The sequence below is a fragment of the Ceratotherium simum genome, chromosome 1, assembly GCF_057802395.1.
Source record: "Ceratotherium simum simum isolate JZ-2026a chromosome 1, ASM5780239v1, whole genome shotgun sequence".
In the NCBI taxonomy this organism is placed as follows: Eukaryota; Metazoa; Chordata; class Mammalia; order Perissodactyla; family Rhinocerotidae; genus Ceratotherium; species Ceratotherium simum.
The window spans coordinates 38,259,237-38,403,415 of NC_141900.1; positions in this window are offsets into that span (position 1 = coordinate 38,259,237).

A 144,179-nucleotide genomic window follows, 5' to 3' on the forward strand; every position below is an offset into this window, starting at 1 on the left:
ACATGAGGCGAGCACACTTTCATTTCGTCATGCTGAAGTGATACTCAGATTGTCTAGCCAGCTCCTGCAGGCTCAATGCCAGAGTTCTACAGTAAGGAGGAGATAATGCAGAGTCAAACAGCAGATGTCGCTGATATTCTTGTACAAAGCTGAGGGCTCAGAGCAGTGTTATCTTTGTGGATTCAGTACCAGAACAGCTGAAGCGTATGAGAAAACCACCTGTTCAGGGATGCAGGTAAGAGAAGAGCATTTTACAACGCCTTCGCTGGGCGACAAGGATGGGAGCAGCATATAGATTTTCTCCAGGATGCTGCGAGCTGTTGGTCAGGGCGATGACCACAGCGACCTGAGACTGTGTTTTGAATGTGGAAGAAAGTGGCAATTTTGAGCTACATAAAGAATATCTCCTGGATACCCAGCTTTAAGTCAGAGAAAAAGGATTGAATAAGAGAAAAAATGAGAGAGAGAGAGAGAGAAACACAGACAGACAGACTTTAATATTGTAATATTACCAGGTTAGTAGCCAGGAAAAGACATAGTAAATAAATATTCTTCATTTCTCTCCTTTGAAATCATCAGGTCTTAAGTATTTCTATAGTGAAATCTCATAATTCTCTAGCAGAATTTGCTCATGGTATTTAATAGTACTTCAGTGGTTCTTTCCTGTTAGAGATACTATAGTGAGGTGGTTTAGAATGAATATTCTGGGGTCAGTCTACCTAGATTTGCCTCCTGACTCTCTGTGTGATCATCACCAACACATTTAAATTCTTAAGCCTCAGTTTCCTTAACTATAAAATAAAAATGATAATAGCACTGCCCTCACAGGCATTTTTAATGAAAATTAAATGAGATAATCATATAATGAATTTGGCGTATACCAGGCACTCAGTGCATACTTTTAATATATAATATTCACTTCTTTAGACCACTAGAGTTTTGCTTTTTAAAGTTTTTTTCACACCAAACAGAAGATTTTGTTAAGCTATCATGACAGTGATAACTCTTGGGTCTTTTTTTATTCTTTTTTCTACAAGTGGTTAAATTATTTCACAGTTTATCAGCTGTGATCCAATTCCACAGTTCATACTCAGGCAAAACTGCCTCCTCAAATAATGGGAGTTGGGTACAGAAACTACAAAATCAGGACAAAGGGTGTTAAATTGCTATTTCCAATGTGTCTTACTTTGAACTTGACATTACGGAATTTTCCTTTGTATTACAGTGCCCAATTCCTGGTTGGAATAATTCTACATTTCCTCACATTTTACAGAGCATTAACCTGACTGACAATTTGACAACCCGATAGTCTAGGCTGATGATGTTGTATCCATTTCTTAACTTGATCCCCCAATTAATGCAAGCAAACAATTCCTGCATTTCACTTAATAATTGTATATTAAAAAAAAAAACAAATAACAATTGTCACTTAGAACCAACTAACATCTGAGCTCTGCTTCCGCCTCCTTTCTTAAAAGCCCCAAAGACATATATATGCACAAAGAAGCGCAAAGAAGGCAAAGTGATATTTCATTGTTGGCTGGGGTTTTTGCTCTGGAACCTGATGTAAAGCTGTAGGTAGGTTGGACTTTGTGGAAAAAGCTCTTTTTCCCTATACGTGGTAGGCTACTTCCCCTACAGACTCTCATTGGGATCTAGGATCTTACTACTGATGGCAACACCTGTACTTGTGTTTGAGAAAAAGCAATCAGAGAGAACCACAATGAGAGACAGAGACAGACAGTGACAGACAGAGACAGATTGATTAGAGATTGATATTTGCCTCCATTGCCCAGAATGGAATGTGCTAAGCAGTTCACTCTAGATATTCTCCTGGTAGGACAAGAGTCCGGGTCTAGTTTCCAAGAAGGAGAGAGGGAGGAGAGAAAAAGAGATAGCTATTTTTTTTTTTTTTTCAAGGGAAAACAAGTTCTGGGCTTCTCTCAGACATGTGGATACAAAAGAAAAAAGTAGAAAGAATGGCCCTACTCTGTGGCAGTAGCCCCAGGCTTGTCACCATCTAGGCTTCATGGGAATTGTCTAAATGGGGCCACACCTCTCTGTGTCAGATTTAACCAGTGATTCCTCCCCCAGAAATTCGAGGTAGTACATGCGCTTTCTTGGTGGCAGAGTATTTTTCACCAGATTCTGAGTCATCCTGAGGCATCGTAAGGAGGAGAGGGCTTAGGGAAGAGTCTTAGTATCTTGCACTATAAGGCAAAATTGTCTTTGTATTCATTCTTCTGTGAATGCCATGGAGTTAAAGGTCAAGTCTATGATCAGCTAAGGGTGAGGCTGTCTCCCTTGAGGGAAGATGTCAGCAAACATCGGTAGGTCCTACCTGCATCACTGGGGTGACTTTCTTGAGCACTTTCAGCACTCTATTTTGTGCATCTGGGATTAACAATAGAGGCAGTTCAGCTCTTCCATACTCTACTGTTGTGAAACAAATTACCCCAAAGCTTAGTAGTTCAAAACAACAAACATTTATTATCTCACACAGTTTCTGAGAGTTAGAAATCTGGGAATGGCTAAGCTGGGTGGTTCTGGTTCAGAGTTTCTCATAAGGTTGCACTCAAGATATCAGGTGGCACTACAGTCATTTAAAGACTTGGCTGGAGGTGGAGAATCCATTTCCGTAATGGCTCGCTTACGTAGCTGTTGGCTGGAAGCCCCAGTCTCGCACCACATGAACCCTTCTATAGAGCTCCTTGAGTGCCCTTAAGACATGGCAGCTGTTTCCTCCAGAGTGCGTGATCCAAGAGGAGAGACCAAAGAGAAAGCCAAAGTGTCTTTTATGTCCTAATTTCATACGTCGCAAACCATCACTTCTGCCACAAACTATTCGTCACTAATTCCAGCCCACATTCCAGAGCAGGGAAATATAACTACGCCACTTGAAGGAAGGGCTATCAAAGAATTTGTGGATATATTTCAAAACCACCACACCCTCAAATCTTTTATCATCCCTCCAGGAGTTTCTGCAATCAGTCAAGATATAACATTAAGTTAACTCTAAGGCCACATCAAGTCAAGAATTTGCTGTCTCTTCTAGTTCCTATCTTGAATAATTCTCCTTGCTGTCCAATCACATTCCCCAGACAGAGTTATACATTGCGATATGGATACTATAGGCCAAATAATGCAAGCAAGCTCCTTTAATTATCAATAAAATGGCTATTTCCCCGGAGAAGGGCATATTAACTTTCTTATTTTTTTCTACTAAGGAGAAATTATTTCTTCAGAAATGGACCACTTTTTTCTCACAATGAAATGGTAATTCTAAGATTTACCTTTAGCATTTCTTCTTATTCTATTTGGCCCTACCTAAAAAAGTCTCACCCAGGTGAATGAGTATGTCTGTGTGTGTGTGTGTGTGTGTGTCTGTGTGTGTGTGTGTGTATGTTTAGCCCATGTCATTTTGCACAGAACTAATATGGATTCTTTGTTATCACTAAAGAGGGATTATTCCAACATGACTGTAGCATATTGTCATATTAATGGCCCCAATGAATCTTGTCCCTAACCATCCATGCCCTCACGTATTCCTTTCCATATTGACTCTGGGGTTGTCCTCGTGGCTTACTTTATCCCATTAACCATCAGCATATGTGGTGTAAGCAGAGGCTTGATAAGCATTTGTGCATTGGGCCATGACATCCTGAAATCCAGTTACTGTGAGGAAGTCTGAATTAGCCATATGAGGAGGCCATGTGGGAAAGAATTGAAGCACCTCTGCTGAAAGCCAACTGCTATACACGTGAGTGAGGCCATCCAGATCAGCCAGACCCTGGCCCACCTGCCGACTGACCACCGCCACGTGAAAGAGCAAAGCTGCCACCACATGGAATAGAAACAAGCTGATCCAAACAGCCCTGCCTAAAACGCCAAACCAGAGTCATGAGCAAAGAAAAGTTGTTTGGAGGTTGTTTGTGGTGCAGCAACAGTTAACTAATATGACCAGTTTCTCAGATATTCCAACTTTTTGAGGTTCCAGAATGTCAACACAACACAGGACTATAGCATTGGAATAGTACCTATGTGATTTAACTATAAACATCCCCAGAATCCAACAAGACCCCAAAAGCTAAAACTAGCAACTTTTCCTCTAAATACTGATTTTTTAAATATAATTGTAATTCCCAAGCAAAGTGATTTCCTCAAATCGGTACATATTAAAATCTAGGTCCAGAATGAAGTTAATGTCTAAAGAGCATCAGCATTATTTGAGGAAATAAAGTAGACAGGAGAAATGTAGGGAAAATATATAGAGTCTCTTGGTTTCAGCTTTTCTAGGCTGTCACTCAGTCTTCCAGATGTCAAGAGATATTTGAGAGAAGTCTCACAATAAGAGATTAATTGTGCTATTGTCTGCCTTTCATTACAATCTTTTGGAAACCTGAAGGAGCTTGTCAAGTCTCTGCTGCTAAAAGCTGTGCTCCCAGATGCTTCTCTCAGGAGACTGGTTCCTCAAGGCCGAATCAGAAGCAATCTACTCTCTGCCCAGGTCTCCTGTAATCCTACTCCTTCTCATCTCCTGAACTCATATCTTCTCATTTCCTGAACTCATCTCAACTCTCTTGGGCTATGAATGAACTTCACTACTTTAGCACATACTAGGTGCTCTATAAATATTTGTTGAATAAATGAGAAAAACATTTTTATTGTAACGCAATATTCTTTTTCTACTGCATCTTTTTATATAATTGGAATACAGCCTGAATTCCCACGCAGAAATATGAAAGTTCCACTGCTGATTTTTAAAAAAATCAAATAGGGAAAATCAAAACAAAATTAAGTCAGGTTAGCAAAATCCCCAACAGCAACCAATGCCCATGTCCCTGGTGTGGATTGAGGCTCCCTTGTTCCAGCCTTTGATACTCACTGAGGATTTAGCAAGAGCTGTGCTGACTCCTTGTGGGATTTGGAACATAAGAACAGCAACTTCTGCTTTGGTCTGAGACTTAAGAATAAGTCCCTGTATTCTCCTAAACAATTCTTGTTCTGGCCATGCCCAGATGCCTGTTCCCTTGAAGTGACTCTCATTCAGCAGGTTTTTAAATGGCCTTATACCTTAAAATCCCAGAATTTTCTGGATCCCCAATCCCATTAATATTTAAAAAGTACACTTTTATTTTGAGGTTTAAAAGGAAGAAGCCATTTCCGATACAGAACTCTGTCCACATTGTAACTTGTTCTCCAAATGTCCATTCCTAGGCATGTACTTGCTGGCTTACTAAAATAATGCCAGATGCATAATGTTTGGGCTGAATGCCAAACAGAGTATTTAGTCCAAACACCCCTAGTTCCCATTCAGCTCCCCAAAGGAATCCGTGTACAAAGGAGATGAAGTAGGTGATGCAATATTTTACATTAACTGGGGTTTTGCTTCAAAATCCAAGAATTCTAGGCTGGGCTGTGTGAAGGAGTCCTTTCTACTAACTCTATGGGTCCAAATAGCTTCAAGCCAATGCAGGCCATGAGACCTATTTTGGTCATTTCCTCCATCTTCCCGGAATTTGCCACTCCAATGTCCTGAAACACTACTCTGACTGCCCCAAAGAAAGACAAACCAGGAAAAATAGAATTTTACATTTTACTCTAATGCTTAATGTATTGACTTGCCTAAACTTCAAACAGGACTTCTTAGAGGCCACATGGAAGTGTCAGACAGTGACAAATGGCACATGAGTCATTAGTGGCAAATGGCACCTATATATTAATGCTTCCTGTCCACACAATGGATGTCTTTTCATGATACTAATTGACAGTATGCTTTATATAGTCTAAGAAAATGAGCAAAATTTCTATGATTAAAAAAAAAATTTTAACAAATAGCAAACTCAGATATTCTATCAAGCTTATATTACAAATATTTGCTAATGATTAAAGATAAAGGTTTGCAGTTGGGAGGTTTTTAATTCTAATTTTTGGTCTGGCATTCAAAGATTAATAATATAGACCTATAGTATTTGGAACCAAGTCACACATGACTTGAAATGTCTTTGTGAGAAATGATGTAGGGTCTCTTTTAAGACTAAAGTAATTAAGTTTGTTTTCAGTATCCAGTTAACTCTAAGACTCTCAATATTACTATTGACAAAATATAGCTTCAGCGATATTATAATTGCTAATGCCATCTTTAACTAAAAATTGCTTATTTTATGCTAAAATGAAAATAGTGCCACTGTAAGCATACACATACACATGCATTAGAATATATATTTAAAGTATAAATTCACACCAAATACATATTTTTCTTATCTAGATTAATTTTACTTAAGTCTTTGTTTCTAGAAACAGCACTTATGCATCTAAAATATTCCAATATTATTATAATAACAGGTAGCTTTCATTCAAATGTATAATAAAAATTTGGATGTGAGAGGATATAAGATAAATATCAAGTCACTTGTTGAATAAGTAAGTATTTAAAATGTGCTTTGGGTTGATTTGACTGAAATATACCCTGTTAAATATAAAAATTTTAATTACAAACCAACCGTATTTCTAACTGAGGTAGTCTACTAAAAGACTTTTTAAAAAATCCAGCAAAACGATCTCTTTGTTTCTGCATCTTGTTGAGTGATGAGGGTATATTCATACCCTGTCTATATATATATGCCTTCTTTTTTATACTTTCTTATTTTATGCCAAAGGGAACATAAGACTTTATGCAACAAGAGGATCCTGGTGTTTGCATAATTTTTTCAGTTGCTTAAAATTTTAAGGTGTATCAAAATGTATTTATTTGGAATGACTGGACATGTTCGTATTAAATTCAGTGTAGTTTGTATCATTGAATTTTCTTGTCGTTTGGTCTTTCTTTTCTCCACATTAAGCCTACTAGGAAGAAGAGACTCTCTTCTTTATTTAATATGGGTGCATTAAACCTTTGGGGACTCAAAGATCTCTCTTCAATATTCATGAACACTTCAAAAGCCTGAATAAGATAATGTGGTTCTAAAAAGTGATCCCTCTACTCCCTTTTTACTAGAATATAATCCATAGTCAGATAATGCATAACGCCAGGTAATGGACATATCAAATAAGCCATGCCACTAAATCCTTACACTGACCATACAAATAATATTTTTTCCCATAAAAAATATTTTAAATGAGGAAAAGTTTTCTTGTAATGCTGTTTTGTTGCCTTTTCTTTAGGAAGAGAAGAAAAACATTGTGTGTTGTGCATATTTTTTCTTTTGAAGGGCTTCAGGGGCCATAAAACTTTAATTTGTAATTAAAAAGAATATATATATATTTTGTGTGTGATTAAAACAGAGGAGCATGCCTGGGAACTTGTGGTTTAAGAATACAGTGGAACATTAGAAAAAGCAGAGGCAAATTCAAATGAAATAAATGCTAACCAATTTTAGACACTAGGAAAATGCTCCAAACATTTTTTTTTTTGTCATATCATGAAGATAGTACTAAGTATGTCTTGGTAGGCTTATAGAAGAGATCATTTCGTGTGGCTCTTGCCTCCATCAGCTGTCTGTGTAACACCCGTCCTATGTGACATTGATATTGATAGCACGATGTTGATAATAATGTCACAATATCAGGTTCATATTGGCATCTCACAGCCCTTAAGATGCCCCTTGTTGTTCCTCAGAGCAAAGGGCCCCTTGTTATTCCAGGCAAAGTGGCAATTGCCTCTTTCAGTCCTTATACATTTAGTGCATAGCTTCATCTCTGGAAGCAATAAAGGGAAGCTGCCTGGTGAATTCAAGTGCAGTACTGTAGAGTTCCCACAACATGGTGAGGTTCTGGATTTTGCCATCAAGCTTCAGAGATTGTTTAAAGGCATTTAGATAGACATGTCCTTGGGCCGAAAACAGATTCCTACTCCCTTGGCTTAGTAGGTTATCTCAGAGGAAAGAGTGCTTTTTTTTTTCCCCCTAGAGAATTCACCATCTCTAGGACAGAACCCCTTTTCTTGATTTTTTCCCATTTGGAACAAGAGTCTAGATAATATTTTGAGGTCTTCACAGCAGTGTTTCCCAACTTGAAGAATACAAGCTATAGATGGGTTGTGATATCTATTTAGTAGCTCTGGACAAGCAATTAAAATTAAAATTAAAATATAGCAGCTTAAAAATGACCCAATTCTGACACATTAGAGAATATGAGCTTTCACTGTATAGCAAGGGACTTTGTTTCAATTACTTGTATACGTAAGCATATGAATATGTTTACTGGGTCAGTGAAAAATATATTTTTTGCTGAGTTGTGGTGAAAGAAGTCTTGAAAAACAGTGATTTATGACAATATGATTCTATAAATATTATGCTTTACAAAGTTTCAGTGATTGAACTCAAGAAAATTGTCATCTTAACTGGATAGATACACACCTAAGTGGCAAGAGAGTAGTAAATATTAGTTTCCTGTGTGTAAAGAGTTTGATAGACCAAAGAGTGATATCAAAGTTAACAAAAAAGGAAGAAAATGAAATACGCCATTATCTCAGAATACACACATTCTCAGTCTTCTTCAGGCCTATTGAATATGGCATGGGTTGTTCAGGATCTCACAAAGAGAAATTCCTTTTTAGACAAAGCACATTCCCTTCTTGTAGGTGTCTAGAGAGTGACTGACAGTGTTGAAACATCAAACGAGAAATTGCGGTTACTTTATCAAACAAGAATTTAAACTGCCAAGTGTTTATGGAATGACCATTTTCATTTCTTGTTCATCTTTTCTTTGCAATCTCTTGACCTGTTTTTATCCAATGTAAAGCTTAAAAAATTCTATAGATTCTTTTTATTTTGAGTATACAAAAGAAAGCTTTGGGCGTTTACTCTTCTGAAATAAACCAAAATAATCTTACTTCTCATGGTCATCTTATTTTTTTTCATTTTGAAATTTGGATGGTTTCTTGGAATTACTAAGCATCCCATGCACTGTTTCACGGACAATAATGAGTCCTTTTAATCGTGGGTGACCCCTTTGCATAGTTGGAGACTTCACAAATTATCTATTGCTAACAATAAACCAAAATCAGTTTTCACATGAAACTCATCTCTATGTAAATCCTGTTACCTGATAGAGAAGTGATTACTGATGTGGGACATGAATCCGTTGGTGTATGCATTGCATACAAAATAAAATATTTTAACATAAATTCAAAGAGAACTAGAAATGGTGACCATTATTCTATGTTAGTAGTTATAAAACATTTTTCTACATTCAAATCAGTGAGGTATCTTAGATTCTTTCACTGTTTTCTTTTTGGCAAGAGAATGAGGTTTGTAATATCTGTTGCTATACTTTTTAATCTTACATTATATCAGCTTTACTGAGATGTTAAAAAAAATACACACATGACTTCATCGTTATTCCTACATCCTAACAATTTATCCTGGTGACCACCATCTTCAGATTGCACAGTCGTACAGTAGGCACAAATATAGATGAACTAATTTTTTGTGGCCTGTGTTCTTATTAGTTGTAGCATCCATTCTGATTGGTCAGAGCCCAGGCTGTGTTGCTTATCATATATTTTCAGTATCTCCCCTTTCTATACTCTCACTCTCACCAGAAACTTTTTGAAAAATAAGTTGACCCATGCAAGGAATATTTACAATATTTTCAACAAGAGCTCTAGAGCCAATTTTAGAAACACATCCCCAAATTATATTTCTAAACAATTCTGCTCTCAGGAAGGTTTTCAGGAAACACAAAGAAAAGAAATGACCTATCAATAGAATGTAAATAAAAGATGAATTTAATGACATATGAAAGCAAAATCTTTGAGGCTAATATCCAATCTGTGTACTTTCCTTACCTCCTCTTTCTATACCATATGTCATAAACTACGACACAGAATTATCATCCCTAACTGTGATGAATAATATTAAAAAATAATAGTGTGAAGACTAACCAGGGAAGAGCTGGGACTGACACGAACTCAGCTTCCTCAGACAGAATTTTCCTCTCAGTAGGAAACTTCTACTTGTACAAAACCTAATAACTCCGAGGTAAGTTCATGAAGTAGTCAGCTAAAAATTACCTGTTTTCTGCTTGGTCCTATTACTTTGTTTCCAAGATTTAATTGTGTTTTGATTAGAGGAGAATCTGTCCTGGACCTGCCAGATCTTTGGCTAATATTCCCACTTTCCCATATTAGAGAAATGTGCTATCTTTCACTGTATTTTGGTGATTATTTCTATGGTAATATGGAGGATGATAGTATCCATTTATTCACACAAAAACCCAATGCTGAACACGTTGGTGTAATTTGGTAACACTGATAATTACAGCTTATTTAAAGAAATGGTTCCCATATTTTTTTTCTTGGTTAAAAGTCAAGACTTCTTTGTGAAATTTAAAGTGATTGACAAACTTAGGAACTCTCTAAAAATGCACAAAATCATAGCCCAGTGTGTGGAAAACAAGAAATCATTTTCCCTCTGAGATTACAAATTCAAAAAGGTGACTGATACAAAATATAATTACTTTCATTTGAATTGAGCAAGATACTGTGTGGTTAGCAATGTCAATCTGATGGAAAGTGTAATAAAATCTCAGATGATCACAGAAGGTCTGGATCTTCACTTTACATTTCATTTGAAAGATACTCTACCTGTAGTGATGGAAATGAATGGGATTAGTAGAAGCTTAACACACTTATTTCCTTGATATACTACATTTTCAGATATCTAGCCTGGTGTGGGAAATGGAGAATTTCATTAACCAGATATATTGGTTAGCGGAAAGGTAGCAAATAACAGAGATGGTTTTCATCGTTATCTCGTCCTGCCCAAGTTCAATGGCTGAGAACTCCTCCTTTCCTTACTATCACCACCTCTACAGGTAGCATGATATACCGTTGGTTATAGAAAATGGGAATACTCGCAGAGAGCACAGAAGAGGCTCAACTGAGTTTCAGGCATTGCTGCTTCTGTAGGCAAAGTGAGGGCAGCTGTGTATTAAGACCCTACAAGTTAGTGGTATGAACAGGTAGCATGATGTACCGTTGGTTATGGAAAATGGGAATACTCGCAGAGAGCACAGAAGAGGCTCAACTGTGTTTCAGGCATTGCTTCTTCTGAAGGCAGAGTGAGGGCAGCTGTGTATTAAGACCCTACAAGTTAGTGGTATGAATAGATAATGTGGCTAATCATATGGGAAACATGCAGTAGTGCTAGGATGATAATAATCTATAGGTATTGGATCAGGCCTTCTCTGACTCATTGGTAAAGGTGACAGAGGGATAGGGAAACCTCCAGGTCTGATGTCTTTCCTTCAGGCCCTGTGACCTCCAAGTTTATACCTTATTATCCCTTTTCTCTAAGGACCGGCCCCTCAGGACTCTCATTGGTTGCCATTATCTCTCCAATCTATCATTGTGGCAAAAATTCTAGGCCCTGCTTTCTTCTGGGTTAGGCTTTGATTCTCAAGAGCTGTGGTCATTACCAGTTGGGTTCATCAATACCCAGTTATCCTCTGTTTCAGGTGAATGTTTCTCTTCTTCTTGGAAAATCACAGAGTTGCACATCTTGGCATCCTGTTTCCTTAAAGTTGGTTGAGGCCAGTAACTACTGCTGGACAACAAATTGTGAGCAGAAGTGGTGTATGTTAACCAGTAACTGATGGGAGTTGTTGTATAAATACTCTTCTCTCTCCAAGCTTGGGTAAGAAAACTCTGAGATGTGTTTTCCCAAGCTTCCCGGTGATGTTACACTTCAGTTACCTACAATGGTAATGCTTGGTAACATACCCTTTATTGGATCTTTTTCTTCTCTGTCTCTGTCTCCTTCTGTATTTCTTAGGATTGTCTTCCAACTAAGCTATTTGTATCCAAATCCTTTGGGAGTGGTTTTAAAATACCACGACAATCTTTAAACACTCCTTCTTCTAAAAGGTGGAGGCAAATTCCCTCACTTAATTCACCTGGACTTAGTGACTTGTTTCTAACCAATAGGATATGGTGGAAATGATGTTTTGTGTGTAGGGGTAAAAGATGTCATGGGTGACTCCTTGCTGCCTCTCTTGGATCACTTGCTCTGGAGGAAACTAGCTGCCATGTTACATGAAAGCTCAAGTAGCTCTATAGAGAAGTCCATGTGGCAAGGAGCTGAGGCCTCCTGCCAATAGCCATATGAATCAGCCATATGGAAACAGATCCCCTGGCCCCGGTCATGCCTTTAGATGACTCCAGCTCCAGCCAACATCTTGATGGCAACCCCATTAGAGACCATAATCCAGAATCACACAGTTAAGCCACTTCTGGATTCCTGACTTTCAGAAACTATGTAAGATAATAAATGCTTGTTTTAAGCTGCTAATATTTTAGAATAATTTGTTGCACAGCAATAGATAACTAATTCACCTTGTCTTAGAGATTACCTCTGGGACACATCAATGCTATGATAACTCTCTTGTTAGAGTGAAGTATACTGAGGACAGGTGCAAAATGGAGCCATGACTTCAGTCCATCTGACAGTGGGTTCAGTGGGTCCACGGATCAGCCTGTGGTTATTTATCTATTACCTATATGCTTAAAAGAATGGATAGATTTAGCAGCTGATGGAATTCTCATATTGATTCCTTTACCTTTGGAATAATATCCATTATAATGGGAAACACCATGGGAAAGCCCCTTAAACTGCATTCCACCATGCAAGGTAGTAAATCAGAAGTGTCCTAGGTAGAATGTCAGAGATTAGTGCCACTTTCAAAAACCAAAGAATGCAGATGTTACCCCTGCAAAAGCCAGATGGACCATGGTAGATAATGGTACACTTCTTAAAACTTAACTAAGTGGTAGCCCCAATTACAGCTTCTATGCCAGATGTGATATGTTTATTAGAATAGGTCAGTAGAGTCTGGCACATTGTATGCTACTGTTGACCTGATAGGAGTGTTTTTTTTCAATATCAATCAAGAAAGAGGATCACAAACATTTCACAGTCACTTGGGATGAACAAAAATAGACATTCATGGCCTTGCACCAGGGATATGTTTCCAAATTATATAATGTATGGAGTCTCTAGTGAGCCCCAATAGAAGAATTACATTGCAGACCCTAAGCATTGTGCAGTAAAGTTATGCTCTATATAGCAGGGAAATTTTTCCCATTCAAAATCAGTTCCTAATGTAGAGCATTGAAAGAGACCATCGTTCTCATCCACAACAACAAAAACACATCATATACACTGCTATAAAGTCATAGTCTTTCAGAAACTTTTCAGAGAGCTGACTGAGAATGTAAGGAAATCCAAATGAGCTAAATTCTGGAAAGAAATTAGCTTTTTTCGGAAAGATGTCTATAGCTGCTGTAATCCCTGGGGACTTGGTGGGAGAAGCTTTCAGTAGATGGAGGTAAGGAGAAAAAAATCAAGTTTTTAATGAATTTTTAATGGCTATATGTAGATGGCAATGAGAAATTAGATTTCTAAAAATCCCAGTCACAAAGCAAGTCCACATATAGCCACAAATTCTTTCCCATGGCACCGTCAGTGAAGCACAGTAACAGTGTATGAAAGCTAGGTATAGGGAAAGAAAGCTAAGACGTATATCCCAGAGGTGCATAGAACCCTCATCAAGTGCAAGGAGGCAAGCTTCTGGAGGCTGAGGGCAGAGTAGGGGAGCTCAGAGAGATGGTCCTGAGGTGGATGCAACCTTCACCAAGCATAAACCCATAGAAACTGGGGCCAGGGAAGAAGGGTAGAAAGTTAGAAAGCGAACAAACTCTCCAGCAATACATAGTGCTGGAAGTTGGGCTGTAAAGTAGAGAGAGATCTTCAGCATCCTCCTGTGCTCAGGAAAGATCTGATCTACCCATCAAAATATTTGAATACCGTAGTGAATTGGATCCAACTAAAACTGCAATAAAAGCCAAGACAGATCACGCAACCATAGATTATACTCACTCAGCAGCTCAACCTAGTGGCCTGTCTGAGGAGGGAGCATGTCATTTCCCAGGGTAATTTTATCTATCTAAGTCTCTCTTGTTCCTTTTAGACATAGTATGTGGCATTTAGTTAGAAACTGCAGGATGTATGAAGATGCATGACAGTGTCACGCACAGTTAAGTAAGTAGTTGAAGCAGACCCACAGATAACACAGATATTGGAATTAGCAGAAAAGGTCTTTAAAATATCTATGACAGATATATTAAATAATTTAGAGGTAAAGGTGGTGTGGTGATTTTAAAACACGGTCCCAAAATTCTTTGACACTCTTCATTGAGAAGTGATGTCTATTTTACTTCCCCTTGAAAATGAACAGTTTTTTTTTTTTTTTAATCTGCTTCAAAATAAAGTTTGAACAGAGTAAGGCAGGAGCGATCCTGTGTGACTCCTGAGGCTTTGTCAAAAAAAACCATGCAGCTTCCTTCTGTTCCTGTTGGGTTGCTTTCTTTGGGGGAAGCCAGATGCCAGGTAAGAAGTCTGACTACCTTCAGATTGCCATCCTGGAGAGGGCACATGTAGGTACTCAGGTCAATAGCATTAGCTGAGTTCCCAGGTAACATCCAGTATCAACTGTCTATTATGGGTTGAGACATCTTGATATCCAACCAAGTTGAGCCTTCAGATGACTGCAGTCCCAGCTGATATCTTACTAGAACCACATGGGAGACAGCAAAAGCTGAGCCTTTCCTGGATTACCATAAAATCATGAGCAAACTAAAATGGTTATTTTCAGCTGCTAAGTGTGTGAGTAATTTATTATGCAGCAATAATAACCAGGACAGGTAGAGAAGAGATGTGAACAGATGGAGAATTACAGCAGAGAAAATAGCAACTGTAAGAAAGAAACAGGTAGAAATTCTAGAAGTGAAAAATATCAGAAATCAACATTCATTTGATAGGTTTGGTAACTGACTGGACATGAGAAATGAGAGGATCAATTAATTTGAAAATGAGTAAATGGAAATTGTCCAAATGAAGCAAAACAATTTTATATATTTCTAAGGTATATGTTCTAGGCCTTTCTTAGACTCAGAGTTCCCCAGCAGGAGTAAGTTCCGGTAACCCAAAGTGGTAATTTGTCTCATAACGTACCTTTTATTGCTTCCTTGCCTTCTTTGCCTCATTTCCCTGCCTCCCTAAATTACTTGCACTTGAATCCTTGTCTCAGGATCTGCGTCTGAGGAAACTCAAACTATACTTGTGTTATCTTATATAAGGTGAACAAAACTCCTAGGAAGTCAATTCTATTATTAAACCCTCTTATAACTTTTTAAAGTTGAGAGAATGGAATATTAGAGAGGTTAAAGAACTTGGCCAAGGTCATACAGCTAGGAAGTATATGAAAAAGACACTAGAGCCTGCTCTTAACCATATTGTATAATAACTCCCATTGTGTAGCATTGTACATAACACTGAATAATTTACAGAGTGCTCCCAATACATTATCTCATTTGTCTTCAGAACAAATCAGTGAGATGGGCAAAACATATATTTTTGTCTGGAATTTTTTTTTTATCAGAAGAAGAAACCAATTTAAAAAGAAAGTGACTTATCTAAACTAACAGAGATATCTGGGGGCAGTACCAAGACCAGAGCTGGATCTTCTGACTTCTGGTTTAATTCCTTCTCTACTGTACCATTACAGGACTACAATTAAATGAAAAATACTAGTCTATACTTCAACAATCCCCTTGATCTTTTCTCAAACTCTTCTGAAGTTGAATTACAAATCCCAAAATTCTTTTTAAAATCTAGAGTATTGGAAATGTAACCTTTGATTTTTTTTTAGCTCCAGATTTTTAGAGAATTCTAAGATGGCATTGCTTATGTATATTTAGGTACTCTCAAGTATGACTAAGAGCTGTGGATGTATATGTTAGAAAGCGAGAACAGGTGGACAATGTTAATCATACATAAAGAGACAATATGGGCAATTGAGAAAGTTTAACTTCTCTCTGTCTTTCTCCTTATTTGCAAAATGGGATTAATAATAGTATCCATATCCTTGGGTTATTGTGAATGCTAGAAAAGTTAAAATATGTGAAAAGCAATTAGAATAGTACTTAATAATATTTTCTGTTTTGTATCCCATCTGGTTGAGTTTCCAGTTCCTCAGAAATGGAGTTAAGATGCCAAGAAAATGGCTTTTTTAATGACTAACTCTTGGATTTATATCTTGTCTGAACAATTTTGAGGAGATATTTTCTCCTGCCATATGATTTTTAAGGATGGCAAAAGAGTTATAGTGGAACTTGGTCAAAATCTAAATAGGATATTGAATGCAGGACCAGGGAAAACGGGACACCATTGGATGGGAAGATAGATGTTAACCAACAGTGAAGACCTGAGCTGGGTGAGCCTCATTAACGGGAATAGATTTCTTTAAGTAAAAACAAGATCAGAAAAAAGAGGTAATTAAAAAATGTACTCATGAACTTTGGGCAGAATGATACGAAGAGGTCTGATGAAAAATAACTTCCTTACATTCCTGCCATAGAGCCTGGAATGTTCACAATTCTATGACAACTACTTAAAATTAATGTGGACAAGGACTGGAGGATGGCGTAAATGAAAAAGTCAAGGATTGCTGGTGAGCGTGTGAAAGATTATTTTTCTTCTTTAGAGTTTTCTAAATGTGTGGTATATGTAATTCAAATAGTCAAGACCACAAAGTGCATTTAAAATGCACTAAGATTTAATGATAAGGTTAATTTATTTACTTTAAGGAAGGATACACATTAGAATTAATCTGATGTAAATGATCACAGAGTCACCAATCCCTCACCCTGCTTCCAAGTAAAAAAAATGAAATGTTCACAAAAACATATCAGGTACTGCTTATTTAAAAGAAATCTTTAATGTTACCCTAAGACCATGATCACTAAGCCTTACGGTAAGGGACGAGGCAGTAGTATGCATTTATACAAGTATTAATACAGAGTTCATGCACCAGAGAATCTATTAGGTCAGTTTTTAAAATAATTACTTTCAAGGATGCTCAGTATCTTTTTACATTTCCAAAAGTGCTTAAATAAATAAAACATTGCAAACTTGTTTTAAAAAGTAAGCAAATTTGTTTAAAATTATTGTAGAGATTCATTAATATTATATTTGGCAAAGTTAGAGAGGGCACCTCAAAAGATTATAAAGGAGCTTTAAAAAGATCCTCAAATGATTATGGTAAATGTATGCAGAGGTTTTGAAGTTTGAAAAAAAAATTTTTTTAATAAAATGACAAGTTAATTGTTTGGTCTTAATACTATATCATGGGGAACCACTGACTATATCTGTGAAGTTTAATAAGCAAGAATTGAAGAGATGAATATAAAATATTCATTTTGATAGGCACTGATTAGCAAAGTCAGGCCATGAAATACTATAGGAGAGCACAAGAAACACAAGGAGGGTAACCTACAATATTCATAACGTTATTCACGACATATATATTAGAAACTAATGCTGTGTTTGGTAGAGCTTATGCATAGCTCTTTAAGAGAGATCTTTTTTAAAACAAATAGTGTATTTTAAAATTACCATACTAGAAGGTAAAATTCAATACAGATTCTGAAAATGAATGTGAACAAGGACTGGAGGGTGGCATAAATGAAAAAGTCAAGGATTGCTGGTGAGATTGTGGAAGAGTGTTTTTCTTATTTAGAGTTTTCTAATGTGCTATATTGTGGTATGTGACTGGAAGCCAGACCCTCAGGCAGCAGCTTTTAAAGTAGACAAGTGTATACAGACCTGTGGGACTGCAAGTATATGCCCCTCTGGCCCCCAGCGTGATCTAGAGGTGTCCGCTGGTTGGCAGTGGCAGAAATCGTGGTTCCAGAGGGGTAAATATGCTCCTGCTGGGAGATACCGAGGAGCTAGGGCGAGGCAGCGTGAGAGCGCAAAGATGGCCTGCCTTGGCCTCTGTCCCCTGAGAGCACATCTTAGGGCCCTACAGAGGTGCCAAACCAGAAGCCTGCCCCTCATGCTAGAGCTCCAGGACGAGCAAATAGACCTCTGTCGCAGAAAGACGAGTGTGTTTCAGGCTGCTGTTTGTGCGGTGCCCTGGGGGTGGCAGGCTACCGAGAACTCTCTCTCCAATTGTTATAGTTCCATGCAACCCAGGAACACAAGCCCCCCTGGCCACCAGAGCCAGGCGATCGAGTGGCATCCCTTGGGCGACAGCCGCAAAGACCAGGACCCCAGATGCCTGTAAAAGTTCGCCTCCGGGAGATACTGGCGCTCTGGAGGGGGGCAGAGGGAAAGTGCGGAGATGCCGCCCACCAGTATCTGTCCCCAGAGGGCATCCCACCAGGCTCCCAAATGTGTGTCAAATCAGATGCCTGCCCCTCGGGCTGATACTCCAAGATAAGCAAATGGGCCACGAAAAGTCTGGGGGCCCCTGGATTGGCCACTTCCGCGCTGGGCCCTGGAGCTGGTGAGTCTGATCACAGGAGCCTTTTAAGAGCCCAGATCGCCATGGTCTTGGGGACGCGAGCCCCCTTGGTTTTCAAAGCAAGATGTTTGGGGGCTCCTTGCTCAGGTGCAGGTCTTAAAAGTTAGGGGGCCCAATGTGGGGTTCAAACCCTTTGCTCCTCAGGGAGAAGCTCCAGGTTTTGAGTTCCCTCTCCACTGTGGGTCCCCACAGGGAGGTAGGGGAGTGGGAGGGATGGTGGTGGTGGGATGCTCTACCAGATTGTGTCCCAGCCTCTCCCTCTGGCTTGATGTGGACCTTCTCTCATCCTGCGATGCTAGGAGTTGCTCAGCCAGTCTTCAGGTTTTTCTGAGAAAGTTGTTCCATAAGTAGCTGTAGATGCCGTGTGTTCCTGGGAGGACGTGAGTTCAGGATCCTGTTACATCGCCATCTTGAACTGGAAGTTGGTAAATCTCTTAATTGAAGCCTGTCTCTACCTGAAACTTAAGCATAGATATAAAAATTAAAATTTTAACTTTTGCTGCTTCTGAATCTATGACAGAAGGGTCTTCATTTCTGAAGCAAATACGAGAAGGGAAAGGCTGTGACAATCTGTGAGGAGAAGTTCATCATATTATGGGTTCCATGTCCTAAATTTCTTCATGGCCAGGATTTGTAATAAAATGATTGCATTATCAAAGGAGTCCATCACACCAACTCCATGAATCTTTACTCAGAGATATAAGTTTCATAGGGGAAATCAGTAAGCTGATGAGAGTATGTTTACATGCATAACATTTTCGTAATTTTTCAAAACTTCCATTTGTGGGAATTATTTATGATCTATTGTTATCTCTTAGTCTCCAACTTGAAGAGTCAAGAAAGTGAAGGGTAAATTTTACAAGAAGTAGAACCACCTTGAGACAATATTCCATTCAACACTTTATTACAACAAAGCCCAGCATCTGTCAAAATGGTTGTCATCTCTTGGCTTTAAGGAATCATGATTATAAACAGAACAATGAAAGTATTATGGTATATTTAGAGGCTGAAGGAAAAGTCCCTTGAGGTTGCACAGTATCAATTATAATCTTCTTTCAACAGCATGGCATACAAGATGGAAGTCAATTCCGAAAATTAGTATTTGACAAAAACATACAACATTTTTTCCTCAAAGGATTCCTCATAAAATTTGTCCCAACAGAACAACGTGTCCTTCAAGATTATAAGATAGTTTTTTTTTTATGCTTATTTGTTTGTTTCACTGGAAGTTGTACTTTAAATTTGCAGAATGACTCTAACAGAAAAGAGTTTTCTTATTATCAGGATAGGTTTGAGAAGGAGTTTCTTTAAACCAGTGAAATCCATGTCTAGTACAACTATACACGGCATGGATTTCCAGAGAACATTCAGAATGTTCATACCATGTGGTAGGCAAGGAGAGACGGGGGAGCATCATGGGGTAATTTTATCCAGATTTAGCTATGGCACCCATTCCCCTCAAGATCAAAACAATTTTCTTTTGCTCTAGAATCAAGCTTTTCAAAGTGAGTCTGTTTCCTTGGTGACATATGGCAGGATTTCAGGAGCACCCCAAGCTGCTTGATAAACAGTGTATATCTTCATATAATATCTGTTACTAAAATGTTTTGAAGTAAACATTTTAATAACAACACAAATAATACAAATATGAGTAAATAATAACTAGAACACAAAATTCTCATGCCTAAGGAGAGCCACATTGGCTGGGCCATCAGAACCAGCAAAGGGCGTATATATATATATATCTTCTCTACCATTTGTATTAATTCCATTGAAACGCTTTAGAAGTGATGTTCTAAGGAAAAACAGGAATTTGATGAAGAATTTGAGCTATTTCACCCCTATGATCACCAGGGCTAATATTTAAAAATTGTTGATATTTTAGATACTAAGTGTCAAAGAAGAAGAACCCGAATGAATAGCTATCTATTCACCCTCTAGTCATAATAGACTACTTAGTAACTGTCTCTACAACTTTATTCCTCCTGTCTATGGTACCATCATCACCTATGGGTCCATTCTCCATCTCTAGGTTCTGAGATCTGCCCCATCTTGTCAGGGAAGAGATTTCTGGAAATACAGACCTATGCCTGGCGCACGAAAGATCAAATCAATTTTATTGTCACTCCTGATTAGACCCTGGCTCCTTAGTTCTGGTACCTGGGCTTCTGCTTTGATCCTAGGTTTTAAACATCTATTTATAACAAGTTATTTTATTTCTAATTGCTTGAGTCCTTTATTTAAAGTCATCCCAGTTTCCCAGCTCCTAAAAGATAAGGTCCGTGAATTATTTTCCAATTGCCCTTCTCCAGGCTCTTTCTCTCTACTCTCTCGTCCCATCTTTCTTTGTTTCCAAGAAATTTTGTTCATTCCACTGTTACAGAACCTATCTCTATCTTCTGTCAGGAATATATTGTACTAATTGTATATTCCTGGTGCTGACACAGACCCTAGCATATATACAGCAGGTTTTCAATAAACTTTTTCAAAGGAATGTGTCACCCTAGGTTTATGCTCTCTTATTATAGAAGACAAGAGTGGTGAAATTCATCATAAGACCATCTCACTCTTAGCTAAGCACGTGCAAGGGATCCTGAAGAATGTCTAAGTAGTCTTCTACTTCAGCTTCGAATGTCGTATTCCAACACATGCAGAGTCCGCAGGGTGATGGATATTCAAAACTGGTTCCTTTCACACATTCAACTTGTCCCCATGCCTTTGTCTTCTGGCTTTAATTCTTAGTTCTATATTATCCTTCCCACCCTTTCTGCTTCCCACCCTTCCTCCTTCCCACCCCTAGAGCTGCTTTGTGCTTTTGAACTTTTTGGTTCCTCCTGAAAAGTGTATCTTCTAGCCTGGGTTGTTAGTCATCCTCAGTCACTTCTAATTCTGTCATTGGATTGGGGGTGGGAGAGAGGGTTTTCAGATCTTGAAAGTAGAGAGGGGAGGAGCAGAAGCCACCATGATGGCATTATCTCAAACTGGGGACTCTGAAGGACTAGTATACCTTTACTATTGCAAATAAGGATTGTCATTCATTTCTTTATTATGTTGATCAATAAAAGAGCTGGTGATACAGCATTAAAAAATATATCTTCCCTTAAGGAGCTGTTCTCTTTTGTCTTATTATGTTAAAAGAATATCTCCTAGTCCACCTTAGGTTACATTACAAAAGACCCCTTCTATAACTTCCTTTTATACCCTTGGTCTCTGTACTGTAGGTTTTCCTCTATCACTCCAGCCATTGTGGGTGCCAGGCTATAGAAAACAGTTGAGTAGGGGTGGGATAGGTGTTTGGACTTGTTTAGTCTTACTACTGATGTGGTAAGTGATCTGCCAACCTACATATTTTAGTTTGCTTGACTCTTGTCTTGCTAAACTTCTCAGATGGCAACTGCTTACCTGGACACAGCTTTTTACTTGTCACCACATTTTCCAAATCCTATGCTGTGCTTGGCTGGACTTCCCTTCCCTGCAACTAGGTTCCCATCCATTCCCATTCCTGCCATCAGTGCTAGCCCTGTCCTAGTGGTTGAATATATTTTTCTCAGCAAACGGTTCTTTAAGTGCTTTTACAACATTTAATCTTTTGGATCAAGATAAATTCTCAAGAGAATGAAAATATTAAAAAAACAAACAAACAAACCTTGATTTAGGACTCTAGTGCATGCAAATACAAAACCGAAACTTGTTTCCCTACAAACTAGGCTTGAACTTTTGATGATTGTAGCAGACAGCATGTGTCTGCAATCTCTTCTGTTGATGAAACTGTTTTCTCTTGTTCAAAACTCTTTTTGTGTGTTTAAGTGAGAATAGCTCTTCTCTTTCTGGCCATGGAGGGACAGGGAACATCGCATAGGCCAGGCAAGTCAGAGTAACCAATCTCCCTGGCCACTTTGATTGTTCAGTGATGAGCATCTGACCTATTCAGACTAGTCAGAGCCTCTCAGGGATTTTTCAGCCAGAGATGTTAGGGAAGGATCTCAAAAAAAAAAAAAAAAAAAAAAAAAAAAAAAAAAAAAGAGAGAGAAAGAAAAAAGCCCCTAGCCTATAAGTGTGGGATATATGGGCTAACTATTAATCATCTTGTTTATTCTGAAGAAGCCAAAGAGAAAGCTAGTAGAGACAGAAGATTCTAAGAGATGTCCAAACAGACAGTGTCTTCTGTCTAGCCGTGCTTGAAACCCTAGGACCTAGCTACATTTACAAATTTTCCAGTGGTATGAGTTAACACCTAAATTTCTTTCCTTGAGTGGGTCTTCTACTACTGGCAATCTGCTGAGTCAAATTTGACATTGTAAACACAAATAAAACCATTTATAATGTTTTATTTTATCTGAGACCAGGGAGTTGCCTTGCTTGCAATAAAGGAATCATATAGGAGACATGAATTAATATCTAAACTGGCTAAGACAAAGAAATCAACATAGCAACAAGATGAATAAAGAAATGCTTTTTCTAGAGACTTGAACCACAACCACAAAAAAACATATTTCTATGTGCATTGTCCTAGTGACTTCACTTACTACATAGCCAGGGAAATGGAAGAATTAACTTCATTTGGTGACTCTGACTGGAAGGGTCAGAATCATTCCAGAAGTAGATATTCAGACTTGAATGGACAGGAAGAGGGAATGTGGAACCAGTTGGATATTGGTAAGAAATTCCAGTCTACTAAATAGAAAAATAATGGTAATAACTATTTTTATTGGCTATTACAGCTTTCAACACCTTCTATGTGCTACGCACACCACATACTTTCCCTCTATTCTTTGCAACAAGTCTGCAAGTATTAATAACTCTATTTTACAAGAAGGAAACTGAGGCTTAGAAAGTTGGCGAAGGCCATAGAGCTAAGAGACAGGGATCGAGTTTGAACTCAGATCTTCTGAATTTCAAAACCCAGAGTGTTTTTTTTTCCCACTCACCAACTTATTCCCTTGAAACAGGGTTGCCAAAGAGTTCTGTGATTACAATCCATTGACTTCCTCTGGTTCTAGCAGAAGACCCCATGGTAAGCAGGAAAATCATTGAAATGGTAATCCTACTTTTGGATATTTCCTTAAATTAAAAGAATATGTCCACTGAAAGGTGATCAGCCTAGTTTCAGAGTTTAGGGAATGGACTGTAGAGCCAGGCTCCCTGCATTTACATTATGGCCCCAGTGCTTGCTAGTTGTACCAAGCGAGTCGGACGAGCTATTTAACCTCTTTGTGTTTCAGTTTCCCCATTTTTTAAATGGGACTATTAATAATATATACCTCCTAGGGTTGTTGTGAGAATAAAATATGTTAATGTTTATGAAGCTCTCAGAAGAGCACTGGACGCAGAGTAAGTACTATATAAGTGTTTCTTAAATAAAGTAAAAGCCAGAAGCTGTGTTGTGGTTTAACATTCGTTTTGTGTGTTTTTATCTTTGAATTGGTTCCTCTCAGTCAGGATTTCTCAAGTTTGACCCTATTTTCATTTTGGGCTGCTTTATGCTTTGTTGTGGGGGCTGTCCTACATATTGTAGGATGCTTAGCAGCATCCCTGGCTTCTACCCACTAGATGTCAGTAGCACCCCTCCCCCCACCGTGACAACTAAAATTGTCTCCAGACAGTGAAAAATTTCCCCGGGGGGTGGGGGGGCAAAATTGTTCCCATGAGAATCATTGCTCTAGATATAAGAATTAATAGCCTAGAAATCTTGGATTTATGTACAATTATTATTAGTTACAAAGTTATAAAGTGGAGCCAATTGCTACATGTCGCTACCACTACAGATGTTTCAAAGTCAAAACTCAGAAATCTGTTTGAAAAGTTCTTGAAGGAATGAGGTGTTGTCACCAGCTTGCTCTAAAGCTTACTCAATTTTATCACTCTTTTCTAAATATCATTATTTCTCTATTCAGTATAATCTGGTCTTTCCATTTCTTTGCGTATTTCCCCTCCCTGCCCTTCTCTGTGTAGCAACGCCGCAAGTCTACCAGCAGGTGGTATCCATGAATAATGTGATCTACATCTTTTCTTTTGCAGGCATCATCAGCTTACCTCTCCCACACTGCTTTGCCGAGGCTTAGATGCTGAGAGTTCTATAGGGATGTTCTATATCTTTCCCCTAACTTGGGGAAAAAAAATGTTTTGAAATAGAATTTTGCCTCTCCGTATTCTGAAGGCTGCTTGCTACACTTTCTATCTAGCAGCAGCTGTTTAATGTATAACCCTACTATATGAGTTGGATGGCATTACTTGTAAGCAGACTATTAAGAGTCATTTGCTTTTCTGGATATTCGGAATTTTGCTACTTGAGTACCCAGATTATGTTATTTCGGTCTTCTTAGCTGACCACCAATTACTGCATTCCACAATTCCATGTGTCATTATGGAGATTGGCTTAAAAAGATAATAAAAGAAACCTGAATAATATTTTTACCTATTGCATTTTAAATGCCCACAAAATCACACTGTCTCCTCTATTTGTATATCACAGTCATACTGTTGATGCATTTCAATTCTAGTAATGATTGTAATCATATGGAAATAAATCAACATTTTCATATGTCATGGGGTATTTAAAGGTATTCATTCATTATAAAAGCTTTCAAATTTCTGAAAGATGTATGGTAGAAAATAATATTATGGTTTATGTTATAAAATTTCAGTGTATTACAATCTTTTCCCTTCTCTTGCAACAGTCTGAGTCTACCAGATTTTCCTTCTCTGGATTTTAAATTCTGATTCTTAATTCAGCATAGGGGAAGCCACATTCCCATTTAATTATATTGTCAAAATAGATTGCACCGGCTCTTTGGAAAATGGGTATAGGAAACTTTCAGAAATAATGTAGTCATTTCTGAGCTGAAAAAGGTAGAGTTAAAAGCAAAACTTTTTCCAGCAAGTAAAGTAGAGGATTAATAACCAAAGAAAAGTTGAAGGGTAGGATTCTAAATTAATTTAACTCATCGGACACATTGGAAGGATTTTACTGTTTCACATCCCTTGGGCCACTTCTACACGGGCTATAGAATCAGGTTGAGCCAATCATTTTCTCCAGCTTCACAATCTATATCTAGCCTTGTATTCCAATCAATGTTGTAGTGATTGGTATTGATCTTGAAGAGAGTTGAAATGACTGGCTCAACTGTGCCTTGGTTTGATCAATTGTTAGGTATAGATCCAGTGTTAGAGTTCTGTTCCTCATGAAATTATGATCAAACAAATGACCCCTAATAGAACTTTGACAGCTTAGTAATAATAGATTATCCTCAATTAGTAAAATAAAGTCAGGCTTTATTAACTAATATGTGCCAGGTAATTTTAGACATATTTCCTTTTTAAAAATTATTAGCAGAAGTTTGGAAAATACATTTTTATAGTATTTCAAGATTTTGTACATTATGAAACATTTGATCGAGCTATCTATGTATCTATGTATCTATCTATGTATCTATCTATCTATCACCTTCATCATCATCATCATCATCCATCCTTCCCTTAAGTTTGTCAATCATAACATTTTGTCACATTTTTTTTTTTAATTTTTAAAAAGAAACTTGCTGGAAATCCTTACATGTACCATCCTGATCTCGTTCCTATTTATTCTTCTCCAACCAATCTCCAGATTTTAGTGTTTATCTTCCCGTGTAAGTTTTTACTACATATGTTGTTGTTCTGCCTGTTTTATAATAAATGATCTCATACTCAGTGTTTCCACTAACAACTTGTTTTTTCATTCAAAGGAAATTTTTTGAGATTCATCCATGTTGATTCAGCTCTTACATAGATGAATAGAGTGCAATTTATTTACCCATCCTTCAACTGAAGGACACTTAGGTTGGTTACAATTTGTCTCTATTACGAACAGTGCTGCACTGAGCATTTGTATACATTTCTCCTTGTGTACATGTGTGAGAGAGTCACTAACAGGAAATCTGCTAGATCATAGGAAATGCATCTTCAAATTCATCAGATATCCTTAAATTGTTCTTAAACTTATACTTTCTCCAGCCGTATATAAGGGAGTTATCATTATTCCACAATCTCATCAATACTTGGTATTATTACACTTTATTTTTATTTATTTTTTGTCAGTGTAAGGGTATGAAATTGTACCTTATTGTGGTTTTATTTTGCATTTATATGATCATCAGCATGTTGTCTTATGTTTATTTGCTATTGGATTTTGCTTTTCTGAAATTTTTTTTTCATATCCTTTGCTGTATTTTTCTCTTTGGTTGTTTGATTTTGTTCTTATTGATTTAGAGAATCTCTCTCCCACCTTAACCCCCGCCCCCATCTTCCCATCTTATTTTGTTATTTGTGATATCACAGTTACTTTTTTGTATGTTATTTTTGAACAAATGTATTTAAATTTTATTTTCCCCATGGTAAAAACAGTTACATCTTGTTCAGTATTAAATAAATAATATATCTCTATGTTAAAGTATTCAAATGATACAAACAAATATAAGTAAGTTAAGATCTTCTGAAATCTCGCTATTCCTAAAAAACTACCACTAACATTTTAACTCATCTTTTTTGTGCATTTGCCCACACGCCCAGACACATACTTTTACATATAATTGGATCACATAATTTTCCCTCTTCCTCCTCCTACTTCCTTATCACCTCCATTTCCATCTTCTGTCAATCCAGGTAAGGCATGTTAATAATCTAGATCTTCAAGCTAGCAATGACAAGTCAAATCTTTCTGACACTTTGAAAATCTGACTGTATCTTCTGTGACTAGTTGAAGAAAATTCTCTACTTTTTTTTTTTTAAATAGTCCATCCCTTTTTTTTTTTTTTTAATTTTTTGTTTATTGCAGTAACATTGGTTTATAACATTGTATAAATTTCAGGTGTACATCATTGTACTTCTATTTCTGCATAGATTACATCATGTTCACCACCAAAATACTAATTACAACCCATCACCACACACATGTACCAAATTATCCCTTTCACCCTCCTCCCTCCCCCCTTCCCCTCTGGTAACCACCAATCCAATCTCTGTCCCTATGTGTTTGTTTATTGTTGTTATTATCTACTACTTAATGAAGGAAATCATACGGTATTTGACCTTCTCCCTCTGACTTATTTCACTTTGCATTATACCCTCAATGTCCATCCATGTTGTCACAAATGGCTGGATTTCATCGTTTCTTATGGCTGAGTAGTATTCCATTGTGTATATATACCACAGCTTCTTTATCCATTCGTCCCTTGATGGGCACTTAGGTTGCTTCCAAGTCCTGGCTATTGTGAATAACGCTGCAATGAACACAGGGGTGCATGTACCTTTACAAATTGGTGTTTTGAAGTTCTTTGGATAAATACCCAACAGTGGAAGAGCTGGATCATATGGTAGATCTATCCTTGATTTTTTGAGGAATCTCCATACTGTTTTCCATAGTGGCTGCACCAGTTTGCACTCCCACCAGCAATGTATGAGAGTTCCCTTCTCTCCACATCCTCTCCAACACATGTTGTTTCCTGTCTTGTTAATTATAGCCATTCTGACTGGCATGAGGTGATATCTCTTTGTAGTTTTGATTTGCATTTCCCTGATAGTTAGTGATTTTGAACATCTTTTCATGTGTCTGTTGGCCATCTGTATATCTTCTTTGGAGAAATGTCTGTTCAGGTCTTTTGCCCATTTTTTAATTGGGTTGGTAGTTTTTTGTTGTTGAGATGCATGAGTTCTTTATATATTTTGGAGATTAAGCCCTTATCAGAAGTATGGTTTGCAAATATCTTCTCCCAATTGTTAGGTTGTCTTTTCGTTTTGTTGATGGTTTCCTTTGCTGTGCAGAAGCTTTTTAGTTTGATGTAGTCCCATTTGTTTATTTTTTCTATTGTTTCTCTTGCCCAGTCAGACGTGGTGTTTGAAAAGATGTTGCTAAGACCGATGTCGAAGAGTGTACTGCCTATGTTTTCTTCTAGAAGTTTCACAGTTTCAGGTCTTACATTCAAGTCTTTAATCCATTTGGAGTTAATTTTTGTGTATGGTGTAAGGTAAGGGTCCACTTTCATTTTTTTGCATGTGGCTATCCAGTTTTCCCAACACCATTTGTTGAAGAGACTTTCTTTTCCCCATTGTATGTTCTTGGCTCCTTTGTCAAAGATTAGCTGTTCATAGATGTGTGGGTTTATTTCTGGGCTTTCGATTCTATTCCATTGATCTGTGTGTCTGTTTTTGTGCCAGTACCATGCTGTTTTGGTTACTATAGCTTTGTAGTATATTTTGAAATCAGGGAGTGTGATACCTCCAGCTTTGTTCTTTTTTCTCAGGATTCCTTTAGCAATTCGGGTTCTTTTGTTGTTCCATATAAATTTTAGGATTCTTTGTTCTGTTTCTGTGAAAAATGTTGTTGGAACTTTGATAGGGATTGCATTGAATCTATAGATTGCTTTAGGAAGTATGGACATCTTAACAATGTTAATTCTTCCCATCCAAGAGCACGAGATATCTTTCCATTTCTTTGTGTCTTCTTCAATTTCTTTCAGCAATGTTTTATAGTTTTTGGTGTACAGATCTTTCACCTCTTTAGTTAAGTTTATTCCTAGGTATTTTATTCTTTTTGTTGCAATTGTAAATGGGATGGTATTCTTAATTTCTCTCTCTGCTACTTTGTTGTTAGTGTACAGAAATGCAACTGATTTTTGTATGTTGACTTTGTATCCTGTAACTTTACCATATTCGTTTATTACTTCTAAAAGTTTTCTGGTGGATTCTTTAGGGTTTTCTACATATAAAATCATGTCATCTGCAAATAGTGACAGTTTCACTTCTTCCTTTCCAATTTGGATCCCTTTTATTTCTTTCTCTTGCCTGATTGCTCTGGCTAGGACTTCCAGTAGTATGTTAAATAGGAGTGGTGACAGTGGACATCCTTGTCTGGTTCCTGTTCTTAGAGGGATAGCTTTCAGTTTTTCACCATTGAGGATGATATTAGCTGTGGGTTTGTCATATATGGTCTTTATTATGTTGAGGTACTTTCCTTCTATACCCATTTTATTCAGAGTTTTTATCATAAATGGATGCTGTATCTTGTCAAATGCTTTCTCTGCATCTATTGAGATGATCATGGGATTTTTATTCTTCATTTTATTAATGTGGTGTATTACATTGATTGATTTGCGAATGTTAAACCATCCCTGCATCCCTGGAATAAATCCCACTTGATCATGGTGTATAATCTTTTTAACGTATTGTTGTATGCGATTTGCTAGTATTTTGTTGAGGATTTTTGCATCGATGTTCATCAGTGATATTCGCCTGTAATTTTCTTTTTTTGTGCTGTCCTTGTCTGGTTTTGGTATCAGGGTAATGTCAGCTTCGTAGAATGAGTTAGGGAGCTTGCCCCCCTCCTCAATTTTTTGGAAGAGTTTGAGAAGGATAGGTATTAAGTCTTCTTTGAATGTCTGGTAGAATTCAGCAGGGAAGCCGTCTGGTCCTGGACTTTTATTTTTGGGGAGGTTTGTGATTACTGTTTCGATCTCCTTACTGGTGATTGGTCTATTCAAATTCTCTACTTCTTCTTGATCAGTTTTGGAAGGTTGTATGATTCTAAGAATTTATCCATTTCTTCCAGATTGTCGAATTGGTTGGCATATAGCTTTTCATAGTATTCTCTTATAATCTTTTTTATTTCTGAGGTGTCTGTTGTAACCTCTCCTCTTTCATTTCTGATTTTACTTATTTGTGCCTTCTCTCTTTTTTTCTTGGTGAGTCTAGCTAAAGGTTTGTCAATATTGTTGATCTTTTCAAAGAACCAGCTTTGGTTTCATTAATTTTTTCTATTTTTTTTTGGTCTCTATTTCATTTATTTCTGCTCTGATTTTTATTATTTCCCTTCTTCTACTGATTTGGGGCTTGGTTTGTTCTTCTTTTTCCAGTTCCTTTAGGTGCATTGTTAGATTGTTTATTTGAGATTTTTCTTGTTTGTTGAGATAGGCCTGTATTGCTATAAACTTCCCTCTTAGAACCGCTTTTGCTGTATCCCATAAATTCTGGCATGTCGTATTTTCATTTTCGTTTGTCTCCAGGAATTTTTTGATTTCTTCTTTGATTTCTTCATTAACCCAGTCGTTGTTCAGTAGCATTTTGTTTAATCTCCATGTATTTGTGGCTTTTCTGATTTTCTTCCTATAGTTGATTTCTAGTTTCATACCGTTGTGGTCAGAAAAGATGCTTGGTATTATTTCAATCTTCTTAAATTTATGGAGACTTGTTTTGTGGCCTAATATGTGATCAATCCTGGAGAATGTTCCATGTGCATTTGAAAAGAACGTGTATTCTTCGATTTTTGGATGGAATGCTCTGTATATATCTACTAGGTCCATCTGTTCTAGTGTGTCATTTAAGGCCGATGTTTCCGTATTGATCTTCTGTTTGGATGATCTATCCGTTGGTGTAAGTGGAGTGTTAAAGTCCCCTACTATTATTGTGTTACTATCTATTTCTGTTTTTATGTCTGTTAATAAATGCTTTATATATTTAGGTGCACCTACATTGGGTGCGTAGATATTTACAAGTGTTATATCCTCTTGTTGGATTGTTCCCTTGATCATTATGTAATGCCCTTCTTTGTCTCTTTTTACAGTTTTTGTTTTAAAGTCTATTTTGTCTGATATGAGTACTGCTACCCCAGCTTTCTTTTCATTGCCATTTGCGTGGAGTATCTTTTTCCATCCCTTCACTTTCAGTTTGTGAGTGTCTTTAGGTCTGAAGTGTGTCTCTTGTATGCGGCATATATGTGGGTCTTGTTTTTTTATCCAGTCAGCCACCCTATGCCTTTTAATTGGAGCATTTAGTCCATTGACGTTTAAAGTAGCTATTGATAAGTATGTACTTACTGCCATTTTTTAACTTTTTTTTTTTCTCAGTGTTTTAGTAGTCCTTCTCTGTTCCTTTCTTCTTCTATACAGAATTGATGGTCACTTTAGGTTGACCTCTGTCTGAAAGCTGTACTCTTTAACTACCCTCCTCCCTCCTTTTATGTTTTTGATATCATATCTAACCTCTTTTTTGTGCATTTGTATCCATTACGTTCTTATCATGGAAATAGATAATTTTTCCTATTTGTGGTCTTCTCTTTTCCCCTTAAATCTGTCCCTGTAACATTTCTTGTAGCACTGGTTTCTTGGTGACAAACTCCTTTAATTTTTGCTTATCTGGGAAAATTTTGATCTCTCCTTCCATTTTGAATGATAACCTTGCTGGGTAGAGTATTCTTGGCTATAAGTTCTTTCCTTTTAGTACTTTAAATATATCGTGCCATTCTCTTCTAGCCTGTAAGGTTTCTGCTGAGAAGTCAGCTGATAGCCTTATGGGATTTCCTTTGTATGTAACTTGACTTTCTCTTGCGGCTTTTAGGATTCTCTCTTTATCTTTAATTCTGGACATTTTGATTATGATGTGTCTTGGTGTGGGCCTCTTTGGGTTTATCTTGTTTGGGGCCCTCTGTGCTTCCTGTACCTGGATGTCTGTTTCCTTCCTTAGGTTAGGGAAGTTTTCATCTATTATTTCTTGAAATAGATTCTCTGCCCCTTTGTCTCGCTCTTCTCCTTCCGGGACACCTATAACACGGATGTTAGTGCGCTTGATGTTGTCCCAGAGGTCCCTTAGACTGTCCTCACTCTTTTTAATTCTTTTCTCTTTTACCTGTTCAGCTTGGGTAATTTCTTCTAGTCTTTCGTCCAGCTCACAGACCCGTTCTTCTGTATCCTCTACTCTGCTTTTGAGTCCTTCTAATGAATTTTTCATTTCCAGTATTGTATTCTTCATTTCTGATTGGTTCTTTTTTATATCTTCCATTTCTTTGTTGACATTCTCACTGAGTTCATCTATTCTTCTCCCCAGATCAGTGAGCATCCTTAACACTCTTAGTTTGAACTCTCTGTCGGGTAGGTTGCTCATTTCTGTTTCACTAAGTTCCTTTTCTGGGGTTTTGTCCTGTTCCCTTACTTGGAATGTATTCCTTTGCCTCCTCATTTTGCCTCTTTCCCTGTGCTTGTATCTACGTATTAGGTAGGTCAGCTACGTCTCCTGCTCTTGGATAGGTGACCTTATGTAAGTGATGCCCTGGGAGGCTTCCAGTGTGCTTCCCTCAGTTCTCAATGTTCCAGGGGTGACCCCTATGTGGGCTATGTGTGTCCTTCTGTTGTAGCCTGTTTGCTCTCCCTGTAGGCACCCAGGGAGGCCGAGTTATGGTCCTGGCCAGCTGTTGTAATGCTCAGTTGCTTGTAGTTGTTGTGGGCCCTTCAGTCTCTTTATCAGGTGTGGGGAACCCCAGCACAGTTGGCTCAAGTTCTAATACCACATTTGTGTTGCAGTATTTCTTTTAAGTGAGTAGGCCCCCGGCGTGGCAGGTTGTTAGGCTCAGGGCCTTACAATTGCTGTAAGCCTCTAGCCTATTAGGTCTCTTGTCAGCTCTCTGAGGATTGCAGCTGGGTGGGGCTGGCCTCAGGCACAGGAGCACCTAATTGTGTCAGGCTTTGGAAGGTGGGGCCAACCCCCTATGTGGGTCTTTGAGAAGGAAAATTCTCTACTTTTAAAGGCTCATATATTGTGGTCAGATTCACCTGGAGAATCTTCCTATCTTAAGGCTAACTCTGCCTATAACATAACCTAATTACTGGAGTAAGATCCATCATACTTAAGGTCCCAGGGATTATGCAGAGCAGGTACGTATACCAGGGTGGGTGGTAATTCTTTGGGGCTATCTTAGAATTCTGCCTACCACAGTCTGCCATCTACCCCCCACAGATTCAAGTCCCTGCCAAATGTACAACACATCCATTCTCTCCCAAGGATTCCACAAGTCTCACCCCATGACAGCATTGGCTCAAATCCCGAATCTCATCTAAAACTTACTAGCTCTAAAGTTCAAACTCTCAACATTAAGTTATCTAAATCACATGCAGATGAGGCTCCTGGGTATAATCCATTAAGTGTAACTCCTGGGGCACAATTACTCTCCATCTGTGGACCTGTGAAACTAAAGAGACAATTTATATGACCCAAACACTCCCTACATGCAATTGGGGGACAAGAATAGGCTACCAGTTATGGGCATTCCAATTCAAAACAGGCAAAAATGGAAGGTAATAAGGAATTTTTGGTCCAATGCAGTTCTGCAATTTAGCCGGCAAACTCCAGCCTGAGTTCCTTGGTTAGATTTCAAGACAGGGATAATCCTTCATGGCTCTCTGCTCTGCCCCCTGAGCTCTCATTTGTGCCCTGGAGAGTCTTGGCTATACCCTCTCTGCTCTTGGTTTCACCCTCTTAGTCATATTTCCTTTTTTATGAAAGGTAGTGTGTGTCTCCATCTGAATAATTTTATGAGCCTGCTTACTTCCAGTAGAATCTGGGTAGCTATTTGGGCCTGAAGTTTTCTTTGTAAGAAGATTTTCAAATATGGATTCCATTTCTTTAATAGGTACAGACCTATTCAGATTATGTATTTTTTCTTAAGTAAGCTTTGGTAATTTGTGTCTTTCAAGGGATTTGGTAATTTAATCTAAGTTTTCTAATTTATTGGTACAAAGTTATTCATAATATCTGTAAGATCTGTAGTGATTTCCTTTCTTTCATACTTGGTATAGATAATTTGTATTTTCTTTTTTTCCTGACCAGCCTTAATAGAAGTCTTCAATCTGTTTTAAAGAGTAAACATTGGTTTCGTTGCTTTTCTTTATTGGTTTTCTGTTTTCAGTTTTATTGGTTTCTGCCTTTGTATGTATTATTTCCTTTCTTCGGCTTGCTTTGGGTGTAATTGGCTGTTCTTTCTCTAGTTTCTAGTGGAGAAGATTAGATCATTGATTTGAGGCCGCCTTTTCTTATATGTGTTTAATGACTAAAATTTCCTTCTAAGTACTGCTTTAGCTGCATCCCAAAGATGTTCATATGTTGTGCTTTTGTTGTCAATGGTTAAAGATATTTTCTAATGTTCTTTATGATTTCTACTTTGACCCATGAGCTGCTTAGATGTAAGTTGTTTAATTTCCAGATATCTGGGGTTTTTCTAGATGTATTATTTTGGTGATTTGTAATTTAATTTCATTTTGGTCAGGGAATATATTGTGTAAAATTTCAATCTTTTCAAATATTTTTAACATTTGTTTTGTGGTCCATCATATGGTCTACCTTCATGTACATTTTACAAGTACTTGAAAAGAATATGCATCTTTAATTGTTGGGTTTAGAGCTGTAAAATTGGCAATAGGTTAATGTGGTTACTTTTTACAGCTTTATTGAGATATAATTGACAGATCACATTGTCTAAGTTTAAGATGCACAGTGTGATGATTTGATATAGGTCTATATTGCAAAATGATTACCATGATAATGTTAGTTAACACATCCATCACCTCACCTAGTTACCATTTAGGTTAACGTGGTTATTATTTGATCTTCTATATCTTTACTCATATATATATTCACATCTTTACCATTTTTGGTTTTTCACATTTGTTTCTGTAGATTCAAGTTGCCCTCCAGAGTATTTTTCTTTAGTATTTCTTGTAGTATAATTCTGTGAGGTATAAATTCTCTCAGTTTTTGTTAATATGAAAATTTATTCATTTCACTTTTATCTTTGGAGTTTATCTTCACTGGATACAGAATTCTTAGTTGACAAATTTTTCCAGTTTTATTGAGAAATAATTGACATACATCACTGCATAAGATTAAGACATACAATGTGATGGTTTGATTTGTATATATTGTAATATTATTGCTGGAATAGGAACAGAAAAAAAGAAAAAAAAAAAGAAAAAAGAAAAAATACTTTCTCTTTGTGATGAGAACTCTTACAATTTACTCTCTTAACAACTTTCCTATATACCATACAGCAGTGTTAGCTATAGTCATCATGTTGTACATTACATTCTAAAACGTGTTTGTCTTATAACTGGAAGTTTGTACCTTTTGACCACCTTCCTCCAATTTTTCCTCCCCCCACCTTCTACCTCTGGTAACCACAAGTCTGATCTTTTGTTCTATGAGTTCTTTTTTTTTTAATATTCCACATATAAGTGAGATCATACAGTATTTGTCTTTCTCTGTCTGACTTATTTCACTTAGCATAATGCCTTCAGTGTTCATCCATATTGTTGAAAATGGTAGGATTTTTTCATTTTTATGGCTAAATAATATTCCATTGTATTTATATACCACAACTTCTTTATCCATTCATCCATTGATGGACACTTAGGTTGTTTACATGTCTTGGATATTGTAAATAATGCTGGAACTTTTTCCTCAGCCCCATGGATACAGCCATACCTTAGAGATATAGCAGGTTTGTTTTCATACCACTGCAATACAGCGAATATTGCAATAAAGCAAGTCACACGAATATTTTGGTTTCCCAGTGCACATGCAAGTTATGTTTACATTATAGTGTAGTCTATTAGGTGTGTAATAGCATTATGTTTAAAAGCACAATGTACATACCTTAATTAAAAAATTCTTTATTGCTAAAAATTTTTAACCATCATCTGAGACTTCAGTAAGCTGTAATCTTTTTGCTGGTGGAGGGTCTTGTTAAAAACACAGTATCTGCAAAGCGCAATAAAGTGAAGTGCTATAAAATGGAGATATGCCTATATGTCATTTCAATGTCTTCTGGTTTGGAGAGTTTCTGATAAATCCATTGTTATCTAATCATTGTTATTCTTTATATAATGTGCCATTTTTCTCTGGCTGCTTTCAAGATTTTCTCTTTATCTTTGGCTTTCAGCAGTGTGATGAAGTCTAGATGAGTATGATGTGTCTAGAAGAGCACTTATTTTTATTTTTTAATCTTGCTTGGAGTTGGTTGCAGTTCTTAGATCTGGCACTCAGTCAAAAAAAATCATCAAACTCACAGATCTGGCTCAATATCACTCTATCTTTCAAGAGTCGATTTCTTTGTGGTCTCTGTGAGCCTTTCCTCTGTGTCCCTGGGAACTATCCCATCACACATAGTGTAGCTGTTAGCAGTGATTTAGGCAGTTTACACTCTGAGTTTGGTTTCTCCTTTTGTCAATTCTCTTCTTCACTGCCATGATTTCCTCTTTATATTTCTAGCTTCTTTCCCGGATCTGAACTCTGATTTCTGAAACGTTTACCTGATAAAGCTGATTTTCTTTTTCCCACTGCCATTTTCTTATTACTCTTCTTCTGGAAGTCCTACTAACTTATAATAGGTTTTGTCTTTACACATTCTATATTTCTTAATTTTTTAAATATTTTTTATACCTGACTAATTCAATATCTAGTTTCCAATTTAATAATTCTTAGATTTTCAGCTGTATCTGTGTTTTAACTTTTCATTATGTTTTTATTTTTTTTTTGTTCCCCTGTTTTAAATTCTTACTTTATATCTTTAATTTACTTTAGGTATTTATTTTCATAGTCTTGATTCAATAGGTACAATGTCTCATGACTTTGGAAGGGAGGGTCTCATCCCAGTGGTGTTGCGACAAGTGACTCATCTTTATGCAGGGCCTTCAGTTCCAACTTTCTTCTATGGAGGATGCAAAACCCTTGTCCCTTTTGAACTTTGAGCTATAAACCCCTTGGTGACAAAATCCAACATTGGTCCATTCTGCAAAAGAATATGAGTGCTCTTTAAAGAGATGCAATGTAGGACTTGTTTCCTTGTTTGATCCACATGTACAATTCCGGATAAATATATCATATAATACATGTTTTAAATTTATTATTGGTGGTGACAGATGATTTTGATCAAAACTAGATTAAATAGTCATACTTAAGTGGTTATTACTTTTAATCAGAGTTAAACAGAAGTAAATGACAATCTCATTTATAGGCAGAACAACAGAAAGGAAATTAACTCCTCATCTAAGACTTTAGGAAATGAAGCCAAGTAATTAGTGTAGGAATAGGAATGAAGTGTCAGTTCCTGTATTGTCCAATATTACTTCTCCTGCGTAATTATTCTGAACCTAGAATGCTCCATGAGCTATAAACACAAATCTTTCTTGGAGGAAACAAGCTTTAAGTCGTTTGTGGTTTATTTGGAGTTCCCATTTTTGGAAGGGAAAGTGTGTCAATTTTTATTTTCAAGTTTCCAATCAAACATATATATACAAATTACTATCAATATAGGTTTTAATTCTTTATAATTTGTCTTCTTTTCTATACAATTAACATTAAATTTGCCTTTAGCTTGGTCAATAAATCATGAATTAAATTTTACATACATCTATTAGAAAAGATGCACTGCAAAAAATCTTTTTAATGATTAAGGTATGTTCCTTCAGTTTAATGGGTTGGATAAAACAATGTACTTAGATTCACGAAATCAGGATGGTACTTTTGGTTATATTTCTTGGTAACTCTTGGCAATATTTTAACTTCCCTGATTTTCAGTTGCCGCATTGTAAACGAGAAGGACCAAAAAAGAAAATCATTAACGTCTCTACTAATTTTGACATTTTATATTAGGGATTCACACAAACATACTGAGTGTAAAACGCTTATGACTATTCTCAGTTCCACTCTAGCCTCCCACACATTTTCCAGTTCTTTCTCGGTGTCCCAGAGATCCAAACTATTCTTATTCCTTTTCTGAGCTATAGCCCACCTAGACCAGTAACTCTCAAATTATGTACTTCAAATGTCTGGGAGCCTGTAGAGTCATTGGAGTCTAAAAAAAATGTAAATCTTTAAGTGCATCAAATATTTTCTGTAGACTGAAAATGGCTCATATGTATGCTTTTTTTTTTTTTTGTGAGGAGGACCAGCCCTGAGCTAACATCCAATGCCAATCCTCCTCTTTTTTGCTGAGGAAGACTGGCCCTGGGCTAACATCCATGCCCATCTTCCTCTACTTTATATGGGACGCCGCCACAGCATGGCTTAACAAGCGGTGCGTCAGTGCGCACCCGGGATCCGAACCGGCGAACCCCGGGCCGCCGCAGCGGAACGTGCGCACTTAGCCGCCTGCGCCACCGGGCTGGCCCCTGTATGCATTTTAATTTTTCAAATATAAGTGATTAGTAAAATTAAAATAATTAATTTTAAATGTCCATTATATTAAAGGAAAATACTTTAATGATTAAAAAGATTTTTTGCAGTGCATTTTTTCTAACAGATATATGTAAAATTTAATTTGTGATTTATCGACCAAGCTGAAAGCAAAAGTTTTTGTCATTCTGAGTTTTCCAAACAATGCATAATTAAAGTAAAACTAATCTCATATAGGGATATTTGGAAATTTTGATTTTGATAATGTTAGGAATAACTGATCTTACACTATTTCTTTCTATTTCTTTTATTTCAATAAGGGTTGCCTCTGAAAATAAATCCAGATGTCAGTTTTTGGTAAGGTTTCCTGGAAAATTACTAGGAAAAAAAATGGTTACAATTTGATATCCACTCTATGCCCCATAGCACTGTATATATACCTTCATTGTTTCACTTTTGAAACTACATTTTAGTTGATTATGCCTGTCTTCCTTTCTGGATTATGGATTACCTGAGGGTAGGAATAGTTGCTTACTTACCATTGATTTCTCTCCCAGTGTCTGCCGGTCATGCTGCATAGATAGTAAATGCTTAATAAAAATTCTTTGGATTGAATTGAATGATTCTGTGATTCAACCAGCAGGTTGGGAAGCTGCCAATATATTGGAAAGAGTGAGAAGTCCCCTGTTACTGAGAAAGTGGAAGTGACCAAAGGACAAGACTCCTGATGAGGATATCACTCGGTAAAGGTGAGTATTCTGGGCTACCTCAAGGGCCGTCTTGATTCTCAGGGAAGTCAAAAGACCCTGGGTAGATTAATCTTACTCTCTGGACTTTGCATGGTTAGATGATCAGATAGGAGATGGGTTGAATCTGCCTAAGAACGTTTAGGCAACAAGAATTTGTTACATTTGTTTAATACTTTACAGTTTTCAAAATGCTTTAACTAATATATATTTTGGTTACATGTTGAATTTGTGTGAAGCCTATATTCTGTTTACATAATTCTTGGCTAGGTTGATATCTAAGAAATTAAGCGTAAGAGAGTTTCAGAAGATTACTTGGGTCTTTGATGATGCTAATGTCCTGGCAACAAGCCTAAATTTACTTCCAAGAAGAGCATATAAGGAATACTTATTGAATGATCGAGTGGTGGTTTAACGAAAATCAGGATGACTGAGTTAAAGTTTTGTCAGATATCCAAAATGTCTCTCGAATCCATCCTTTCTCTTCCAGAATATCTGCCTACTTCATGGTCTGTCTTATTTTACAGTTTTCTTAATGGTGTCTTACCTCTTGTGTATTTTCTCTTACCAAATACACCTCTCGCAATGTTGATAGTCATCCTTTTAAACACTTTCCTGGTCATATCTGTCACCTGTTTGGAAACCTCCAATGGTTCTCCCACCCTGGAGAATAAAGTATAATTCTTTTAGCATGGTGTGGGGAGATGCATTCAGGATTTCTCTGATGTGTAACCTTAGATGGTCTTCTGGGTTGCCCAACTAAGGGACTAAGGTCTCCTGTTCCCAGTGGGAGAGACTACTGATATCTCCAGGTTGTAGGTACTCGGCTTTTCTAGTTCTCTTCTGAGCAGCTGGCACTTAAGCTCAGACTTTTTGATGCCAAAGCAGTTTATTTCAACCCAAAATCTACAATGACTACCATGGCTTGCCCCATAGAAACAAAAAGTCAATGTGGGAGCAGGGCAGGGAGGGAGTGGTATGGTTCCTCTGCTAAAGCACAGCCACATGGTATGTCCTGCTGCATCCTGTCCTCCGAGAGTCTCTCCAAAGGATGCCATAGGATGCCGAGAGATGGAGAATCTTTGAAACCATTGCGCTTCTGCCCATGAGTTTCAGTCTAAAACAAACCCTTTGTAGTACTCAAGGAAAATGAGATTCTTCACCATCATATACTATATACCTTCAAATACACCTTTCTAGCCTCCCAATTTTCATGCTTTTTTTTTTCTGTTTTATCGCAAGCTGTTTGCTATTACTCTCATGTTCTGCATATCCATATCTTCATTACTTCTGTTGACAGTATCTTTTCTAGCCCCTTTCCTAGGCAATCCTACCATTCTTGGTCACCATAACAATTAAACAGAGCAGTTCCATATAGCTATTTGCTATCTACCACACTACAATCCCATTTAAATTCATTATCCTTCCAAGGAAGCAAACTCTGTTTTTTCCTCATCTCAAAAACTGTCTTTGTGAGTATACCAATTGGTTGATGGTTTAACCATGAAAATACGATTTACTTATACTGACGTGGGAAACTGGTCAGTGGGAGAAGAAACAGGTCTGCATTATCACAAAGTTCTGTATATGCATGTTTGAATTTTCATATTTATACAAAACTCCAAACCTCTCTTTGTTTGATATTTATTTTTTATTCTACCAGGTTTCTACTCAGTGCTTACTGGATTGTCTATACAAATGTCCCCCACAGTGGCTCCTAGAACTGCCTACTTATATACTCGAATTAGATTTATAATTCAGATCATTGACCTATCATGTCATAAAATAAGGAGTAGTATAATATTTGAGGCCATTTTATTTGGGCCCTATGCAGTTTTTCCTTGCTGATAATGCTTTTGCTAGATAATTATCATCCAATTGTGTGAAAATTATATTATACTTCTTTGATCAAAATAATACAAAGACTTACATATTTACTTTCCATTTTATCTTATATAGACACCAACAAAAAGCCATGGAGTATATTCAGTGTCAAGGATGGGATATGGTGTGATTACTTTGGCTGAAGCATGAATTAGCTGTAGGAGGGGACAAGAATAAATATAGAGACTATGGTAGGCAGAATTTTTAATATGGTCCACAAGATTTCTATTCTCTGGTATACACATACCTTCTCCCAGTTGGTCAATCAAATACTAATCTTGGTACTCCTGTGAAGATATTTTACAGATAAATTAAGGCCCCAAATCTGTTCACCTTAAGATAGGCAGATTATTTGTGTGGATCGGACCTGACCTTAAAATCATTAAAGGCAGAGAATTTTCTGTAGCAGATTGCAGAAGAGGAGCCAAAGATTCAACGCAGAAGGATTTGATGTGCCGTTGATGGCTTGAAGATGGAGAGAAAGGAATGAAGGAAGCCTCTAGGAGCTGAGAGCAGTCCCTGGATGACATGCAGCAGGGAAATGGGAACTTCAGTCCTACAACTCCAAGGAACTTAATTCTGCCAATAACAAGAATAAGCTTCAAAGCAGATTTTCCCGAGGCTACAGATAAGAACTCAGCCTACCTGACACCTTGGTTTCAGCCTTTTGATGCCCTGAGCAGAGAACCTAGCTACACCTGCTCCATGCTGGATTTTTGACCTACAAAACTGTGAGCTAATAAATTAGTGTTGTTATAAGACATTCAGTTTGTGATAACTTGTTACTCCATGAAAGAAAACAAATACAGAAGACATTGCAGTTACTGGAGTGAGAAATAATAGCAGTTTGGACTGTGGTCCTGGCAGTGGAGATAGAGGAAAAAATAGATAGAAGGAAGAAATATTCAGGAGCTAAAATTGATTTGAGTTTGAGACAGATTGGGGGATAGGGAATTTGGGTTAGTCAAAGCTGGTGTCTGGTTTGTCACCATTCATGGTTTGTCACACATTGGAAGACCACCATGCTAAGTGGATTGTGTGGTGGTTGTAGGAGGTGAAAAACACGAACTGGGCTTTAGATGTGTAGAGTTTGATGTGCCTTTGAAACAATTAATAGGAGATGCCAAGTAGGCAGTTGGATACGAGTAGTTGGTATAATGGTGATAAGGAAAGTCATGGGTGTGGATGCTAACTCTAAAGAAGTTTGTTGTGAAGAGGAGAAGATAAGGAAGTGGCTGGAGATGTTTGTTTATTTTTTTCTATAAGAGACACAACATATTTAAAAGCCAACCAGAAGAATCCAGTTGAAAGGAGTTGTTAAATATACAAAAGAGAAGGAGGAATAGATAACGTAGTTTCCTGAGAGGGGTGCGGAGATGATATGGAAGATAAGTTCCTTTAGCATAACAGGAATGAAGGGATATTGATAGGTTCTCGTATAGACAGGTTTGCATATTAGGAAAAATGAAATTAATAGAGTTCCAGACTGATGGCTTCTCTTTCCTCCAAAAACTATGAAGCATTGTCATCTGTTGAGAATGTGGGGAAGAAAGGAGGTATTATAAGTGTGAGGAGGGGTGGATAAAGTCTAAAATAGTCATTGTGGTAAATGGGGGAATTAAATGAACAAACTCATACAGGTAGTTTATGAGAAAGCTTAAATGTATAACATTCATGAAGATTTTCTTTTCATCTTTCCATCAACTGTCACTCTTTACCTTCTCTCACTCTGAGGTAAAACTATAGTATCTTCTTCTCTTGAAATACCACAGCACATTTTTCATACCATCACTGTATGATAACCATCTGTTAGCATGTCTTGTTCCTCTAATAGGCTGCACAACACTATTTCTGATGTCTTAATTTATCTTTCTACTCCAATAACTTAGAAAAGAATGAAAATACAATATTATTATTAGGACCTTGCGAAAAATAATAAAAATAATCATAGTAATTTTTAAGAATAAAAGTTAACATTTATTGAACACTAACGTGTCACTTCATTCACTTTGCTAAGTACACTTTCATTTTCTTATTTATAATTTAATTTTACCCTTACAACCACTCTAATTTGTCTATTTAATAGATTAGGAAAGTAAAGCTTAGAGAGGTTAAGTGTCTCCATGGTGATACTGCTACTAAGTGGAAAACTCTTTGGAGCCCAGGTCTACTTAATTCAGAACCCCATACAATCTTCTATTGTTTCTCTGTGGTACTTAGTAGATGTTTATTCACTAAGACTCTTGTATTTCAGGAGATTTTTTTAATGAATATTTAGAAAATTTTCTTCCTTAACCTACTGAAGAGAGAAAGACATTACAGAGCAAAAATAAATTCATTTATTTATTTTGTGCAGATGGACATTATATAGAGAGCTCTATCATAAAAGTACTGCAAAAGAATATTGATGTGGGAATATCTCAACTGTCTTAGTCTGCACAGGCTGCTGTAACAAAATACCACTGGGTATTTTGGACTGGGTGGCTTATAAATAACAGAAATTTCTCTCTCATATTTTTGGAGGCTGGAAGTTCAAGATCAGGATGCCAGCATGGACAGGGGCTGCAGACTGCTGACTTTTGGCTGTGTCCTCACACGGTGGAAGGGTTAGGGAGCTCTGTCAGACCTCTTTTGTAAGGGCACTAATCCCCTTCATGAGGGCTCTTTCTTCATGGTTTAGTCTCCTTGCAATGGACCCACCTCGTGATACTATCACCTGGTCGTTAGATTTTTAACATATGAATTTTGAGGGGACACAAACATTCAATCTATAGCAACAACTAACTGAATTAGAACTCAGGATCACCATTACTGTATCATACGAGAAAAATATAATGCAACTTAGTTTGGCCAGGCATGAGTATCTGCTTAGCCTATTCATTAATGAAAAGGGAACTGAACAAAACAAAACTATGATTCCAGGGCATAAAATGATCCTGCAGTTATTGAGATAAAAACTGAATCACCTCAGAAGCCAATTCTAAGATTAATTTGGAAAGTGATTTAACACATTGTAGAAATGTAAGCAGGTACTCAATCCAAATTAAAAGACAAAATGGCAGCCTTGTCACTATTCTCCATTGTGCTGTTTTTAAGGAAAACATACAGAGAAAGAAAGATGTAATAAAGAACACAATTTAGGCATAAATGGAAATTCCTTATATGTGAATCATTCCTGGGCTCATCATGCATTCTATGTTATGGGTCATTTTCTTTCTTTCTTTAAGCGGTTCATCAATAACAAAGAGCACCAAATGAAAGAATGACGAGGAGAGAGCTCCAGTCATCACTAACAATCAAAGAAGAAAAAAACCTAACTACAATCATGTTTAGTAACCTGTGAATGTGACTTTTTTCATAATACTCACCATTCTCTAATACCATAAATCAACATTCTCAAATTTAGAAAAGTTTACCCCAAATACCTATCTATCCATCATCTATCTAAATTCCTTTTTATCTATTGGAAACTTTTTAAAATTAATATTTTTGAATATTTTTATTAAGTCTAAAATATATTACATAATTTCAGATCAGAATGTCCTGAAATTCATGATACATCTGTATATGTATATATTTTTGAATTTAATATTTAATATTTACTTAAAGGCAAATTACACATATATCCCATTTGACAATTAAAGATTTTAGTTTAATTTAGTTTAAATTCCATTTTTTGGAGAAAGTGCATCATTAGCAACAAATAAATTAAGAAATGATGTATTATTTTTAGTTAGGAATTGAACATATATTAAAATAGAGATTAAAGTGTAATTGTAGTTGAAACTGAAAATATATGAAAACTATTTTTGTAATCTAATTGTTTGATATGCATGAGTTTTCTACATAAAATAATTGGCTGGATTATTTGTATATGTTTTCTACATTGTTTTTGATTGGTGAGATGTATCAGTAAAGATGCTTTGGGAAGCAAGTAACAGAAAATCAATTCAAATTGGTTTAAAAGTAGGGAGATTTATTTACTCACATAACTGGAAGAAAAGTGGTAAAATACAATTAAATATTGATCCAGTGGCTCTAGTTTTATTTTTCACAAATCTACTTCTGTGAGGTAATTGTATATGTCTTTGCATACAATAAAATACAACCATTTTAAAGGTTCTATCTGATGAGTTTTGACAAATGTATACAACCACAACCCTAATCAAGATAGAACATTTTCTTTACTCTCCAAAATTCTTTGGTGGCCTTTGCAGTCAACCCCTCTCCCCCATCTCCAACTGCAGGCAGCCACTGATCTTATTTCTAACATTACAGACTAGTTTGCCTAAATCTGTCCTATTTTAGTCATGTTTAGTGGTATCTCATTGTGATTTAATTTGCATTTCCATGATGAGTAAAGATACTGAGAATCTTTTCTAGGTGTTTTTTAGCCAACTACGTATCTTCTTTAATGAATGTTTGTTTAAATCTCTTTACCATTTCTATTGGTTTATTTGCCTTATTATTGAATTTTTAGAGTTATGTTCTGGATACAAGTTGTGTAGAAAAGGGTTAACTCATCAGGCCTGAGTTGCTCAAACCTTGCATATTTCCAAGAAGGGCCTGTTTTCATACTGGCCTTTGGCCAGCTCTTGGGAATTGAGCTCATGGAATGCTTTGACTGGTAAGAGTGTTTTGCACGCTTGTGGTCTTGAGCCATACTATAACAGTTGTCTATGGAGTTTACACAAATAATATGATTTATGTTGAACACCTGATTTTTTTTGGAATTAGATAGAAATAGTGGTTGCACTACATTGTGAATGTACTAAATGCCATTGAGTTATATAGTTTTAAATGATTAATTTTATGTTACATGAGTTTTACCTCAATAAAAAAGCCAACAGCAATTTTAAAAGTGGGCAGAGGATTTGAGCAGACATTTCTCCAAAGAAAACGCATAACTGGCTATTAAGCATACGAAAAAATTTACATCAGTAGCCATTAGGGGAATGCAAATCAAAACCACGGTGTGATACCACTTCATATTCACTAGGATAGCTATAATCAAAAAGACAGATACTGACAACTGTTGGCAAGGATGTAAAGAATTTGAAGTTCTCATACATTGCTAGTGGGAGTGTAAAATGGTGCGTTTCTTGTGGAAATCAGTTTAGCAGTCCCTCAAAAAGTGAAAAATAGAGTTACCATATAGCCCAGCAATTCTGCTCCTGGCTGTATACCTGGGAGAAATAGAAACCTATGTCCTCTTGTACATAATGTTCGTAGTAGCATAATTCATAATAGTCAAAAAGTGGAAACAACCCAAATATTCATCAACTGATGAGTGGGTAAATATAACATATATTTATTCAATGGAATATTATTTTACAATAAAAATAAATTAAGAGCTGGTAATTATTATGACATAGATGACTCTGTAAAGCAATATTCTCAGTAAAAAAAGTTAGCCACAGAAGACCATGGATTATATATTTACATTATATGAAATGTCCAGGATAGGGAAATTTATAGAGACATAAAGTAAATTAGTGGTTCCTCAGGTCTGATGGAGGTGGCGAGGAGGGTTGAAGAGGAATGGATATTTACCATTAATAGGCATGGGATTTCTTTTAGGGAGGACAAAATATTTTAAAATAGATTGAGATGATCTTTGCACAACCCTGTGAATATACTAAAAATGTTGAATTGTACACTTTAAGTAGGTGAATTTTATCATATGTGAATTATATCTCAATAAAGCTGTTTAAAAAGCAATCACTGTGGTGGCTGGTATCTTTCAGCTGAGTTATAAACCAAATGGTGACTAAGTCATGAATATATTCATTATATAAATGATGAATATCTATTCATACACACCCAACACAACTCACAAACTCTTTTAAAACAAAATCTAAATACTTATTACATATACTGAAAAAATAGAAATGGAAATACTGCATTAATTTGTTTAACACCATAAATACCTACAGAAAGTTTGTGAACCATTCTAGAAATAATCAAGAATTTTCTCTGTAGTCTCAGAAACTTTTCTCCTGAAAGACAACATTAAATTAAACATATAAAATAATTTCCGTATAATATAATTGATAAAATATTTAGCATTACTAGTGGGTGAGAGCTGAGAAGAGTAAATAATGCCCATTAGCTGTTTGATATAACTTCTCCAAGTCTTGCTTTCCTTATTTGTAGAATGTGTACACAATAATACTTACTTCAGAGAATTGTTGTGAAGATTAAGTATAAGGTAATGCATAGGTAAGTCTTCAGGTAAGTATTAGATATTATAACAACCATTATTATTATTGCTTTTTTGTTATGTTTTATATTATATATAATAATATAATATATATACTTATATTGTTATTTTGACAATCATGACTAGGATTGTCAATCCCTGACCCCATAGGACTATTTAGTACTCCAAACTTAGTGGAACACATTTCAAAGGATCAGATACTTTCCCTTCTACATTCAGGGTTGGTAGATTGGTCAAGAGATGGGGGAGATTTGGGACCAAATAACATAAATCATTCGATGTAATGCTCCTATGGTCTTTGTGGTCACATACTGTGAGAGTCACATTTTACCTCTGGAATCTTGGAGCCCTACTTTATTTTCAAAGTCTTGTTCTCCGTTTATGTATAAAAGAACTGGATATCGTGCCCCATCCTATGATGAGAAGATAAAACTCATAAATTCTGTGGCAACCAGTTCTGAAGACACACAAAAGACTTTACAGATTAAACAGTGACCTGGTATTGGGAAATTCTGAAGCTATGTCATTTTTCCCTAACACTCCCTGTAATTGTATATGTTGACCACAATACTGAGCAACTCAATTTTCTCTCACTACTGCAAAGTGAATTCCTCTCTAAATACAGAGGTAGGTTTCTATTGTGTGACATTCTTCCACCCAAGTTACTTCTCAGTTACTCTTCAGGAATACATTGTTCATAGAGTAAAAATGCTCAAAGGAACTTTCTCAACTTGACAAACTGTTTTCTGTTTTTAAATGAAACTATGTAAGAGATTGGATTGTCCTCCTGGTTGACTTCCAGTTACCTGGGAATGAGATAAAATGAGAAATGAGGGAAAAAGAGGTCGGAAATATTTTAGAGATTGACTCTGTCAGATGATCAAGCAATTCCTTTCTACTAGGCTGAAAAGAAAAGAAAATACTCCCTGGCTGAGAGCATATACTTATTAAACAGGAAAAAAGAGCTTTTCACATTGTTTGTGCCACTGTAAATTTTGGTTTGAAAGATCATCATCTTTTGTGCATTTGTTTGTAATTATCTCAGAAGACGGAAATGAAGTGGGTGGCTTTACTGCCGCTTCTGCTTAAGAGAGAGCACAAGAAAATGATTACCTCGTCAGCTTCTTTTGCTGGGTTCTCTATTTGGTGCTTTTCTCTTTGCTTCTGTTCTAACTGAGCTACCCAACTTTGACTTTCACCCACTCAGTCTTACTTTCTGATAGTATTTTTTTTGCATGGTTTAGCATTTTTTTGTTTTAGCGGATCCGTAACATTAGTTCTGGCTTCCTTATCACCCCCATAATTTTATTTTTCCATATCACAGCTCTTTTGGAGTCTTGTTTCTCATTTTCCTTTGCACGTGTCTAGCCAGTTAATTAGGAGATGGGACAAACAAAGGGAGATGGGAGATTCCAGAACAAGGAATGTTAGAGGTAAAAGAGACTTGGAGATCAGCTGCTATAGACTTTTTCCTTTATAGATGAGTAAACTGAGGTCCAAAGGATGAAGTATGTTTTCTAAGATCACACATTACCTAAGTGACATTAAGTCCTCTTTCCTAATCATTAGATATGTCTATGTCAGGCTATCTTTCTCTTTTTTTGTTGTCTATAGAGGACATTGATGGAGTTGTTCAAGTAAATGATAGCAACTGTGGATTCAGGCCTTTTTTCCACTGAGCAACTTTGTAGACATTTAACTTGCTATTGGGTTAAAAACATTGCTATACATCAGGCAGGTTTTTAAAGAATACGCTGGCCTTGGTGGGGCATGTGGCTACTCCTCTCTATTCATACTAGAATAGTAGAAACAAAGAACACTTTTTAGTTTGCTATTCCTGATATAGAAAGCTTCAGTTCTGAGTTTACTGGATGAATATCTAAGCCACAGTGGACCACATCACTCAATGCAGCTCCAGATATCTGTCTTAATGGCTCATCTCTGTGTGAGCCTCTACAGTAGACCTATTGAGTCCTGAATTTCAATTGGTTTAACAAAATAATGTTCTGATGTATCTCAAGACAGAGCAATGACATGTTATCTTAGAAAGGCATCAATTTTTAATAACATTATTTGTGATGTAAAATCTTAGTTAAATTAATAGAACTTGCTAATTTATTAATAAATACGTAGGAAAAAAGATATTGCCTTAGGCTGACTCATCTTTCAAAAGTATGGATACTTTTTTGAAACACTATTTGGTTGTCATCTCTAGATAAGAACATATGTCTATTTCATTTTATTTAATGAAAGATTTCTATTGGCAATTTATTGGTAATTTATTATGTTAAATGTACCAATTAAAGTTCCTGACAAATCCAATCAGAAATTGAAATATACCTAACAAATTCAAATAAGGAGGAAATACTGAGTAAAACAGAGAAATGAATGTTGTCATGCTCATGAGTGTGACTTTTAGCTTTATATTATCAATAAGAGTAGGGACAATGTGACTTCATTGTGCTACTAATTGCTGTCACCACATCTTGAATAAGCAAGACATGAAATAAAAGGATTTTCATAAATTGCTTATTTGTGTTCTAAGTTTTTTCTATTGCATTTGAAGTTTTTGAAAGTATATTACTGTAACATGTGTGCATTGGGTCATACTAACTGATTAATTTAAAAGAGAATGGTTATTGTGTGTATCAGCCAAGGTCCAAATAAGAAAACAGACACCTCTCCAGGTCTTTCAGAAAGGGGGGATTTAATGCAGAGAATGATTGCTGGAAACTGGTTATCTATTTTTTTAAATAGAGAGGATAGCTGAGACACCAAAAAGCAGAAGGTAAAGCAATCTGGAGGTTTGCAACAGCAGGACAGCACTACCACCCCAGAGCTGGAAGGACAAGATAAGGAGGTGGGATTACTAGAGCCCAGAAGCTAGATCTTTCTATGAGCGTTAGAATAATGAGGGCAGTTGGAAGGCTACATGATGGAGTTGGAGCCAACAGGGTATGTGACCCCTGCCAGAGATGCCACCAGAAGTAGAGATAGAACAAAAGAAATACACTGGATTTTGCCCTGTTCCTGCCCTCCAATCTTTTGCTGTTCCTCCTAATGGCCATGCCTTCTTGAAAGTCAGAGGGCAAGGGAAAGGCAAATAAATGTAGTTCCCTGGAATACTGAGAAGATCAGAAGTGGCAGGGGAGGAGAAAACTTGCACAATGAGTATTCGCTGTTATATAGAATAAGAACACTTGGGGTTATTGAGAAAGGCAACACATATCTTTGAAGCAAAGATACAAAGATGTCGTGGTATTTCCCCACAATTAATTTAACAAGCAACATCTCAAATTACAACAAGCAACATTTGTCACTTAGTCTTTTAGAAATACAAGGAAGTAGAATAAAACACCCTCAGCTTTAATTTTGTGTTAAAAGCTCTTTACCCAAATGACTTGGCTTTGCTTGCATTACAGCTCTAATGAATACCAAATATTTGTACAGATAATAACTGCCCCTCTATTCAGGTCAATGTTTAAGAGATTGGCTTTAATGGTTACCGTGGTATAACCTATGCAGGGTGTATCAGACAAGTGATAGTATTGGCAACAATTCAGTCTTCAAGTCAACAAAATTCCCATTATCTTAACCATAATTATTGTGACCGTTTCCTTTATTTACTTAGGCAAAGATCTAGCCCAGAGATTTGGACACAGTAACTTTATTTTTAATCAATCAGCAACCATTTCCCTACTTGTGTATGTGACTACAAATATGTTAAGTACTTTAGGAGGAGTAAAAGAAATGACAGCCCTGGTTTCTCGTCTTAAGAGACAGTGACAATAAAAAAACACTATATTAAAGTGCTTATTCATACTGACCAAAAGAAAGCTTGTGATTGACTGTAGTATGATGGCCTTGAGAGCACAGTCTTCACAGTCAGACAATTTTGGCTCTGCTTCTTTCTAGTTGTGTAATATTTTGCAAATTGCTTTTGAGCATAGTTTACTATAAAGGGATATGGATAATATCTGCTGTGGCTGTTATGAGAGGTGACTAAACTAGTAAAACAGCACAGGGTACGTCAAGTAAAATGCTCAATAAATGGCAGTTATTAGTATTAGTATTATCAACAATAATAAGAACGGCAGGAGTAGATGGACAAGACTTAAGGGAGATTAATGACCTTTAATTTGGATAGGTCAAGGAGGACAGTATTCTGGAAAGCACAAATAGCTTTGGGAAAGGCGTATAGAGAGGGAAAAACGTATTTAGGGAGAGATATATAGGGCTAGAGGATTGGGAGAAAGCTAAGCAAAGGAGGAATATCAGATCACTGAAGATGCAAAAGTAAGGCAATGATGGGGTTCAACCTCTCTTCTAAACACAGGATGCAAACAAGAAAAGTCTACTTTCAAGTTTTTTTTGTTTTTTAATTGAGGTATGGTTAACGTGGAATAAAATACACAGATCTTAATTGCCCAGTTTTAACAATTGTATATATATCTGTGTAAACACCAAAGAAAACAAGATACAGACCATTTCCAGCACACCAGAAATTTCGCTCACACATCTTCCTAATCGTTTGTCTCCCCCACCCCCCACACCTTCCATGACTTTCTAATATCTGTCACTGTTAATGAAGTTTATCTATTCTTGGAATTCATACAAATGGAATTATTGGGAAGTATTCTTCCATGCCTGATTTCTTTAATTAAACAAGATATTTTTGAAATCCATTCATTTGCTGGATGTTATATTGTATTTATCCTCATTTTATTTTATTGTTTACAATATGCCCTTATTATCATTTTGATGTTTTTATTCCTGTTGTTAATTCATAGTTCCTCTATTTTTTCTTGCTCATTCTACCTAGATTCATCTTTTCAGAAAACCAACTTTTCGCTTTCTTGATTTTCTTTATTTTTTGTTCATTTTCTATTTCAGTGGTTCCCATTCATTTTTAATTTTTTCTTCTACTTTACATATAATTTGCTCTGTCTTTTCTAGCTTCTTCAAGTAGAATCTTAGGTTATTGATTTTAGACTTTTCTTCTTTTTAAGAAACTGCATTTCAAGCTATAAATGTCCCTTTCATCATTGTTTTAACTACATCTCACATAATTTTATTTGCTGTGGTTTTATTATTTTTATTCCAATGTATACTCTAATTTACCTGTATAACTTCTTTGACTTACAGATAATTTGAGCATACTTTGTTTAATTTCTACATTTTCTACATATTTATAATATCTGTATTTTTATATTTACTTTATATATGTATTTATATACTTGTTTAAATATGCATTTACTTAAATACCTATTTATTATATTTTCTATGTATTAAAATTTCTATAATTTCTATATATTCTAAATATATTTCTAGATATATTTATTGACTTCTAATTTAATACTGTTGTAGTCTGAGAATATATTCTGTGTGATTACAATTATTTGATATTTATGGAAATTTGTTTAAGGCTCACTATACGGTCTTAGTGCAAGTCCCAGGTGCCCTTGAATGTATAGCTTGCATTTGGGAGTAGTATTCTATAATTGTCAATTGGGTCAGGCTGTTTGATAGTTTTTTTTTTTTTAAATCTGTATTTTTACTGACTTTTTATCTGGGACCACCATCATATATGTGGTGTATCATTGACTGAAATATAATTGTGCAGTGCATGACTGTAGTAATATTTTTGTCTTGAAGTCTTCTTTGTCTAAAATTAGTATAGTCATACAAGCTGTCTTATGCTTAGTGTTTGCTTAAGAATATTTTCCATTTTTATTTTCAACCTGTCTGTGTTTTTATACTTAAAGTTTATTTTTTATAAACAGCATCTAGTTGGGTCTAGTTTTCTTATTCAGAGTAGTAATCTCTGTCTTACTTGGAATGGTTATTCCATTTACATTTACTGTAATTATTAATATGGTTGGGTTAAGTATCCCATTTTGGCATTACTTGTTTATTCCATGTGTACTTTGTTTCTCTGTTTCTCATTTTTTGCCTTCTTTAGGTAAATAACATTTTTTCAATCTAATTTTGTCTCTTGTATTGACTTTTTAAGCTATTGCTATTTTATTTTTTTAGTGGCTGTTCCAGAAATCATTAAGTTAACACAGTCCACCTTTAAATAATAACAATATAGCACTTCAGGATCTGCATAAGAACCTTATAAAGGTTATAATAGTACAATTCCATTTATTTTCCCCACTCTTTCTTTGTGGCGTTATTATTAATTTACTTCTACCTATACTCTAATCTCTGAAAATTTTTGTTACTGTTTTTTAATAAAAATCAAGTCTTTTAAAAATGTACAAATACAATGTAGTACAAATAAAATAAATCTAATTTTAAAAGTATTTTATGTTTACTTAGCTATTTACTCTTTCTGATACTCTTCATTCCTTCATGAAGGTCTCAGGTTTCCTTTGGTATCCTTTTCAGCCCAAATAACTTATTTATTTGTTTTTTTTGCAGTGTGGATTTGCTGGAGAAAAATTCTCTTAGTCTTTGGCTATCTGGTAACATATTTATACTGCTTTCATAGTTGGAGGATATTTTCACTGGTGATAGAATTCTAGATTTGACAATTTTTATCTTTATTTTCTTTTAGCACTTTAACGATATCATTCCATTGTCATCTGGCCTTTATTATTTTTGGCAAAATGGTAGCCATCATTTATATTCTTTTCTTCTTCTATGTATTCAGTTTTTTCTTCTCTGGCTAGTTCCAAGAATTGTTCTTTATCTTTGATTTCCAGGAATTGATTATGCTGTACATAGGAATAGTTTTCTTTGTATTTATACTCTTTGCTTTGCTGAGAATTTTGGATCAATAGGTTGCTGTGTGTCACTAGTTTTTGAAAGTTTTCAGCCATTATTTCAAATGTTCATTCTGCCCCTTCCTTTCACTCTTTTGGGGACTACAATTACGCATAATTGTTTTGTTAAGTTCACTTAAAAAAAAAAACCTTTGAGTTTTAGTTGGGATTCTTTCTATTTAACCTATCTTCAGATTTTCTGATCTTCTCTTCTGCTGTTAAGTCCATTAAATAAATTTTTTATTTTGGACATGGTAATTTTCACAATGAGCATTTCCATTTAGTTTTGATTATAGCTTTCATCTCTCTGATGAATTTTCCCATCTCCTTACACATCTTATCTGCCATTTTTACTAGGTCCTCTAGGATTTTAATCACAATTATTTTAAAGTCCCTGTTAATTAATTTCACCATCTTATAAATCTATGGGTCTGCATTTATTAACTACTTTTTCTCTTGAGCAAGGGTCTCATTTTCTTCATTTTTCACGTCGTATACTTTTTTAATTAAATACTGATAATTTTGTATAAAATATAAGTAGAGACATAAATAAATAATATTTACCTTCAGAAAGGGTACATTGCTTCTTTCAGGCTACTAGAGATGTGGCTAAGTCATTTTTATCTGTAGATGAGTTGGTTCTGAGGTTTGTTGTGGTTTTGATTTATTTTACCACTGACTTGAAACATTTTGAGGCCGAGATCAGACATTCCCTTTAGTAAGATTTGAGATATGAGCACTGGTGACATTCTGGAAATATGCCTGTTTTAATTGAGCTACAGTTTTTGTCTATGTGGGAAGTCTTTTTCTGCTTTACATCCCAACTGTTAGGGTTTGAAGTAGCTGTGGAGTTTTTTGTTTTGTTTTGTTTTTTTCCTTCTAGTCCCACCTCTTTACTTCTTGGGCCTTGATAGATCTTTTTGAGCCCCAAGTTCTCACCAAGGCATTCCGAGATCAGCTGCTCTCCACTCTGTGAAGACCTTGATTGCCCTGGACATTTTTCTCTCAGTTCTCTTGGTGTGTCCCCAGTCTTTGATATTTGAAAGCCTGAGGTAGCACAGATAAATTTTTTTCATCTTTCTTTTCCTGACCTCCTACCTGCTAAGGTTATTACCTGGAACATGTAGGAAGCTGTGCACACCTTATGGAGGATTTCTCTGAGCTCCCCTTCCTTGGCCCCAGGTCTTGGTATACTATTGCTGAATATTTGGTGAAGATCTGAGGGAAATAATTAGCAGATGGTAACAGATTTAATCTGTAGCTGAGATGCCTTAGGATATTAATATGTCACACTAGCTTACATGCAGCTGTTAAAGTTCAGCTGTGTCTCGTACCTCTTCCATAGCATATTCTTTTTCCTCTCACTAGTATTATAAGAATAAGAATGTCTTGCCACATTCTGTACTTTAGTTCATGTATATTTCTTTGTGTCTTTAACTCAGTATTATTTTGAAACTTGTCCAGATTGTTTTGTTTTTGGTTTTAGGGTAAGCATGATGGTCTCTTGTGACTTGAAAAAAGAATCTGAATGAGAAGAAGGACCTAGAAAGCTCTATTTCAAATTAAATCTCACAATAAAGATGATGTGAATGAGTGAAACTCAACATGTAAAGATTCAGAAATATTTGTGCATATTAAAGAGATTTAAATGTACAAGGAAATCTAAATGAATTTTCTGACCTTTATGCAGTGATCCCAAAAGAGCATGCTGCTGGATAGAATTGATCAGAAGGGAAGTCTACTGTATAAGATGAGAAGTAAAATAGGCTTACTTGGTAGAGACAGAGTATAGTAAGTTATTGAAATCAAGGAGGCATTGGGAAAATTAAAGACAAGCTGGAGAAAGATATAGAATGCTATATTTTTAACAATTTTAAGAATAAGACAAGCCAAGAACAAGGTGGTGGTTCTATCAATAGAAGAAGAGAATTGACTTCTACTTCTGGCAAAATGTTGGGCCAAGTTATTCATATTAAACCTTTGCTTGAAAATGACTCAGAATACTGGATAAAATGTAAATACATATTTTCAAATGCCTTAAGTGGTAGTATTTAAAGGAAAAAATAATCTTGATGCATATAGTATTAAAAAAAGACAGCAGAAAGTTAAAGAACTAAGATCTTCCTCAAAAATGTCAGAAAAAGAACTAAAAATAAAAAGTAAGGAAATTAACTTAAGACAGGAAATTAATATTCTACTACTAGAAATATTTTCTGCCTTTTGAAAGATAGCTCAATATTTCAGTAACAGCATAAGTCATTTCCATGGGATCCTATGTGATTAGCAACATACTGTGTTTCATTGAAGATATCCTAATAGACACAGAGAAAATCATATACTTCTTTCTGTGGATTCACTAAATTATTAGCTAGTTGCTAAGGCAGTCCAGAGATATAGGGACTTGTCACTCCGTTCTCAACTAGGATAATGGAACATGCTGTCTTTCAGAAACATATCATTCAGTCCTTATATTATTCTAACTGCTCTGGGATCCAAGTGTTTTTCTCTCCCAATCCCTGTCTCATGATACTGTGATAATCAGGGAAATGCTAAAGTGATCATTCATGCAATGATAATTAATATCGATCATTTACACTTTCTTTTCAAAAATATTTTGTGGATAGTAAAGATAAATCATTTTTATTTATATGCTAAGTGGGGTAAACTCAGCTCCCATACAATTTGTAAAGTAAAATTCTGGCAGAAAAAAATTTATGTATTATATAAACTCTCCAAGAAAAGTTCTAAAAGTTTAGACTTTGAAACAAATTCTTTTTATTTTATCCTTTGTGCCCCCATTGCAGGCTATATTCCCCCTACAATTTCAGCTGTAGTAATTTATTGCGTTCACCTATGTCTCCATTTCTCTGACTTGAACATATTCAACTAAAGAGTATATTCTTCGTTGTATAAATAAACACCCAGCCTAGAGCCTAGCACTTATTGTGCAATCAGCATTAGTGAATAAGTGATTGGCTTACATACAAATGTCCTTTTTCCCCTAAAAAGCATTGTTAGGAAGGCTTTTCTATATTACCATGAGTTTAGTAAAAAATAAATCTGAAATAGAATATCTGTAAACTCATCTTTAATAGATGTGTTTAAAAAAAAGCTGATTTTCCTCTCTATGTGTAAAATTTTAGTTCATGGATTGCGTGGTCAAAGATTTCCACACAAGATGGTTAATGAAGACTTTGCTCCAGCCTGAATCTAAGTATTTGAATTTTCATATTCTGAGAATAAGGCCAATATGTTAAGACACAGATATTAGCTTTCTTTACTAGCTTCTATGTGTACCAACAAGTAAATCAAAAGTTTCATATTTTAGTCATAAAAATTTTGGGAAACCTATGTTTTAGTTCTTGTTTAGTACCTTGTTTTAGTTCTTCTACTAAGTATCTTCCAAGAAAATGACATTTTAGCTCTCTGTACTCTTCTATAAAATAGAAATAATAATGACAGTCTTGTCTCCCCAAAAAGATTGATTATGAGTATAAATAAAATGACAGTATATGGAAGAATTTTGAAAAGCATAAAATGCCAAGCAACTACAGGGAAGTGTTGGAGTACAAACAGATATAGGAATATGATGATGAAAATGTTGGGGTTGATTAATACCTGTTACCCTTGGCTTGGTCTCCAAGGCTCTTGAAAATGTAACGATTACATAGAGATTGGATTAGGCTGGGCACTGCTTCCTTCCAGGTCCTGAAGCACAACACTGTGACTTCTATCCTCCCTGGCTGATGCTTCCATAACTTTCTGAGCTCTTTCCACCTTGGACCCAGCCAGTCCATCAAACCAGGCCACTTTCTACTAGTGGGGAAAGTGCTTTCCCTATTCCCAATCTTTCCTTCCTGTGAATGGAACAGGCTTGGCTTAGTACCACTTGTCTCTCTCTGGGACCAAGCCTGCTTACAACAGCACAAGTTCTCTGCTTCCTCACACTGTGAGTGTTACTGGGCAGATCTCCACAATGCAGGGAGGCCTTTGCTGGTCCAGCACTGCTTACAACTAGGAGCCTAAGTCTATTTAATTCAGGGGCCTAGTATTGGCAATCTACTTCACTATTCCACCTAAAGGTCCTCCAACCTAGCCACTGGTTGATAAAAGTGATAATTTGCTCTCCTTAACTACCGTTTATTGTATTTCTCAACTTGTTCAGAACCTGGACAGTGAAGAGATGGATATTTATTGCTTTATTCCTTCCTCCACTCCAGAGTTCTGCACACATATATTGGCGGTGTCTAAAAGTTCTATCACAAGCAATGACCCTCTAGCTCAAGAATTTGTTCACATTCCCTCTTCTTCTCTCCATTTTAACCTAATGTTCCTCATTTCTATATTTCTGGTTCCCTGGCCCCCATTTTTGTCTATATCTTGGCACTCGATGCTCATTTCAAGCCCCCTTTCCCATTATAATCCATTTGGTAACCCAACTCCACGCATTTTAACTTTGGGGAAGAAAGCACCCACTGCAGGACCAGCCTTGTGGGATCCCAGATGGTGAGCACACTTGCCCTAATCAAACCTTCCTCCTGATAAGGGAGATTGACACATTCTATAGCAAATGAAGGCCAGCACCAGCTGCCCTGCCTTTCTCTTGTTAGCTTTTTCCATGTTTTTGCAGTCATTTCCCTGTTAGCCCAGAGAGAGTTTCTCAACAATGTTGGGAGCTACTTGGATGCTAGGCGAAATGTTTTGCTTTTCTCCAATCCCGCCAATAGACCACTCAACTTCCATACTGCTGGTACTCGTGCTGCTAATACTACGCATGAGATTGAAATTGCCTGTGAGAAGTTTCTAACTACCAAAAATTTCTATTTGGATTCTGAATGGAATGCAGTGCAGGAGATTATTCAGTGGTACTCTTCCTTTTTTTGATTTGTTGGTATTTAGATTAAATGTCTTGTTTCACGGTCTTGACAGTGTTGTGATATGATATTACTTTGCAATCAGCATGATGCCAGTATTTCAAAGGTCACTGAGACACTCAGCCTGTGTTTATATTCCATTTCCTACTTGGAACACTGTGTTTAAAGTCCTGATTTACTTCACCAAGTTTCTGATGCTTTAGAAGACCTCTTGGAAGGTAGAAATTTCAAAAAGAATTAAAAACTCTCAGATATTTGAAGTATAAAAGGTAGAAACAAACTTAGAGGTCCCTTAAACTCTCAGTTTAAAAAGATACTGATATGACACAAATTAAGTGATTTGCCCAATAGAAATTATACAAAATATAAATGTGAGGATTGTAACAAAGTCGACTTTATGCCTGATTCAGGGCTCTATGCCACTTCACATCACTGCCCTCTCATTACCAGAAAAGTGCTCTCATTACCAGAGATATGTAAAAATATTTCATCAAACACTTTCTAACTCAAACAATTTATTCATTTTTTTCCACATAATTGATCACTGGAACATTTCATCTTGCTTTGAGTACTTAGATACTCTCTACCTAGAACAAAAGCAGTCATTTAATTCTTTAAATTCTTACTCTGTGGAATAAATATCTAAGAGTAATTATTCTGTTGGTTAAAGACTCATAGAGATTAAAGTCTTCCTGAACCTTGGGGGGATATGCAGGATAAGTGATACTGTTCACTTTGACTTAAGATTATGAACATGTAACCCACAAAACCACTGTGGCCCCAATGGTGGTTGGCTCATGCTTTGGAAGCATCATCTACTTGTATAAAGGAGTGAGGAAGTTCACTCTGCCCACCTTGAATCCGTGGCAAGATTGTGGCCGCTTAATTCTATTGCAGGGAGATGAAGACTTGGGATCAATAAGGCCCATCCTCTCATCTGTACAATAAAGTTAGTATACTCATCTGATATGAAAACAACATAATTACAGAATTACATTTTGAAGGTCTTTTTAAGGGTCCAGATCTGGTATAAATTACTTTATCAGACGTGAAATCAGCAGGAAAAAGCAACATCATAAGTGGTTATTGAAAATAGTTTAATAAACCAGTTTTTTACACATATGTGACCAGGTTTAAAGAAAACCCGTGAAGAATGGCAAAATACCCAAGAGCTAGCAAAAGCCAAAAGCTGTTATTACCTGTAGGCTTGAAAAGGGAGCAAAAGTTTACTGGAATCTTTGGAGACCTCCAGCTATAGGAAAGACTCATTTGTAAGAAGCTGAAGTTTTGGTTAAGGAACACAGCGTTAGTCAACCCAAAGCAGAGCAGGGAGGAAATGCAGGGATACATACCTTGAATTCTCTCCTCTATCCTTAAACTTTCCGACAGTGCCTCATATTGGCCGAATAAGTCATACACCGACAAGGAAGCCCGGTTCATATGAGTCAGTCCTGAAGCACATAGTAGGGCAGACCAGGCAGAAAGTCTGTGTGGAGGGACAACCAAATATAGTCCAACCATGTGCATTATCTAAATCTGTTGAATAAATACATTATTTCCTTGCCTTAAAAAATACCTTCAAATTTGACCACTCTACTTGCTTCAGCAGAGACTTTCAGTGGCTTATAATTATTTATCAATGTCAATGCAGGTTCTCATACTCATTTTTAGTCATAAGAATTTTCTCTCTTCCATAGCAATCTCAACTCCAAAATTTAGCTCTAAAATTTTCCAGTTAAGAGAACCAATAAATTATCTTTTCTTTTTTTGTTTTGAAAAAAGCTTGTTTGAGTTTCTGTCACTAGTAGCTAAGAGTCCTAACTTGACCTTACTTTCTTGTTTTCTTCATTCACACTTGTATTCAGTTCTTAAACACGTTCCGATGAATGTTTCAGAAATCACTGCAGAACAAGAAGTGGCAGAAATTGAAAATGCCCTTCTCTAGGCACTTCATGAAAAATAAAAGAGACAAAATAAGCACAAAAGACAAGGTGACATGCTTGCTTGCACAGTTTCCTTAGTAGAAGGCCAAAAGATATCATAAAACAATGATTACTTTAACTATTTAAAACCCAGCATATTCAGAGTCCTTTCTGTTGTACCCAGAGTCTTGGGGAAAATGTCCAAACTTCTCAAGAGTAAAGGGGGATGGTACATGTAGTTATAAAGATTCATGATTTCAATAAATTTTATTGCAACCAAATCATAATTAGGATCTGAAGACCTGCCAGGTGGTAGCACATTTCAATCTCCTTCAGGACTCATTTCACTCATTTACCTAAAAAGGACTCTGAAACAATAATGATTTTGATGATGCTACTACTACAAATAATAATCAGAGCTACTATTTTTGAGGGTTTGATCCTGTCCCGGGTACTGTAATACGACATTTAAATATATTTTATCTCATCTTCACAGCAGTTCTACAAGGTAGATATCAATCCCATATTATATCCAAAAAACCAGATCTCAGAAATTAAATAACTTGCAGCAATCTCTCTTTTATTCTCTGATCATGAGTTTTTCTATTATTATACTCACTGCACTTATATCTTAATACATATTAGTATTTATATTAACAATGTAAAAATATTTTCTTAAGGAAGGAATTGTGTGGAAACTCCATAAGAGAGAGAAAGAAGTCTTAGTTGTGTGCTTGTTTAAAAGTCTTAAAGCTAATCAATTACATAATCTTTGTTCAAGCTAGGATTAATCAAGAAAGTAGAAAGAAAAAAATGCAAAAAAAAAAATACAATGATCTTTTTTCCACCTGACCAGCGAAATTAAGTGTGGAGGAATCAACCTATCAAGATTTGTAAGAATTGGGGTGGCAATAGAACTGATGATGCTAGTATAAAAATAGAGACCTCATATTCTCTCTCATGACATGTTGATGTTACGCTGACAGTTTTTTAGGGTATAGATAGCCAGAGTGAAATTGTACTAAGGATGAAAATAGTACTTGTGGCTTCTCATCTGAGGCCAAGGTGATTTTATTGTTGTTTCTCATCTAAAACTGATTACCTAAAAAAGGGTAAAGCCTGGTATTAATTCAGTTGAGGACTTGATGAGTCAAATACAAATCCAAATGTGAACCATACAGCATTTTCTTGTCATATTTCTTTTTAAAATACCATGAGGCCTATACAAATCACTTATTGAAGTGTATATGAAACTAAAATAGAATAAATATTAAATGAAGATGACAATTTAGTCTAAAGGGAAACGTAGATACTTTGCATTTACGTAGGCCCTTTCTTCCAGGTGTTCAAAACCTATTGGGAATAGTATTTCATCAGGCATTATGATGTTGCAAGCAAGAATGCTTTGCAATGTTTGTTCTGAATAACTTGCCTAATGGTGTCAGGTAAGCTGAGGATAGCATCCAGCCTCCTGTTTTTGCTTTAGCTACCTCCCAATATTGCCTCTTAAGACTGGAATTGATATGTAAGAAAGAAAATGACAAAAATTTAGATGTTCATAGCAACAGTCAATTTTAATTAAAGTTCAAAAATTTCCAAAACTATCAATGTCTAGTAAACTTTAGATATTAGTAGGTCTCCTAACTGAAAATGCTAAGTATATTCAGTATAAGCAACGGATTTTTCTAAGGGAATCATGAATGTGCATGTCATTTTGAGCTCTAAATATTAGATGACTTTGTCGACATTTTGTCACCCCAATCTTTGACAAATGTACTGCTTATAAAAATCACTAAGATTCTCTATCCTCGGCGGTGTGGAATAAACATTTTGGTTTCCAACAGTACATAGCAATTGTATTGATGCTTCCTACCAATAAACAAGAAATGATATTGAAATGAGAATAAGGTCAATGCCAAAGACTTGAACCATTTTGCGTAACTTGATCTCCATTGCAAGACTACTTAATTGCTGGAGGGAGGAGGTATATATAGCCTTAGCACTGTTGGTCTTATCAAAAGGAGGTTAAATCCATATCCTCATGGGCACTTGCTCAGTGAAAACCCAAGAGGCATTTTGTCTCCATTTGAAACACACACACACACATACACACACACACACACTCACTCTTCTTTTACTGACTCTGAGATGATTTTAATTTAGAAAACAATTTTCCTCACTGAGGACTAACTAAATGTAAAATTACAGCAAAATTCAATCTCACTAGAAATGAAACACTGGAAACTGTATGTTTCTCCACGGTTCTCAACTCTGACTTAGTAACTACCATCTTTATTTTTTAAGACCATGAATTGGGGGAGAAACATCTCTAGTTTTGTGAAAGTATGAACATTTTCTCAAGTGAAATTTTTAGACGATTTAGTGTCAATGAACCAGAATCACCCCAATTAAATTTTTTTTAAACTTTCATATACATTTTAAACAAAAATAGGGAAAAATTCTGAACTGTTCATTTTGGGAAACATTGATAAGAATGACCACTAGCCGGATTATCTATCTTTGATATGTCACCAAGGTCCAGGAATGTACTGATGACTAGGGAAGTGCATAGTGGTGGTATAGAATGTGCCTCCCAGAAACATAAGCTCTAAATCTATTTCATGAATTCCTTGGGCTCAATATACCTATGATAGGTCCCCCTATGAATAATGGTCCCCCAAATATCTCCACAGTCTAATCTCTGGTGTCTGTGAATATTACCTTATATAGCAAAAGGACTTTTGCAGGTTCAATTAGGAATTTTGAGATTATCATGGATTATCCAGGTGGGTCCATGCAGTCCTTATAAGGGGGTGTAGGAGGAACAGAATCAGAAAGAAGGTCCTGTGACATGGGAAGTAGAGGCTGGATTGATGAACTTTGAAAATAGACAAAGGAGACACAAGCCAAGGAATGTTTTTAGTAGTTGGAAAAGGCAAAGAAAAGAATTCTTCTCTAGAGCCTCCAGAAGAAACGCAGCCCTGTGGACACTTTCACTTTAGTGCAGCAAGACTGATTTTGTATTTCTGGCTCCAGAACTGTAAGAGAATAAATTGTGTTGTTTTAAGCCACCACGTTTGTGGTAATTTGTTACAGCAGTCATGGGCAACTAATACGATACTTTGCCTCTGCATTCATAAAGCATATGTATTTTTTCTATTTAACTTTTAAAATAAATGTTTCACCTCTTTAGTGGAAAATATGGGAAGAATATAAGAAAATGGTGCTAGGGAAAGATGAGTTTTAAAATGAACAGTATTCAGGACACCAGACTATATTAAACAACAAGACTGAAACAGTAGGAGTCAGAGAATAGTACCTACCACCTATAGAAACCATTATTAAGTCGGAAAAACATATTAAGCCCAAATGAAGAAATAATCTGAGTTTATCTGATATTAACTATAAACTGTCACCAAAACGATGTTTCTCAATTGTAGAGCATGAAGAGATCTTTTTCTAGTTATTTAAGTGATAGGATTTATCTCTCTCCAATATAAATGTTGTTTCTTATTGTCTCTTCTCTCAGATTATGGGACCTCTCTTAGAACAGAAACTGTCATTCTTATTTGTATATTGGAATCTAGGACTCGGTATTCAGCAAGCATTTCATAAATATGCTTGAATGGGTAAATTAAAATCCACAAATACAATAGCTGCTTTTCTTATTACCAATTCCACCCCACACTCCCACCCCGTGGTGCGGGCACCAAGAGGAGATTGCAGTCCCGGTTGCATATCTGAATGCAGAAGTGTTGTCTGAAAAGCCTCCGGAAGACATTGTAAAAGAATTAAACACAGAGTTCCTTCCTGTGGAGTCTGAAGGGAGAACGAGCCCTCACTAGCACTCAGCACCTAATCTGAGTTCCCAATAGCGAAGAAGTGCTGAATTCTCCGAGGAAAGAAGCTCATTGAGATAAATAGGATAAATGCTGGTGTAAAATACTTCAGTCTTTCTGCCATGCAAGTTGGCAATCATCAGATTCCTTGTGGAAGTTAGTGCTTTATGAAACTAGAAGCAATAACTCTGGCCTTAGTATGCATATCAAAGAATACAGACAAGAGCTATCAGAGGCCTAGACTTTTAGTGTTCAGATCTGAGCCCACCTGGAAATGATACATTTCAGAATGGAATTTGAGTGAAGGTAAGAGGCTCCTCACCTAACATCAGTTTTGACCTGGGCACACTGTGAGAAAGGGTTCTGAATAAAACCTGTGGGAAAGGAAAAAGCAAGGAAGGGCTTTCTGCCTTCATCATGCAGCTAAGAGCAGGAACTAAACCACTTACTCTGTTCCCATGGATCTATCACGCCTTCTGCTAATTCAGGGCCACTTGCTCTCTGGAAAACATGAGAGCCTTTCCAGTTGAAAATAATTAGGAACCAGTGAGAGATCAGATTCTCTGCAGCCTGTGAATTTAGATTTTGTATTCGGTTTCTGTGACAAACATCAATAACCCAACAGCAGTCAGGTAGGCAACTTTATTCACCATATGAAGTCTTACATAATGATTCGAAGTGTTTCAACTTAGTCTTCCACGAGTTATTTTTAAGTGAACAAAGGTAATCAGGCTAAATTCAGTGGATTCACCCAAGGGCGCATTAATGTGCCCTAGAGTAGGGATTAGAGTATACTGTTTTCAGTCCTTGCTTGCACATTCAACTCTGCTACCTTTCTGTTCAATCATTGCTAAAATCAATTGTTCTGCTGCTGGAGACATCCAGAAATTTAGCCCATGAGATGGTTAACTAAAGGGTTCCTGTGTGGGTAAACTTCAAAGCCAGAAATCATGAAAGAATTGGGCAGAGCCAACTTTTCCGTTAGGCACAATGCCTAGGGCCTCCCAAAATATTTTATTTATAATTTCTTTTAAAGTAATAAAAATATATTATAATAATGACTATATAATAATAAATTCATCCTGGATTATATTCATCTTTATATAACACAGCCATAAAAGATCATTTTTATTAATATTTTTTTAATGAGGGAAAGGGCCCATGACCCTTGACTAAGATGGATAGAAACGTTGCATCTGGGAATATGGAAAATAAAACCCAATATTTATTCAAAATATCCCACTCACATTTTGGAGACCATAACTTAAGATGATTTTATTCACAGAGTTTTATACAGAAATAAGTTGGGAGGAGTTGGCCACCATCTGAATGAAAAAGGAAGTATTTTATTTAGTAACAAGTTTATTGCTATACAAATTTAATTGCACATTTAATTGCAACTGAACATGGAAAGTATTTGAAGCTAGAAAGCCGGATGACTTTGAGGCAGACACACAAGCAGAGCCTCCCTGCCTCCTGGTATTCCTTGGCAAATGGCGTGCTGTGAATGGGTTAAAACCAGGTTGAGACAATGATCTGCTTAGGCTTTGCAGCGTCCAGAGAGGGGCACGGTGGATGAGAGTGGGATGTCCGGGCCTGCTGGAGCTCCCAGGGAAGCTTCTCCCTTGGTGCAATCTCATTCAATTACCTTAGTGTACTGCACAAATGTCAGTATTTTGTGTGTGTGTCATGATGTGGGAAAGGTGAAGAAATACTGTTTAGGCTAGGCTTGAGTTTCTTTATCTGTAAAATGTAGACATCAGACAAGATGAAGTCTAATTCAATTCAATTCAACAAATATATTGAGAGGTCACTCCACTAACTTCTGGGATTCAAAGATTAACAGAATGTGGTTTGTCCAAAGTCACATATTTCCAAGAGTTTATACCCTCACTGGAGAGACACCATGAAATTATCTTCCCATAATACAATCACAGTGTGATAAACTTGAAGATGAACTATTATCAAAGTGATATTAACACTCAGAAGGAATGAATAATTCTGATTGCGGAAAAAACCTGGAGGACTTCAGAAAGGAGATGACACTTAGCTTGGTATGAATGTCATATCTCTAGAAAAATTGATTGGGATTCAAGCTCCAAGGCAAGGGGAGTAGGGTCTAAGAGTTGTGGTCCTAATCTTGGAGACAACTCAGATAAAGAGATGTTAGATTACTACTCCCAAATCACAGTACATGTTCTTGGTAAAACTGAGAAACCAGCCACTTCTTCACAGGAACTCCCAATGTAGCAGCTGAGGAAATGGGATTAACTTTGAGTGTTCATAATTTCCTTATGAAAAAAACTTATAAACTAGTTTAACACATATTATAATTTCATAGAGAAGTATTAATCAATGGCTAAAATAAAAGTAAGAAGGAAACTTGGAAGCAACATGAAAAGCAGCCTCTTTCCTTCTATTCCCTCGGCACTGGCACTGAGCGTCCACTGCCCAAGCCCTCAGTAATCTCATAGTGTATTGAATAAGATTGTTGAAATGTGGAAATGCATGAAAATCAGGCATTTGGCTCATTTATAATTGAAGAGACAAATTAAATTGAAAATGGCTCTCTAGGCTTATTAAGAATGATAAATGACTGAGATAGGAAATATTAGGAAGTTTAGGTCAACCCAGTTACTGGTTAAAAATGAATGTGGGTGCTTAGGGGTGTGAATAGCATATGCTAATAGCACAGCAGTCAGACTGTATAAAAGAAGTTGCACAATAGATCAAAATATGAATCAGTAACTCTCTTTTTGTTTTTACTTTTTATTCTGAAAATTTTCAAACATACAGAAAAATAAAAGGAATAGTACAATATTACCTACCACCTAGCATCAACAATTATAAATATACTGTCAAATTTATTTCATCTAAATGTCCCACTCCAACCCCTTGTTGGCTTTAAAAAAATAGTTTTATTAAAGTATAATTTATATACCGTGAATTCACCCATTGTAACTGTGCAATTCAGTGATTTTTAGTAAACTTACAGAGTTGTACACTCATCACCATGATGCAATTTTAGAATATTTCCATCACTCCAAGAAGATTCCTCATGCCTGTTTGTAGTCAATCACTGTTCCTACCTCAGCTCCTGGTAACTGCTGATCTTTCTGTCTCTGTAGATTTGCCTTTTCCAGATGTTTCATATAAATAGAGCCATACAATATGTAGTATTTTGTGGACAACTTCTTTCACTTAGTGTAGTATTTTTGAGGTTCATCCATGTTGAGTATATATTAGTATTTGTTTATTTTTATTGATGAACAGTATTCTTTTGTAGGGATATGCATTTTGTTTATCCATTCACCAGTCAATGAATATTGAATTGTTTCCAGTTTGGAGCTATTTTGTAAAATGTTGTTATGGATATTTTTGTACAAGTCTTATGCGAACATATGCTTACATTTTTCCTGAGTAGATACCTAGGAATGGAATTGCTGAATAATAGATAAGTTTATTTTTAACTTTTATTTTTATTTTTTTATTTATTTATTTTTTTTGTGAGGAAGATCAGCCCTGAGCTAACATCCATGCTAATCCTCCTCTTTTTGCTGAGGAAGACCGGCTCTGAGCTAACATCTATTGCCAATTTTCCTCCTTTTTTTCCCCCCAAAGCCCCAGTAGATAGTTGTATGTCATAGCTGCACATCCTTCTAGTTGCTGTATGTAGAATGCGGCCTCAGCATGGCTGGAGAAGCGGTGCATCGGTGTGCGCCTGGGATCCAAACCCGGGCTGCCAGTAGCAGAGCGCGCACACTTAACCGCTAAGCCATGGGGCTGGCCCCTCTTTGTAACTTTTAAAGAAACTGCCAAAATGTTTTTCAAAGAGGCTGTACTATTTTACATTTCCGCTAGCAATAAATGAAGCTTTTATTTTGTCTTCATCCTTGCCGGATTTTCAACATAGATGATAATGTCATCTGTGAATAAATACCATATTGCTTTTTATTTTTTAGTCTGGATCTCCTTTATTTCTACTTCCCGGTTATTGCGCTGGCTAGAATCTCTAGCACAGTGTTGAATAAAGTGGCAAGAGCTAGCATCCTTGTCTTATTCCTCATCTTGGGGCAAAAGCATCAAATATGACTTGAGCTGTAAGGTTTTCTTATATGCCCCTTATTAGATTGAATAAGTTCCCTTCTATTCCTAGCTTGCTGGAGGTTTTTATTATGACTATTAGGTGGATATTTTCCATTGAAATGATCTATGATTTTTCTAAGTTACTTGCTATGATGGATTACATTGACTGATTTTTGAATGTTAAACCAACCCTACATTCCACAGATAAATGACACTTGGTTTGACATATTGTCATTTTCATATATTATACAACTCATTACTAATTTTTTGTTTAGATTTTGCATCTGTATTTCATCCAGGTTGTTACTTTGTAGTTTTCTTTCTTGTATAGTCTTTGCCTGCTTTTGGTTGTCAGCGTAAATCTGGCCTCTTAGAATGAGGAGGAAAATATTCCTCCTTTTTGAATGTATCAAAGAGTTTGAATAGATATTATTTATTTCTTAAATATTTGTTAGACTTTACCAGCAAAGTCATTTGGGCCTGGAGTTTCCTTTATAGGAAGATTTTAAAGCACAAATTCAATTTCTTTTATAGGTACGGGGCTATTTTAGTTATCTATTGCTTTGTAAGTGAGCTTTGGTAGTTTGTATTTTTCAAGGCATTTGTCCATTTCATGTAATTTGGTGAATTTATTGACGTAAAGTTGTTTTTAGTATTTCCTTACTTTTTTAATCTGTAGAATCTATGTTAATATTAGCTACTCATTAATTGTCTTCTCTATTTTTTTCCTGATTAGTCTTTCTAGGTGTTTGTAAACTTGATATTCTTAAAGAACCAGATTTTGCTTCCATCTATAATTTATATTATTTTTATATTTTCCATGTTATTGATTTCCATTTTTATCTTTATTATTTTCTTTCTTCTGCTAACTGTATTTTATTTGCTCATCTTTTTCTAATTTCCTATAGCGTAAGTTGTGGTCATTGTTTTGAAACTTTTCAATATATTCCTTAAGTACTGCTTTAGTGGCGTCCCATAAATTGTGATGTGTTGTGTTTTCATTTTTACTGAGTTTGAAAATACTTTCTAATTTTGATGTCTCTTGATCCATGAGACATTTTAAAGTGTATTATTTTGTTTCCAAGTACTTGGGGATTTTTCAGTGTTCTTTCTAGTACTGATTTTCAGTTTAATTTCACTGTTGCTCTGGAACATACATGAATCCTTTAAAAATTCTGGAACACGTTTTATGGTCTAGAACATGGTCTATTGGTAAATATTCCACATGCACTTGAGAATAATGTGTGTTAAGCTGTTGTTGGGTGTAGTGTTTTATGTCAGTTAAATCAAGTTTTTCAAGCCTTTTATATTCTAACGATTTGTCACCTTGTTCTATTAATTATTAGGAGAGGGGTATTGACATCTATAATTATAATTGTGGATTTGTCTATTTCTCCTTGTGGTTCTGTTAATTTTTGCTTCATTTATTTTAATGTATTGTTATAAGGTGCATAAATGTTTAGGATTGTTATATCTTATTGAATTGACTCCTTTATCATCATGAAATGACCTCGTCTTCTACTCCTGGTACTATTCCTTGATCTGTAATTTACTTTGCCTCATACTAATATAGCCAACCCTGCTTTCTTTTGATTAATGTTAGTGTAGTATATCTTTTTCCATTATTTTACTTTACTTTCCCCGTTGAGTATGATGTTGGCTGTGGGTTTGTCATATATGGCCTTTATTATGTTGAGGTATTTTCCTTCTATTCCCATTTTATTGAGTGTTTTTATCATAAATGGATGTTGTATCTTGTCAAATGCCTTCTCTGCATCTATTGAGATGATCATGTGGTTTTTATTCTTTGTTTTGTTGATGTGATGTATCACGTTGATTGATCTGCGGATGTTGAACCATCCCTGCGTCCCTGGTATAAATCCCACTTGATCATGGTGTATGATGTTTTTAATGTATTGTTGTATTCGGTTTGCCAATATTTTGTTGAGGATTTTTGCGTCAATGTTCATCAGCGATATTGGCCTGTAATTTTCTTTCTTTGTATTGTCTTTGTCTGGTTTTGGTATCAGGGTGACGTTGGCCTCGTAGAATGATTTAGGAAGTGTTCCATCTTCCTCTATTTTTTGGAATAGTTTGAGAAGGATGGGTATCAATACATTTTTTTTTTTTTTACATGAACAATACGCTTCCTTTACTTTATCCTCCAAAGAATAAGTTGTGACACAGCTTATCTCTGGGCCAACTCCTGACTCGTGGATCTTTAAAGAGTTTCTAAATTCTGGGAAAAGTCATGGTTTAATCAGAAATGACCTGGGATAGGAGAAGTTTACAGTTTACAACACGTGGTCATCAGGGAAGCAGGAAGATAGATTACTTCAGAAGTGATGACTAATGATTGATAAATACGCTCTGTGAGTTACTATGTTAAGTATTGGACATAAAGAGTTACGAGACATAGTATTTTCTTAGCCACATTAAATTAAAGCAATTTTTAGAGCAAATTAGTGGTTCATTACCATAGCACTTTTAGCCTGAAGTAAATGGTCTTCTTCAGTAGCAGATCCATTGGGGTGATAGGAGTGAATCTTTTCTCTCCCGTTATCCGTCTCAATATTTTTATTTCAAATTAATGATCTTCCTCACGACACTATTTACAGAAATATTGACTAGATTTTTGTTATAAACCTTGCCACAAAAGTAATGTTCTTAAGGCAGATAGTGTATCGACTACATCTGGAAGGTAGATAGATGTCATCTCATAACTCTGGTCAGTTGATATTTGGGTCCAACAGAAAAAAAACATCATGATCAGTGGGACATCTGTGCCGTGGATGCAGAAAAGGAAATGAAGGCAGTTATTCCACATATTTGTCAATTTCACTTAAATACTATTAGATATATACATTTTAAATACTAACACCTTCCTGAGATACTATGGCAAGAGTTTGTGTGTCCTATGTGGGACATACTTCAGTATCCACAATTTTGAGCAATTGACTAAGGATGAAGGTGAGATGGAGATCAATTTTTAATTAAATACTACTATAGAACATTTGAATTTTCAAGTAGATCATGGAATTTTCAAATAGATTAGGACACAAACTATTCAGAGAAGAGAAGAGAGAGGGGAGTCAAGATGGCGGCGTAGGCAGACTCTGAGCTCACCTCCTCCCGTGGACACAGCCAATTTACAACTACTCGTGGAAAAATTACCCCTGAGACAGAACTGAAAACTGGATAAGAGGAGCTCCTGCAACAGCGGACAATCCTAACTGGGGTGGAAGAGGCAGAGACTCCCTTCTGGAGAGGAAAAACGCCGCCTTCACAAGCCGCCAGCTTCACGGCCGCCGGGAGCAGCTCACAGGTACGCAGCCTCCCTGGAGGCGCGGGGCCCTGAGTCGGGGAGCGCCCCCGCTGTGGGCATTTTGTGGACCCAGCACAATTGAGACCAGCAGCATAATATCTGACTTTGCCTGCTACTAAAACACTGGGGAGCCCCCAGAAAACCCGGTTCACAAAGAAACTAAAACTGGCTCTTAAAGGGCCCGCGCACAAACTCACCCGTTCCAGAAAGCATCCTAAAATCACCAGAAAGAAAGGTGCACAGTGCTTCGGTGACAAGAGACTCACCTAATAGGCCCTGAGTGCATCTCGGTGAGGGGTGAGACCTCTCCAGGGACTGGGACATTGGCGGCGGCCATTGTTGTGGCCTGGTGTGAGCGTGCTGACACAGACGCCATTGGAGTTCTCCCTGAGACCTGCTAGCCCAGGGTCTGCTCCACCCGCTAGAGCACCGATTTAATCCAGCTCAGCCAGGGCAGGCAGCCCACCCTAGAGACTAGCCCCACCCAACAACAAGCCCTCAGGCAACGTGTGGGCCTGCATAGATTGGTGACTGGATTCTCTGCAGCCTGGCAACTGAGCTGACTTGAGCGGGGCAGGGTGTGCACAAGGAGCGGGTGGAGAGTGTGGGGCGGTGGCAGAGTGTGTGGGGCTCCCGCCGTGGAGAGACTGGGTCCACTTGGGGAGGTCGGGGCACTCACACGGGGCAGGACTGTGTTGACTGTGTGTGTGGACCTGTGGGCGGCAGGGCTTCTCAGCCACAGAAGACTTGTACTTCTCAAAGACCCACATAGGAGGTTTGCTCCACCTTCCAAAACCTGAAACAATTGGGTGCTCCTGTGCCTGAGGCCAGCCCCACCCAGCTGCAATCCTCAGAGAGCTGACAAGAGACCTAATAGGCTAGAGGCTTACAGCATTTGTAAGGCCCTGAGCCTAACAACCTGCCAGGGTGGGGGCCTACTCACTTAAAAGAAATACTGCAACACAAATATGGTATTAGAACTTGCAGCCAACTGTGCTGGGGCTCCCCACAGCTGATAAAGAGACTGAAGGGCCCACAACAACTACAAGCAGCTGAGCATTACAACAGCTGGCCAGGAGCATAACCCAGCCTCCCTGGGCGCCTACAGGGAGAGCAAACAGGCCACAGCAGAAGGATACACGTAGCCCACATAGGGGTCACCCCTGGAACATTGAGAACTGAGGGAAGCACACTGGAAGCCTCCTAAGCCATCACTTACATAAGGTCACCTATCCAAGAGCAGGAGACGTAGCTGACCTACCTAATACGTAGACACAAGCACAGGGAAAGAGGCAAAATGAAGAGGCAAAAGAATACATTCCAAGTAAGGGAACAGGACAAAACCCCAGAAAAGGAACTTAGTGAAACAGAAATGAGCAACCTACCCGACAGAGAGTTCAAACTAAGAGTGTTAAGGATGCTCACTGATCTGGGGAGAAGAATAGATGGACTCAGTGAGAATGTCAACAAAGAAATGGAAGATATAAAAAGAACCAATCAGAAATGAAGAATACAATACTGGAAATGAAAAACTCATTAGAGGGACTCAAAAGCAGAGTAGAGGATACAGAAGAACGGATCAGTGAGCTGGAAGAAAGACTAGAAGGAATTACCCAAGGTGAAGAGGGAAAAGAGAAAAGAATTAAAAGAGTGAGGACAGTCTAAGGGACCTCTGGGACAACATCAAGCGCACTAACATCCGTGTTATAGGTGTCCCGGAAGGAGAAGAGCGAGACAAGGGGGCAGAGAATCTATTTCAAGAAATAATAGATGAAAACTTCCCTAACCTAAGGAAGGAAACAGACATCCAGGTACAGGAGGCACAGAGAGCCCCAAACAAGATAAACCCAAAGAGGCCCACACCAAGACACATCATAATGAAAATGTCCAGAATTAAAGATAAAGAGAGAATCCTAAAAGCCGCAAGAGAATGTCAAGTTACATACAAAGGAAACCCCATAAGGCTATCAGCTGACTTCTCAGCAGAAACCTTACAGGCTAGAAGAGAATGGCATGATATATTTAAAGTGCTAAAAGGAAAAAACTTACAGCCAAGAATACTCTACCCAGCAAGGTTACCGTTCAAAATGGAAGGAGAGATCAAAATTTTCCCAGATAAGCAAAAATTAAAGGAGTTTGTCACCAAGAAACCAGTGTTACAAGAAATGTTAAAGGGACTGATTTAAGGGGAAAAGAGAAGACCACAAATAGGAAAAATTATCTATTTCCACGATTAGAACGTAATGGATACAAATGCACAAAAAAGAGGTTGGATATGATATCAAAAACATAAAAGGAGGGAGGAGGGTAGTTAAAGAGTACAGCTTTCAGACAGAGGTCAAACTAAAGTGACCATCAATTCTGTATAGAAGAAGTAAAGAACAGAGAAGGACTACTAAAACACTGAGGAAAAAAAAAAAAAGTTAAAAAATGGCAGTAAGTACATACTTATCAATAGCTACTTTAAACGTCAATGGACTAAATGCTCCAATTAAAAGGCATAGGGTGGCTGACTGGATAAAAAAACAAGACCCATATATATGCTGCATACAAGAGACACACTTCAGACCTAAAGACACTCACAAACTGAAAGTGAAGGGATGGAAAAAGATACTCCACGCAAATGGCAATGAAAAGAAAGCTGGGGTAGCAGTACTCATATCAGACAAAATAGACTTTAAAACAAAAACTGTAAAACGAGACAAAGAAGGGCATTACATAATGATCAAGGGAACAATCCAACAAGAGGATATAACACTTGTAAATATCTACGCACCCAATGTAGGTGCACCTAAATATATAAAGCAATTATTAACAGACATAAAAACAGAAATAGACAGTAACACAATAATAGTAGGGGACTTTAACACTCCACTTACACCAACGGATAGATCATCCAAACAGAAGATCAATAAGGAAACATTGGCCTTAAGCGACACACTAGAACAGATGGACCTAGTAGATATATACAGAGCATTCCATCCAAAAACCGAAGAATACACGTTCTTTTCAAATGCACATGGAACGTTCTCCAGGATTGATCACATATTAGGCCACAAAACAAGTCTCCATAAATTTAAGAAGATTGAAATAATACCAAGCATCTTTTCTGACCACAAAGGTATGAAACTAGAAATCAACTATAGGAAGAAAATCAGAAAAGCCACAAATACATGGAGATTAAACAAAATGCTACTGAACAACGACTGGGTTAATGAAGAAATCAAAGAAGAAATCAAAAATTCCTGGAGACAATCGAAAATGAAAATACGACATGCCAGAATTTATGGGATACAGCAAAAGCGGTTCTAAGAGGGAAGTTTATAGCAATACAGGCCTATCTCAACAAACAAGAAAAATCTCAAATAAACAATCTAACAATGCACCTAAAGGAACTGGAAAAAGAAGAACAAACCAAGCCCCAAATCAGTAGAAGAAGGGAAATAATAAAAATCAGAGCAAAAAGAAATGAAATAGAGACCAAAAAAATAGAAAAAATTAATAAAACCAAGAGCTGGTTCTTTGAAAAGATCAACAAAATAGACAAACCTTTAGCTAGACTCACCAAGAAAAAAAGAGAGAAGGCACAAATAAGTAAAATGAAAGAGGAGAGGTTACAACAGACACCTCAGAAATACAAAAGATTATAAGAGAATACTATGAAAAACTATATGCCAACCAATTCGACAATCTGGAAGAAATGGATAAATTCTTAGAATCATACAACCTTCCAAAACTGATCAAGAAGAAGTAGAGAATTTGAATAGACCAATCACCAGTAAGGAGATCGAAACAGTAATCAAAAACCTCCCCAAAAATAAAAGTCCAGGACCAGACGGCTTTCCTGGTGAATTCTACCAAACATTCAAAGAAGACTTAATACCTATCCTTCTCAAACTCTTCCAAAAAATTGAGGAGGGGGAAGCTCCTAACTCATTCTACGAAGCTGACATTACCCTGATACCAAAACCAGACAAGGACAACACAAAAAAGAAAATTACAGGCCAATATCACTGATGAACATCGATCTGAAAATCCTCAACAAAATACTAGCAAATCGCATACAACAATACGTTAAAAGATTATACACCATGATCAAGTGGGATTTATTCCAGGGATGCAGGGATGGTTTAACATTCGCAAATCAATCAACGTAATACACCACATTAATAAAATGAAGAACAAAAATCACATGATCATCTCAATAGATGCAGAGAAAGCATTTGACAAGATCCAGCATCCATTTATGATAAAAACTCTGAATAAAATGGGTATAGAAGGAAAGTACCTCAACATAATAAAGACCATATATGAGAAACCCACAGCTAATATCATCCTCAATGGTGAAAAACTGAAAGCTATCCCTCTAAGAACAGGAACCAGACAAGGATGTCCACTGTCACCACTCCTATTTAACATAGTATTGGAAGTCCTAGCCAGAGCAATCAGGCAAGAGAAAGAAATAAAAGGGATCCAAATTGGAAAGGAAGAAGTGAAACTGTCACTATTTGCAGATGACATGATTTTATATATAGAAAACCCTAAAGAATCCACCAGAAAACTTTTAGAAGTAATAAACGAATATGGTAAAGTTGCAGGATACAAAATCAACATACAAAAATCAGTTGCATTTCTGTACACTAACAACGAAGTAGCAGAAAGAGAAATTAAGAATACCATCCCATTTACAATTGCAACAAAAAGAATAAAATACCTAGGAATAAACTTAACCAAAGAGGTGAAAGATCTGTACACGAAAACTATAAAACATTGCTGAAAGAAATTGAAGAAGACACAAAGAAATGGAAAGATATTCCATGCTCTTGGATTGGAAGAATTAACATAGTTAAGATGTCCATACTTCCTAAAGCCATCTATAGATTCAATGCAATCCCTATCAAAGTTCCAACAACATTTTTCACAGAAATAGAACAAAGAATCCTAAAATTTATATGGAACAACAAAAGACCCGAATAGCTAAAGGAATCCTGAGAAAAAAGAACAAAGCTGGAGGTATCACACTCCCTGATTTCAAAATATACTACAAAGCTATAGTAACCAAAACAGCATGGTACTGGCACAAAAACAGACACACAGATCAATGGAATAGAATCGAAAGCCCAGAAATAAACCCACACATCTATGGACAGCTAATCTTTGACAAAGGAGCCAAGAACATACAATGGGGAAAAGAAAGTCTCTTCAACAAATGGTGTTGGGAAAACTGGATAGCCATATGCAAAAAAATGAAAGTAGATCCTTACCTTACACCATACACAAAAATTAACTCCAAATGGATTAAAGACTTGAATGTAAGACCTGAAACTGTGAAAGTTCTAGAAGAAAACATAGGCAGTACGCTCTTCGACATCAGTCTTAGCAACATCTTTTCAAACACCACATCTGACCGGGCAAGAGAAACAATAGAAAAAATAAACAAATGGGACTACATCAAACTAAAAGCTTCTGCACAGCAAAGGAAACCATCAACAAAACGAAAAGACAACCTAACAATTGGGAGAAGATATTTGCAAACCATACATCTGATAAGGGCTTAATCTCCAAAATATATAAAGAACTCATGCATCTCAACAACAAAAACTACCAACCCAATTAAAAAATGGGCAAAAGACCTGAACAGACATTTCTCCAAAGAAAATATACAGATGGCCAACAGACACATGAAAAGATGTTCAAAATCACTAACTATCAGGGAAATGCAAATCAAAACTACAATGAGATATCACCTCACGCCCGTCAGAATGGCTATAATTAACAAGACAGGAAACAACATGTGTTGGAGAGGTTGTGGAGAGAAGGGAACTCTCATACACTGCTGGTGGGAGTGCAAACTGGTGCAGCCACTATGGAAAACAGTATGGAGATTCCTCAAAAAATCAAGGATAGAACTACCATATGATCCAGCTATTCCACTGTTGGGTATTTATCCAAAGAACTTGAAAACACCAATTTGCAAAGGTACATGCACCCCTGTGTTCATTGCAGCCTTATTCACGATAGCCAAGACTTGGAAGCAACCTAAGTGCCCATCAAGGGACGAATGGATAAAAAGCTGTGGTATATATACACAATGGAATACTACTCAGCCATAAGAAACGATGAAATCCAGCCATTTGTGACAACATGGATGGACATTGAGGGCATGATGCAAAGTGAAATAAGTCAGAGGGAGAAGGTCAAATACCGTATGATTTCCTTCATTAAATAGTAGATAATAACAACAATAAACAAACACATAGGGACAGAGATTGGATTGGTGGTTACCAGAGGGGAAGGGGGGAGGGAGGAGGGTGAAAGGGATAATTGGGTACATGTGTGTGGTGATGGGTTGTAATTAGTATTTTGGTGGTGAACATGATGTAATCTATGCAGAAATAGAAGTACAATGATGTACACCTGAAATTTTTACAATGTTATAAACCAATGTTACTGCAATAAACAAAAAATTAAAAAAAAAAAAAAAAAAAGAAGAGAATAGAAAGACAGCCTCTGTGCATCACAAAGAAACTGGTCATTCCCAGCTTAACGGGTGATGAGAAGCTCAAGTTTTGAATGTAATGGAAGAAAGTAGTATCATCTTAATAACAAAGTTATAAGGTTTCTATACTGAAAGGAAGCTTTGAGGAAGCCTGTAAGCAAAGATTAAAAATTTATTCCAGATGGTAATGATATCTGATATAAAAAGACAGTGTCCTAGGGCAGACTCAGCAGAGAGGAGGGGGATCAGCAGTGGCTACATGAACAGGAATCCTTATTCGCTCAGAAAAGTGATGTGCTCTTAGACATACTTGTCAAGGGGTTTACCAATCACTGCTGAGGAAGAATTGGAAGTTTATATCAAAACATCACTTTATATAAAAAATTATGCTTGTGTTAAATATAGTGAACACTTAATATAGCTCTATTTTCAGAGTGTACGTTCAGTGATGTAGATCACAAGAGTTCCAGTTAAAGAGCCTCTCTAAATATTAATGTAGAGAGAGATTTCTGAACTTGGAAGATGGATTCTGCCACAGTGGTCAAGATTCAGGTGCTCACATTAGGCATAAAAAGTATAAATATCACTTTTTAATGAATGTTAATTTTTCTAGGTGAACTACATGACAATACTATAGTTTACAATCATTAATGTGAACTCAATGTATGTTACTCTCCACTCTTACTATACAGATGACGTGACAGTGAAATTATACACTTGAAAGTAATTTGTATCTTAAAATGGGCATTGTAGAAAATTAACCTTCAAATCTTCCAAAATGGTTATACTTTTTATAGTAGGAAGGAAAGAAATACTTAGCAAGGCACTCTTAGATCTTTCATAAAGAGGAAATTAAGAAAATAATGCAAAGAAAACACTACTTTCCTAAGAAGAACTTATTGCCAAGTTATATTATTTTTTCCTCTTAAAGGAGGCAGTGGCTATATTTCTCACCATTGTTTCTAGATGTGAATTCATTGGCCTTGTTTCCAATAATTTTTAAGACTGAACATTCAGAAAGAATAGAAATGGCTGCATATTGTTTTTCTGTGAATGTATGTATGTATGTGTGTGAGCACACACGTGTGCTTATGTGTATGGGCTTTTCCTTTTATTACAATGAAAATCGATAAGATAAAAAAATAAGTTCCTCACATAAAAGTAAAAATAAAATAGGAATCAGCCAATTCCCTGAAAGAAATAGTGGGAAAATACAGAAACCTGTAAAAAGAAGCACAAGAGTCAAACAAAATATTTAAAGAAAGGTTCCTCATATATTATTTCATTTTATTTCCTGAGAACTCTGAAAGGTTAGGAAGAGAGGTATTGTGAGAGGGAAAAGGAAAGTTCTGAGAATTTCCAAGGTCAGGCAGCCCTGGCTCTCACTATTTTCTCTGAAGATAGAAACGTAGGGTACATTTTTTTTTTAACACCAAAGGTACAGGAGACAAAGAATTAAAGAAAGAGAAACTGTCTTAAAAATAACCAGCATCCTCAAAATTAGATAACTGAACATTCATGTAAGAATAAAGTTGTGAAACTGATTAGTAGTCAAAAGCAATGGCAAGATGGGTGAAAAAGAATGATGTTAGAAACAAAGAAGTTAGAATATACATCACTGTCCATAGTCACAACATCACACATTGTCTACCTGATTTCTTTTCTGTCATCAATGTGAATAAATCAACTCCCGCTGGTTATTTCTTTTACAGCCAAGTACCATCCAATACCTGTCACTAATATGTGCTGGGTGATGAGGTTCAGATAGCACCAAAGTGCCTAGTACCAGTGGAAGGGGTCCTTTGGCAAAAGCAAAAGGAATGGAGACCTCAGTTTTCTGGAGCCTTTCCTATGGAGAAAGCATAAGTAGGTCATGTGTGGTTCCATGCGGTCTGGCAGTTTTGATTTGACTGCCGATGCCCTGAGGCACTTTGGGCATTATAATTTCAGCCTGTTTTATTGGTCTTCACTGACCCTTCATGAGGAAGGTCACCTCCTTTTCCCCAACTTAGTGGGTGAGTGTGTTGGATATCTTTCCTTGCCTCTCCAGATTCATTCTTCATCATTCTCCAACGTGCTCTGCCCTGGTCTTCTGGGCTCAGATTGAGCACTGGATTTTGCCAGTTGGTAGCACCAGCAAGAGGTCAAAAGGAGGGAGGAGAGGCATGGAAGAAAGTGAGGTCAGGATATTTATTTCCCTAGTTCTTTCCTATGGGGTTTGTGAGGGCTGAGTGAGTCCTTCCATCTAAAGCCCCACCTTCTGACAGGTTGCTCTCATTTCTTAGCTCTGTCCTTCCAATTCCAATAAGTGCTCCCCCTCTTCATCTGCCCTCGGGCTTAGGGTGGTCGACTCTCCTTTCCTTTCTTAGCCCTATGGTCCTGCACTGTTCCGTCTCATTTCCCTATATCCTGACCATATTTTGTAAAAAGTCCTTTTATTAAGCTCTCATCAAGTTATCCTAATTTAATATAATTCCATTATGCCATTTGTTTTCTCTTGGATCCCTGACTGATAAAATTAGTCTAAGAAAAATCAGCCAACCAGTGCATTTACCATCACTTAGCCTCTCACCGTGACTCTGAGGCACAATAGTGTGAAGAACATCAGCATTGTGCTCTTACCATCCTACGTAAACAATTATTGGTCCTGGTAGATGACTGAGTACCCCACCCTCCTGAGGTCTCCAGGATGGAGCAGGGGGCTGCAGACAGAGAGATGTCCATGAGGCTAAAGAGCACATCTTCTGATAAATTGGTCCAGAGCTCAATAGTTCCACAAAAAGACTCAGGACAGGATCATGCTTTAGTCACATTAGAATCTTGTCCAGAGCCCACTACAATATCATCTTATTGGGACAGAGAAAACAATCCAGAAATGATCTTTGGATTTTCTGACTTTAAAAAACATGACAACTACTATCTAAAAAACAAAGAAAGCCAGAACCACACACTTCTGTTAGAAGAATGTCCCCACTGCCCTTTTAAGGTCCTGAACATTTTCCTGGAGAGGCACACTAGGCACGCCCTCTATGTGGTATGTCCACCAGTCAGTCAGGTACCATCCTGGCTCTCTCTGCCTTTGAGCCATACCACCACACATTGCCACTTCCAAGGCAGACATGTGGAGGTCAAATACCTAAACCCCAGATCTAACAAGTTGCCTATAGGTCTTTTAGCAGGTTTAGAAAAAGAAAAGTTTGTAATTGGTAAGTGACATTTGGAAATTGCATGTGTATTTTAATTTTCTTGGCACTTCCTAGCTCCCATTACAAGATTTGGATGTACAAAGTACCAGATGTCTGCATATTTGTATAAGACATGGGTATTTGCTTTTCAAGTGGCCAATTATAGTGAAAGAAGGTAGAACTTCTCCGGTCTGATACAAGGAGCAGGACTGTCCAAAAATGACCACAGGTGCTCAGTCTAGGTTTCCTGAAAATGAGCTAGCTGGGTCCAGTGGGACAAGGGGCTTTTGCATTGCAATGGAGACCGTAAAGTCCTCTAAAAGTGCTGGGCAGATAGCATTCCCAGACAGTTCCTGTAATTATTTGACACTCTAACCCAGATTGCCAGATCTTGCCTAATCCCTGAAAGAATGAGAGCAATGGGCAGGAGACAGTTTCTTTCTACTCTAACTTGGACTCCTGTGGGATTCCAGAAGATTGCTCAGGCTCCTGTTTGCCTCTCTATAGGATGATAATGGGTGGTTGAATTATACATGACCTTAGTTTTGTAAGTTCTCCTTTTCTTGGTTAAAGCCTATTTCTTAACTGAGCTGCAAAACATTAAGGAATTCATTCTAAGCATTGATGCATGGCAAATGGAGATCCAGACGGGATCTATCTAACACAATAGTGGTGTTCATTAAAGGGTCCTAACTTGCACAGCATATGGCTAACAAAAAACCCCAAACTTATGTGAGTTTGACAGTCACTTGGTGTCAATAATCCAAAAGTAAATTGAAATTTTAGATGTATTAATGATTTGCTTTATACCGTTAATGTCCTTTTCACCAATATGGATACAAACATAGTCATACTTACTTTTAAATGAATTTTTAAAGGTCTTGTATTATTGTAGTTAGTTCAGTATTACCATCTTGAGGGTAACCCTCATCCTCAATTTCCCAAGAACAAGACAGACTAATTCAGGCACTAAAATCAGGGGGTGAAGGAGGAATCGATCCTCTTTCCAAATACCAAGTGAATAGAAGACTAGAAAGACTGACCACTTTACTATTGCTGCTCCTTGTCACGACACAGAGTTGCTGTTGTGGCTTGGACCTGTACAGTCCAATGGGCACTTGTCTGCTCTTGGGGAGGCCCCTGCTGGTGCCACCAAGCGCAGGCTGAATTGCAAGCTCTCTGGTTACGTCCATGCTCAGTTGCAGTTCTCAGAAACGTAATAACACGTCAGTGTGGCTTGATGCTACCAGTCTGAGCCACCCACAGTGCTGGAACTGGCCCTTCTCCATGAACATGATGACCAGAGGCAACAAAGATGCAACCTGTGGCCCAAATCCGTGCATAAATCTGTTTGACCCACACAACATATTGAGCTATTTGCCTGCATTTAATACCTGAGATATTTGCATACTCTGGATTTCTGGCTTTTTATAAATTGGAAAGTCTAGCAAAACTGTGGCTGCGTTGGGGTGGAACTCAGTAGCCACAGCCCTTTCTATCTACCAGTTCTTCTATTGCCTTACACCTCATTCATTTCTCTTATTTATGACACCTGCTGGGTCTCTTTAGGCGTTTGAGTTTTCAGATTGGAGGCAGTATAGAGGATAGAGGGGATGGAGGGAGTATAACTTTTTAGGGATTGCACAGACCCACAGTTCAATATGAAGGCGAAAGTGACTTGTAAATAACTTAGGTAGGAAGATCTGTACTTACTTGGAAATAAAGTAGATAGAACCAACAAGTTAGGATCTGGGTAACTGACTAAGCAATCTCAAACTTGGAAAGAAGTGAGGATTGAACCATCAGGAAGGAATGGGTAAGTGGATTGCTGGGAGTTTTAGATGAACAGAGACTGAAACCCAGAGCAAAGACACGATGAGAACCTAATTTAATGAATTAAACTTCATCAGGCTGAATTTAATAATGAGGTACTGCCTATCAGTTATGTACCTAATTTGTTTACTGAGAATACCCCACAATATAGTAAAGTAGTTTAAGTATGTGATTTTGTTGTGTTAAACAGACATTAAAGGAAGAACTACTCCAGAAGAAGGGAAGTGGGAAGTTTCTGTCACCAAGGTCTTGGAGGCGGAAACTCTCACCCTTATTCCTTTGCATGAAAACAGCGGAAAAGTCCTCAGTGTTCAAAATATTTGAGAACTTTGTGTTTTAGAGGCTATACTGGGACTATTATATCAAAACCTATTATCCTTTTCCTTAAATTTATGGCTGTTTTAATTACAGAAAATGAGTTGGTAATGAGATCACTGAAGATTTGTCTGACTGAAACGTGCTGGTCAGTTGTTTTGAGATGAGATAGGGAACAGAACGTGAAGGATTGATGAAACTCAAGTCAGTGTGGTGTTTCTCATTAACCAGTCCTGTGTTGGCGTGACAGTTAAGAGATGGTGATGTGAGTCTCAGCCTTCCTAAAATTAGTGAGATGATCCTCTTCCATGTCCATGCCCAGCCAAATATTAACTTGTTTTAGCATCTTTCTTTATCTCCATACCAAAGAAATAAATTTTTAAGTTGCCTCCATAACATCTCTATCTCCAGTCAAGTTTAAAAGGTGCATTTCTTTTCAACTCCAAAGGAACATACTGTTTTATAACAGCTGCTTGCATAAAGTAAAGCTTTATATAGACTTTGAGGCAAAACTGTGTTGCTTTAAGGAGCAAAATTCTTTATGCTTGTGGACAGGGCAAGGCAGCGCCACACCAACACTCTCCCCATCTCTGCCAATTTGAAGAGGATTCAGTTTCTCTATAATTTTAAAAAAGCACCTTGTGGAGGCTTTAAAGAGACCAAACAATGTTAGAATTCTCTGACTCCTGCTTTCTACTGATTTCCTAAGAGCACATTAGAAAAAGAGTCTCCTGATTATTTTTTTAAAAAAGGAGGAGAGGGTTGGATATGATTATCTCTAGAGCACATATTTAGATGTAGTTCACATAAGCCATGATGACCTCAAGCTGGGCATGTGAGGAAAACCCCTCACTTGCACTCTCTGCCTTTCCTGTAACCCTCTGACTATTGCTGACTCACCTACTTCCATCTGTCTTATTCTCTTCTGCTTCCCTCATCACATTAGAGGAGGTACCTTGCCTTCTATCTATGACTGATACCATCACTGCGCTCTGACTTCCACACCCTCTTTTCCTTCCCAGCAACCTTAAGCCATACAATACCTCTCCTTTCTACTCACCTTTCAGTTAGTCCATCTATATAGGCTCTTTTTCATCAGTATGAATATGCTCAAATCTTTCCCATCTGAAAAATCAAACTAAGCCTCCCTGAACCCTCTTCCTCCCTACAATTCTCTTCTCCTTGTGCTCCCCATTGCCATTTCCTCACAAATTATACGGTCTTCAGCTACTTCTAATCTAGTTTCCAATACCACCACTTAGCTCCAATTTAAAATCTCCCAATGACCTCTACGTTAAATCTAAACCTTCACCTTAACTTACCTCAGCAGCATTTGATGCTCTCAATCTGCCTTCTGTTCTGAAACAGCCTCTTCTTGGCTTCCATGACACTACATTTTTCTGATTGCCTTCTGAATTCTCTTTCTATTCCTTAAATACTTCACTTCTTCTATAGGCTTCTTTCCATCCACCTGAGCTTTAAATGTCAGGGATCTCAAGTCTGAAGTCTAGGGTCATCTCTGATTACAATTCCTACTTTCTCCTTTTATAGTATCATCCACACATGTAACAAATTACCACTACATGTCAATGACTAGCAAAATTATATCTCTATGTCAGAGTTCTTCTTTGAGTTTCAGATGTGTGTATTCAACTGCATGCCTATCACTGCTTGAACACCTCAAATGTATAGCCAACTAAACTTGCCCCAAATTGAGCTCATGACCTTCCACTCAAGCCTGATCCTTGTGCAAGTTTCCTTAACCCAGTGAATGGCATCACATGCACCTGATTCCATAAGCAAAACCTGAGAATGATCCACGATCACCCTTTCCCTCACCTATCACACACAATGCATCAAAACGTGCTGTTGATGTTATCTCTGAAATATCTTTCATCTTCCCCCACTTCTCTACATAATCTGTTACTATCATTTCTTATTTGGACTACTCTAATAATCTCCCATTTGGAGTTCCTGCATCCATTCTTACTCGACTGTAATCAGTCTACTAAATGGTTCCCAGAATAATCTTTAAAAACACAGATCTAATCCTGCCACTCCCTGCTTAACCCCTTCAATATTTCAACTTGTTCTTATGATGAAGTCACAAATACTGTACTCCCGATGTCCTTAAATGTTTTGGCCCCTGTCTAGCTGTCTAACCACAACTCCCCTTACCTTCGATCTAAGTCCCTACCACTGACCTTCTCAGTTCTCTAAACATACTGAGTTCCTCCTATCCCTAAACCTTCACTCATACGGGCATCTCTACCTGGAATATTTTTACCTATCACCAACTCCTACTTCTACTTAAGTCCTATTCATCGTTTATATTTCAGCGCAAACATCACTACCTTAGGGAAGCCTTTTCTGACTCGCTAGAATTCATCAGGAATCTTCTTATATTCTTTTCCTTCATAGTATTTGATTCAATTGTAATTTTAAATTTTAAATGTGACTATTTGTTAATGTTCATGTAATCTGCTAGACTGTAAACTCCATAAGGGTGAGTATGCTTTTCTAGGCAGCTCCTTGTAGTATAGAAATTTAATAAGAAACATCTTAGTGTCAATGTTAGCAGTGGATCTTAGATATGATGGGGTGAGTGGCAATCACTGGTAGACCCAACACTTAGGCAGGTAAAAAGATAGACATTGAAGAGAAAACCTAAAAGGAATGGAAGGTATTGGAGGAAAAAAGATACAGATAACAAGAATTTAACAGGCACCATCTCTTAACTCAGGGATACAAACCAGATTTCGGCTCATATATTATCTTTGATCTACTGCTCTTGCCTTCTAGGAGTGATATATTGAGAAGGATTCTGAGCTTGCATTAGAACTCTGGTGGAAAAGAATGCCGTCATTGATTAATTATGTCTTTTCTGGAGTGGGAGAATGAAGTGGTGGCATATGTGCTATAGGTTTGCCATGTCTGTTAAAAGATATTGCCAAGTAATTATGGTCCAAGTCTCAATCTTCCAAGAATACTGGGTAAAGCCAGACCACTTTAAGAAAATCCACCAAAGAAACACAAATTTACTAAAAACAAGAAAGCAAAATAAACAAAAAACTCAAATACCAAACACAAAAGCCAAAATTCAATAAAGTAGGAGAAGGCTTACTGGTATAACAACTGATTTCACCAAGGAGCTTTTACTTGTGGTGAAACACCATAGGTAGTTTCCCCAATGTGGGTAGCATAATAATATTAACACTTCTGAGCGTTTACCATATTCCAGATAATGTGATATAGCTTTACATTTGTTAACTCATTTAATCCTCACAATACTCTGTGAGATAAGTACTATGGTTATCCCCATTTTATAGCAGGGAAACTAAAATTCAGGGAGATTAAGTAATTTACAGAATCACTTAAAATACAATGCAAGAGTCAGGATTTTAATCTGAATTTCTAAGATTAAAAAAATACATATATTCTTGACAAATGTTACTAGAAATTCTGTTTATCCACAACTTTTTAGAAAGACCTTAAGATATATAAAAAGATACATCTGTAAATGAAGTAAAGTCTGCCAAATAAAGAACAAACATACCAATATTTTTCTTGAAATACTGACAGATGTAATTTTGCAGCTCTAGAAGGACAGCTGAAAGCAATAACTTGTCACAAAGCTACAATAATTTTTATCCCAGAGAGTTAATTTTTATGGAACTACAAAATGGTTAATTGATGATTTGCTTAATTATTCTTTGAAGCATCGAAGTAAAACTAATCAATATGATATTTCTAGAGTCATCACTTTCCAATTTTTGATAAATAGTACTAAGTGTGACTTTTCCAATCTTGAAATAGTCCTTGGCTTATATACAAATTCTTGAAAATAGTAACTTAGAGCCACAATAAAATATGTAAATCCTTGAAGTGCCCTTTTATTTGTAATGAATCAAGATGTCTTAAGGAAACATCTGTATCATGAGGTCTGCCTTGAGAAGTGACTGTAGTAGATATAAATGTGCCATGGCCACAAAAGGTAAAAATTCTGTGATAAAAGGAATAACTTTGATATTTAGAGCTCCATAGCCCTCAGCCAAGAGCAGCTATTCTTCTAAAATAGAGCAGCCTCCAGGACTACCAGTCTTATATCTTTCTTAAGCATGAGTAATACTCTAAAATGACAAGAGAAAACTATGCACTGGGTATGATGACTGTGTCTGACATGTTATTTTACATTAGTGGAAAGGATTTCTTTTTCTATATCAAGAAGATATTCAGCCACTAACTCTTGTCAATGATTCTCTGTCTCTGTCTCTGTCTCTCTCTCTCTCATTTAAAAATTTTTGTACAATAATCTATTACCCCAAGGTGATTTGTCATGTTGTCTAACCCAACCCACTACACCAAGGACTGAACTTGAAAGAGAGCAGAGGTTCTGTTGTGCTATTCTGCCATCAGGAGATAGTCACAATTATGAAACTTCCAGTTGATGATGTAAGCACTGGCTCTTTACAACGGGAGTTGTCAAAGTGTACAAGTCCAGATATTAAGTATTTAGAGATTATGGGCCATACGGTCGACATCACAACTATTTAGCTCTGATGTTGTAGAATGAAAGTGGTCATAGACAATATGTAGACAAATAAACATGCCTGTGTTCCAATATAACTTTATTTACAAAACAGACTGAGGCCAAGTATGGCCTATAGGCCATAGTTTGTCAACTTCTGCTTTGTACCTTCACTCAGGCTAAAATCCACCGCTTCCTCCACCCAAGGTTAAGATTGTGCAGGTAGAAATCCCACATGAACTACATTTTCCAGACAGCATTAAGTTTTGCAGTGGCACTAAATAAATTATCACCAGTCTTCTATCTGGGATATGAAAAAGAGCTTTGAAATGTCAAATAATGGATGGAATTTCTTTCTTTTTGCTTATGTCCTTCCCTCCTTCCTTCCTTCCTTCCTTCCTTCTCTGCCCACTCACCCCTCCCTCCCCATTCCCATCTCTCTCTCTCAAAACACATATCTTTGAATCCCAAGTATATGTTAGGTGCTAGGGATGCAGTGGTGAATAAGACCTAGCTTTCTGACTTAGAGGCACTTTCATCAATAGGAGAGGGAGCCAAATAAAGAGACCATTTCAAGACAGTGTTTTAGATATTGCAATAGAAGTATGAAAAGACTATTGTGTGAACAAACTGCCTCAGCTTTGGAGGAACAGTAAAAGTTTTCCAACTGGATGCAGCAGCTAAGCTTAGATCTGAAAGATGACTACTATCTAGGTCAAGGTCAGGGAAAGGCGGTCTAGCAAGTGTCCCAGCAGACAGGGTTTCATAACATGTCTAGAGGTGTGAGAAACCATGTAGAGCTCATTGGACTGCAAGAACACAGAACATAGAGTACAAGATGGAACTGATAGAGGGTGAAACTGGAGAGGCAGTCGAGGACCAGACTGTGAAGGACCTTTTGGACACCCTAGTTCAGGTCACCCTCAATCTCACCAGGTCAGCTCAAAAAGCCTCCTAGCTTGTTTCCTGATCCCAAATGTTACCCTTCTTCAATCTATTCACCATACCATTGCCAGAATGATCACAGTAGAATGTAGTTCATATTTATCCCTACTTAAACCCCTTCAATGGATATTCATTGCTCTCAGAATTATTTCTAACCACTTAATAAGACCCTACATCCCATCATGATCTGGCCCTAACTACATCTCTAGCTTCATCTTTTGTCAGCTCCATCTTCGAGCTCTGGTTATTCTTTTATTTAGATCTTTAATGTCTTCCAAAAGTGTTTTTGTAATATCTTTGGTTGGGTTTATTTCTAGGTACCAGAGACACCTTAAATCCCTTGTTGCTATTGAAAATTGTATCGTTTGTTTTAATTACATTTTCTAATGCCTTGTTACTGGTATAGAGATGCAATTGATTTTTGCATATTGATCTTATGGGTAGTATTCCTGCTGACCTCTCCTACTAATTCTAATAGCTTGTCTATGCATTCTTTTGGGTTTTCCATGTAAGCAATTCATATCAACTACAAATATTTAGTTGTGCTTCCATTCTATTCCTTTAATGTGCCTACCTTTTCTTGTACTCTTGAGCTGTGCAGTACCTCCAATACAATGTGGGATTGACGTAGCGTTAATGGACATATTTGTCTTGTTCCCAATTTTAAAGGGCTGCTTTCACATTTATATTGAATATGCTCTTTGTTTCAAGGTTTTTGAGGATATCGTTTATCAGATTAAGGAAATAAATTCTATTCCTAGTTTAATAAGAATTTTTAACTCAAACAAATGTTTAACTGTAGTTTTTTCCCCTGAATCTATTGAGATGATCATATAATGGAATGTGAGGTATAATATAAATAGATTTTCTAATGTTGACTAATTCTGCCATTCTGGAATAAATATAGCTTTTTTAAAACACTTTGATGGATTATATCCATTAATATTTTATTTAGATTTCAGATCTATATTCATAACTGAGAATAGTCTGTAGTTTTTCATCCTTATAAGGTTCTTATCTGGTTTTAATGGTAAGATAATGTTGACCTCATAAAATGAGTTGTGGAGAGTACCTTCTTTTACAAGCTCTAGAAGACCTTGTATAACAATGGTAATATCTGCCTTAGAATTTTGGTAGAATTTATCTTAAAACCATCTGAACTTGGTGTTTTATTTGTCGGTATATATTAACTACTTATTCAATTTTTTGAAATGGTTTAAAGACTCTCCTTTTCTATGCTTAGTTAGTTTCAGTAAAGTTATTTTTTTCCTAGGAATGTATTTTGGTCTAAGTTTTCAAATGTATTCTTATTGTCTTTTATAAATCTTTGCTGTAACAGTTTATTCTCTTTTTCATTTTAAATATTTTTATTTGTGTTTTCTTTTATTTTTCTTCATCAGTATCACCTGAGATTTATAAATTTTACTAGGTCTTTCATTAAACCAAATTTTAGCTTTGTTGACCTTTTTCATTTTATGTTCTTTTTTCTATTTCATTAACTTTTTTTAGGTCTTTTTTATTTCTTCTTTCTACTGTCTTGGTTTATTCTGTTATGCTATTCCTGACTTAAATTAGAAGCTTAGCTCCTTCCCTTTGTCTTTTTTTCCTTAACATGAACATTTAAGTCTATAAAATTTCTTCCTCATATTTCCTTGGATGCACCCCACAATGTATTAGAGAAACAGAATAAATGAATATAATAAAAGATTTATTCTAGGAATTGGCTCATACGATTACAGAGGCTAGAAAGTCCCATGCTATGCTGTCTGCAAGCTAGAGAAGCAGGAAGGCTAGTGGTAAAATTCAGACCAAGTCTGAAGGCCTGAGAATGATATGTGTGTGTGTGTGTGTGTGTGTGTGTGTGTGTGTGAGGAGCTGATGGTGTAAGTTCCCATCTGAGTCTGAAAGCCTTAGAACCAGGAGCATGGATGTCTGATGTCCAAAGGCAGGAGGAGACGGATGTCTCAGATCAAACAGAGAGAGCCAATTCGCCTTTCCTCTGCCTTTCTGTTCTATTCATGCTCCCATGGGACGGATGATGTCCATCCACGTTGGGGAGCGCTCTCTCCTTTATTCAGTTCACCAATTCAAACGCTAATCTCTTCTGGAAACACCTTCAAAGACACACCCAGATATAATATTGTACCAGCTCTCTGGGCATCCCTTAGCCCAGTCAAGTTGACATATAAAATTAACCATCACATGCAAGTTTTGAGGTTTTCTATCTTCCTCATTATTTAGCTCTGAATATATTCTACTTTTTATTATGATTTTTTGTCTATGAATTATTTATGAAGGTTTCAAAATATATGTGGTTTTGAAAGGTATATTTTGTTATTGATTTCTATCTCAATTGCATTTAGATAAAAGAAAATGGTCTATTGGATTGAAATTTATTGAGATTTGATTAATGGCCTAAACTCTGGCCGATTTTAGTAAATGTTCTAAGTTAAGTTAAAATTGTATATTTTTAAGGATCATCTACTGGCTTCTTACATATATGGAGTAGTGTTTGTAATTTTCATTAGTTCCAACTTAGTAGCTTTATTGTTCAATCTTTGTCTTCACTGAGGATTGTTTTCTTGAGCTATAAATTACTGAGTGTTAAATGGTGGAATTCCTTATTTTCCTTGTTGTTCTGTGTATTTTTTGCTTAATATCTTTTTAAACTATGCTATTAGATATGTACAAGTTTAGAATTATTATATATTTCTGTTGATTAAAACTTTTCATCAATATGCAAATGTTTCTGTCGGAAGTAAGGTGTGATCCTATTTTAACTGCCTGACAAAAGAAAATTAAATCTCCTGTGGGAGAAAGCGGCAACAAGCGGATAATCTACAATATTACATACAGAGTGTTCAGTATTCAAATAAAAATGTCTGACACCAGTCAAGTGACAAAAATGATCAAAAACAAACAAACGTATCAGTTACTAGAAACAGATTCACAGGTGAACTAGATTTTGGAAGTATCATATGTGAACTTTAAAATAGTTGTGATTAATGTATTCAGGAAAATAAATGTCAAGATGGAGAATTTCATAAGAAGACTGGTTTCTCAGATTTTAGATCTCTTATCCTACAAAGCATAGGATTTGGAAATGTATCAAGAGAAAAAGCAATGCAGAATGTTAAGCTTATTCTCTGTAGTTTCTTAAATTCCAGGATCTTGGTCCCTGAAGTTCTTGCTGTGTTGGTAGCATTAAGCTCTGTCTCCCCATGCTTGTGAGAATGTTGAAGGTTCAGAGCTTCTGCTTTCTGCTAGATCTCTAGGTTGACAATAATTAGTTATTAGTGAATATTTGAAGGAAGAAAAGAGCGGAGAATGTCATGGACACCTCAGTGTGTTTCCATTCTCTCTGCAGTCTAGATTCACAAGCTCTGGGTGTCTATGCTGCTCTCTGATGTGTTCAAACAGTTGTTTATTCATTTTTATGACAGCCAGCAGTTATCCTTGATGGGAAGGTTGGTTTTTTACAAACTACTCTATCATAAACAAAAGAGGAAATCCTCAATATTTCCCCTTTAATAAGATAAGTTAATTGATTTTAATTAAAAATATAATTAGGTACATTGTTGTGATCTTTTTCAGTCATTTTTTCTACCTTTACTCTCTCTGTTAATTTTTTCTTCTGCCTATTTGAAGTGTGAGGTAAGAGGTACACACAATTTCTAATATTTTAGTGGTTCCCTAGAAAATTTTTATATTCGTATTTGGCTAAAGTTAACATTTTGTCCTTCTTCTGAAACAAATCAAGAATTTCAAATATCTTATTTTCATTTGCTTTCTCTCCTGAGTTAAATACTTTTATTATTTGCTATTTTAGTTCCCTCTTGCTTATTTAATTCCTCAACATATACATTATTATTTCATGCTTATTATGTCATATTTATTTTCATTTAACACATGCTTATCATTTTATTTTTTCATCATCCCTTCTTGCATCTCAAATTCTCCTTCTGATATCGTCTGATGTTGATATTCTCTTCTTCATTATTTTCTTTAGATTTTTTTTTGTGTGTGTGAGGAAGACCAGCCCTTAGCTAACATCCAATGCCAATCCTCTTCTTTTTTGCTGAGGAAGACTGGCCCTGGGCTAACATCTGTGCCCATCTTCCTCTACTTTATATGGGATGCCGCCACAGCATGGCTTGACAAGTGGTTCATCGGTGCGTGCCGGGGATCCGAACCTGTGAACCCCGGGCCGCTGCAGCAGAGCGCGTGCACTTAACCGCTTGCGCCACTGGGCCGGCCCCTCTTTAGACATTTTTAAGTGTAGTATATTGGTAGTAAATTTTCTAGATTACTGTTTGTCTAAAACAATGGTTCTCAAAGTATAGACTATAGAACTCTGGGGATCCTGAGATACTTTCAGAGGATTCATAAAACTATTTTCATAGAAATAGTAAGAGTTTATTTGCATTATCCACTGTGTTGATGTTCAGACAAGTGTTAAAAAGCAATGGTGGGTAAAACTGCTGGCTCTGTAGGAATGTTTCAATGAAGCAGTAAAAATTACTAATTTTTTACACTTGAATACATGTCTTTTTTACTATTCTGTTTCAAGGAAGAAGAATCATGCATAAAGCTTATTGCATACTAAAAAGTACATTTGTTGTCCGAAGGAAAAGGATTTGTCCAATAGTTTGTATTGTAGGATGAATGACTGGTTTTTCATGGAACACTTCTTTTTTTTAAAGAACAACTTTCAGACAAATTATCATTATTTAAATTTAGGGTATTCGGCAGAAAATTTATCTTCCACAAAATGCAAACCTGTCACTTGGAGGAAAACAACTAGTGATGTCCTGATAAATGTTTGACATCTAGCCCTCTGGGCAAAAAAGCAAGTCTCAATCTGTAGTCAGTTTCTGTGGTGTAAATACTCCCAGCATGGCTGATTTCAAACTACCAACCTAATGTCACTGAACACAGAGCTGAGAACAGGTAATTGGTTCTCACAACCATTGCAAACCAACCACAGCACACTATTGAAAACAATGCCAATGATAAAATTAGACATTCTAAGTGAAAATCAGAATTTTTGAAAATTCGTATCCATCGGCATGACCCTGACAGCTTCTCAATATATAAAGACTTTTCTGAAAAGATTGTTAGAGATATAAACAAATGTAATTTTTTATATCGTATAATGAAATGTGTCAGCATTCACAAGGTCTGCATAACTCAATGATCCAATATTTTCAAATGACCAAGGTATGCTCTTACCACGTCTTGCATGGATAAAAAATGTATTCAAAATTCAAGATAGACAAATCAACTTAATGTGACAGAGTACAGAAAGTTTATTGATATGGTTTCAGATTCTGTATTGCAACTAACCATTAAAAAACTACCACTTATCAAATTTTGGTGGGTCTGAAATTATCTTAAAAAGGCTGCTGAAATACCCCTCCTTTTTCCAATTATATATTTGTGTGAGGCCAGATTTTATTTACGTCCTTCAACCAAATCAACATGTTATAACATAAGGAATTCCTTATTTTTAAAATAGAAAATAAAGTTCCAAGTCTGGAATGACTGTAGAGAATGGAGAGAGCATCAGAGCAGAGTTACGCTCTCCTCACAGTGGAGTGTTAAGACTGAGAGTGGACCCTTGATGTTCCTGATGCTCCTAGATGCAAGGAAAAGTCCTCCACAGTTTGGGAGGTAGGAAAGCACCTCGGGGAGAGCATCACCAGTGCAGCCCTTCACTGCTGCAAAGGGAGGCATTATAACCTTTCAGAACGTTTTGGGAATTATTCTTCTGAGAAGATCAGTGCTCATTTAATTCACGTTATATTTTGACTGATAAATACTTCCTATTTAAATTACATGTTTCCTGGACGTCTATGGCTGTATTAGAATAGTCTATATTTAATTTTAAGTTCCCAGAGGGAAGAGACTAGATTTGTTTAGTTCCTTTTGAAGTAGCCAAGCATAGACCACAGCCAAATTTGTATATAATAAACAATTGATGGTGATTAATTTCCTCTTCTCCAGAGCCTGGTTTAGGGCAAAAAAGTAGATACATTATCTTCCTTGCTAATCTAATAAAAGGTTTAGCCTATCCCAAAGTGCCTGGAAATTTACAGCAATGAAGAAAACAATGCATAGAAATATACCTGAAATTCCTACCATAACAATGAGTAGGGTTCCAAAAGTTTGATTGTAAATCAGTTGTTCAGAAGTTGGAAGAAATTTTTCTTTGGAAGAAAATATCATACATAATATTTATATCTCTTGGTGAGGCCAAGTCTAAGTCTACCTGGGGCATAGTAGTGTATTAATATAATAATAATGCAATGGTTCTACGGGAAACGTATTCAAAGTTGTTTCTCAAAGACACATTCCACTCTAGTAGAGAAATATTTGATCTTCTCCATTAATATACCACCTTCTGGGTAGTAGAAGAAGAGACTCCCTGAGATCTAAGCCATGGAAAATGTTCTGATACAGGAACTTGAGCTGAATAGGGGATGGGGACAAGATTATGGGATGAAGGGAGGAGCTAGTGACTCTGTGATAAGGAGGAGACTGGGGAAAGAGAGGTGTTGACAGATATTCCAGAAGCAGAGAGACAAAGGAGTTGTAGACTTGAGTTTTCTACTAAGGTTACATTGTAGGGGACATTGGGTTTTCTGTTGGCCATCCAATCTCCCCATTCTTCCCTAGGCCCAAAGGATCTACGTATTCTCCCATTCCATGATAATCACCCCCTATGTTTCCATCCTGTATGATCCACACATCTTCCCTATCCTTGATCTCTGAATCCTAAAGACTAACACTCATCACAAACACATGCCAATATATTTGAGGCACTCCTCGCTGAATTAGGCAGAAGCAGAAAATGACATGTTGTTCAACTTTTAATAAATCCTCATATTGATACATCAACACTAAATTTAGAGTGCAATGCTTAGGTACTCAGGAAATTATCCAAAATGGAAAATTTGTCGTTATAGTATTGTATTTCTCTCTAGAGAAATTGCATTAACAGAGATTGATCTGATGCAGAGTAAAGAAAGTTTGGGTCTATCAATTCCTCCCATCCCTAATATTTCCATGGCCACAACAACAATATAACATGGGCATGGGGGCAGAAGAGCTGCAAGGGATTGAGAGTAGACTCATTGTAGGGGACAGTTGAATATGACTTCTTCATGTCCACTTTGATGATTTTCCTTCCGACTAACTGATTTTAGGGATATCTTTCAAGCTGGCTAAGACCCTGATGGAGTTGCCTGTTCCACTAAGACTAGCAGCTTTTCGGAAGAATTAGCAAAATCCATAACACACCTAAAATGAAAGTGTTTTATTTTCTTCTACTGAACAAAAGAAACAGAAACAGATGAGAAGTAATGTAGATGATGAAGGTTTAGGAAAAGAAACACCGAGAAGTTCAAAGACTTACATTTATCACACCTGACATTATTTATAGGATCAACTCAATCTGATCCCACAATACTACAACTTCTTTTCCCACCAAAAAAAACACCTTATATATTATTTATTAAAGATTATTTTTCATTAACATGGAGATGTAAGTGGGTTCCTGAGAGCAGTGAGCTAGAGAAAATGAGTCACACAATATGTGTCTTCCTCTCTGTTTATTCTTAAGGTCTATACTTTTTCATTGTTTATAAAGATAGTATCATTCTGTGTTTTCATGCTCATTAATCAGCCAGTAGCTTCATTGATTCTTCCTGTTAGACAACATTATTCAGAAAACTACCAAGATAACAGATTCCCTTGCTTAAAGTACAACTACGCGTGTAGAAGCAAAGATTTATCAAAAAGCCCATAATCTTTTCTTTTCTACCTCCATCCCTTTGACAGAGTATTTTAGCAACAGTGCTGAGTACATTGATGTCTTTATAACAGGAAGACAAGAATCCTATTACTTTTCCTTGTTAGGATGAAATTTTAGAATAATAATGAGGGTTAAAGATAGTGAATTTTCATTCTCTTTTAAGAAAAAGCACTATATATTAATCTGTATTCAGTTTTCTGACTCAAATGGAAATTTGGGGGGATATTTTAATCTTTTTCAAATTTATTTTATATTTATAAACAATAAAATTCCATCTTTGCGTTGCATGGTTCTATGAGATTTGACAAATGCATAGATTCATGTAAGCACTACCATAATCAACATACAGAACAGTTTCAAAACTCTCTCCAAATGTCCTCTGGCTACCACTGTATAGTGAGACCTACTTCTTTGATGGTTGATATCACTGATCTGTTCTCTATCCATATAATTTTGCATTTTCCAGAATGTCAAATAAAATAAATCATATAGTATGTAGACTCTGGATACTAGCTTCTTTTAGCCAGCATAATATATTTGAAATATACGCATGTTGTTGTAGGTATCAGTAGTTCATACTTTTTTATTCTTAAGTAGTATTCCTTTAAATAGATTTAACACAATTTGCTTATCCGCTCTCCTGATGGGGAACATGTGGGTTGCTTCTAGCTTTTGACAAATGAAGCTGCTATAAACAGTTGTCAGCAGGTTTTTGTGTGGACATATGTTTTTATTTCACTTGCATAAATACCTATGAGTGGAATTTCTGGGTAGAAAGTAATTATATTTTTATAAGAAACTGCCAAAATATTTTCCTTTGTGACTGTACCGTTTTGCATTTCCACCAGTAATGTATGAGAGAGAGTCCTAGTTGTTCTTCTGCATCCTTGCCAGAACTTAGCGTTGCCAGGTATTTTTGTTGTTGTTGTTTGTTTGTTTTTGGTCATTCTCATAGGTGGGTAGTGGAATCTTATTCTACTTCTAATTTGTATTTCCATAGTGAGTAATGATGTTGATTATCTTTTCATCTGCTTACTTGCCATTTGTATATTTTCTTTGATGAGGTATTTGTTCAAATATTTTACCCATTGTTATTGGGTTTTCTTATTGTTGAGTTTTGAGAGTTCTTCATATATTCTGGATACAAGTCCTTTGTCAGAAATGTAATTTGAAAATATTTTCTCTGAGTTTGTCACCTGTCTTTTCATTCTCTAAATGTCTTTCACAGACCAAACACTTTTAATTTTGATGAAGCCAATTAATCATATTTTTCTTTTATGGATTATGCATTTGATGTCACGTCTAAGAACTTACTGCTAAACCCAAGATCTCAAAGATTTTCTCTTACAGTTTTATATTTTACATTTATGTCTATGATCCATTTTGAGATAATTTTTGTATAAGGTGTGAAGTATATGTTAAAGTTTATTTTTTTGAATATGGATGGCCAAATGTCTCGGCACCATTTGTGGAAAAGACTATCATTTCCCCATTGAATTGGCTTTGCACTTTTTTCAAAAATCAGTTTTGGGTATAGGTCTATATCTGAAATTTCTATTCTGTTTCATTGATTTACATGCCCATTCTTTTGCCAAAGCCACACTGTCTTGATTACTGTAATTTTATAATGAATTTTAAATCAAGTACTTGAACCCTCTAACTTTATTTTCTTTTTAAATTTTTGGCCATTCTAGTTCCTTTGATTTTTCATAAATATGGTATATCTTGTTTCATTCTTTTACTTTCAATCAATTTATATCATTCTATTTAAGTTAAGTTTTTATAGGCAGCTTACAGTTGAATCTTTTTTTTAAATCCCGTCTGATAATCTCTGCCTTTTAAAAGGTGTGTTTAGACCATTTGCATTAATGTAACAATTTATATGGTTGGATTAAGTCAAACATTTTATTACTCTTATATTTTTCTCCTCTGATATTTGTCCCTCTGTTCCTCCTTTTATACCTTCTTTTGAATATTTGAATTTTTTAAAGTAGTTACATTTTAATTTATTTATTGGCATTTAACTAGTATCACTTTGTATTATTTTTTTAATGGTATCTCTAGGGCTTAAAATATACATACCTAACTTCTTGTAGTCTTCTTTGAGTTAATATTTTACAACTTAATGTACAAAATAGAAGCCTTACACAACCAGTCAGAAGTTCAATAAGGAAAGAGAAGATTTCAATAACACTATAGATCCATTTTACCTAACAGACATAAACAGAAACTCTTTGTCCAATAACAGCATAAAACACATTTTTCTCAAGTGCATATGGAACATTCTCCAAGACAGAACACATGGTAGGCCACGAAACAAGTCTTAACAAATTTAGAAAGATTTAAATCTTATGGAGTATCTTCTCTGACCACAATGGAACAAAAATAGAAATCAATAGCAGAAAGAAAACAGGAAAGTCCACAAATGTGTGGAAATTAAACAACGTACTCTTAAAAAACAAAATGGGTAAAAGAAGAAATCACAAGGGAATTTAGAAAATATCTGGAGACAAATGAAAATAACAACAACATTCCAATTATGGGATGCAGCAAAAACAGTTCTATGAGGGAAGTTTATAGCAGTTAACACGTTAAAAAAGATGAAAGATCTCAAAGCAACAACCTAACCTTACACTTCAAGATACTAGAAAAAGTAGAACAAACTAAACCCAAAGGTAGAAGAAGGAAGAAAATAATAATGGTTAGAGCAGAAATAAACGAAATAGAAAATAGAAAAATAACAGGAAAAAAATCAGTGAACCAACCAAGAGTTGTTTTTTTGAAGAAGTCAACAAAATTGACAAAGCCTTTGATAGACTATGAAAAAAAGGGAGATGTCCCAGCTAAAATTAGAAATGAAAGAGATGACATTACAATGGATGTTGCAGAAATAAAAAGGAATGTAAGAGGCTACTATGAACAATTATACTCCCCCAAATTGTGTACCCTAGAAGAAATGGATAAATTTCTGGAAACATACAACCTACCAAGACTGAATCATGAAGAAATAAAAAATCTGAACAGATTTATAACTAGTAAGGAGATTGAATCAGCAATCAAAAACCTACCAACAAAGAAAAGCCCAGGACCGGAAGGCTTCACTGGTGAATTCTACCAAACATTTAAAGAAGAATTAACACCAATCCTCCTCAAACTCTTCTGAAGAATTGAAGAGGAATGAATAACCCTAAACTCATTACGCGAGGCCAGCACTACTATGATACAAAAACCAGACGAAGACACAATGAGAAAAGAAAACTATAGAGCAATATCGCTGATGAACATTAATGCAAAAATCCTAAATGAAGTACTAGCAAACCGAATTCAGCAGCACAATATAAGGATCATACACCATGACCAAGTGGGATTTATACCTGGAATTCAGGATAGTTCAATATATAAAAATCAATCAATGTAATATACCACATTAACAAAATGAAAGAGAAAAACCATATGATCATTTCAATTGATACAGAAAAAACAGTTGATGAAATTCAACACTCTTTCATGGTAAAACGCTCAACAAATTAGAAGTAGAAGGGAAACAATTCAACATAATAAAAGCTGTATATGAAAATCCCACAGCTAACATCATACTCAATAATGAAAGACTGAAAGCTTTTGCTCTAAGATCAGGAATAAGGCAAGGATGTCCACTTTCACCACTACTGTTTGACATAGTGCTGGAAGTTATAGTCGGAGCATTTAACAAGAAAAAGAAATAAAATGAATCCAAATCACAAAAGAAGAAGTAAAATTATCTCTGTTCATAGATGATTTGATCCTATATGCAGAAAATCCTAAAGATTCCACAAAAAACTTGTTACAATTAATAAACAATTTCAGCAATGTTGCAGGATTAAAAAACACACAAAAATTATTTGCATTTCCATACAATGATAATGACCAATCTGGAAAAGAAATTAAGAAAACAATCTCATTTACTATTGCATCCAAAAAGAATAAAATACTTAGGAATAAACTTAACCCAGGAGGTGAAATACTTGTACACTGAAAACTTCAAAACATTGCTAAAAGCAATCAAAGAAGATATAAATAAATGGAAAGGCATCCTGTGCTTGGGGATTGGTAGGCTAATATTGTTAAAATGTTCATATTACCCAAAGCTGTCTGTAGATTCAATGCAATCTCTGTCAAAATGTCAATGGCATTTTTTGCAGAAATAGGAAAAAAAAACTTCCTAAAATTAATATGGAATCACAAAAGATCTGAGTAGTCAAAAAATCCTTGAAAAAGGAGCACAAAGCTAGAGACTTAATACTTCTTGATTTCAAAATATACTAAGGCAACAATAATTATTATTTTTTTCTCTTTTTATTGCAGTAATATTGGTTTATAATATTGTATACATTTCAGGTGTACATCATTATACTTCCATTTCTGCATAGATTACATCATGTTCTCATGTTCACCACCCAAATACTAATTACAATCCATCACCACACACATGTGCCTAATTATCTCTTTCGCCCCCCTCCCTCCCCTCTTCCCCTCTGGTAACTAGCAACACAATGTCTGTCTGTATGTATTTGTTTGTTTTTGTTTTTATCTGCTACTTAATGAGTGAGATCATACGGTATTTGACCTTCTCCCTCTGACTTATTTCAATTAGCATAATACCCTCAATGTCCATCCATGGGCAACAGTAATTAATACAGTGTGGTATGTACATAAAGATAGATATGTAGACCAATGAAACAGAATAGAGCTGCCAAGACTACACAGTCAGAAAAGGACAGTCTCTTCAACAAATTGTGTTGGGAAAACTAGATATCCACATGCTAAAGAGTGAACTTGGATCCTTACCTACACTATTTACAAAAATTAACTCAAAATAGATTAAAGACCTAAAAGTTAAGATCTAAAGCTACAAAATTCCTAGAAGAAAACATAGGACCAAAGCTTCAGGACATTGGATTTGGCAATGATTTCTTGGATATGATACAAAAAGCACAGGCAACAAAATAGAAAATAGACAAACATGACTTCACCAAACTTAAAAACTTATGCACCTCAAAGGAAACAATCAACAGAGTGAAAAGGCAACCTATAGAATGGGATAAAATAATTGCAAATCATATATCTGATATGGATTATATCCAGAATATATAAGGAACTTCTACAACTCAACAATCAAAAAATGAATACCCAATTTAAAAAAAATAGGCATTTGAATAGAAATTTCTCCAAAAAAGATATACAAATCACCAATAAGCCCATGAAAATATGCTTACTATCACTAATCTTTAGGGATATGCAAATCAAAACCACAATGACATATCAATAGATGCAGAAAAAGCATTTGACAAAATCCAACACCCATTCATGATAAAAACTCTCAGTAAACTAGGAATAGAGAAAAACTTTCACAACTCAATAAAGCTACCTGCAAAAAACCTGTGGCTAACATCAAACTTAATAGTGAGAAACTCAAAGCTTTACCATTAAGATCAGGTACAAGGCAAGAATGTCCCTGTCATCACTCTTTTTCAACATTGTACTGAAAGTCCTTACTAATACAATAAGGTAAGAAAAGGAAATAAAAGGTATACAGTTTGGGAAGGAAGACATAAAATTGTCTTTGTTCACAGCTGACATGATCATCTATGTAGAAAATCTGAAAGAATTAACAAAAAAACTCCTGGAACTAATAAGTAATTATAACAAGGTTGCAGGATACAAGGTTAATATACAAAATTAAATTTCTTTCCTATATACCAATAATGAACAAGTGGAATTTGAAATTAAAAGCACAATACCTTTTACATTAGCAACCCCAAAATGAAATACTTCGGTGTAAATCGAACAAAATATATAAAAGATCTATATGAGGAAAACTACAAAACTCTGATGAATGAAATAAAAGAAGAACTAAATAAAGAGATAGTCCATGTTCCATGGATAGGAAAAAATATTGTCAAGATGTCAGTTCTTCCCAACTTGATCTGTAGATTCAATACAACCAATCAAAATTCCAACAACTTATTTTATGGGTATTGACAACTGATTCTAAAGATTATAGACAGAGGCAAAAGACCCAGAATAACCAATACAATATTGAAGGAGAAGGACAAAGCTGGAGGACTGATGCTACCTAACTTTAAGACTTCCTATAAAGCTACAGTAATCAAGACAGTGTGGTACTGATGAAAGAATAGAAAAATAGATCAATGGAACAGAATAGAGAGCCAGAAACAGACCCTCATAAATATAGTCAACTTATCTTTGACAAAGGAGCAAAGACAATACAATGGAGAAGAGATAGTCTCTTCAACATATGGTGCTGAAACCACTAGACATCAATGTGCAAAAAATATAATGAATCTAAACACACTTTTACACTTTTCACAAATATTAAATCAAAATGGATCATAGACCTGAATTTAAAATGAAAAACTATGAAACTCCTAGAAGATAACATAGGAGAAAATCTAGATGAACTTGGATATGGTGACGTCTTTTTAAAGAGACACAAGATCAAAGACACAATCAATGAAAGAAACAATGGACAAGCTGGACTCATTAAAATTAAAAACTTCTCTCTGCAAAAGCAATGTTAGTAGAATTAGAAGACAAGTCATCGACTGAGAGAAAATATTTAAAAAAAAAAAAAACTGATAAAGCACTGTTATCCAAAATATACAAAGAATTCCAAAAATTCAACAATAAGAAAACAAACAGCCCAAGAAAAAACGGGCCCAAAACCTTAACAGACACCTCACCAAAGATGTACCAAAGAATATTAGATTTCAAATAAGCATGTAAAAAGATGCTCCACATCATGTCAATAGCAAAATGCAAATTAAAATGAAATACTACTACACACCTATTAGAATGGCCAAAATCTGGAACACTGACAATACTAAATGATGGTGAGGATGTGTAACAATAGGAACTCTCATTCACTGCTGGTGGGAATGAAAAATGGTACAGACACTTTGGAAGACAGTTCGGCAGTTTCCTACAAAATGAAACACTCTTACCATCTGATCCAGCATTGCACTTCTTGCTATTTACCCAAAAGAGTGAAAAACTTAAGTTCACACAGAAACCTGCACACGGATGCTTAGGGCAGCTTTATTCGTAATTGCCAAAACTTGGAAGCAACCAAGATATCCTTCAGTAGGTGAATGGATAGGTAAACTGTGGTACATTCAGATAGGGGAATATTATTCAGTGCTAAAAAGAGATGAAATATCGTCATGAAAATACATGGAGGAACCTTAAATGCATATTACTAAGTGAACGAAACCAATCCAAGAAGACTACATACCGTATGATTCCAACTATATGACATTCTGGAAAAGGCAAAACTATGGAGACAATAAAAAAATCAATGGTTACCATGGGTGGGTGAGGGAGTGAAATGAATAGGCAGAATATAGAGGATTTTCAAGACAGTGAAAATACTCTGTATGATATTACAAGGATGGGTATATGTCATTGTACATTTGTCCAAACCCATAGAATGTACAACACCAAGAGTGAACTCTAAGGTAATCTATGAACCTGGGGTGATTATGATGTGTCAAGGTAGGTTCATCGCTGGTAAAAAAATGTACCATTCTGGTGAGTGATGTTGATAATGGGGGAGACTAGGCATATGTGGGGGCAAGGGGTATAAGGGAAATCTTTTTATTGTCTTCTTAACTTATTGTAAATCTAAAACTGCTCTAAAAAAATAAATTAAAAAACCACAATAAGAGATCACCTCACACCTGTCAGGATGGCCACTTTCAAAAGAACAGAAAATAACAAGTGTTAGTGAGGACATGGAAAAGTTGGCACCCTTGTGCAGTCCTGGTGGGAGTTTAAAATGGTGCAGCCACTATGGAAAACAGTATGGAGGTTCCTCAAGAAATTAAAAATAGAATTACCATATGATCCAGCAATCCCATTTTGGGGTATATATCCCATAGAATAAAAGCATGATCTCGAAGAGATATTTGCACACCTGTGTTCATCATAGTTTTATTCACAGTAGCCAAGAACAGGAAGCAACCCAAATGTCCCTTGACAGATGAATGGATTAAAAAATATGATATATATGTATAAGATTATATATATATATATACACACACACACATATACAGACAATGAAATATTATGCAGCCTTAAAAAAGAAAGAAATCCAGTCACATGCTACAACATGGACAAACCTCAAGCGTATTATGCTATGGGAAATAAACCAGTCACAAAACAACAAATATTGTATGAGTCCATTCATATGAATTATCTAATGTAGTCAAAATCATAGAAACAGAAAGTAGACTGGTGGTTGCCAAGGACTGGAGGGAGTGGGAATTGGTGTTCAGTGAGTGTAGAATTTCAGCATTGCAAGAAGAAAAATTCCACTGATCACAATAATGTGAATAGACTCAACACATACTGGACTGTATAGTTAAAAATGGTTAAGATGGTAAATTTAATGTTATGTGTTTTTTACCATATTAAAAAAATCTTAAGACACTCTCCTCTAATAATTAAAAAGCAGAATCCTAAGCAAATGTTATGTTTGTTTTCTCTCTAAATGCAGTCCAATAATTTATCAGACCAAAATTTCAAGGGTTTCTCTTACCTGAATAGTTATAAACTTGCATAATACTTACTGCTGGAAACATGACTTATATAAAATTATCAGTCACAATCCAACAAACAAAAAAATAAACAAAAAATAGAAGGCCTACACCCTTATAGACCCCTTAACTCCTCTCCCTCATGTCATAGTTACCAAGTGTACTATATCTACATACATCGAAACCCTTCTCCCAGACAATATTATGATTTTTTATTACAACCATGAAATATTATAGATAACTTAAGAAAAATTATAACATATTACATTTTCCTAAATGTTTACTGTTTCTGTCATTCCTCTTTCATTCCTGAAGTTCCAAACTTCCCTCTGGTATCGTTTCCTTCAGCCTAAAAAACTCTTTTTTAGCATTTCTTTTAGGAAAGATCAATGGAGACAAATGCTCTTAATTTTCTTCATCCTCATGAGAATGTCTTTATTTGTCTTCATTCTTGATGGATTTTTTTTTTGCTATATAAAAAATTCTAGGTTGACAGTTCTTTTTACTCAACATTTTAAAACTGGTATTTGACCTTATGATTTCCTTCATTAAGTAGTAGATAATAACAACAATAAACAAACACATAGGGACAGAGATTGGATTGGTGGTTACCAGAGGGGAAGGGGGGAGGGAGGAGGGTGAAAGGGATAATTCGGTACATGTGTGTGTTGATAGGTTGTAATTAGTATTTTGGTGGTGAACATGATGTAATCTATGCAGAAATAGAAGTATAATGATGTACACCTGAAATTTTTACAATGTTATAAACCAATGTTACTGCAATAAACAAAAAATTTTAAAAAAAAGCTGTAAATTCTCAAAAAAAATAAAGAACACTCTGTGATGTTTGCACAATGATGAAACCGCCTAACGACACATTTCTCAGAATGTATCCCCATTGCTAAACAACATATGACTGTACATTTGGTAATTTTTCAGCCTTTATTGCTTTAAATAAATTTTTCTGCTTGCCAAAAAAAAAAAATAAAAAAAAAAAATAAAACTGGTATTTGTCTTCTATCTTTCATGGTTTCTGATGCCATATCTGCAGTCATTCAAATGGTAGTTCTGCTATGCATAACATGATGCTTCCCAACCCAGTTGCTTTCAAGATTTTTTCCTTGTCTCCCATTTTCAGCAGTTAGATTGTGAAATGTCCAGGTGTGTGTACGTGTGTTTTAATTATGTAGTTTGGGGTTGGCCTAGTTTTTTAATCTGCAAATTTATATCTTCACCATATTATTTCTATACAGGATTTTTAGAAACTGTACATATATTCATTCCTTCTATAAGATGAATTAATGGCTTATGAATTGACATCCGCTCACTCCTGAACCCCCAATAGGTATCAGTAATTGATCTCAGAATTCTTTTTTATTAAGCCTCAGTGAAGCTTCAGAATTGTTCACACAATAGTCAATAACAAATCAGATATTGTATGTAAATTGAAACTCATTGCCACCCCATAATCTAAGTATTCTAAAACTTCCTCTGTATTAAGACATCCACCAGGAACTATGGATGTGGATCATATCATTTTTGTTCTGCATAGTTTTACTCTAAGTGGCCGGCTCTGGTGGTCTAGTGGTTAAGATTTGGCAGAGCACTGTGGACCGGGTTTGTTTCCCAAACAGGGAACCATGCCACCCATCTTTGGTTGTCATACTGTGGCGGCTCTGTGTTGCTATGATGCTGAAAGCTATGCCACCGGTATTTCAGATACCAGCAGGATCAGTGGACAGGTTTCAGCAAAGCTTCTGGACTAAGATGGACTAGGAAGAAGAAACTGGCCACCCACTTTAGAAAAAATTGGCCATGAAAACCCTATGAATAGCAGCAGAGCATTGTCTGATACGGTGCCAGAAGGTGAAAGGATGGAGCAAAATGACCAGGCAGGGTTCTGCTCTGCTGTCCACAGGGTTGCTAGGAGTCAGAATCCACTCGATGGCACGAATAAATAAAAGTGAACTGAATTTTGATGCTACGTGATAACCTACAGTGTGGGGTACTTAATTTATAATCCTATAGTGTTTGCTGCTGGAGTGAGAGTAAGGATGTCTTGGAAGATGCTGTTTATAACAATTCAGAGCCCACTTTCAGTCCAGCTACGGGAGAAAGTGGTCATTGGTTTCAAAACTTTTTTTAATCTTAGGGAAACTGTTGAGCTCCCTCTTTGCAATGTTTTCGCCATGACTTAAACGCACATTTGTGGATCCCCTTCCCTGAGTGTGCAGAAGCATTTGGTATGCATTTTGTTTCTTGACCTCACTTCTAATTACACCTTATGTTTTGTTTTCCTCCTCTTCTTGTCCTATTTTCCTCATCCTCTTAATGAAGATTTTATAATGTGTGAATTGACGTAATCTACCTAAAGTCCTTTTGGAACAAATCATGGATATAAATAAATAAAATATAGCACGTTCTTTAATAAAGACATTGAGTAGCCTGAAAGTATTGATTCTTCCCATATAATTTATAGTTTTAATGAAATTCTAATCACAGTCCCATTTTGGAAGTAGGCAACATAATTCTATCTTAACTTTGTAAAAATAGTGATGAAAATACCTGAGAAAATGTTTAAGAGAAAGTTAAGGTACCACTGATGATGAGTTAACTTGCCCCATCACGTAGTTAAACATTTTTAGAACTACAATCATTAAGAGAGGATGGGCTTTACACAATTCTGGCCAGAGAGATTAATTAAAAAGGCACATGTTAGTGTATGGCAAAATAAGTATCACAACTTAATGTGGATAGACTACATTAGTAATCAAATGGTTTGAGGGAAAAATTTATTTCACATTGTACAGCAAAATAAATTCCAGATGCATTAAAGGATTAATATTTTTTAAGAATAACATATACATCTAGAAGATAAATGTTGACCTAATCTTTGTGAGAGGAAAATTTTGACACACAAGCAATAGGAAAACGCACACACATACTCTACCTGTGCTAGCCGAAAGAGACAGAAAACAAAGAATAAGAGTTATAGTATGTATCTATATTTATATAAAATAAACATAAATTTATTATATTAACTTATTAATATATTAATAAAAATTAAGAGAGGAGAGGTGGTATTGCCAGGGGCAGCAAGTGGGAATTGAGAGAATACTTGCAATTTAAAAAATGTTTAGGGAGTGAGGGACCAAGATGGTGACATAGGAGCCTCCTGAAAAAGTAAATAGGTGAGGTGATGGATGTGTTAATTAGCTTGATAGTGAGAATTCTTTCACAAGGTATACGTTTATCAAATCATCACGTTGTACACTTTAAATATCTTACAATTTTATTTGTCAATTCTACCTCAATGAGGCTGAAAAAAATTAAAAAATGATGGTCAGAGAAAGGTTTGCTGAGATGGTGACATCTGTGGGAAGAACTTTAAGAGGTAAGAAAGCAATTCAGGTGGATCTCCTGGGGAAGAATGTTCCAGGCAAAGGGGACAGCAAGTACAAATGCCCTGTGGTGCGCTTGAGGAACAATAAAGAGGCCAGTGTAGGGTGAGGGTTGGGGAAGCCAGTGAGCAAGGAGAATGGGGATTTAAAAGTGATCACAGAGAGCCAGATTACAGAAAGGACTCCGGCTATTATCCTGGGCCAAATAGAGGCAATTGCAAGGTTTTAAACAAAGAATTGACTCAATAGTACTCATGTACTAAAAGAATATCTCTTTCTACTGTGTTGACAACAGATTGTGGACAGGCAAGTCAGAAGTAAAAAGACCAGATGTGAAGATTTTGAAATAATCCAGGTAAAAGATGGCACCTTGGACCAGGGAAGTGGTAAGAAAATGGAGAGAAGTTGTAAAATTCTGGATATATTTTGAAGTAGAGCTGATAGGAATGCTGACAAAAGGTAGTATATATAATAATTAGTTGCACAAATTCTAGAGGTGTACTCCTGGGCTCAAATTCCAACTTTAGAATTTGCTAGCTGTGTTACCCCAAACAAGTTATTTATCATCTTTCTGTCTCTGTTTCCACATCTTTAAAATGTAGACAATAACAGTGTCTATATCACATGGTTATTTAGAGGATTTAAGGGGATAACCTATGTAAAGTGCTTAGAATAGTGCCAGGCACATAATAATCAGTAGATAAAGTATTATTATTATTAGATTTGGGATATGAGATATAGAGTTGAATCAACACTGACATTGGAAAATACTTAGGATATAAAGTGTTAAAAAATATCTGGTTACAAAAAACAAAAATAAAAGTGTTGCATAATCCAAATTACATTTTGAAACTTATTTACATATATACAAATGCAGTCTAAAAGGAAATATCCTGAAATATTTCCAGTGAATAGCTCTAGATAAAAATATTGTGGGGGCCGGCCTGGTGGGGCAGTAGTTAAGTGCACGTGCTCCGCTTTGGTGGCCCAGGGTTCGCAGGTTCGGATGCCAGGTGCGCACCGATGCACAGCTTGTCAAGCCATGCTGTGGTGGCGTCCCATATAAAGTAGAGGAAGATGGGCACGGATGTTAGCCCAGGGCCAGTCTTCCTCACCAAAAAGAGGAGGATTGGCATCAGATGTTAGCTCAGGGCTGGTCTTCCTCACAGAAAAAAAAAAAAAAAAAGAAATTGTGGGTAATTTATTTTCTTATTATTTCCCAAACTTTCTACAATAAACATACACGTCCTTGTATAATCAGAAAAAAGTTATTAAACTTTTTAAAAAAATTATTAAAAAAATGAAACGAGTCATCCTATTTTATCTCATAAATAAAACAAGGAGGGGAATGAAATAAAGAATAGAAGGGGAAAAAAAGATACTTTCTGAGGTAATTGGAAAAGAGTTGGAAGAGAAAAGGGAAAGCACATTGATATATGAGAAAAGATTACACAGAGTAGTATCGATTGCATTCTAAGTAAAAACATCAAAGAAAGGAAGGCTCTCTAGGGTGTCTGTACTTCCCTCAAGGTGTAGGAGCTGGAAGAAATGTCTAGTGGGAGAGTTCCCCAGGTGGCCACTAGGGGGTTCTTGTGATCCAGGAGGCCTCATAGTCCAGAAAAAATCCATGGCTGGTGGAGAGAGAAGGGACCTGTCCAGATACAAGGAGGTGAAAGAAAGGGAAAGTCCTGTCCACATTTGTGTGGTATATTCCTAAATCCTAAAACCAGTGAATGTTAGACCTGGAAGAGACTTGATGACTTTCCCAACCTGAAACCTCATTTTCAAATTAGGAAAATGAAACACAAAGAGGTTAGAGGGACTTACCTGAAGTTACACAGCTGGTGAGACACACAATTGGATAATAATTCAACTCTGATCAGTGATTTTTCTACCATCTTACACATTTGGAAACTCAGGGACAGTCAGTACATAGAAGTGATGTCATAGCATTGCAAACCCAAAGTGATTTAAGTGTTGAAAGTACTGATCTCCAGTATTGTTTTCACAAGATAATAATAATGGTGTGTGATCTTTGGAAATATATCATCTGCCTATTATAGCTACTTCATGTTTTGATGTAGAACTTAGCTCAATTCAAATGCTCAAGAACTGTCAAATAAATGCCCATTACTCACAGTTTGATAGTTACTAATAGTTTTGTTTTTCCTTTCCTGACTTAGACAACTCTGAGAATTAACTGTTACACTCAGTTTTATTGGTCGCAAAAAACAAACAAAAATCTCAAAATATACCACTTTAAATTGAACCCACCTTTTAAGCTGATGAAGTTAGATGTAATTTTGGGTTCTATCCTCTACCTGCACCTGACCCCCAATAACTTCATCATTTTCAACTGCTCCTGTCTCCCCCCTCAAAGGTTCATCTGTACCTCCTATTGGTATTCCCATGGTCTGCATTGCCCAGTGCCTTCCTTCCTTGTCAAGTGTAGATTGCTTCTTTTCATTCATTTTTTGCCTTCATCCAATCCACAAGTATTTATTGAACTCCTTCTGTAAGCAAGTTTTTGTGCAAGAAACTGTGGGGCAATACAAAGGAAAATGAATATTGGTCATGGATTTCAGGGAATCAGTGGTTTAGTAGGGGAGGTAAAGATGCACTCAAACAGCTAAATTGCAAGCTGCCTATGGTCCATGATGAGTGGTACAACCAAAATGCTAAAGAGTTCCTAGGTTGTTGATATCGCTTCCAACCAGGAAAATCTGGTACAGTTTCACGGGGAGCTGGTATTTAATTAGGGCTTTGAAGGTGGAGAAGGATGTAGGCAGATGGAGGACCTGAGTCCTTTCTCCACCACAATCCAGCTTTCCTATGTAAAAATGGAAATTAATAAACATTATCCAGTTAAACACAAATCTGAATATGTGGTAGCTGCAAATTTATCCTCCCATGCGAGAAAGTTTGTTAACTCGCAGGAAGAAGAGGCATCAGTCCTGGACAGTCAGACAACAAATCAGCTAGAGGAGGAGGTCAATTGTCCAAGATGCTTCCTCTCCACCTCCAACTCAACTTGACACCTCAAAGGACAAGCTGTAACAGTTAAAGGTGACTTAGCAAAAGTTGGCCACACAGGTGTAGTGACCAGGTTGATAATGACCGACAGTGATTCAGAATTGTTTAAATTTATTAGGCAAGGGGACTGGTTAATAGAACCATTTTGTATGATATAAACATCAATAAAAGTGGCAGCCAACTAGGCTGAGCAAGGCCAAGCAAGCAGCCCTACAGTGTCAAGCCAGAGGGAGAAAAGTGATCAGAATTTTAAGTCTTTGCGGTCAATGTCAGTGGAGGTTGAGATGACATTCTGGAGCAGTCTATGTGGTGAGGGATTAGAAAAGGGAAGAAATGCTTAGCATGCTGTTTCCATTGCAAGGCAAAGACAGAAAATATTAAATCCAGGGCCATACTCCTGGCCTTGCCACTGACCTGTGGGCAACGGTTTAATAAGTTCCAGATGGCAGATTTCTCTTCTAACAAATAGCTGACAGCACTTCCTCCTAAGCATACACTCACTTAGCCCTGAAGCATTCCTCAACCCTCCAGTGCCCCAGGAAGTCTTAGTAATAAATCAGAATGGCACAGTGCAACAAGAGAGATAATCACCACTGGAAAACTTGCGTTAGTATTATTTTTTAAAACCACATCCCAAACTACATCATATAGAGCAACAAAATCAGGTAGAGCCAGGTATACCAGAGAACACTTGCAAAGCCCTCTAAACGTAGGAGAGGACAAAAGTGATCTAAAATATGAAAACTGAGAGTGAGGTCACTGCATACTTAACCCAATTATACACATTGGGCCCTTCTGTGAGTAACTACTTCTTTTTCTGGGAAACCCCCACTGCATTTTCAGCCAAGGTGGAACCATGTCCCTGCGCTCAACAGACCCACTAGAGCCAGTTTCCTGAGTCTGGGGCAGTTTAGTCAATCCAGGTTTGGTGCTAATAAGATTCACATCAGGTATACAGTCTTCTTACGGCTATTTCCTGTTGTGCCATAATTCTGATCCATAGCTCCGGGCTGAACAAAAGTTCAGCTCTAAACTGCCAATAAAAGTGTTTGAGTGATAGTAGGAGAGCAGAGATAAAAAGGCAAAGGCCAATTAGAAAAAAAAATTCCAAATATATGAAATTCAGATATCACTAACAGGGAGTAAGTATTGGTATCTTTATGCCCCAAGAACAGTAAAGGGAAGAGGCTCTCAGAAGAGAAGTGGTGCGCTGGATGATATTAGAATTCATTTGGGAAATTGATCGTTAGTCCATCAGACTGTTAACACGTAAGGCCTCACAACAGTATCATCCTTGAGTTGAGTCCCTTGGGGATTGTGTTAGTTATTTATTGCTGCGTAACAAATCTCTCCAGAGTTTAGTGGCTTAACACAACAAACATTCATTATCTCATAGTTTTTGAGGGTCAAGGATCCTGACATGACTTAACTGGGTCTCTGACTTTGTGTCCATCACAAAGCTGCAATCAAGGCGTCAGCCAGGGCTGCAGTCATCTCAAGACCCAACTCACGGAGGATCTATTTCTTAGCTCACTCATGTCGCTGTTGGAAAGCCTCAGATTCTTGCTGGCTATTGTCTGGAGATATTAGTTACCTGTCCTGTGGATCTCTTTATAGTTCAAAACACGGCAGCTGGCTTATCTCAGAGAAAGCAAGTCAAGAGAGAGTGAGAGAGGGCTCAAAACAAGCCACAGACTATTAAAAATCTAATTGCAGAAGAGACATCCCATTACTTCCACCGCACTTTATTCACTAGAAGCGAGTCAGTAAGCCCAGCCCAAACTCAAGAATTGGGGATTACACAAGGTCCAGAATACCAGAAGGTGGGGATCATGGGGAGCCGTCTTAGAGGTTGCCTACCACAGAGATGATTTCTAACGCTCCAAATATTCAGAGTATGTTGGCAAGCAGCACATATTTTCTGCTTTATTTACATTAATTTTATGCTGATAATGAGGCAGTGGGAAATAGTGTATATATTGTTCTTGAAAGACCAATGAGTGCCAGAGGATCTGCAATTTTATTCCAGCTTAATCACTTAAAATTATAGGATGTGCAAGCTAGGGGTTGTAGGAGGAATCCCTAGTCCTTATAAATATTCTGGTTTACTGCTTTTCAAACTTTCCCACTGAAGATATCCTAAAGGACAAGGAGAGTCAGCATAGTTTTTTCATCTCTGTACTGGGTGTTGGGGGTATGACGAAATCTATCTGTCCCAAGGACACATATTTTTGGCAATATCAAGCTAAATCTTGAAAAGCTATGTGAATTCTCTATTCTACTTTATAATATACTTGTGTTTCTTATACTTCAGTATGTTACCATTTAATCAAATGATACTCCAGGAAGATAGGTCATGTTTACGTTATCATCTTGGTAACGGCCTAGCACAGCACACCGCCCACTGTGAATGAGGGCTCTTCCAATGGTATGCTGATAAACCAGCTGTCCAAAGAAAGGAGGGAAGGAAGGAAGAAAAGAAGCTCTGGTTGTAGCGTTTGCCGATTTTTCTGGGGTAAATATTTTCACCATGTTTAATTTACTGAATGTGGAATTGGGAAATGCTGCTTACAATCAGTTCTTGAGAGCAGGTTTGAGCTGGCTTTTACACCACTGTTTATCATTTTTCCTCCTTGAGCTTCGTTATTTATCTGTAAAATGGGGACAGCATTTTTGGCCCTGCCATTACAAAAGATAACTGGTTAATCATTTGCTGGGAAAAAAATGTTTAGATAACTAAGTTACACACCTTGTAACAAAATTAAACTCTAGCTGGGTTAAATATTAAAATGTAAAGACTGAAAAAATTAAGATAAAATATGCATGAATATTATATGTTTGGAGAGGAAAGGATTTCTTAAGCATAATAATAAAAGCATAAATTATAAGGGAAAAGAGTGAGGTATTGTGTGGAATAAAAATAAACTCCACTTTATGGCAAAAAAATAGCATTAACATAATTAAAGTACATAGGTATTTCTGCAAAAAGTAAGAAAATATTAACAATTTTTAATACTATAGTATTCCCTATGATTTCCAGGGTTCTTTTGCATGCATGGTTATTATTTAATCCACAAAATAAGTTTTGAGGTAAGCAGTCATTATGATCATTAGACGTAAAATCCGCAGTCTGAGACTCAGAACTGAGTTGCCCTGCTCTAAGTGTTATTTTTAGGGAAAAAAGGAAATAGTTGCTATTTCTGTATTAATGACTCTGTTTAGGCCTACAATGACATGCAGTAGTTGCTAAACTGGGCGACTTTATTTATTTTTTCTCAATTCGTATTTTACCTAGAGATCCTAATAACTTGAAAGAGGTTCCATACTAAAGGAAAATTATACTGATGAGGAAATTTGTTTGCTGGCCAGAAATCACTAATCATTACCCAGCAACATTTACAGTCACCACCTTGGTTATTTTATCTTCTGATGTTGGACTATTGTCTTAAATAATGCTATTGTCATGAATCGAATTGTCCAGTGAAGGTATGGAAAAGGAATTATCAGTATGATACATTATTGTTATATATTCAAAGTATCTAACATTTTAATATTTGCATCGTTTAGTAATGTTTCCTACCAATACAGGCATACAGGAATATTTAATTAACCTACATGTGATAAAATGTCACGTTTCCCACAAATTGCAGTAAATAAGCAAGCAAGGAAACAAACAAATTATTCCCCAAATCAGGAAGATGCAATAAAAGTGAACTTTATAATGTACTTCCCCACTGGGACAAAACAAAAGCAAAATAAAATGAAAAACTCTTTGAGCATAATAAGGGACGTAACAATATGCAAACAGTGTAGGAGATTTATCCTTGACATAAAGTATAAGTTTTATTTTTTAAAGTAACTATCTGGAGTTAATCAGAAGAGGAAACAAAAACAAGCTGCCAAGAGGAGACCAGACGATCTCAGGGAATTTTTCCGCCTCTTCTTCCACAGAACTAAAGATCATCTTCTCCATTCTCAGCAAGAGAAGTGGGAGAGAGAAAGAGAAGAGTTCTAAAAAAGAGGCTACGAAGTAAGCCCAGTTGAGAAATGGAGGAGAGCTGGGGCATTTTTACTGAATGGGAGGTGCTAAGAAGAGTGAGGCAAGAGGATGGCTAGATCTGGGGAGAAAGGAATAGAGTCTGGGACTGGGGTATGTATCCTAGCAATTAAAGGAACTGCCACATGGGTATATAAAGAGATGGAGGCCCTGAGGCTTCCTGCTAGTGGATGACGAGACTGGATGGATCATCCAATAGAGGTACCACAATTAGCAGTGTGCATCCTCTCCCCATTTTCTCTCTGTTTATTTGGATCTCTTATTGTGAATCTTACTGATCCTTCCTCAGGGTTCCATGTGTGGGAGAGACAAGACTTTTCCCACCCCCATCCACGTACCCATCTCTGATCGCACACTGGCTCCTGAGACCTCTTCAGTAAAAATGATGGGAAGACCAAAAAGCTGTGTTGGCATCACATGACTACCCAGAAAGTCTGACCATCCTGACAATTATTCCTCAGCAACAATGTGGGTATAATTCATCCTTCAGCATGAAACTGAGGTTAGCACCTAGATTTGCAAAATTGCCATCTCTTTGGCCTTATGAAACTACCTTTCCTAAAGCAAACAGACTCCCAGTGCTGTATTGTTCCGTTGGTGAAGTCAGCAGCTGCGATAGAGGGGCAAGAACTTCCAGTTATTTGGAGAACTAGAAACTGTGTAGGCGTAGCTTAGCCATAGTGTCTTTCTGTGCTTGCGTAATTTTAGCACTTTGATGAAAGACTTTTTGGAAAGCAATCCTATGAAGTGTTGGAAGGTACTTTTCTCCACTAGGGTTTTGAGTTTTTGCTTATGGAGTGGTTTTTTCTGAACTTTTTTGGCAAATAAGATTATCTTGTTAAAACAGATGACCATTACTTTCCTTCAGTTTTATTACCCATTGTGTGTGTCTGTAGCTATTCATTAGGTATTCTTGTTTACATCCTGGGAATGAGTGTTCATTCAGCAGCTGAAGACAATGTCTTCTACTGTAGCAGCAGCTGTTTCTTGCCAGGTGTGAGGTGGGCAGGTTAGTTACTATTGCTCTTAACAATGCATAAATCAAAAACATTGCAAAATATTTTTGGAGAAAGACCTAGAGTACAAATTAAGAAGCTTAGCACCTGTTTAAAGACTGCAGGTCTTGGTATCCATTCTGATGAGTGGAGATTTGTGTTTCTTATTCCAGATATTCTTTGAGAATACACTCTTTCCACCTTTGGCAAACACCTCTTTTACCAGTAGCATATATCCAACTCCTTGTTCATTGAGAAACACTAGGGATATGGCATTATAATGTTTATCAAATTTAAACCAACAATCCAATCTTTCTGCTTTTGAGTAAAATCAATAGTTGAATGGAATATATTGACTTATCTCTCACCAAAATTCAACATGGGGAAAAAAAGTGCTTGCCTTGGTACCAGACTGAGAACATATCTGGAATTAGTGAAACAAGTATGAAAATAAGTAAAGTAACTGAGGTGATTCAAAGTTTGTCCACATTTGGAAAACTTTCATGTTTTGACAGCAATGCAGATGAACCTCAATCTTGGGGTTCCATTATGAGGAATTTTGTTTCCGATTGCTGGTTCAGATATTATATTGTGAACTGTGTAAGTCAGGGTTCTCCAGAGAAACGGAATCAATAGAGAGAGAGAGAGAGAGAGAGAGAGAGATAAATAAATTCCTTTATTTAAAGGAATTGGCTCACATGAGTAAGTCCGAAATCTAGAGGGAAACCAAGCAGCCTGGGGACCCAGGAAGAGTTGATATTGGTCTTAAGCCAGAATACAGTCTGGAAGCAGAATTCCTTCTTCCTTAGAGAACTTTGATCTTTTCTCTTAAGTTCTTCAACTTGATTGGATGAGGCCCAACTACATTATGGAGGGTAATCTACTTTGCTCCAAGTCTACTGATTTAAATGTGAATCACATCTAAAAACTACCTTCACAGCAATATCTAGATTGGTGTTTGACCAAACAACTGCCTTTCATGGCCTAGCCAAAGGCATATGCACTTCCAATTGTTTTGTGTCATTTATTGAAAAGACTATCCTTCCTCTATTGGATTGCCTTTGTGCCTTTGTCAAAAATTAGTTGGATATAATTTTGGAGTCTATCTATGTGCTTCCTATTCTGTTTCATTGATATATGTATCTACACTTTACATAATACCACACTGTCTGTATTACTGTTGCTTTATAGAAATCTTGAAACTGGGTAAAATGAGTCTTCCAATGTTGTTCTTTTCAGAATTCTTTATTCCAGTATCTTTGCTTTCCACATAAGTTTTAAAAACAGTTGATATCCACACAAAAGCTTGCTAGGATTTTATTGAGATTGTGTTGAATATATAGATCAAATTGGGAAGAATTGACGTTGAAACTGTATTGACTTTTCCAATCTATGAACATTTATTTTGCACCTCATTTAATATTCTTTAATTTCTTTCATCAGCATTTTATCATTCTTTTGGATACAGATCCTATATATTCTTTGTTAGATTTATACACAATTCATTTTTTGATGATGTTGTAAATGTTTATTTTTTTATTTTAAATTCCAATTACTAATATTAGGATATAGGACATCAACTAACTTTTTATACTAACCTTGTTACCTGAGACCTTGCTTAACTCACTTATTAGTTCCAGAAGGTTTGTTGTAGATTCTTTGGGGTTTTCCGCATAGACAATCATGTCACCTGCCAACAAAGAGAGTTTTACATCTCCCTTAGAAATACGTATAACTTTTCTTTCTTTTCCTTACCTTATTGAACTAGCTAGAACTTCCAGTACAATGCTGAATACGAGTGATGAGGAAAGATATCTGACTTGAGTCTGACATTGAAGGTAAAGCATTCAGTCTCTTGGCATTAACTATGATGTTACCTTTAGATTTTCCAAATATATCCTTTGTTAGATTAAAGAAGTTACACTCTTCCAAGTTTTTAGGAGTTTTTATCATAAATGTGTTTTGAGGTTTGTCAAATAATTTTCTTGTACTTATTAATAGGATAATATATTGTTTCTTTTCCAGTCTATTGATATGACAAATTACATTGATTGATTTGTGAATGTTAAACTAGCCTTGCATTCCTTGGATGAACCCCATTTAGACATGATTTATTATTCTGTCTATATATTACTGTATTTTGTTTCATATATTTTGTTAGGAATCTTTGCTTCTATGTTCGTGAGAGATACTGGCCTTTAGTTTTCTTTGTTATAGTGTTTTAATCTGGTTTTGATATTTTGGTAACTATGACCTCACAAATGAGTTGGAAAATATTCCCTGTTTTTCTATTTATTAAAAGATATTGTGTAGAATTGATATTATATTTTCTTTAAATATTTGAACAGATTCACCAGTGAAACCATCTAGGCTTGGTGCTTTTTCTTTCTTTTTTTTGCGTGTTTTTAACTAATAATTTAATTTCTTTAATAAATATAGGGCTAACCAGGTTATCTATTTCTCCTTGAGTGAATTTTAGTAGTTCGTATCTTTCAAAGAATCATTCCATGTCACTTAAATTTTTGAATTTATAGTCATAGAATTGTACTTAACATTCCTTTATTATCATTTTAATGTCTGTGGTTAAGTAGTGTTGACCCCTCTTTCATTCTTTCTATTGGTAATTTTTATCTTTCTCTTTTTTGCTTAGTAAGCCTAGCTAGAAATTTGTCAGTTTTATTGTTCTTTGCAAATGACCAGATTTTTGTTCCATTGATTTTCTCTATTGTTTTCCTGTTTTTAATTTAATTGATTTCTACTCTAATTTTTATTATTTCATTTCTTCTGGTTTTGTTAGGTTTAATTTGCACTTCTTTCTCTGGTTTCTTAAGATGGAAGCTTAGGACATTGATTGATTGGTAGATTGTTCTTTTAAAATAGGGGTGCATTTTATGTTACAGCTATTCCTCTCAGCACTGCTTTAGCTGCATCCCACAGTGTTTGATAAGTTGTATTTGCATTATAATTAAGCTCAAAATATTTTAAAATTTCCATTGATTTTCTTTTTAACGTACTGATTATTTAGAAATGTATTGTTTATTTTCCAAGTATTTGAGCATTTTCTAGCTTTGTTACTGATATTTAGTTTAATTCCATTATGGTATCAGAACATACTTTGCATGATTTATATTCTTTTATATCTGTTAATGTTTACTTTATGAACCAGAATATGATCTGTCTTGGTGAATGTTTCATGTGCACTTGACAAAAATGTGCATTTTAATGTTGGTGTTTGCAATGTTCTATAAATGTCACTTATGCCAAGTTGGTTAACAGTGTTGTTCAAGGTTATATTTATCCTTACTAAATTTTTCCTGCTTGTTTGTGGCGGTGAAGTCTTTAATGATAAAAGTAGGTTTTTCTATTTCTCCTTTTAGTTCTATCAGTGTTTGTCTCTTACATTTTCATGCTCTATTGTTAGGTGTGTACATGTTTATGATTGTTACATCCTCTTGGAGAATTAACTCCTCTGTTATTATGTAATGTCCCTTTTTATCCCTGAAAATTTTCCTTCTTCTGAAGTTGGCTTGGTCTAAAATTAATATAGCTACTTCAACTTTCTTTGATTTGTGTTTTCATGATACAACTTTCTCCATACATTAACTTTAAAAGTTTTTATTGAAGTAAATTTCATATAACATAAAATCTACCATTTCAAAGTGTCCAATAGAGTGCGTTTCAATATACAGATCATCCTTGACTTATGATGGGCTTACATCCTGATATCCATCATAAGTTGAAAATATTGTAAGTAGATAATGCATTTAATTCACCTAACCTACTGAACATCATAGCTTAGCCTAGCCTACCTTAAACATGCTCAGAATAATTACATTAGCCTATAGTTAGACAAAATCAAATGACACAAAGTCTATTTTATAATAAAATGTTGAATATCTCATGTAATTTATTGAATATTGTATTGAAAGTGTAAAACAGAATGGTTGTATGGGTACAGAATGGTTGTAAGTGTATTAGTTGTTTGCCCTTGTGATCAGTGGCTAACTGGGAGCTGTGGCTTGCTGCCGCTGCCCAGCATCTCAAGAGAGTATTGTACTGCATATCACTAGCTTGAGAAAAGATCAAAATTCAAAATTTGAAGCATAGTTTCCATTGAATCCATATCACTTCTCACCATCATATAGTTGAAAAATCATAAGTGAAACCATTATACGTTGGGAACCAACTGTATTCACAATGTTGTGTGACCATCAGTACTCTCTAGTTCTGGAATATTTCCATTAGCCCAAAATAACTTCCAAGTCTGTTAGCAATCAATCCCTATTCCCCACTTCCTTCAACTCCTGGCAACCACCAATGTACTTTCAGTCTCTATGGTTTTGCCCATTCTGGACATGTCTTATAATATGTGGCATTTTGTGTCTGGCGTCTTTCATTTAGCTTAATGTTTGAAAGGTTTTCCACTTGCAGCATATATCAATACTTCATGGCTTTTTATGGCTGATTAATATTCATTGTATGGATATATCACATATTGTTTATCCAGTCATCAGTTGATGGGCATTTGGATTGTTTCAATTTTTAGGTGATTATGAATAATGCTGTTATGAATATTTGTGTACAAGTTTTTGGGTGAATATATGTTTTTATTGTCCTGGATATATACCCAGGAGTGGAATTTCTGGGTCACATGGTAATTCTGTTTGCTTTTTGAGGAACTGCCAAAATGTCTTCTATAGCATCTGCATCCCTTTATTTTAATCTCTATAACTCTTTATATTTAAGGCAGATTTCTTGTAGACAGCATAGACTCGGGTCTTGCTTTTTTATCCAATCTGACAATCGCTTTTAACAAAGTGTGTTTAGACCATTCATATTTAAAGTGACTATTCCGAGTTGGATTCAGATCTGCTGTCTCACTGTTTTCTATTTGTCGCATTTGTCTTTGTTTCTTTTTTGTTTCTTCTTTTTCTGACTTCTCTCATATCACTTGAACATTTTTTTGTCATTCCATTTTATCTCATCTATTGATTTATCATTCATACTTCATTTTAAAGCTTTTAAAATGCTTTGTAAATATAAACCCTAAAGTTTACAATATACCTTTTTAAATAATCCAAGTCCACCTTCAAATAGTACTGTACCTTTTCACATGTAGTGCCAGTAACTTACAAAAGAATATTCCCAATCAGTCTCCATTTTCAGTAAAAATAAACTCTTCTTAGCATTTACCAAGACCATTATCTGGTAAAACTACAATGAAATATAAGCTCATACAAAATATTCTACAAAACTACTCCTTCAAGTAAGTGGCTCATTTTATATAGGTTGCTATTCAGTTTGAAGATGGAGAAGCAGGTTGTAGATAATTATTCCACAATTGAAAGCTCATTTTCATGAGTGACTACAATTAAGGAAAATATTAGCCCAATTTTATCTAATAAAGTCACAGTGCAAAGAATCAAGATGACCTCGTTTGTGTAGTGATGGCACCTCAACTGTGCCCTATTATCTTTATATTGCCAGGGTCCGTAACAATGCCAGATCATAATCACCATTCAAATGGGTTTTTTTTGTATGAGGACTAAATCAGGTTTTTATTTATAATATAACCCAAAACAATAAAATAGGAATAAACCTAACAAAAATGGTTGCAATATAAAGTGGTTCAGTCGTATTGGAGGAGAATTTAGCAGTATTTATTAAAACTGAAAATTCGTACACTCTACAACTCAGATGTCCTGCTTTCATGCGTATACCAGGTGATATGTAGAAAGATGTTTTCTTACTATAGTCGTATAAAATAAAAAATGGCCTGAATGTCTATCAACAGAAAAATGGACAATGTGTATACATGGTAATCAAAATAGGATAGATAAAAGTAGCATATTCATATGATATGATACTATATGGTAGTTAAAAGGAATGAACTAGCTCTCCTTGTATCAACAGAAATGCATCTAAAACACTTTTTCTGAGAATAAGCAAGTAGACCATTACACATTGAGAGAGAAGTAGGAAAAATGCCAAGAAGAAGACTCATAAAGTTATACTATTATTAAATGGTTTCAGGGACAAAGTGGGGGAAAACTGGAATTGTTTTGTTATTTGTGATTCAAGTAAAACTTTAATTTTTATTGCAACATTTTAATTTTTTATAAACTGTGTCAGTAAGAAGAATCTAAATTACACTGTGATACACACACACAGACACATACTCACACCCCAAATATCAGTGGTTTAAAATAACGAATATTTATTTCATACTCATGTTTCTTGTTTATTGTGGGTTGGTAGAGGTGGCTATTCGTTTAATTTACTCAGGAACTTTGGCTGATGGAGCAGCTACTATCTTAAAAGATAGAGGATACAGGAAACTCTTGTGGGTTTTGCACTGGCAATTAAATTTTTGACCAAGAAATAGTATGTAGATGTTCTATTCACAACTAATAGGCCAGAAATAATCATGTGGTGCCACTCACCCATAGGTGGATCAGGAAGTACAATTCTACCATCAGGGCCAAGGACATGAAGAGTCAGAAATATTCAGAAAGCAAAATTAATGCCTACCACACAGGAGAATGAATTTACCTATTTTTCCTACAATTGATCATTTAAAAATGGAATGAAATAATGATTCAGTTAGTTAATGAAAAACTGATGGCTAGGTGCAAATATGTAGGCTAATATGAAAATTAGGTAAATTTATAACATGAAAAACTTCGAGTGATGGGTTAATATAAGTTTTGAAAGAGTATTCTCGCTGACAAAGCACAAAGCTTTGTCCCTGATTCTGAACACTTCAGCACTTTTTCTGAGTGAACTGGATGAAGATGAGTTTTGCAGACAACAGTCCCTTAAAGGTGAAGGGCAATTTACTACATCTTACAATCACTATTAGTGAGACAGAGGCACAGGCCCTTCTTCTTCCAACCAAGATGGAATATCAGGGAACAGATTTACCTTCCCACCTGAAACAACTAAAAAACTGTACACAGTAAAATAAACAATAATTTTTAAAACTTTAGAGATAAGACTACAAAGGACAATAATACCTGAGACATGAGAAATGAATGAGGTAGGCCCTATGATTAACCCAGCCTGCCACCTTGACAGAGTTACCAAGCTGTGGTTCAAGGAAGGGAAATCCAAGCAGAGCCCAGCAGTCTCACTGGTTAAGGAGAAGAAGCTCTAGAATCTGCAGAGACCAAGGTGGTGAAAATTCATGGGCAAAGTACTAGAAAGGAGAGAGTTAAATAGAGAGAGAGGTTTGGATAGTATTTAGGAATTACTGGTAAGTAGATATTTAGAGAGAGACTCTTTCCAAGGCTAGGAGAGAACTACCAAAAAGGATTAGAGGGAACAGTACCAAGAGACCACAGCAGCCAGGAATGGTGCCTTTCCCTGTTAGCCAGACTGGGAAAACTCATAAATCACAGGTCATTGGGTAGAACACTCAGAAGGATCTTGCCTCAGTAATGGAGAATACAGTCATGCATTGCATAATGACATTTGGTCAACAACGGACCACATATATGATAGTGGTCCCATAAGATTAGTATCATATAGCCTAGGTGTGTAGTAGGCCAATCCCATCTAGGTTTGTGTAAGTACACTCTATGATGTTTGCACAATGATGAAATCACCTAATGACACATTTCTCAGAACGTATCCCCATCATTAAGTGACACATGACTGTAATTAGCTCTAGATTAAGCTAGATTCCATCTATCAAATCTTAAAAGCAAAATCTAAAGTAACCAAACTGTTTACAAATAACTAGATCCCAGAACAAAGCTCAAGAACAGAAATAGAAATATATTCAGCATTTAACAAGGTAAAATTCATAATGTTTGACATCTAATAAAAAATTACCAGACATGCCCAAAAGAGCAAAATGCAATCTGTAATGAGGAGAAACATCAATCAATTGAAACCAAGCCAGAACTGGCACAAGTGTTAGATATAGCAGACAGAAATGTTAAAACAATTATTATAACTGTGTTCCATAAGTTCAAAAAGCTAAAGTAAAAATTGAACATGTTAAATAGAGACATGAAATGTATACAAAGACCCAAATCAAACTTCTAGAGATAAAAACTCCAATGTCCAAGATGAAAAATATTCTGCATGAGTTTAAAGGCTAATTAGACATTGTAAAGGAAAGATTCGTGAATTTGAAGACATAACAATAGAAATTACCTGAAATGTAACATTCAGAGTGGAAAAAAAAGATTCAAAAGCAGCTGTGGGTAACTTCAAGCAGCTTCATTCACAAATCATTGGAACATCTAAAGAAGAGTCAAGAGACAGGAGGACAGAAAAAATACTTGAAGAAATAACGGTAAAAAATTTTCCAAATTTGATGCAAATTGTAAATCAACAGATCTAAGAGGCTTAAGAAATTCTAAGGCATATCATGATTTCCCATCAGAAACAATACAAGCTTGAATACAGTGGAGCAACATCTTTAACCTAATAAAAGAAAATAAAAGCTGTTGAGCAAGAATTCTATACTCAGCAAAGAAATATTTCAAAAGCAAAAGTAAAATAAAATGTTTCCAGGCACACAAAAGCAAACAAATTTATCACCAGCAGACCCACACTATAAGAAAGGTTGAAGGAAGTGTTTCAGTCAGATGGAAAATAATACCAGATGAAAATACGGATCTACAAAAAGGACCAGAGAACATAGTAAGTGGGAACTGTGTGGATAAACATAATACTTTTTCTTATTATTTAAAACTATTTAAAAGATCATTAATTGTTTAAACAAGAATAAATAAAAACATAGTGTGGGATTTATAACCTGTAGAAGAAAGGAATTCAGGCCTGACTTACAGAGTCCATATGATATGGTAGCACCAGCTGAAAGTTAAGATTTGCAGCATTACAGCACCCCATGGTTGGCCTAAAAGAATATGGGAAAGGGAAATTGTCCTAGGTATGATTTCATATTGACTCTTAGCATATGGCTTGGAAGGAGCAAGATTTGAAAATTTAGATCAATGATAGATGATAGATAGATAATTATATCTAACATATGAGTGAACTTCTCAGAATGAACAGAATGTGAAGATATTTGTATTTCATGTGCATGCTCACCAGTTATGAGGTGAGCAGAGGAGGCTCTAAATCATTAGGTGGACATAGTGATATCTTTTCTCTGCTCTTTCAAAGGGTAGGTTGCAGGCTAGCTTGTTAATGGTGCCTTTGCTGACCTTTATGCCCCTATCCTTCCAATTCCGTGTAAATCTATAATTCTCTTTATTATAATGATTTATACATGGAATGCAGAGAGTAGTTTCTGTTTTGGTGATTGAACTCTGACAGATACAAGATGCTATAAAGACGGTAAGCATGAAATCTTATATTTAAAGGCATAACTCCAATTGCAAATGCATAGGATGAGAAAAATATGACTTAGCAGCATGTTTTGATAACAGGAGTATTCATTAATAAAACTTGAAGATGGTGAATTGTGCAATATGTCTATTAGAAATATTTTCACTCCCCTGTATACTTTTTCATAGCAATACCTAGAGTATTCCGTTCATCTAAAACCATTCTGTTTTAGATGTTGCAATTTAATAGACACACAGGAGTAGGTTAAGAGAATGGCTATTGATCCCCAGTTTAAACTGGGCCCTAAGCATTACCTGGTGATGTAATGTTCCCCTGGTCAGCTATTTCCCAATATCCACACAATATCAAACAATTCTTTGCTCTCTTTAAATCCCTGACATGTGTTTTTTTTTTTTTGCACCTTAACTCTTTAGCCTATACTTTGCAGAGAAAGCAGAAGCCATTGTTGCGGGTCTCACAACCACAACCAATATAACTTCTCACAGCCAATCTACCAACCTACCTGTACCTCCTGTGTTCCTCTCTACCTAACTCAATGGAGTTCCTAAAGCCAAACTCCCTGGTGTGCTCAGAATCTCCTTTCTTCCCCATTTCTTACTCTCCTGCTGATCTCGTACTATTCATATATATTCAAAACCTCACTCTGTACTAGGTACTTCCCATCCACTTTTAAATCTTTGGACCCCATATTCTGTAGTTTTTTTCTATCTTGTTCACTTCATAGTCAAATTTCTTGGCATCTTTACTTCCTCCTCCTCCATTCACTCCTCAGTTCAGTCCAATATGACTGCTGCCCTAGACACACCTGTGGAAAAAGTCCTCCATGTCACAGGATGTAATGGACGCTCTTGCTGGCCTCTCAGCAGCCTTAGACATAGCTGAACACTCATTCTGCTTGAACAGACTCAATTCCCCTGCCTCCGTGTCACTCTCATGGCTTTGCTTCTACCTCTGTGTCTACTTTTCTTCTATTAGACTTTTGGTTAAAAGTAGGAGTCCTGATGGTTTCACCCCAGTCCCTCATTTCTTCTCTCTCTACCTATTCTTACTCATTGATTTTTACCACTTCAGTGACTTCAATTCCATCCGTAGAGTGATTATTCCCAACTTTCTGTCCCAGCTCAAATTTATCTTTTAAGCTCCAGAAGAAAGTACTAAACATTCTAGTCTAAGTCCCCACCCTTGTGTTTTATAGGTCCTTCAAATCTACCATGTCCCAAACTGTAGTTATGATTCCCCTACCTCCTATGCTCCCTATACCCCAAAATGATACCCACAACCAACCAACCAGGAAGCAATGAATCCTTCTGGATTGTTTTCTCTATATCAGCTCCCATATACAATCACACATATGTCGTGAAATCTACCTCCTTAATAGCTTTCAGATGCTTCCACTTCCCTTCATTCCTTTTCTTCCACCTAAATTCAAGCCACTGTCGTCTCCTGCCTGGACCGAAGCTTCTCTTCCCATGACTCTCCTGTTTTCACTCTTGTCACCTCTGATCCATTCTCTGGAGCAGAACATGGTATCTGGAGCAGGCCCTCCTATGAATGGTGAATGGTAAATGTGAATCGTGCCTCTCTGAGTTGCATGGCTCTGATCTGAAGTAATCTTCTAAAAATAAAAATCAACCGTGATACTATGCCACTTAAATTTTTTGGTGACTTTCCCCTTCTCTTAAATTTTAAAATACTTAGCCTATAAATTTCTTCATGATCTGGCCCTGTCTCCCTCCTTATTATGCTTCTGCCGTTCAGAGTTCTTCATTCCTTGACTTCCCAAAATTCCCCTTATCCCTGACCAGAGCCTTTGCATATGCTATTCCTTCTCCTTAGGAATATCTTTCTTTGGTAAGTCACCCGGATAAATTCTTCTTAGTTTTCATGTCTTTGGTTAAAGATCATTTCTCTGTGGAAGCCTTCCCTGACATCTCATATTGGTTAAGGTTTACTCATTAGAAACTCTCAAAGACACTGTATTTTTTCCTTCTAACCTTTGTTACAATTGTAAGCTCCAGGGAGGAAAACAGCAACTAAAATATTTACACAAAGAATTTACTGTCTGTCATGAATTGCTTGTACTGACTGCTTACATAGTCAAAAGTAATCATTTGATTGCAAAACTGTGTTTTATCCCATGCTCTATTAGCAAATAGACTGATCTAAAGATGATTCTAAGTGATATTTCAGACAGACTCGTATTAGTTTCAGAAAATGTGACCGAAGCAACTTGTTGTATCTCTTAGGTCTTAGTTAAGTGACACCGTGGTATAAAAGAACGTATTTATGGAGATCTCTGCAAAAGATTTGCAATTAATCCAGCAGACAATTTTGAAATTATACTTTTATTTTCAGAAAATTGAATGGCTCAGAAAACTATAGCATCATCGAGACTGTACACAAGTGCAATCTGATATCCTCATAGTTAGAATTACTGAGTCTTTACCAACTGTGAAAGCAAGTAAGACAGTGAGTAATTGGCAGGCAATAAATATATCAGAGAATCTTATTAAACATGGCCTTGGGATTCTGTTTTTCTAGAGGCTCAGGAATTTTGGAAACAATGAAATGCTTTTGATTTAAGTAATTGTTCTATTGGATTTATCCCATTTATCTCAAAAGTGAAAATGGCAGTTTATAATTTCTCCAAAGAAGTTGCTTGAAGTAAAAAAAAAAAAAGTATAACGTAGATTATAAATCAGGAAAACTGAATTCTTATTCCAGCTCTGACAATTACAGTCATGATAACATAGAAGAATAGCTTAATATCTCAGAACTTTCATTTTCTAACACATGAAATGGGCATACAAATGTAAACACCACTTAATACACAGTGTTGTTATTTTAACTAAATGAAAAACAAAAATTAATTAGCATGGCACATAATGCTCTTCTCAATCTGATTCAAACTGGCTTCCTGCACTTCATCTGTTAGTCTTCTTACCCACCTTCCCTTCTACCCTAACCTCCTCCCAACTCACACACACATCAATCAATTCTACACTTATAACACCAAATTAATCACGTTTTCCTGCTTTTTCAACACACCAACCCCTTTAATACCTATGGAAAAAATGAGAATAATATTTTTGAAACACGTGCATGTGCTTTTCCTGCTTATGTTTCGTTGTGTGTTATATTTTCCCACTATTGTTCAAGAGGCACTATTTATCTTAGAGGAGACTAGGATTGTTGTATCAAGAAGATAAAGAAAAGGAATTAGTGTTGAGTCTTTGATACTCAGAATTTGGGGAGTCCATGATAAGACAATGGTTCTGAAAGGCAAGCTCTAGAATGAAAACATTCTTTTAAAAAAAAAATATTTTAGTTCATACTAACTTCAAGAGCCAGTTCTCGAAACTTTGAACATAGATTTTACTCCAAGCCATACCGAGGTCTCAGGTGTGGTGTAGGGAAATACCTTTCCAAGATGAAAAGGAAGAATAGTCTATGCCTGCTGGCCCAGGGTCTTATGGGAAGAAAAGACAAAGGTAGTCACTCCTGCAATATGCCCTTACTTCTCTGAGGCAAAATCTCAAGAAGAGAGAGGGATTTTTTAAGTTGAAGGAAAAGTCAAAAGCATAGGGAGATGGCCATACAGGGTGGCCAGTGTGGTAGGAGCAGTGGTTGGAGCAGTAAGAAGCAGCCCCGCGGGTGACCTGAAGCAGTGCTCCTGGCTCCCGGGGCCATGCGCACGGCAAAGAAAGGACCCAGATGTTCCTGCATGCTTCAAGGGGGAGTGAATACTACTAATAGTAGCAAACACGCATTGATTGTTTGTAAATATGCCAGCAACCCTTCTAAGCATGTTATATTTATTAACTCGTATAATCTATGCAACCACACACTGAGGAAGGTACTATCATTATCAATGAATGAGAAAATTGAAGCATGTGGCATTAAAGTAACTTCCCAAGGGGGTATAGTTATTGAGCATTAGAGCTTCTTTACAGAAGGGCTCATGGCAGTAGGGCTAAATGGCACCATTTGAGTTGAGGGCTTTAGGATAGGCTGCTTAGTTAAAGATAAAGAGCAGTGAAAGCCAAAATTCAAGGGGTATCCACACTTCAATGAGAAAAAATATTAGCAAAGAGGACCACTGGGTCCTGATAAAACCAAGAGATCATACCACAGAGGAGGCAAAGGGATGGTACTAGCCTCCCCATGCCTCTGTTCACAGCAGCAGTGAATGAGAATCTGCCCTGCTGCAGAAACCAGCATAAAGGCCACTCAAGTGCTTCTCTCCCAGTGCCATTCAGTCCATAAGCTTCCCCTACACTCAGCCACCATTTTGAGAAGGAAGTAGGAGGGGAGAAATGGCTCAGACATGGAGTTGAACTTGGAACTGTTGATTATTTATCCATTAGAGGCTGTTTCAAATTTTAAAAAACTATTTAGTTTAGAGGACACTAATTCTGTTAATTGGCAGTATTTTTTGGCAACTCCTCCATTACCAATGATGATGGTCATCAGCTTGTTATAGAAAATAAAGAAGCCTAGATGGTCTTTGCACGACTGTATTATGACGTGGGTAAAATTCTACTCCTTTGCATTTGTGCATCTGTACCTGCTGTTACATCTGCTGGTACATCATTTCCTTTTCCTCTACCTGGCAAAGTCTAACTCATCCTTTAAGTCCTAATCCAAGGGTCATCTCCTTTGTGAAAAATATCCCCAGGAGCCCAGGCAGAGTTAGTGACTTCAACCTTGTGCTTCTAAAGCACATAATTCATACACCTCTCTTACAGTGTATGGTGCCCCTCTATCAGTCTTTCTGTCTCTTCCTCTAGACTCAACACTTGCATATTGTAGGCCTCAACAGCTTTTTATTTGTTTATTGATATGTTTATCAAATGAATGAATAACAAAATGGGAATGTTCACGTCAATGTCATGGAATTCCTGCAACTATAAAAATATATTTTTACTTGGAACACATCATTGGCCACAGTGTTAGAGCTCCATGAAGACCACAGAGTAACAGCTGAATAGGGTACAGAGCATACAAATTTAAGGCCTTTCCAAGCATGGATTGTTTTTACAAGCATAAGATATGAGGGAAAAAATCAGCAATTTCTTCAGCTCTCTTCCCACAAACTAAAACTAAATCCATGAAACCATCAAAAGCCTCTTCTGTATTATTTTGTTAATTTATTTTTATATCTAGTTGCCCCAATTTGGTCAGAACCATCTGAAGCATAAGTCCATCTCCTTAAACCCTACAGTTACATAGCCAAGAAGATGTTAACTCAGTTAATATTTGTTAAATAAGGAAATGAGTGGATTCTTACTTGAGTCTTGATGTTTTTGCATTAGACAGTCTTAGCACTGAAATATTAGAGTCCTTCAGAATCATCCAAAAAGCTTGATAAACGACAGATTCCCAGGACATATGCCCATGAGTTCTGATTCACTAGCTGTGGGTTGAGAGTAAGGAACTGCATTTTAATATGCACCTCAGATGACTCTGGTGCAGGTCAGATCCAGAGAAATGTCAGCCTGGATAATGTTGGATAAACCTTGGAGAAATGTCAGCCTGGATAATCATCTTCCTTTCACTTTCTACACTGGCTGCATTTTAAGCCACCACTAAATTTACTCCTAGTGAGTATGCACCTTATAGAGAGGTAATTTGCCATTAGCTTTTACACAGTACCCAGTTCCATACAGGTATTATATAATTCACAAGACTTAGTGAGGCTTTTACATACCACTCAATTTAAAATTTGTAATGATGACCCCCCCCACCACTTTCTATGCTTTATTTTTCTCCACTTTATTTATCACACATAAATAGATTATATAACTTATTTGTTTTATTTATTTTCTGTTTTTCTCCAATAGAGTGTTAAAGCCACGAGGAGAGGGAATTTTGTCTCTTTCCTTCACCCACACTTCCCCAGTGCCTAGAACTGTGCCAGTTACTTATGATGTGGACAAAATAATTGTTGACTTGAAAAAAAATTAATGGCCAATTATTGGAAACTCTACCTACAGACATAGAAGTCACAGGGAGTGTATCTGGTTCATGGTCCATCAATTCTCCCTTTTCAGCTATGTACCAGTTGCTAAATAGAAAAAGGAAGCTACCTTTTCCTGCCATTTCTTTTGAAATCACTAGTAATACAATTTCTTTGAAAATTGCCTATATCAACTGCAATAGCTTGAGAGAACGCTGTCTCTTCCTAGCCATAATTTCATGAACAATAGTGCTTCCAGCCAGTTTTCTTTCTGCATAGCTTGTATTGAAATCTGTTCAGTCTGGATGCCTCCTCAGCGCTATGAGGTTAAAACTTCCCTATCCGTGGTACTGCTCTTGAAACAGCCATTTATCTTATAATGAAGGCCAAATGCTGGCTATTGACTCGAGGGTGAGGTGGTGCTACTTCACCTTCTCATAGAAAGCTGTACAGGGCAGGAGGTCTGTAACCATGGTCCAGCCTGCATATTAAAAGAGCCGATGATAGTTTTTTCAAATTCCATTTTTAAATGAATACTAGTTTAAGTGTTATGGATTCTACTGATTCATTGATGTTACAAACCAAAAAATTGAGCTTAAAATTGAAAAACATCTAGTCAAGTTATTACAGAAGAAAATTACATTGATAACTGCATTTGCTCAGACATTTTAAAATCTATAATTGACATACAAACTTGTTTCAGGAGAGATATACCTTCATCGCGTACACATTCATTTATTACTGAAAGAAAATTGATTTTCTGACTTTTTCCACTTTACACATGAGTTTGGTATAGAATCCCACACTGAAGTCATCCAGGTACACAGACCATAAGACACATTCAGCTGTGATCCCTCTAGTTCTAAATACTTTGAATCTAACAGAAGTTGAGTACTGGAAAAAAATATAAGATCAGGATGGCGGAAGCAAAATTGGGCTTTTTTTGGTCCATTTCACATAAAATCTGTCATCCCTCTGGCAGGTGGTATAGTGCTTCTCAATTTCACTTACATCTTCTCATTCAATGCTATCATAACCTTCTAGTCAGAGTGACCATAGCATGCTGCCCTGGTCAATAAACAGTGCTCACTTTAACTCTCAAAACTATCCCAGCTTGATGAAAAATTATATGGTCAGTTTACCTATAACATAATCAGGGGAGATTTTATTATCTCTGTGTTACGTAAGAGAAAAACTCTCAAATTTTTAATTTGTTTTTGCTTAATTGTTATTGATTTGTTTAACGCTACGGATAATATTGAAACTGGTTTCCTAACTTCTAGGTTACATGATATTTCCTTTGAACCAGAATCTATACTATGATAAAACTAAGCATTTGGTAAAGTCTTCCAAAATCAACTCTTTTTAGATCATAACTGGATGATTAAATAGAGGTGGGTCAATGGGGAAGGAAACTGCATTTATAAAACACCTATTTTGTCCTGTGGCATAACATTTATTGTATAATTAATCCTCACAATACCCCCTAATTGATGTAAGTCTGACACTTCCCATATTATAAAGAGGGAATTGAGGTTCAGAGAGTTTAAGTAACTTGCTCTGGTAGATGCAGCTAGTAAGTGACCCAACAGAGGTTCAAACCTAGATCTATCTGATTGCAAACCTCGGGCTACACCACAGTGTTTTAAGGCTGTAGGCTTAAGTCCACACACACATGCAAAGTACAGTGTTTTCAGCGCAATCCTTAGAAACCATCAAATGTTAAATGATCTAGATCTCACCAAAAAAAGTGGAGACGAAGTATAAGGTAACTCAACTGAAGTCTCACAGCTTATTGGTGGGGACTACAATCCAAATGTTTTGATTCTTAGTTCAGTCACCTTTATTCCTTGTCAGGCTGCTTTTCCTGTTGTCCTGAACATGGATATTTAAGCTACTATTTGGCTTTTAGAGTCAGAGCCAGTTAACCTGGAAGCCATCACTTTAAATTTCAGAAGGCCCTGTTGAATGAAAGGCTGTGTATTTGCTTGGGAATAAAATACTACTTTTCTCTTTCATTTTATTTTCATTTTCTCTTTTTAATTTTCTTCCTTTTGACTACCACAGAAGACATCTACCAGCTACTGGAGGTCAAACACAGGCAGAGGACAATGAAGTATATTCAAGTCTGGGAAAAAAATCTTGCAGTTAGAATTAGCAGTTGAGCCTTGATTTGCAATATATTTGTATTCCAGAGAACCTGTTTAGGGAGGGACCAAGTGTTCTGTTTATTTTCTTTTACACTAATATCCAAGACAATGTCTTTTGAGAGACTAGCATTTGGTGGAATTTCTAATTTCACATTAGATACATAACTTAATCTAATCTGCACCATTTAAGTCACAGACGTCCACAACACAAAACACAGTATATTTTCTATTTCATATTACCAAATATCTAATTAGAAATTTTGTTTCTTAAGTAAATAAATATCTACCTATACCAAAGAGGGTTTTACAGGTGGTAGAGTCTTGAAGATGACTCTCCTGTTCCAGAAAATCAAATGTAGCCATTTACCCAGATCTGTTTGGGAAAATGACTTATAGTATCTAAATTCACAGGAGACTGATAAATCCAAATGTCTATTAACTGATTTTACTGTAAAGTATATCTGGGAATATAACAGAGACAGATTACTTGCTGAAGTGTGTTGGAATCTTGCTGCTGAATTTTTATCCTTTGCATTTGTTTCCTTTTAGACTCCTCGTAGACACTTATTTTTGTTATTGTATCATTTCCTCCAAATTCCATCAAAAAGTTTTATGGATTTATATTCATTTTGGCCTTGGTGCTTGGTCCAGAATTCCTGAGATATGCTTAAGCCAGAATTTGAAAGGATAAGAAATAAGCAATGAGGTGATTTCAACAAGATGACAGAATAGGAAGACCTTGGGCCCTCCCTCTATCCACAGACACACAGATTCAACAAGAATACACAGAGCAAGCCCCTCTGTGAGAAATCCAGAAACTATTTCAGAAGTTTCTGCATCTCAGACAAACGTGGAACCAGCTAGATCAAAGCTGGTAGAAATATTAGAGATATGCTCTTACCATAAACCCTAACTCTAGCACAGCTCCATACCATCAGAGAAAAGCCCCAGCTCCCAGCTTCTTCCTGGGAGGGAAGCAAGGTACTGGACCATAATCCAACGTTCTGATTTTTCTAGGGGCTCTCCGAGGCACTGGCTTCTGTCTTGCCTGTCTTGGAGTGCTCATGGGACCCAGCATACTCTAGTCACTTGGGGGCCTTGAGAACAGACTGTGACTTGAACTAGCAAACTGGCACACACCATGGCCCCACCCTTTGGCTTAGTGCAAAGCGAGTGGATGAAAAAAATCCCAGCTTCCAGCTTCTCCCTGGAGAGGGAAGGAGAGGACTGGACTATACATCCAATGCTCTGATTCTTCTAGGGGTTGTCTATCAACCTGAAGAATCAGGACGAAGTTAAAATAATAAGACTGAATACCAACCTCTCTCTACCTGAAATCATCCTTCCTTGTTACGGGCCTAAATCCCAGATAACAACAATACAATTTGAGACTCAGTTTCTTTTCAGTCTGTCTTGTCCAACCGTCCATCTTTTGCATCATCCTTACCTAGCAGCAGTATTTGACTACCCACGAGATCACAATTCCAAAACACTTTCTCAGGCATTCTTTGTTGCTCTTTCCTGAATATCTACAATCAAATATAGATCTTATAGTCCATCGAACTACAAGTATTCATCCATATCTGAATTCTCACCAAGAACATTTTGCTCTGGTAACTTGCAAAATGTTTTACCCAAAGCTCGCAATCTAAATCTCAAACCTACTATAATAAAACATGATTAGTTGACTGGCAGCGTGTTTAGACATACGGTGAGTGTGGAGTATGTGGCTGTGTTTCAACCGCTCTCCCAAAGGAATCTTGTCTTGTGCTCACATTGTCTAAAAACGTTGTATATTGATACTATTACCTTACAATACTAACTGAAAGTGTATTCTAATAAACTGGAAAAGTCTCTGAAGAAAGCAGGTGATATTAAAAGGAAAAGTTAAAATAGGAAAACTCATAATTAAAAGAAAAGTTGAAAGTCACAAAGTATATCAACAGAGGTGGATACAAAATAAACAAAGGCCGTGAACACATCCTCTATCTACATGCATATAATTATGTAGAAAACAAATGAGAAAATATCTGTGAACTATAAAAGTGTTAATTCCAAAAAGTTTCACTTCTTTAATAGGGCATATCCTAATATGTAATTTTTAATTGAGATAACTTTCCGTACAGTGAAATGTTCAGATTTTGAGTTATGTACTTTGATGAGTTTTGATAGTACAATTACTCTTATAACCCACTATCCTTTCACCCTAGAAAGTTCTGTTGTACATATTTGCAGTCAATCCCTGATTCCCAAGGCATCAACTGTTGTGATTTTTATAACCACAGATTAATTTTTTAATTTTAGAATTTAGTATAAATTTAATCATCCAGTATGTACACTTTTGTATGTGGATCTTTTAAATCAACAAATATTTTTGAAAATCAACAATAATGTTGTATCAGTTGTTAATTTTTTAATGTATCTTTTATTAAAAAGAGTAAAGGAAACACACTGAGGAGAATAACAAAAGAAAAGAATGAGAAAAGAAGGTAAGGGGAAGGAGGAATGAATACAACCATTAGACAGAAATCATTGAAGAACACTTGCTATGTTCAAGACTCCTAGGTGTTCCATATGCATTCTCGTTTAATCTTCACCACAACCCTGTTGGGGAGGTACTCAAACCATCACCATTTGGCAGATGAGAACACTAAGAAAGAGATAGGTTAAGTAACTTTCCCAGAACCACACAGGTCCAGGCAGTCTGATCTACCATCACACAATATCATCTCCCAGGAATTACATTCCCACATCAATTCAGTTGAATTCTGTTCTCCTTTAGATAATTTTGTAAATAATTTGTAATTTTCATTTTGATTTGCTTTTTGGTCTAGCCCAACTTTCAAGAAGTCTATTAATTTTTGATATTTTTTCAGCTGAGAGAGTTTTCATTGCTTTTTTTCTTTTTAAAAACTAATTTTAATGAATTTTTTTATTTTAGAATGTTTTAGATATACAGAACAGTTGCAAAAATGATGCAGTGAGTTTGCATATACTTCACAGCAACTTTCCCTATCAGTAACATACAATTAGTATGTATGTACAACATACAATTAGTATGGTACATTGGTCACAATTAAAGAACCAATATGATACATTATTATTAACCAAAGTTCATACTTTATTCAAATTTACTTAGTTTTTACCTAATGTCCTTTTTCTGTTCCAGCATCCCATCCAGGGACCACATTAGATTTAGTCAACATGCCTTCTGAGGCTCCTCTAGACTGTGATCTTAGAGAAAAAGCTTTGCTTTTCACTATTGAGAATGATAGCTGTGGGCTTTGCCTATAAGGCCTTTATTATTTTAAGGTAATTTCCTTCTATTTCTAGTTTGCTGAGAGATTTTTTTTTTCCATAAATCAGGAAAGGCTGTTGAATTTTGTCAAATGCTTTTTCCACATCTACTGAGATGATCATGTGATTTGTTGAAAATTAATATGGCTACTCCAGCTTTCTATTGATTAACCTTAATATGGTATATCCTTCTCCATCCATTTAGTTTTATTCTATATGAGTCTTTAAAGTTGACTTCTTGTAGAAAACATATGGATGAGTCTTGCTTTTTTTATCTGCTATGAAATCTGTCTTTTAATTTGTGTATTTATACCATTCACATTAAAAGTGATTATTGGTATAGTTGGATTAATATCTATTATGTATTTAACTCTTTTAGATTTGTTATGTTTGTTCTCTGTTTCTTTTGTTTTTGTTGGTCACCAAGTTTACTAAGTTGGCAAACTATAGCACACGGGCCAACTCCGGTCCACCACCTGTTTTTGTAAATAAAGTTTTATTGGAACACAGTCCCGCTCACTCATGCGTGAATTATCTATGGCTTCTTTTGTATTCCAACCACAGAGTTGGTAGATGCAACAGAATCCTTATGACCCACCAACCTAAAATATTTACTAGCCTTTATAGAAAATATTTACCCAACCTGAGTTAGAGAATGCAGATGTTGTTATATATTAAATACTTTATCATACTCTGAACTCATCCTGAAATAGAGTAAATTATAAAAACATTATAAAAACATATAAACTCAGTATATTCCAGATACAAGTTCAGTAGCATATAAAAATTTTAACTTGAAACAGCTTTGCCATGCATTAAGTCCAAGAGTACCTATTTTATAAGGCTCTCTTATAATACTACTTTCTCTATAATAATGTTTTATGATGTAGAAGCTGACGATACACTGAGGAAAGTTTCAATACATAGGCTGTTTTCTTTGCATATGTACAATATTTATAATTGATCTAAATTATTGATTATATGCAGACATAAAACTGAAGAACATGAAAACTTCAGTCATTCAATAGATTTCTCTTTCTATTTGGCTGCCTAAAGCACTTTTCCTTTGGGAAGTGCCTCTCCTCTACTTCCTGTGATTCTCTTGGGGCAGTTAATATATAGCCCCAACTCGTGACAAGACTGAATATATAACCCAAGCAAGGGCCCATCAAAGATCTCAGGAATTGATAGGGATGTTGGTGCAGACACAGTTGCCTCTTTTCTATGGGATCACAAGTTGTAAGGACATTATAAGCCTGGGGCTTCCTGTGATTATCTTTGCCAGAGATTGAAGCTAACCATATAGTAAGCAGAGTAGAGAGATGAAAGAGACAGATCTTAGTGTTATCGTGTAAATCTCCAGATACAACCATGTCCAAAGTAACCTTGACCTTTTTACTTATGTCACTCAATAAATCTCATTATTTTAGTTAATTGTTTTACTTGGGCTTCTTTCTTTTGCAATTTAAATATACCTGATTAATTTAGACAGAATTATCAGACTTCAAGGCAAATCTTCTTATTGTGCTTGCTATGTTATTCCTCATATGTATTATTTTGCAAAATACATCTAGATCTAGACCTTTATTTTTCCCTTCCAGTAATAAGCAAAATCTTTCCATCAGAACGAAAGAGAATAGCTCAATGACATGATGTATATGAAAAAGTTTATCACAATGTCTTATATGGTGTAGGACGCCAAAATACAAATTTAGACGGATGATTTTAAAATGTGCTCATGAAGATGGCTCTTGATGACTTAGCTCAGACTGGAAACATGCCCAGAAATTTCAAAAGACATTAAAAACAAGGGATGTGACAAGGGTTTCCTAGTCCCCGCAATATAGTATGATCTCTCCACAGATACAATGCAGAGAATCAGATCTGGATTTGAAGTTATATTTATTCAATCATGTGGATAATAACTCCAAATCCTGGTATATCACACTAATTTCAGAATCTAATGTTATGAGGGCCTGCCTGGTGGCTTAGCAGTTAAGTGCGCGCGCTCCGCTACTGGAGGCCTGGGTTTGGATCCCGGGCGTGCACCGACGCACCGCTTCTCCGGCCATGCTGAGGCCGCGTCCCACGTACAGCAACTAGAAGGATGTGCAACTATGACATACAACTACCTACTGGGGCTTTGGGGGGGGAAAAAAAGAATCTAATGTTATGAATAAGTATGCGAAGGGATTCTTAGTTCTAGTCCCTGTTTAAGGCTCCAAAGAAGTATCCTCTAATATCCCTTGAGCTGAAGGAGCTTATAATTTAGTTTTGGAGGAAGATGCTTATATACAATAACCAAGTGAAGGAGGCAAAGTGGGAAGTTGTCTACACGATGTAATTTCTGTTGCATTTAAAAAAATTCCTGCTCCAAACAAAATGCTTATAAACCTGGACAAACTTGGCCTTAATAGCTTTATTTCTACAGGGCTAAGGCTTTAAATGCCAAATGACTTAGGAGATGTCATATGCTGACTCACCTGTTCATTGAGAAGTAAGTCATTTATGAGAAATTCTTTCCTTAATAAAATTTCAAAGGGACAAGAGTAAAACACAAAGGATGCTGAAAACAGTTAGCTTAAATCACACTTTTGTCCAAGAAAGACTCAATAACTAAGAATAATACAAGGACAAATGGCAGTCAGATTATGAAACCAGGACTCTAATAGCCATTTGTATTAGAAAAAGAGACAAAAAATTTAATATACAATGATGATTAAGGAAAATTTGGTGAAAAAATGGACAATAAATAAAACTGCAACATTGCTAATTAAAGGGAAAGGAAAAACAATAGAACCAGACAGTGATTGTAACCTCTTTCCCCAAAATCTAATCTACCTCCAAAAGGACCACTAAAATTGAAAAGTAACTAGAAGTCATAGAAAAATATCCTGAAGGTCTGAGGCTCATGAGAGGAATTACAGAGCACAGTTTTTATTGAAGATGAGTCTCTCCAGTCAGCCAGTATTAGACTTTCTGGGTTCGACGGGGTCCCCCGGCTCAGCAAGGCCATAGCTCCACTGAGTTCTCTGTCCTCAGAAGGCCCTTGCCTCCTTCTCTGAGTCTGACAATTCATTACCATATGGAGAGATTCATGCTTCTAAGCCAAAGTCGAACTCTGAAAGTTTTAGGGGATTCTTAAAACTTTTGACCCCTTTTGAGATTCTACAGGAAGCAAATCTGTGACACAAACTATTACTGCTAGTCTCACTTGGTGTGTGTGGGAAAATCAAGGCTTGCCCAAGGTCACGTAGTAACAGCTAAAAATAGAAAAGAAATATCATTATAAATCCCTCCTGAGTTTCTATAAGAAAATGTTCTTTAAATAGACCATTCTAAAAAATCCTTGGGTTTTGGTCTCAAAAGAACTTCCCATCAATTCCCTTTTCTGCTTCTTGTTGTTGCCATTACAGAGAGCTGTAGTTATACTATGTTGAATTTTTAAGGGCGTATTCTAATCATTTCAAAGAAGAAAGAAAAATTCCCAAACACGTATGTATAGATTTTTTTTAATCTCTCTCTTGTGAAACAACTGGTGCGTAGTAAATACTAAAAACATAAACATAATTTATTAGTATATTCCCATGATTTGACATATAGATGTTTTCCTGCAGAAATAGAATTTTGATAACAGAGTATTAAAGATTTGAATAAGCATAGTTAGGAGTACATAAGGAATGATTTCTATTCAATATTGGGTAGTAAAGCATTCAAAGAGTGAAAGAACTGGAAAGTAAAATAGAGAAATAAAATGAACATCAGACAAGTATGCAAAAAGTTTTTTTGTATATAAATATACATGTCTACTTAGATGAATGTTTTTAATTCCAGCTATAAATATTCAATAATAATGACTGAGTATGATCACTAAGAGAACTTCCACCTACAGATTTCTGCTTCCCTGGCTTCCAGCTCATCTCTTACTGTTCAGAATTTTGCAATCACTGTTTGAAATTTACCATAAAAATGTCAGATTCCTGTGACTCTCTTTTTAATCAGCCACACTGACTTTGCCATCCTGACAACTTTTAATTGTTTGTTTTCTTTAATTACTACTGAATTTGCAATTATATCTGTCTGGTACTATGGAGAATTCCTTGAGCAATTTCAATTCCTTCTTTCTCCGAGATTGCGAAGACCAGATGCTTGTACTAAAGGTAGCTGTGCTTTACAACTGAAATTAATTCAATCAAAGGGTGATGTAGAACAACGTCCCAAATGAGACAAGGAGCAGCTGAGGGATTCCGTTATCTTTCCTCATTTCCTTTCAAATACGCTTTCTTACATTTACAAAGATCACGCTATACCCAACGTGATTAAGAACAAAAGAGTTGGAGTTATTTTCCTACAATAACAAGTCAAAATAAGCTAAACATATGCATTCTGTTGTTCACTCAATCTCAAAGCCACTGGCATATATATGATGTGTAGCTAACCAGCTCTTCCGTTTGGTAGGTGTGTGTTAACTAACATTTCTTGAACACAGTGCAGGTATTGTGTTAAAAGTTGTTTCATGCAACTTATTTCATTTAAAATCCTAAATATAAACCCTAGGAGTTAAGGATTACTATTACCCCTATTTCACAGATGAAAAGATTAAGAATTATCCAAAGTACTGGGTTCATTTTGTGTGTCACTGAAATCTGAGCATTTGCTTTGATATCTGGTCAGAGTGGCCCTAAGAACAGCTTGCACTGCGCCTATAACCATGAAGATAGACCCCTTTGTGGTAGATTGAATTATTGGTTCTAATTCATCACTTAGCTGTGTAAGATGATTCTTCCACGTCCTTGCCCACGACTTCATGGTTGGTGGCACATAATTTTTCGTCACTTAAATTTGGTCTTGGACATGTGATTTGATTTGGCCAGTGGGATGTTAGCAGATGTGAAGCAAGCAGAGACCTGAATTGTGTTCAGAGGTAAGACTTGTGCTCTGGTAATCTCCCATGAGAAGAACATGTGTGAGATAACCTCTACACTTCAGCCTACGACCAATACATGACTCCATAGCCTGGAGCCAAATCCAGCTATTTTGCATCCTAAAACAAAGCTTCCCAACTGAGCTCAACCTATATGAGCAGACTTTATTAATGTTTTAAGCCATTACATTTTGGGGTAATTTATTAGGCAGCACTAGCTGACTGATACACTGCTACTGCCACCTGCTGTCACTGCCACCACTACAGGCCAAGGGTTGACTAGAGTGTAGTTACTCCAAGTTCATTCTATTGCTTATGGACAGAACATGATAGTGCCTTGCTTCAAGTTCAAAGTCCACTTCGTGCATCCTGTCTTGAGTCTTCCCTGTAGCTTCTGAGGCATAAGATGTCTTGGAAACTGCTGTCCCCATATTGTGCAACACTCTATGAGGATAAACCTTGACCAATGAGGAATAGGACTGGGCAGATAAATTTCTCTCCCTTACTCCTATGGGTAGAGTGTTTACAGAGAGTATTAGTATTAGATGTGACTTCTCTGAAGATGTCCTCAGAAATCAAGCTATCACCATGGATGGCTGTGGCCAACTCAGTGATGCATTTTGCCTTTGTTTTTTTTTTTTTTTTTTAGGGAATCTGGGCTAAAACAGACAGGTAATTTGCCAAGTTCAGAGAATGAGCAAGTGGGATAGTTAGAACTCAAACTCAGGCTTTTTGATTCCAAAATCCAGCACTTCTTCATTGTGTTATATTGCACTATTTTAAATTGCTTTAACAATTTAAAAATAAAATAGAAAATACTTTTAGGTAATTTGATCATTAATCATTATCTAATGAGCAAGTATTGGGTGTAAGGAATTTGAAAGACATTCTAGGTAGATATTTTCTTTTTAACATTTAGAATACTAGTATCAGAGTAAGAGGATTTTGAAGTTAGACCACAGGAGTTACTCCATATTCTTTTTAACAAAAATGAAAGAAATTACAGTTGAACAAATTTGATGACTTTAGTTAGCAGAGTTCTGCTGTTCTTGATTTCTAAAGTTTGGTTACTATACTGAATGACTTCAAAGGAATTCTCTTAGATATGTGTTGTAAATGAACATCTGAAATACAGCTATTTGCAGACAATGTCACCACACCAAGAAGTTCTTTCGTAATGAATAGATATGAGAGGTAGGAAACGGTGGGTGAATGGAGTGGTGGGTATGTATTGGATAAAAACACCACTCTTCTTCCTGTAGTGTACTTATTCTTTGTGAAAATGTTATGATTGCAAAAAGGTTAAGGTGTAACC